The sequence below is a fragment of the Coturnix japonica genome, chromosome 4 (assembly GCF_054131305.1).
Source record: "Coturnix japonica strain WE chromosome 4, WE-NBRP24, whole genome shotgun sequence".
NCBI lineage: Eukaryota > Metazoa > Chordata > Aves > Galliformes > Phasianidae > Coturnix > Coturnix japonica.
Genome location: NC_140666.1, coordinates 18,621,597 through 18,743,492, shown reverse-complemented (window position 1 = coordinate 18,743,492; position 121,896 = coordinate 18,621,597). Strand labels below are relative to the sequence as shown.

The window sequence follows — 121,896 nt, the reverse complement described above, 5'->3', positions numbered from 1 at the left end:
TAGCAAGTGCTGAACCATTGGACACTGTGCACCATGGTAGCTATAGACCAGAAGCCATGAACTGTAGAGACTTTTGTCATAGTGCTCCCTTACGAGAAGGGGAGGGAGTGGGTTTCTGAGGGTCTCGAAGCTGCCTATCTTCTGGAGAGGAAGAAACAAACTCCTCAGCGAGCATCTTCGTGTATTGAATGTGCATCAGCCTTAATGAGACTCAGCAGAGATGGGTGACTAATTCCAGAGCAGTCACTTATTTGTGAACATGGCTTCAGGTAGATTATTCAAGAGCACACAATGGTGTCTTTGAATGCATTTGCTGCTAAGCAATTGGCTTTCCCTAGCTCCATGTTGTGGCTGAATGGTCAGATAATTCATGTGATACGGTTTCTGCTCCCGACTGGGTGAACTTGCAAGCACAAATGTCACCATTTGTGAGCATAATTTTTCCCCTCCATGTGTGCCCCTGACATTTGCCTTCTACTTACCTTTTTGCCAGTAACATGCAATCACATTTGGTGGGATGGAACACTGCTAATGGACCAGAGAAGGAAGGAGTGGAACGGCCCAGGGTGGGGCTAAATGGGGCCCTTGGTGCCCAGAGCTTTGATAGAGGCAGAGGCTTCTCGTCTCTCCTGGGAGCTACTCTCTGGTATCCAGCAGCTTAAATCAGAAGTGCTTCAGAAACACACTGCTGCTGCAGTGGATGGGGTTAATACCACACCTGTGTGACAGCTGCCAGTGGGGTGCAAAAGGAAGGGAAAACCTTGCTTCAAGGTCTGCTCCCCCCCTGCATCCCTTGCCTGGATGGTGCTGGTGAGTGAGCTCGGATGGTTCCTCCCAGGGCTACTGCCCCTGCTCTGTGCTTACAGTGCCACTGTGGCTCTCCTTCTTCCTAGGAAAAATTCCTCCATGGAAATCCATCACTCCGTGCCTGATCTAGAGAGGCAGAGCTCCTTAATTATATTACTTTTTTAAGATAAAGATCAGAAGCCGATACACGGGAGATTGTGACTGAAGATTTCAGTGACTGTTACCATTTCAGTGGGCAAAACTATAGCATCAGCAGCTGATACTCAGCAGCATTTCTGGCAGTTTTGGCTCCCTTTCCCCAAACTTTGTTATGCCCATAGGACTACAATCCCTGGGGAAAGTTGCACATCCCCACTGACCTGAGCTTCCCTGGCCTGGAAAGGCCCTGAGCCTCACCAGACATCAGAAGGTATTCCCCAGCTCCCCAGGAGACCAACAGGCCGCTTTCTGCCCTGTGGCATGGAAGGACTTCCAGCAGATCACCTTCTCCTTTATCTCTGTGGCTGGAGGAAGTTGTTCAGCCTTTGCTGATCACACCATCCCAGACAACCACGGCAACCATCAGCTCCTGCAGCTCAGCCACCCTTGTCCAGGCACATCCTCCTCAATCCCACTCCATCTTCTCCCTTGCTCCCATCTCTCCAGGAATAAGCCAAATCTTCCCCTCTGCAAGCCGGCAGGGGTTAATGCTGTCAGCCATGACGTCAGGATCGCAGTTTGCCTGGAGAGTCCCCCTCCCCATCCCCAAACTCCTTCTCTCCTCCCCTCCTCTTGTGACTTTGCAATGAGCAGCAAAACTCCACAGGAGCTGCGGCAACAGCACTAGGGAGACATCCAGCCTCCCTCAGAGAGTGGCTCCTTCCACAGACAGGGATTTATTTCTTTTTTACACATGCATATATGCATTTATTTATTTACCGGGCTGCATTTGTTTTTCCCTTTTTCCTCCTTTTTTTTCTTCTTCTTTTTATTTTTTTTTTTCTTTTAACCCTTTCAGAGAAGCCCTGAACCATCCTAGTGATGAGCCTGAGCTTGCCATAAAATAGAATAACAGCACAGTGGGGTGGCACTGCTTCCCCTTCTTCCCCCTCGGAAAATAAAGAGGGAGGGGGGAGCAGGTAGATAAAATCCAGAATAAAATTGTATTGCTCGATAACTCACACCTCCCCCCTCACACACACACACACACACACACGCACACAGACACACACACCACTCTCTTTCTCCTCCTCCTCTTCTCTGAAGGTGGGTAGCAGGAGCCATGCAACATCTGCAGAACCGGATGGCAAAAGAGCAGGAGGAAAAATAATCCAAGTGGAGTGCTCAAGGGACACTGAGTTCTTCTTTTTTTCTTTTTTTTTTTTTTTCTTTTTTTTTTTTTTTCCTCCTTCTTCTCCTTCTCCTCCACGTACCTGTGAGATTCGATATCACATTTTGCTAAGCTCATTTCGGGGCATTTTATTTTTCTTTCTCTTGGGATTTTCTCCATTGCCAGAGGATGTCTCTTGTTGAGAGGATGCTGAAAGGAAGAAGAAACGAATTCTTTGACTGGCACTGAAGGAAGGGGGGGAGGGGGGGGGATATTTTTCCCCCACGTTTTTTAGTTTTTCTCATTATTCTTTTTCTCCGGGAAATCACTGACTGGGGGGGGGGTCGGTTTCTTTTTTCCCTCCCCCCCTTTCTTTGGAGGGGGATTTCAGGAGATCCATCCTTCTTTCCCCTCCCCTCCAAAGATTTTTTTATCATCCTTCGTCTTTGTGGAAATGTGGACATTTCAGGCAGACAGATTGAGTGGAATTGTCTCTGCTTTAGCAGCTCTTTGTGTCGCCTGCTGTGCGCAAAGGTAAGGATTGCGATCCCAGGCTGCAGGGACTTGGGGGCTGATACAGGGCTTGTTTGTTTTCTTTGGGATTTTCTCCATCGATCTGCGTGTGGGAAAGGGGAGGGGGTCCTTTCCCCAAATTGCTTCCCCCGCCGCCTGTTGTTGTTATTCCCCAAGCCTGTGTCATGTCAGGGGGAGGAGGGATGCTCATACATGCGATGTGCTGCAGACTGAGCCCACCTCGCAGCCCACTTGCAGCACGTTCACCCCCCCCCCTCCTCCCTCCCCTTCCTGCTCAACCTGGGGGGAAAACAACAAAATGAAGCGTTTTGCTGGGAAACATGGTGTCCGTGGGAGCCGAGCTGTGTGCATACGCACCCAGTACAGGGCTGCTTTGGCCATGCCTGTGTTGCACACACACGGTGCACACGCAGTCACATCACATCCAGGCGTGCTGTGCTGTTAGCAGAGCCCAGCTCCGCAGTGCACAGGAGGCGATGCCTACGTCTGTGCCTACACGCAGATTTATGGCATGCCACATAATCATCTGGGGGTGCAACCGGCTCAGATACAGCCCTGCATGCACGCATCCATCTGTGCTGATTGGCTGCACACATGTGCATGGCAACACGCTGACAGCACAGCGCGGTTTACCTGCTCTGTGTGTAGCCATGTCAATGTTTGCACTGCTTCCCTGCATGCCCAGGCTGCAGCTTTTCCTGGTGCATGCCTTGAGCACTCTGAGCAATCCCAGCAGCCAGAGGCACAGGCACCCATCCAGCCTGGACAAGGTGTATATAGAGCACACCTGTTTGCTCTGACACAGGCATTGCTGCTGCCTGCATACACAGGAGCCCTCTGACTGCTCCTCCTCACCCTTCTTCTGCCAGATGCGGGCAGGTGGGTTTGTACCTGTGTGGTGGTGGGGTGGGAGCTGAGGCATTAATGCTCAGCCATGAATGCTAACAGCGTTCCCATCGCACATATGCAGCTCCCTGCACAGGCTGGCATATCTGTATATACAAAGATTTATGTTCCCATAGTTATAAGCATGCACATGCGCAGAATCGTGCGCACCTTCTGCACACTATTTGTTCATGATTCTAATGTGTATGGACACACACACAGACATGCTTAGAAGCAAATGTGTAGAGAGCGGTGCTCACATCAGCAGCCTGTGCTCAGCCATGTCCTTGCCTGTGTTTCTATTTGCATATTTCTTCTGCTTATGTCCCAGACAGACATTTACCTCCTGTCTCAATGCACATCTCTGCACATCATGGGGACAAACCCCTCTCCCATGTGCACATGCCTACAGCTACTCCCACTCATCCTTTCCAACAGCACAGTGCGCATATATGTGGATGTTTGGCTGCAAGTGTGCGTGTGTATGTAAAGCACATGCACACCCACACAGCCAGGGACATGGTATTCATAAATTCAGCTCAGGCTGGATGGATGTGCTCCCTCGGCGGATGCAGACCCACATTTGCCAGGAATAGCTCTGACATGCAGCTGCTCGCCCACAGCTGGGCAAATGCACAACTTGCCTGCTCAGCATGAGGGAAGTGGCTTTTGGGATCAAAAAGAGCATTGAGAGACAAGAAATCGTGCCCTTGATCACAGAGCCAGGTTTTGCCCTCATGGGGGCAACTGATGGGAAGGAACAAGTCCCTCTATCCCTTTCTCCCCTCTGCCCCTTACCTCATGGCCCCTGGCACACTGGCTGCTGTTTCTGCTTTGGTTTCTTTGTCCATATCAAAGAGATATCAGTTTCCTGAGCTCATGTCCTGTGTGAGGCAGAAGTGCCTGTCCCCCTGAGAAATGTGTACTGTGTCTATATGTTGAATATGGAGATCTATGAACGTAAAAATCATTGTGCCCAGCAGTGACTATCTGGAAATGAAAAATGCTGAGGAACACTAACAGAGTGAATATATATTCAAAGGTGCACAGCAAAAACTTGCATACCTGCACAGAAATCCACAGGTGTGAGCACCTTTGCAGGCACAGGCACACTGCTGTGAAAACATCCGCCTGCATGCACCTCTCTGGCCTTTTTACAGTGATGAAAACTGCTCTCCAAGGATATCTCTTTGTAAGGTGCCCAGTCAGGATTGCAGCTCAGTCACAACCCTGGTACAAGTGATGAAGGGTTTGTGCCTGCACCAAAGCTGGGCCAGAGAGGTGTGCTGGCTCACACTGCACATCACTATCTGGCTGATAGAACCCTGCACGTTCACAGCCTCACTGCACACCCAGTCCTGCTAGTCCCACATGCCTCCACCCACTCCTGTACAGAGAACCTGTCCCCATCCCATGGCACCCATCAATTCCTGCTTCTCTATACCCACATAAATTGTATTCACACCCCAGCTTGTCCTCACAACCCAACAGAGAACCTGTCGTTCCCACCATGTAGACCTGGATGTCGTCACACACATGCATGCATTTGTGCACATCTGTCACAGCTGTAGCCTTGAGCTCCAGTGCTTTGATGTGACTGCATGTCTGTGTGCCCATGGAGGAGGCCATGCATGCCCCATAGAGCCTGCCCTGTGTGTGTGTGTGTGTGTGTGTGTGCAGCCACACGGATGTGTCAGGACAGACAGTGATGTCCAGTGAGGCGCAAGCTGGCTGGCAGAGGTAGTGCTATGGTGCGGTTTTCCTTTGACTTAGATGGATGTGGGAGGCAGTGCTGACAGGGAGACATGCTGTTCTGGTGGGTGACTGCAAGGAGCAGCACTTGTTATCACCAGGGACCCTATTTCTCATTCAGAGCAGGGGGTGGAGGGTACTACAGGGGCTGAGTTCCAGGCGACAGAACCTCTATGCCCCACAGCGTAAAATAGGCTCAATATTTTTAGTATCTTCTGCATTCTGGTCTCCTGCCTTTGGTTTTGCTTTGCCTCACAGGCTGCTTTTAGAGAGAGCACCATTCTCACTGAGATGGCTGGGGGGCCTGAAACTGCTGAAGCAGGGGCAGCCCTGGATGACAGTCAGGGGGCCAGAGGGCAAGGCGCCGTGCCCTGGCACACATAGCACAATATGGACCCTGCCTCCCATCTCTGCCTCTTGATTCACGTTGCTAAGAAGCCATGGTGATGCTGAGTGGCAGAAAATGAATTTTTACATGGCAAAGATTGGCTGTGTGTTATGACACTGCTTTTTCCTGTGCTTTAATAGCATGAAGACATATCTGGGTGCACAGGGAAGCAGAGCTTGCACTGGGTTGTGGCAGTGCAGGCTGTGTGTTGGGGGACAGGTGTGCAGTGGGGACATCAGTGCATGGCAGACCATGCTGTGCAGTGTGAAACTGGGGGAAGGTGCCCAGAAAGGCGGGTTGATGGTCAGGGTGTACCAGGCTATGGGATGGCTGGGGTGCAACCATTCACAGGGATGCAGTGCAGGTTGAGTGGTACTGAGGGGTGCAAGGGATCCTGTGGGATGTAAGGGGTCCTGTGGGATGCTGTGGGATAAGAGGGATGCTGTGATGGAGCCGGCTGGTTGGGATCCCCGTGCACAACGGATGACGAGGATTTTCTCCTTTTTATTTCAGCCCATCCACTGGGAATATTTCTGTGGTGAAAGAAATTGTGGACAAACTGCTGAAGGGCTATGACGTCCGCCTCAGGCCTGACTTTGGAGGTATGGTGACAGCTAATTGTGGGGAGCAGAGCACGGGATCCTGCCTGCGCCATTCATCACCCTGCAACATGCTCCCTCCTGCCTCCTTCTTCACGTTTTCTTCTCCATGGTTTCCCTCCTCCTCTCCTCCCACTCTGCCCTCCCTGCTCTTCCTTGTCCTTCCACATCCCTGGCTCCTTTGCCTCCCCAGTGCCTGCTTTGGCCCCTGGCTCAACTGAGCACTGAGCTCTGCAGGGCACAGGCCAACTCTCTTGGTCCAGGTCCAAGGCTGATGAGTGCCACTGGAGATGAGAAATGTAGAAAAAAAGATAAACTCTATCCTGAATGTCTTTGCAATGTCTTCAGATAGGTGGGGGATTGTTCATGGTAGGATGTTTCTTGGACATTTTGCTGAGACACTCTGGATTTTCCCTACCTTGAACTTTCCTCCCTCATGGACCACAGTTCATATCTCCATAACTTATGCTGCTCCTAGTGCCAGATTTTATAGCTGCTTTCCCTGCAGAGGACTGGGATGTCCACTGGCAAGGCTGTCACTTGGTCTGTACCCCTTAATGAAAATATGGGATAAAATATTACCTGGAGAGCCTCTGACCTCACTGTTGTTCAGTAGGAGATGGAAGGATCTGCAAATTCCTCTCTTCTATTCTGTGAACGCAAAGGAGAATGGAAAGGGTTTGCTCTTTGTCACCTTGGTGGAGATGAAGTATGAAATAATCCTTGGGTATTGTCATAGTGCAGGGCACTGCTGAGGTCTATCTATTGTAAAGCTGTGGGTGCTGGAGATCCCACCACTGACTGTGTGGTCAGAGAACATCCCAGTAAGGTGGGGGGGTTGGAGCATTCCTGGCTTCACCTGCAATGCTTGGCAGTTTTCAGTCTTCTCTGGGCAATGCCAGTTCCTCCCCAGAAGGAGGAGTGTGGGACTGGGGGAGCTTCAGCCCAAAGAGGTCAGATGTTCTCCAGACAACTGCTGGGAAGCAGATTCATTTATGGGCTTTTGAGGGCTAGAGATGCCAGAATCAGTTCAGTGGAGGGTAAGGGAAGAATTTTCTCCCAAAGTGCTTGATCCAAATCTCCTTGAAACCGTGGGTAGGGGAATGTTGCTTTGGATTTCTTTAGGTTTTGAAGTTGCCTTGGGGACATGAGGGCAGCACGAGCTACTGCTGGCCCTTGCCTAGTGGGGGCTGTAGGATGGGGCAATGCTTGTTCCTCCACAGTGCAGTTGGGTGTCACTTCAGTGTGGTGGGGCACGACTTTGTGAGTGCATGCAAGACAGCAGGATTCCTCCCTCCCCCTCCTCTCCTTTAGATGTGAGATATGGCTGAATTGTTTTAAAAGTCTACCTAGGAAATGTGAAATGCCCCTATTAGCTGACCTGCCCCAATCAGAGGAATTGGTGCAGTCACATTTTATGAGGAGGAGAGAACTGCAGAGATGACATAAAAACAGTGAGGAAAACCATCTCCTAAGCTGAGATCATTATGATAAAGTAAAACAGCAGGTGACCTGGCTGCATGGGGTAACAGAGCAGAGGGGTGTGGGGAACTGTGGAAGTCCTGCTCCCCCCAGGTCCCTGGGACACCCAGCTTATCCCTGGGACACACCATCCCATCCTTCAGTCCAGGTGCTACTACTAGAATTGGAAGGTCTGTGTGGTGCATGGGCTGGGATGAGCATGCAGTGCCTCCTTTCTGACTATAAAATGGATATTTTTGCAGTTTATTTGATTTTACCTTGAATTCCCAAAGTACAAAATGCATTTTCCTCACTCAAGCTGAGCAAGAGAAAGAAAGCAGTAGACTTAATTCTGGTACTCAGCTCACTTCTGCCTTTCAACCTCTCATGCCCTTCTCTCTGCTTGGGAGAGCAAAGCCCCCTCTGGTAGTACCCACTACCGTGCTTTTGGTGCTCAGTGTGCAGAGGCACCCTAACTCTCAGCATGTCTGGCCCTCTGCTATTGAGGATAAGCTTCTGTGTAGAAAAACATCCTCCTATAAATAAGAGAAAGATGGGTTGAGAGGTAGGTCTGAAAACCAGATGTCATAAGCTTTGTACATCCAAAGAAAAATGGTGGAAGTCTCCTTGCACCATTGCTGTCCCCAGAACTCACCAGTTGTCTGAGATTTTGGGGCAAATCCATTGCTAGGATAAATCTAGAGAGATCACAACAAGACTTATCTAACCTGTAGTGGCTTCTGGTCTCAGGAGACCTGAGGACTGGTCTGTTCTCCAGGACAGTGCCCATGCCTTGGATGCTGGGCAAGATGGGTGTAAGCCATCTTTACTTGGGAAGGTGATTACTCTTTACCCACTTGGCCCCTCATTCTGAGAAGATCAATCAGAGTGAGCTATGAATGGCCAAAATGGCATCTTGGTGGAATGGTAAGTCCTGGTTGGAGATATGGCCCAGGAGAAACAGCACAAGGCTGTCTTGTGGCTGGCATAGCTGTGACCAAAGTCTCTGGCTGGACAGGGAAATGGGAGCAAAGCAGCTCCTCAGCTCCTCTCCCCTTCTAGCATAAAGGAACACACTCCCCGCTTTCACCCTCACACCCTTTGTCCATTAGTCTATACACAACCATGATCTGACCCTGGTTCATCCATAGCGCTAAGCTCAGTTTTGAGGCAGAACAGTGCAGAAATCAGCTCACTGGCCTCAAAGTGAAGAATGCTGCTTCCCTCCTTCCCCTGGAGAAGAAAAGATTTCCAGCAGCACCAAAGACCTCCTTGTCCCAGCACCCCCACTGCACATGGGATGTGGTACATCAACAGCTCCAAATGCAACTCACGGTTCCCCAGTCCTCTCTATTTTTTTTCTTTCTTTTGAAAGAGAATGAGAACTCTGGCTAATGCCAAAAGGAGGACAGGCCTGCTGGGGATTGCAGTTCACTTTTTAATTTTGAGATGCCTCGTTAGCTCTGGGCAGAGCTGAGTGGCTGAGAAGCGTCAGCCACTCACTCTCCTCCTCTCTCCCCCACCCCCTGGAAACCCATTAGGCCGATGAGCAGGTCGGCTCTCAGGGGTGATGCGGAGGCACCGAGTGTGACATGTTCACCTGGGAGCTGAGCTGAACAGCAGAAAATGTGGGAAAAAGGGGGGAAAGTTGGAGCCATGTGGGGATGACGGAAAAGTCTGGGAGTACCTCCTCCAGAAAGCCATTCTGGGTCAGCAGAGGCTGCCCAAGGGAGTCAGAAACCAGGAGAAGTGGAGTGGAGTGGGTGATATTGAAGTGGATGCTGCACGGACAGCAGGTACATCTATCCTTGGGGTTCACTGACCTGGTGAGCCCTGGCCATTCCTTCTTACTTTCCAGATACTGTCCTCCAAACCCTAGTTGAGCATGCCAGGTCAAGGAGATGTGGGACAGAGTCACAAATGCAGGGACAGCAATGCTCAGTTTTCATGGGCTCAGCATGAATGAAGGGCAGGACATCATCATAGCACAATTCTAAGGGGTGAGAATCTGGAACAGGTTTGGAGGAAATATCTGCGTGGCAAGATAAAGATTAAGCCAGTCTTCTGAAGTGGAGATCTCTGCCTTGGTACTGCAAGAAAGGCAGTGGAAGGGAGGAAAGGAGCTTTTTAGGATGGTGCTGGGGAGCCTGCTCAGCTCTGGGGAAGCTGGGCAGCTTATGGGGAGACCAAATGGCAGTGGCAGAGATCCAATTGGCCCTATTCTGGGGGATCAATGGCACAGAGTTCCATGTCTCTATTTGGGTGGGATGCAAGCCAGGCAATGGAACGGCAAACTGGATATAGCTATATGTATATATCTAGGATATACCCTATATAGAACTGGAGGATGCTGCAGATCTGTTCTGGGAAGCATCACAAAGCTACGAGTGGGGAAGAGAGAGAGTTTTCAGAGCAGTACCCTGGTTCTTGTAAGTGCTCTTAGGCACTCGCTTTCAGAAGCATTAGTACCAGAGGAGGGGAAAAAAAAGAAAGAAAGATACAAAAAAACAAAAAACAACCAAGACAAAGTAAATGAAGACTATCTTGCCCCAGGGTAGAGAAGCCAGTAAAGGAATGGCAGGAGGATCCCTCTTGAGCTCAGTGACTCAGCTGCTCTCTGTTGGTGCAAAATTTCAAACCTGAAACTTCTGAAGACTTTCTCTTCTTCCAAGGAGCCAATGGAAAGAGGACCCTGCTTGGGATCTTTTACAGATCTTAGTCAAAAAATAAGGGGTTGTTATTCCCTGCTTCTTGTCCCTTGCCTACCTAGAAATGCAGGGTTCCTAGTGTTGCTCCTGGGTGATGTGCATGGTGCCTGAAAATGTGTGGTGAAAATGGATAGCATACGCTTCCATGTTTCCTATATTTCCATGTGGGTTCAGCTGCTCTCCACACTCCAGTTTGTATTCAGATTTCTTGAAGAAGAATTAGGGCGTAGGGGGTCTTGGATCCAAATGAACCTGGGCTTAGGGCTCTTAGCTCTGCTCCTCATCTGCTGTGCAGCCCGAACCTGGCTTCCCTGCTTCCATCAACCTTGCTCCATCTCACCCCTCACCTTTAAGACATGAACCCCTCCTTAAGCTGCTCTCCCTGCTTCTCCTCCTTGCTCTTTCTGCCCTCATCCCTCTCTGCTCCATCATACCTGCACCCTCCTGTGGTCCCAGCCTCCCCCATGCCTTTCTTGTTCTGCAGCACTTCTGCCTCAGGGCCACCCCAAGTTCAGTGGGCCTGGGGACAAAATCCTCAGCCATTCCCTGTGTAACAACATGGCTTAAAATCCAGAACTGTGAAAACAAACGATTGCTGATGCATAAAGTGTTGCAGTGAAGAACTGTCAGTAGTTCATGGCTCAGAAAGCAGCAGGGCTGGCAGGAGTGGCGGTGTTGGCTGGCACCAATGCAGCAGGAGGTGGCGGGGCTGAGTCCTGGCCCCCCAACCCAGCATGGCTGAGAAACAATTGGTCCCAGTGGCACTGTACTGAAAGGAATAGGAATTTGGTGCCTTATGTAGGCAGGGCTGGCAGTGTTGCATAGTGCTAAGGCTCCCTGGACATGACCCTGTTTTCTGCTCTGTATAAGGCTTGGCCACTGTGCTCCTGTTGTGTTTTGTTGGTTTTTTTTTCCATTCAGCTAGCTTGCTTTCACTTTTCTGAGGAAAGAAGGGAAATTTGGGGCAAAATAATTCAGATATATCTGAGAACAAGCCTATCACAAACCTATCACAATATGTGATAGGTTTTCTTCCCTCTTGCAAAATGTTGGGGGTGAAGCTGGCAGCACCGTAGCAGGGCTGGCCCTGGTGCACACACAGCTGCTGCCCAGGGCCAACACCACCCCAGCATGGTGACACCGGCATCTCAGTGCCACCACCTCCATCCATCCCAGCGTGGCAGGGAGGCAGAGGGCACCCTACAAGATGGAGTTGCAATCCTGCCCTTCCAGGGCTTAGTCTTCAGCACTGCATCTCTCTTATCTTCCCTTTCTGTGGCAAAAATGTTAAATTCTCAGAGTGGCCAGGTTCCATTTCCTCAGTGCTTCTGATGTGCCTTTACCCAACACATTTGCATGTTTTGGAGCAGAGAGTTGGGTCCCAGCAGGATGGCACCCTTTTATCCACAGCCATCCTTCATTGTCCACAGGAGAGGCTGTCAGAGCTGAACACATGTTAACCTGCTACACATCACAGCTTGACCGCGGTGGCAGATATCACCCTTCCCCCCCTGTACCCATGAGGAGCAGCTCTGGGTTTGAGAACAGGGGGCTGAATAGGAGGAAAGGAGAAATTGGAAGAAAGAGAGGTATGGAAAAATTAGCAAACCCTCATGCCATCCAGGGTCAAAGCAAAGGTGGATATGCCACTAGGTCTGCCAGTCGTTCCATTCTGCTTCCTAAGGAAAGGCTGTTGAGAAAAGTGTATCCTTGGTTGGTAAACTGGCTGCAGCTGCTCAGCCCCTGCTTCCTCCCCCATGTACGTGACTTCTGGCTCCAGACCATGGGTCACATCCTCTCTAGGGCTAATCCAGAAAGAAGATGACAACCTCCTGCTGTTGTGTCTTACTTCATTAGCCAAAGTGGCAGGAAATGAAAGGATCCAGTCCTTCTTGGGACATATGTAGATGTTAACACCTTGCCACATGATGGGACTTCTATTTTTTTTCACTTTGCTCTTTTTATAGGAAATACATACTGTGAAAAGGACTTTGAGGCTGTAAAGTCAAACATTTGGGACTTCAGAAAAGCCGCAATCAAAGTTGCTCCCTGGCTTTGCATTTGTTCTTGTGAGGGTGCATCTGGAGTAGACCTCCAATAACTGCTTCCTCATGCACACCTTCACAGAACACCTGGGGGATGATGCTGTTACATGTGGAGGTGCTCCTTCATGTTCCCCTCACTCAAAAGGGGCACAAGGCTGTCAGAATGACAGTGGGCATGAACTGAAGTGGTCAAGGCAAATGATTAGGACAGATTGAGCCAGAAGGGGTTGGTGAGCTGCACATCTGGTGCAAAACCTCGGACTAAGCATGCAAACACTAGCTTATGCTTAGGCTTTCTTGACTGCTCCATATTGAGATATGCTCCTACAGAACTAATTGTTTTAGTTTCTGCTGTCAAAAATGTAAGAAGAGTGTGAATATCCTCACAGTTCCCCTCTGAGGAGTCAAAAGTAGCCTCTGCTGTTGGGTACCCAGCCAAACCACCTGATTTTACAGAATGCTTAGCAGAGCTGCATACAGCAGGTAACATGTTCAAAGCATGGTGCCTACTGGTATCAGCCACAGCTGCAAGTATTCAGCCCCATGCCATAGTAGACAGGCAAGGTTCATGAAAACCTTTAAGATCTGGGTATAGGACTGTGATACATCCAGCACTGGAGAACAGGACACAGCCATGCAAACAGCTTTCCTTTCCAGGAGCCCTCCCCCTCACTCACTGCATGGCTATCAGATTTTCAGCAAAGCAGCCAGGGACCCCACTGACAACGCTGTCCTCCTGTATATAATCCTGCGTCATCCTTAGAGCAAATCCATCCTCTACCGAACAAGGAAGAGGAATGAACAAGAATCCTGTGGACTCTCTAATTAAGAACTGCCTGTCTAACTTCCATTCAGCAGTGGGCATGATTCCACTCATGTTTCATCCATATTTTTTTTGGGGGGTGCAGTAATATTTGAGAATTTTTAGTCCCATCCTCCAATGTGGCGTATCTTGCAAACTCCTTTTTGCATGTTGAACATATTTGTGCATCTGTCTGTGGCCCTGGAAGACCCTTCACTGATAGGAAGCTCTCGGTGGTGTGACAAAGACAGCAATGGAGATGGGTTCCCCTGACTCTCAGTGCAAAGTAATGTTGGATTTGGGTGCCTGAGCAATCTGAATGACTGCCCTAGAGAAGTGCACGGTATCACCGAGTGTTATTTGCTGGATTCAGTATTCACTGAAAGACATAAGGGCTTACTGTCATCCATGAAACCACTATACTTTCAAAGCAACAGACGTTGATTCTTCTGTCTGTGACAAATTCCATGTAGGATTATTGCGTTCAGTTGCCCTCCTCCTTCCTTGTCCCCATTGGCTGGTGCAGTCTTTCTGTGCCACTCCATCCCACCCCTGACACAGCCGCCAGAGCTGGTGAAGGGTTCTGAGATCTCTCTGTCTCTAAAAGAAAGATGTCATCATCCTTTTTACATTAATTCCAGGAATTTTGCCTCTTCTCTCAGTCACTTTTTTTTCCCCCTCTTTTATTACAGATTACAATGTATTCAAGTTACTGATTGGCATAAAAATTTCAATGGTTCTTAATTAATTAACTAATCAAAAGCAGGTTGTTGTTTGTAGCAAGTCTGGAGGATGTTTGCCATCTGACCTGGACTCATCTTCAACCTTGATTAATATCAATGTAACACCCAACCATTTCTGAGACAGTTCGTGCCTTCTAGGGAGTGTCACCACAAGCAAAATGCAAAAAGAGTGCAAAACTCATTAGTACAAGTCCTTTTGATTACTCAAAATACACAGCCCTAGAGCTGTTTATCAGGGCAGTTTACATATACGTGTTGTTCATTTCTTAAGAATTCCAGCATCCCAATGAAGCAGAAGAATGTTCTTAACCCATAGAGCACAAAACATAAAACACAGGTTGTGTGTGCACATCAGTTTTCTCACCTGTGTCTGCTTCAAAAATAAATAAGCAGAAGGCTACTGAAGTGTCAGGCTGAACTGATGTAACAGTTCTTCAGCCATAGTGACAGCATTTGGTGTGGAAGACTAAGATCCATTCTTGCAGATAGCCCTTGGTGAGGTTTGTTAAGTGTCTATTTATATCTTGATATTTCCTGTGAAATATCATGCACTTGTTAAAAACATCGCTAGAAACATGGACAGGGAAAATGATGTGCTTAATGATGGCATAAAACCCATTAAAGGAATTCACATCATGTATGTGAGAAAGGGAGGAATGCTGGATGGTGGAGCCCCACAGCATGAACAGATCTGTCCAATAAACAGGTGTTCTGTTGATCCAGTGACAGATCCTGTTCCCATTAAATGGAAAGCAGCTGAGCTTGGCTCAGTCAGCCCTTCTTCCCAGGCTGTAGGAGCACCGCTATTTGCTTTGAGCTGGGTATGAATTTCAGGCAGCTTTGGAGAACACTGATCGTACAATTCCTATAGGCTATTCTTCTGATTCTGGCATTTATTCTTGGTTCTGTGTCAGAGCTAAAAACTCTTTTTCTTCTCTGATCTTCCCTCCCTCCCTTTTCTGTTCCTTTCTATTTCTTCTGCTCTTTGTAGTCCTGAAGGAATAGTGCCGTTAAGTAATTGTGCACTTAAAGATGTCTGTGCTTGTGACAGGGGTGAGCCTCAGCCAAACCTACCATGGCTTGAATTTCCTTCCCCAGACCTCAGGACCTCTTAGTTCAAGTCTGGGATGGCTCGGAGTACAGTTATGGTTGGAAAAGAGCCTCTGTAAAAATTACATCTTGTTGTTCCATATTTATTCTCCCTCAGTGGTTTCCATGTCAAATTTGCTCAGTTTACCAGTCAAAACAAGATATTTCTACCTGCCAGCTCTGCCAGCTCAGCCTGGGCTCTGGAAATCAAGCTGTGCTCTCTCTGCTCTGGACATCACAACCAGCCAAAAAGGATTCTTGAATCGGGGCTGAGCTGAATGTGATTTTGATTATGCATGAATATAATTTGTTCTCAGGTAGTATTATGGTCTCTGTGTGACAGATAGCAGCAAGGTTTCCGTGCTGTACAAACATTGACTAAAAGGTTTTCCCCACTACCTGTGGGCTGATAGGTTTCTGCTAGCCCCACTGTACATCTACAGACACCAAGAGGTGGCAGCCTCTTGGGGGTGGCACAGCAAAACCTGTGGCAGAGCAAGGCATGGAACTGGGAAGATCTGCTTCCTTCTGTTGCTCTTTGTTCACAAGAGCAGACCCAAACACTTGTAAGTGCTCTGGTCCACTACCTGGTCATCAAATAGCCTGCAAAACCTGCAGAGGGAGCAGAGGGAGTGGGTACGTGTGCCCTTCTCTTGCTGCAGAGAAATGGAAGGGCCACAGGAAAGGATCTGACATGCAGTGGGTATTAATTTTGTTCACAAATAGTTCCCCTCCTGGTAGACAGAACAGGAGAGTATTCCCCACGGCCTTTGCAGAAAATACAAGGTTTTGAACAGTCATTGGCTGAATATTTGGAAAATGTAGTATGATCATGCCATATGCTAGAGAAATTGGGAAGGGTGTCCCAGATTTTGCACTAGTTCCAGCCTCTGCTGTTCGTGTGCTTCTGTAATAACCATCAGTGCCAGCAGGAGCAGACACCCTGCCATTCCCTGCCCATAGCAAGTATCAGTGCTCTGAGCCAGCAGGGTTATCTAGGCCTTTAAAAGCAGCAGTAGGCTTTTGTCTGTTACACAGACCAAATTCTACCAAGAATGATGACCCAGAAGTACTTCATCTTATCCAGTTCTTATGACACTTTATCATTCAGTGCCAATGTTTAGAATCAAGGCTCATCAGGCAGCTGGGAGGAAAGAACCCTAGATTGCCTTTTCCCCTTCTATGGGTCATAACTGCAGCAGTGCTGTGCAGCTATGAAAGGTTTCTTCATCCAGAGATCTTTCTAAACACATCTCCTTAGAGCTACCAGACATTTTCCTGATGATCTTCTTGCTCTCTTGCTCTTTTCTTACATGTTGGCTGCATTACAGATTGCCATGACAATGATGAGCTGATGGTTTGTCTAGATGGTCTTAGTGGTCTTTTCCAAACTTAATGATTCTGTGATTCAACCAGGCAACCCACCTGCAGACTTCTTTCTTTAAGCAGTTTTGCATTAGTGAAACCACAGCAGAAGTCTTTTCCAGGTTTGGAGTAGTTTGTGTTTTGGGTGAAGGCAGGTCCAGCAGACACTGTGGTTCTGGATAGGAGGCCTCCTAGTTTCTATGCTGGACCTTGTTGGTGGAACATTGTCACATGAAGAAAGAAACCCTCTCCAGATGGGGAGAGGAAGCTCCGCATGGCAAACAGGCTGTGTGTTAGGTCTGTAGGAATGCCCAGCCTGCTGGCTTCTGGGAAGGGTCCTGGGTTGGCAGGACATTTTTAGAAGAGAAGGAGAGGGTATGTGATGATCTGAGTTTTTCTTCTTATTCTCCTTTCATTTCAAAATTAGAACATTCATCAGAAGCTCTTCTACATGTTTTTTTTTCTCTGTTGCACACTTGCTCCTTGCTAGGATTTGGAACTGGAGGAAAAAAAACCTGATGAGTACTCAAGTTAATAATGCATGATTATTATGTTGATGAATTGATGGAGATGAATATATATGTAAAAGCTCTGCAAGATTTGCTCATCCATGAATCCTGAGTGAAAGCAATTATTTTGGTGAACAAATGGCAGTCGTATTTCTCAACAAGACGTGCTGGGGTAAGGGGTGGCCTATGAACTTTGCTCCTGATGAATCTCCAAGGCAGTTTTGCAAAATGATAATTAGCAGAATGCTGGAAACACCAGGGCGTCAGTCTTTTAAAACTGACCGACTTACAAACTTGGATCTTTTTCCTATAGCAGTATTTCAGTTCTCACTCATCAGCTATGTTATTAAGAATTTCTCTGTCTTCATGCTGGAGAAAAAGCAGAACCTGAACAAAGCACATCCAACTAATGGAGAAACCAGGAGATAAAAGCAATACAATTCCATATCTAACATTTGGAAAGAGGGAGGCTTGTTTGTGTGTGCTCTACTTCTCATGATTTCTAACTCAGGCTCAGGATTTCAATGTGAATTCTGTTGTATTTCGGGCCTGACTCACTGCTTTTTTCTCTGGCTGAAAATCATCCTGACCTCCACTGAGCATAGGCCTTGAGCACTGTGTGACCCCAGAGCTCTACCTCTGAGATTATCTACATACCCAGGAAGGTAGGGGAGAGAAGGGAGCAGGTGTGTTATACAGAGGTGGACAGTGCCTGAAGTCATCATTAGTGAAAGCCCTAATAACAGTGTATTGGGAAGGATGAGCACTGGGGCACTGAGAAAAGCTGTATCTCCAGACTTGACAAAGGTAACAAGGAAGGAATGGCCATCTCTCTCATGGGCACCCCAGCCACTGAATTTGCATCATGTTGCAGAATGAAGCACCACCGAGAAGTCACCTACCAATAGGTATGGCATTGGGCACAGCAGGGCCTTCACTGCTGCCACTGGAGGTCTCGGCCCTGAGTTTGCTCTTTGCATAAGCCTGATGTGTCCTGACCTGGCCATTGTATTTCTTTTCTTTTTCTCCCCATGCTGTGTACATCCTATTGTATTCACCCAGAAATTAGAGACTGTGGTATCATTTAAAGACACAAATCTATAATAGTGATGAGGAAGTGTGACTAACTCATTAATGACTGAAAATAAGGAGAAAAGGAAAACACCTTCTTCTTGTTATTTTGATAAAAATGTCAAGTCCAGATATTTTGTTGTTGTTACAAATACTTCCAAGACAGAGTAATGGATTTGATATGAATGGAGAAGCTTGTGTTAACCCATTTAAATTAATTTGGTTCGGCTCATTTTCAGCTAAGGGGATTAGATGGCTCAGGATTTGGTAATGTATGAGAGCATTTTCCTGGAGAGGTCACATACTCCCATACAGCCCAGGTCGGTAGTTGTTTAGAGGATGATGTTTCCATGGGCATCACAAAAGCAACCCTCTTCCATGTAGGAGACATTCATTAACAAAAGCCCAGCGCTGAAAAGGTGGATCAGGACCTTTGTGCTCTGAGAGGTCAGATGGATATGAGACAGACTAATGGGCAATGTATGAGAGGTTTCTACAGCTGCTGGTTGGTATGATTGCTAAATGGCTAAATGGCCTCAACTTTGTGCCACTATGGCAGCCTTACCCAATGGGAGGAGGTGGGGTGGGATACCCCACTTATAGCACCCCTTCCGGCTGTGGGTGGGAGGACAGTTGTTTGGTGCTGTGGTCTTCCCAGTGGTTTGCTCTATTCCTGCCTGTTAGGCTTCTGCAGGAGAGTCATGGTGTGGGGCATCCAATACTAGACTTGAAACCAGTGGATAAGCACTCTGCTCCCTCTTGTGTGGGTCAAAATACTAAATGTCTGTGGATGATGCTTTCTAAACTCTAGTCTGCAAGCCCTGGAAAGCCAAGTAACTAGCAGTGGGCTAGGAAATGGGAACCAAAGGTTTCCCAGCCTAAGTTGGGGATTGGGTAGCTCTGGAAGCAGGAGAGCACAAGGGGTGCTCTGAGAGATAGAGCAACGAGGGCCTGAGCAAAAGCAGAAAGGATGGATTCCTCCTGAGTCCTTCCCAGCTTTCCCAGGTGAATAGAGCCGTGCCCAGCTGCTGTGCAGGCCTGCAGGGAGATGCACTTGCCTGCCAGCATCTTAGCAGAGGTGGGAGGGAGTTTTATCAGGTGGAGAAATGTGGAGGTGGCTAATCAGTGTGGGTCTGATGGTACTTGCTGCTGGAAGAAAAATACCCGGCTTCAGTTGATCTGCTGTCAGTCTACGACAAATACTTGTTTGGGAAGCTCGGTTGCCTTCCCACTACCACTTTTGGAGGGGTTTAAGAGCTGGAGGACTCTGGGAAATTCAGTACCTCTGCTTTTTCTAGAGCCAGCTTAGTATAAGTGCAGGGAAATGTAATGTTTTACAGGAGCACCCTGCTCTGCAAGAAGGATGTAAAAGAAAAATCCTTCAAACAAAGCATTTACTCTGTAGAATTGCATTCTACAGGGATCTGTCTGAGCCAGGAATCTGTCTGAATGTATGTGGCCTGGACAGGGAGGATGGGTGACTGAGTTCTGCACCCTCATCTCCTGATGGCTGGATCTGTTTTCTGCACTCAGCCTAACAAAGAAACCAATGTCTGTGGCATCCCTGCAACGTAAACTTGCTGTGGTTTGGGCTGGGTGTGGGAACTGGTGTTCTTAGTCAGGTTGCTCTTTAAGAGTTTATTGCTTGAGTCCCATTAATGATCACAGAATCACAGAATCATAGGGGTTGGAAGGGACCTCCAGAGATCATCAAGTCCAACCCCCCTGACAAAGTGGGTTCCCTACACCAGGCTGCACAGGTAGGCATCCAGGTAGGTCTTGAATATCTCCAGAGAAGGAGACTCCACAACCCCCCTCCAGCCTGTCCAATGATGTTAGGTTGTTAACTATCAGATCTAGTAAGGTGATTCAGCTGTGTAGGGCTGTAAATGAGGACAGATATATAGTTTATGATAAACCTGAAAACTTATTTTCCCTTCAGTTTTCTGTGATCTTACCAAGCACGTATCACTCAGGCAAGAGATAAGCCTGGCTTTGGAAGGCTGCCCTCCTCAGTGAGGGAGAAGTAGCTTTAAAAATGTCTCCTGAATGTTGGGCCAAGTCTCTCCCAAAACCAGATAATATTCTGAGAAGTAGGTGATTCTTCTTAATGCTGAAAGCCCTGTGTGCATGTGCAGGTGCTTTGCTGAGTCCATCAGTTGTACAAGTGTTGTAAGGTTGATGTCTACTCTCTTGTTCCATTTTTAAGCCTGTACATTGAGATCTTGTTTTTATTCAGCTTGGGAAGCTGTCTAGCAACATCCTTTAAAGTCAGCCTTGATTTAGCTTGCTCTGTAATCCTTCGATACCTCTGGGACAACCTTTACACTGTTTTTGCAGCCGGTTGATTGTTGTCTCTCACTTCCAAATTTCCATGGGATATTTGCAATATCCCACTCTAATACCTACTAATCCATTAAAAATACCCATGAGATAGATTAGGTAATCCACTGTGCCTCACAGATTGTGCTCGATTGTGCTCCTTAGCTCTCTGCTTTCCCTAGAACAGTCACAGACTGAGGGTTACATCAGCACTGGGAAAGTATTGTTCCTCCAGAAGGATCCCTCAGCTCTGGCTCACAAGCAGGCACAGCTTGTTTGAGAAAATATTCTCTCCACTCACATCTGCAGGGACAGTTTCATTTGACAACATACTGGAAATGTGGTAGCTATTATCGAGATTAACTGGTATGTCTGCAGAGAGCATCACGGGATAGTACCTGAGTGGTCAGATATGCGTACTTTGCAAGTGCTGCATCTTTTGGCTCTTTGCTAAAAGATCAGCTTCAGTGCTTACTTGGAGGCAAACCTGTCTCCTACAAAGACAAAATCCATAGGGAAGCAGCAGGCATGGATAGATCTATATGTTTTGGACACCAGGGCTCTGACTTCCAGCTCCAAACTACCACTCTTTATTCATGTGAAGCAAGGAGATTCCATAGCACAAGTCCCACTGCCTCTCCATTTCCCAGCAGTGCAGTGAATGTAGCAGCTGTTAACCTGCCATGAGACCATCTCTCTGGGAAACTACCAAGCTGGCTAAAAGGCTGTTGTCATGGTACAGTTTTCTCCTGTACAGCCAATGGATATCAAGGAGTGACCTGCTAGGAGCAGCAGGAGAGTTTTGATATCAGCCTTTGGATGCGTGATAGCTCTGGCCGTTATGCTGGTCCTGGCAAGCTCACTGCGCAGCTATCGGATGTGGTTGGGGGAGAGGTCAACAGTGAGTCATAGAAGTAAGAATTAAAAAAAGAGAAATGTTCGGAGGATGTTAGTTGGTATTTAAACCTCGATTTTTTTTTTTTTGAAAAGTTGAAGTAGGTGCTTAAGAGACCCTGCTGATCTTGGCACTTCCAGATGTCACCACAAATCAGAGATGCTGGATGAAAGCTGCTCCCAAAACGTTTGTGCTTTCATGATATGTGATCAACTTTCCTTGCTCATCCAGCAGGATTAATGTGTAATGAATCATAGAATAGTTTGGGTTGGAAAGGACCTTTAAGATCATCTAGTTACAATCCCCAGCTATAGGCAGGGATGCCTCCCTCTAGACCAGGTTGCTCAAAGCTCCATCCAGCTTGGCCTTGGATGCTTCCAGGGAGGGGGGCATCCACAGCTCTCTGGGCAACCTGTTCCAAGTGTCTCGCCACCCTCACAGTAAAAAATGTCTTCTTAATATCTCATTTAAATCCACCTTCCGCCAGTTTAAAGTGATTTTCCCTTGTCCTGCCGCTACCTGACCTTATAAAAAGTCCCTCCCCAGCTTTTCTGTAGGCTCCTTCAGGTACTGGAAGGCTGCTATAAAGTCTACATGGAGCCTCCTCTTCTCCAGGCTGAAGAGTCCCTGCTCTCTTAGCCTGTTCTCGTAAGGATCCTTCCTTATATATTTATATATACTTATATAAGGAAGTATGTAAGGAAGAAGTTTTTTACAGTAAGGGTGGTGAGGCACTGGCGCAGGCTGCCCAGAGAGGTAGTGGGTGCCCCATCCCTGAAGACACTCAAGGTCAGGCTGGATGAGACTCCAAGCACCTGATGGAGCCATAGATGTCCCTGCTCATTGCAGGGGAGTTGGACTGGATGGTCTTTAAGGGTCCTTTCCAATGATTCAGTGGTCTTCTGGATATTCTCCCATTAACTGCTATAGCAGAGCCTTGAGATTCAACAGCACAGCTATTATGAAAATAACTGTAAACTCCTCCAGTCCTCCAATGTTGTGGAGGGATAAAACAGGAATACTTTTATTCCCCTGGTGCTAATGGTAACTATGGGTGACTTCCCTGCGGTGAAAGAGAGTGTTCAGGCACTACACGTGACTCTAAATTATCTTCTGGGAAGATACTGTGGAATAGTCTTTGGGCTGAAAGCTTTTCTGGATAGGACAGAATGGGATTTCTTGGGAGCCTGCATGGCTGGATCCAGGCAGCAAGCCCTGGTCCATTCTGTGCCACTGATTACCTGCTATCTCTTCTAACTAACAGTGTCTGTCAGCCTTGTATAACCAGCTCCTCACTGCACGTAGCAGTGACGTGGGCTACGGTTTTAAGTTGTAAACATAAAGCCTGGCTGCCCTGAGGTCCAGTGCAGAGAACAAAGCAGGGGCAGTAGCTTGGCCAAGCCTTTTCCTGCAGAAAGAGCAAGTAGATACCAAACTGTTCTCCTGCATTCAGCAAAGTGGGAGTCATATTGAAGGAAAAAGTCCTGGGAGTGAAATTAATCTGTGTGCTGGTCTTGCCTTTGGCAAGCCTGAGAATATTCTAATTGGAGGTGGGAGACGGGAGGGAGGTGGGAGCAGAGGAATTATTGAAAAATGCAAGTAAGGCACTGCAGTCCCATAGCAGCATCTAACAAGAAACCCTGCTCTCTCCATGTCTGCCTCTATTGCCCTGCTTTTGCAGAAACATTTCTGCCAGCCAGCACAGGGCAACCTTGTCTGGGACTATCTGCTTCTGGGCTCTAGTGCCACTACTGTCCTCTGGTTTCTGGAAAGCATGCATGGACAGAGCAAGTTCTTTTCCACAGGGCTGCTCTCAAAGAGATCTTCCCCCCAGTTTGTATAAGTAGCAGGGATTGCCCCAATCCAAGTGTAGCACCCTGCACTTGGCCTTGCTGAACCTCATTAGGTTTTCATGGCCCCACTTCTCCAGCTTGTCCAGGTCCCTCTGGAGGCTTCCCTTCCTTCCAAGGTATCAACAGCACCACTCAGCAAGGCAATCCTGGAATCTGATAATGACACAGGCACTGTGCAAGCAGGGAACACTGGGAGTCGTGCATAGAGCTGTTTTGGATGAGCCTCACTCTTGGCCAAAAGACGGTGCTAAATTATCTCTCTTCCACATATGATGCACTTGAATGTTAAGCACAGGGCTTTAGTATCTCTGAATTCCTACTAAAGTGAGCAGGTCTCAGGATGGGAGCAGTGGGTTTGGAGTGGTTTCTGGGCAGCAATACACCCGAAGTGGTTTAGGAGAATGCTATACATTGGAGGTTGTTGTTTTTTCTCCCCTCCATGCTGATGACATGTCGTGTTTACTTCAGAGTCTGGCTACCATCCTTTAAAATAGAGATGTAGACAAATTGGCAAAAGGCCAGAGGAGAACAGCACTAATTGTTAGAGCTTTAGAAAACATGACCTCCAAGGAGAGGTTGGAGAACTCAGGTGCATTTAATCTAGGAAAGACAGTATTAGTGGGGGAGGGAGAAGGATGTCATGGTTTCTCAGTACATAAAAGCTGTTGTCAAAGAAGGATGATTGATTTATTCTTTCACTATCATTGGTGGGGGGGGGAGGGTGGGAGATGATAAGACACAATCAACTACAGTTGCACTGCAGAGAAGGTTTTATTTGGATATTCAAGTAAAGCTTTCTCAGTGCAGTCAAATGGAGGAGATTGTCCAGGGGAGCGAGGGAATTTCTGATAGTGGTGATTTTAAAGAAAGCCTCCTCTAAAGAGGTTTTAAGTCTATTTGAGTCTGCTTCTGTGAAGGATATGGGCTGTGCAACCTCCCAAGATCCTTGTCAACCCTTTGTTCCTGTAGTTTGGGCTGGAGGGTAGACTTGAGGCTGAAGCCTGTCCCTTAGCAACTGCAAGCCTTTGCTGTGCCAGCATTGCCAGGTTCACATGCTCAGAGATGCATGAACCAGGCTTCTCAAAGCACTGGCTGTAGTTTATAAAAGTGATGTGGCTTTAGTGGACAAAAATATAAGTTCTATTTGTCTGCCCACTGTTCTTGAGTCTTTGACAGTTTCTATATTGTAATTGGAAATTTAATGGCAGAGAAATCCAAACTTGCTCTAGTTTAGCTTTCTGGGCAAGGAGTGAAGAAAGGGCAGTGTGAACCATCTTGGGTTTGGAGGCACATTACATACACTGTATTTTGTGCTATAGATTTTGTTTCCTCCTGCAGCTGAGCTACAAGGCTGAAAGCTGGAAGAAATGCCTTGATCCAGGCTGCCATCACCCCTGGCTGCAGTGAAAGCAGACAGGCTTGGAAACATGATCTTTTCCTCTGCAGTTGTGCCATAGGGATGGCTTCTGTAGCAACACAATGCTGGGTTCTGGGGCTTTGAAACATTATAAAATAAAATGTGAAAGTAATAACTGGTTGCTGGGAAAATATTGCAGATTAGCACAACTTGTTCTCTACCTTGGCTGTTTTTGTATTTGACAAGTATCACTTGCAGAAAAAGGACCGATTTTATTATAACTCTTTTGTCTGCTTTCCTTCCAACTTCCCTTGAGAACACTTTTCAGAGACATCAAACTGCTTTGAGGACAGAATGTTGGTGACTTCTCCAGTGGTGGTGAGAAATGGAGATGCGTGACAGTGCTGCTCACTGGTGGAAGTGGCAGAGTTTCTCACACTCCCTCACTTGTGAACTTGCCTACGATCCTTTCCAAGGCATAAGCATTTTCTCTATGGGGTAAAGGTCTAGTTTGCAGATAAAAGCATAAATCTTTAATATCAGGTTTTCTTTTGCATCTTTTCATATCTGCAGATGCAGAGCTCTGCCTTTTGAACAAATTCAGATGACGTTATCCTGTATTTTAAATACCCTACTTTTTGTTTCCCTCTTGCCTGAAGCTATTAACATTGGCAGAATTGATGTCCTTTGTTTATTCTGTGTACTACTTACAGCCTGAATGTTGGACAGCAGCCGGTCTAGTTTCTCTCCAGGCTGTGGTAAGAGGTAGGGCGAATATTTTCTGCTGGTTGTGTATGCATGTGTGCTGTCCTGAAGAAGTGGAAGGGCAGTCTTCAAATTCGAATGGAGGTGAAATGGCTTCCCGGCAATCAAGCCAAGAGTAGATCCGGTATAGGACTTTGCATACCTTCATCTCTGGAGTGGTTTGAGAGATCCACAGCCCAGGGGATGGAAGTAGCTTGTGGAGCCTCCCACTTGCTGTGATGGATGTTGTGTAGAGGTCTTGGCAGTGCCCAGGGTGGCCATTGGGAACATTGCTGACTGGGCACAAGCACTGGGTGCGGGTGAGCACAGACTGATGGGGAGCAGCGCGACCAATCTCTGCTCCAGCAGTTGTCTTGGAGCTGGGAGTTGGAAGGTCTGGATCTTATCCACAGCTCTGACACTGAGTCACTGCATGACCCCAGGCACTCAGATACCATGGTGATGAACACAGCACAAATGTCTAGACAGATAGATTAGATTGGATAGTCTCTGCATTTGACAAATATTTGCATATCACCGCTGTCAGTGCCACCCAGGCCAGTTGTTTCAGTGGGTCTCTTGCACAGCAGGGGTGAAGAAAAGCTTTTTTTTTTTCCCTTTGCACCAAGGAAGGAAAGGACACCCCAATCACAGTACCACATTCACCAGTGCTGACTAACTAGAAGCAAAGAAGACAGAAGGGCATCTCTTGGAGGAAAAAAACACTGGCATGTAGTGGGGCTCAGGAGTCAGGAGTTGGCTTCTCCCCAGCTCTGCTGCAGCCCTGACATGGCCCCATCTTTCCTCTTGCAGCCAATTAGTCAGTAAGGTCTTCGGGGCAGTGACACTTCCTGCTATGGCTGCTATCACTACAAGGTTCTGATTGCAGAAAAAAAGACTTGAAGTGAGACTTCCTGAAGAGTTTTACTGGTGCAGGACGTGAGGAGGTTGGCTGTCACATAGTGACTTGTGGTTATTTTCCCACCTGGTTCCCTTGTGATAGATGAGCAGAGCAATACAAGGATACAGGGAGACTGCCCGGCATGGGGATTTCTGGATGCTGAGCAAGGTCTCCTGAGCACCCTGTCCCCAGCACAACTGACAGTGAGCCAGGAGTGCTGCAGGAAAGCACTGCCTCTTTCAGGGGATTTGCTTAGCAGAGTCTAATTACAGTTGTTGATTCTGATGTTTTCAGTGTTGTTCATATTCCATTAAAAGATAATACTGCTTAATTTGCAGCAGAGGGTCTTGGTTAACAGTACACCCAATCACAAGGCAGCCCTAATGACACTACTTCCCTACTTCTGGAAACATATAATTAAAAAATCACTTCATTTCCAGTTGTGTGGTTCTCCCCTCTACCCCAATCTCCTAATTACTTTCTAAGCCATTTCATGATTATCTGTAAATATTTCAGCTCTTAGATCTACTAATGAGTCCATGGAAGAGTTAATACCTTGAGTGGCAGAGCTGCTTGCCTTTCCCTTTCTTGTACTATGCTGCAAGGAAGCTTTTTCTACCTGGCACATATGAGAAGAAGGGTGTTAACTGCAGTGGGATTGAGTTTGACTGTGGAGCAGTGGGAATGATGGGGGAGTGGTGGCTCTCAGAAATCCCATCCCTAGCTGCCATAGGTAGACCTTGTGCTAGTTTTAGCAGCAGATGTGTATCTCTCTGCAAATCATTTTACACAGCTTAAGTGAGGGATAGTGTACCCTCATGCCAATGGTAAAATGGGGAATTTGTTCTCTAATCCCAGCACTACTCTTTGCTTCTCTGAAAAGCCACAGTAGAAATGCTGGTTTCTTACTTAATGGATCTGTTTCCGTTGTCTGGTGTCTTGAGTATTAAAACTCATCTGGGCTTTGTTTGGTACAGCAGAGCTGGCAGGAGAATGGAGAAGTGAGCTGGAGTATTTTTCCTGCCTATATGTTGTATGGGTTTGATTGCTATGTTCTGTGTATGGTCAATCAGCAATACCTTCTGCAAGTCCACTGAGAGCCTGCTGATGTTTCTGAAGGTGTTATTTGGAATGACGACCATAGATAATTGCATAACTAGGGGGAGTGATTAACTTCCAAGAATTAAAGAATCAAGCTGGGAGTTAGACAAATCTATTCTTCTCCAATAATCTGAGCACATGTGACTTTGAAATTCTGGATATTGCGGAATGTGAGGCTGCTTCAAGTCATATCCATGCATTTCTAGTCAATGCTGTAATAGCAGGCAGAAGGAGAGAGCCTGGATATGGTCCTAACCCAGTCTGTTTGTGTTTCAGGTAACCCTGTCACAGTGGGAATGAGCATCCATATCTCCAGCATTGACCAGATCTCTGAAGTCAACATGGTGAGTTTGGGATGAAAAACAAACAAAAGGCTAATAAAATGTTTTCTCTTTTCCTGGTTGAGATGTGTATCCTAGACAGTGTCTCCTTGGAGTCACCTGAGCTTTCAGGGTGCCCTGATGAAAAGGCCAGGCTTCCTTAAGTTCCTCCTGCAGATCTTCCCTGAAACTGTTGGGAAGTAGTTGGAGGAAAAGTGGTAATTTTTTGATACAAAATGTGTGGGGGTTTTTTCTCACTGGGCATAGGACTGTGGGAGATATTGTACTCTGACTTGAGACAGTTCTTCATCACTAAAGCATAAGGAGTTCAAGCATGATTTCTTCATGTGCGCTGTGATAAAAATGAAAGTTCAGCACATCACTGGGCTGTACAAAATGAGGTCTCCCAATTTCTTTCTCAGCATACTGGTTTCTGTTTGAGCCTTGCTCTTTCCACCCATTAATTGGCCTGTGTCACAACTGGCCCCACAGCCCAGCTCCAGACCAAAACAATTCTGAAATTAAGCCCTTGAAAAACAAGGCTGGCATGATGGCCCTCTGGTACATGCCTGTCTCTATATTTGTGATGTGATTGAAGGACTGTAGTTTGCTTCCTGATAAGTCCAAGTAAGGTTAGCATCCACTAGCTCAGAGGAGCATCCTGAGTGTCATCTGTCAGTGTGTGGATGGAGAGACTCAGCTGGCATCTCTGGAGCTAGAGATGATAAGAGACTTATCCAGAGCAGATAATCATCTCTTACTATTTTGTGCTGGTTGTCTCCTCCAGCCATTAATGCTTATTCCTTCAAAGCAGATGCTTGTATTTTTCCAGTGGCACAAAACAGGAGTAGCTTTACAGTCAGCCTGTGACTGCAAAGTTGAAAAACAGGCAGTGGCTTTGTATGCTTGCTGGTGGTAATTTGGCATTTCTTTGGAGATCTGTACTGGGAAAGGAGGCATCTCAGGGCAATCTGCTTGCTTGGAGTGGCATTTATAGGCTGGAGTTTTTCCTATCACTGAAGAAAAATGTTCTCTGCTCAGATAACAGATTTCACCCCATTGCATTGCACTGATCTGTCACCTAGACCTACTTTCCTCCCTCCTGCCCAGAGGCTTTTCCTCCAAGTCCCTCTGCTTGCCATGAGGATGGATGGGGACCATTTGGCAGAAGCTGTCCTATTCCTCAGTCCCAACCCATGCAGGAGAATCCTAGGCCAGCTTAGGGCTCTTGCTGTTCAAGTCTGTTAAAATCTTGGTCTCCCAATGCTCCTGTCCTATTTATCTGATTCTGGACTCCCCTGACCTGTTTTCTTTAGCCCAACCTTTACTATCATTCTCTATACGGCATGTTACACCTCGGTGTTAATAGTGACACTGAGCAGAATGTACATACAAAAATTCAGATTAAGCCCTCAGTCCCCATTGCACTGGGTAACTGTGCTTGAGGTTAAGCTCAACTTAGAAAAGGCAGATGGCTTAACCCAGTTCCATCTATCTTGCCTGCCAGGACAGAGCTTAACTTTAAGTCACCTCCTCCCCCAGTCTCAAGTTGGACCTGAATTTTCCTATGTGGCAGCTGTCACCTTCCTTGCTAAAGTCAGGATGAAAAATCTGGGGTCTGGAGATGTTGTATAAGACCCCAGATTACACAAACATAATTGCAGGAAGTAAAGGATTTATGTGCTACAATTACCCTGATCTTCCTGTATAGATATCAGAAGAGAGCTAAATGCTGCAGGTTCAAGATGAAGCTCCTGCTGGAGGTGTGTCCATGGGCTGTAAAGCCCTCTCAGGTCTTTTGCCATACACCTGCTGTAGTCAGGCATGCTGTATCCTGCATTAGCAGCCATTCTCTTAGCAACACTTAGTGCTTTCCTTGTGAGAGCAATGCTTTTCCCTTTCCAGTGAACAGAAGGGCTGCTGGGGCAAAATTGTTTGATTGAGATTGTAGAGAAACCTCTGTGGAGTGTGGTGGAGAGCATACTGAACCTGCACCTACCTTCATCTACACATTGCTCTGTGTCATAGAGAAAGTGGGCAGCACTACTAATGGATACTGAGTGTTTTTGTAATCATGGCATGGCTGCAACCAGAGTGAGCACTAGGCACTGCCTATGCCACACTCCTGTTGTTGCTGCTGATCTGATCATCTCTCCTGGCTCTCCATAGAGGCTGACAAGCACAAACACCTGGTCATCCTTCCTGCATATGTTTGCAGGAGAACCCACTCAAGATCAAGATCTATAAGAAATGTAGTGAGGCAGCTTCAAAAAGGGTTAAAAGATGAGAATCAAAATCAAACCTACAGGGAGCAGAATCTCATGGGATGCAATTTTCCAAGCAGAAGAGATTTATGTGCATCATTCTGGGTGGCAGATGCCCCCAGGAAAAGGCTGTGTCTTACCCCTACTCTGGATATGGTGACTGGCAAGAAAAACAAGGCATTTTTTGGCGTTGTGTATGATTGGGGAAGGGACTGTGCAATGAATAAATTAAAGGCACACAAGTGGAGCTGAGTTGTCATGGTAACCAAATAGCTTCTATTGTTCCACAAGGAGTGTTATTACTTACTGCCCCTTGTAGGATAATTAATTAATCCTCAGACATCCTTTCTGGAACAATGGGTTGGGCTGAGGAGAACCCCCAGCTCTCCCATGCCTATCCTTGGGACTCTTGGCATTTACTGACACCACGATGGTGGGGAGCAAGTGCTGCCAGTGCCTGGCCATGGCGTGATTCAAGAAGTTGTTTTCCACAGGAGTTTGGCTGGATGTGGTGCTTTGGAGGAATGCAGCTCCACCCACGATTTAAGTGGCACACTTTGCCTCCTCTCCCATGAGAATGGTATTGCTGAAATGATTTTGTGATGACATTTCAATCCTGGAGCCTGCAGGGCTACGCAAAGACAACACAACCATGTCTTTACACTGGAAGTTCCCAGACAACCGATGCACAGATTGCATTGTGGTAGCCTGTACAAGCTCAGTGTCTCCTGGTTCCTTGTCATACAAAGGCAAAGCATCTTATCTTCTTGAGGGCCATGCCCTGATGCCATGACATGGTACAGTGCAGATAGAGTCATGCTGGGTTGAAAGAGGCTCCTAGGTGCACTGCTAGCTTTGTAATGATCTCCTAATCATGAGGGACCAAAACTATTGTCCTTACTTTAAAAAATGACATCTCATTCACCACAGCTGCTGCCTGTGTGTGGTCAGCCGTATTTTCAAGCTCACTTGCTCAAGTAATGCTTTATTACTGTGTACTCCTCTTAGCTCTGCTAAGCAATGCTGAGCTGCAGCCTCTGTTCTTGTCATTGATTAAAAGGATTATTTGCTGAGCCAAGATCAGTGACATCAATTGAAATGCTTGGGAAAAGGTGGCAGGGGCCAGGCCAAGCAGGTACTGAGGAGGGCACATTTGAGTGGCAGACCCTCTGGGAAGTGCTGATCCATGAAGATGAAAGGCCTGGCTGGAGAACTCTCAGATCCTGTATGAATTTGCAAGTTGGGGTTTTAAAGGCATTCTGAAAAGAGAAACATCTTCGTAATGACGTTTTGTAGCTCAGTGGATCTGCTGAGAACAGAAGGATGGAACCTGGAGAGTAAAGGGTGCTGTCAGCCTGGAACTCAAGTCACTGTACAGCCAGAAAAATGCACAGTCCTTGTAGCATGTGCCGGCAATGTTGCCCAAAGACATCATCATTTTAGTGGTCTCTCTCAGCCAACCTACTTGGCTGGATCCAGCTCTGATGGTATCCAGCACCAACTACTAAAGGAGCTGGAAGTCTTCCCTACATGCCCTTCCAGCAGACAGCTGAGAACTGGCCCAATCTGGACACTTTTTGCAGGGTGGGAGTGGAGGCTTCTATTTCCACCTACAGCCTTGCCTCACTAATCTTCAGGGATGTATTCTTCCAATACCAAACAGTTCAGACTCCCTTCAGGCATTCACGAACTATTTCAATAAGTAAAACAACCAGAAGCATTGTATGCATTTAGAAGAGATGGTTACCCTTCATAAGGCTTCAATTTCCCTGCCCTATGATCTGTGCATTCCCGAGCCTGCTCTCCCTGTATCTCTGCTCACCATAAGCAACTGGGAGCATGCAGCCGCTGTCGTCGTGATTTCTTTGTGGCTCCTATAATTTATTCATCCCGAGATGCTCTCCTACATCTGCAATAACATTGTTTCAGTTTGTTATAGCACTAGCTTTAAAGTTTTATAAACCTGGTGACAAGTTGAAAAGTTACAAGAGGATTATTGTAGAGGGCTACTGTAAGAAGCAAGCCTTCCATAAAGAACTGTTTGCAGGGATATACAAGGTGTTAAAGCAGTGATATTTGTGGGACTGGTGATACATCTTGCTGGGCAGCAGTCCGCAGTGCAGACAGGTTAGTGGTTGGTGCAGGATGCTTGGCAAAGCTAACCTCGATATTTCACTTCATTGCCTCCTGTTCCCTAGTCCTCTATCATCACCTCTCACCACGCTGCTGCCTGATGGGAGCGCCAGCACTTGGCTGATCACTTGGGGATTACAGGAAAATAGCAGACACGATGCCTCTTAATTTCTTGAAGTTTGATTGAAATCTAAGAAACCAGATTGTCTCGTTAGGAAAATAAGTTATCCCTGTTCAAGAGGGATGTAATATTTGTCCCTAGAAACCAATGAGCTTGCCACTACAGGTGTGTAAGGGTGTTCTTATCCAGACAAGACCATCCTACATCCTGTTATGATACCATCTGGGGTGCATCATTCTTTCCACTATGTCAAAGATTTCATCTATCAGGAATGTCTGAAATAGCCTTTGTGGAAGAATTCTGTAGAGGAATCTGTCCTGATCAGACTTTGTAGTCCTGTTTTCACTGCAGTATGTACATGCATTGCCCAGCTGAATCTTGTATCAATATAACCCACACACATTAATACATGGGTGATTCTGCTGCGTGCTGAACATAGTTGGTGATTGAAGGTGGCATAGATGAATAGACTTGGTAGGATTGGAAGGATTGACACCAAATTGGCTGTGAGTGTGTAATAGTACTGCAGGGGCTGTAGTCCTGTTGGATTTGCTGTAGGCTCCTACAGTAGTAGTGTTGCAGGTAGTAGAGATTGCCTTGGTGCTGAAGAAGGGCCACATTCTTAAAGTGTAGCATAATAAGAATGGTACAGCTCTGATGTACCTAGATTTTATGGTGGCATGGACAAATAGGAGTTGTGCTTTATTTCATGTGCTAGGGGGATTCTGTACGCTGTGATTTAAACTGTGATATTGCAAGCATGTGGCTGAGATGGTAGGTTTCTTCAGAGCTGGCAATGGTCTGTGCCTTCCTCTGCCAAAGATTGCCTCAGTACCACTTAGGTCATGCGGCAATTGTCACTTGCATGCGGGGCTGTAATGCATTGGGTGGCTGCTTGCTTGGAAAATCAAACAGTGGCAGTTCTGTACATATCATATGGTATTTTCCTGAAGGAGAGAGTTAACAGGGAATGAGATGGAAGGTCCTGCTCTATAGCTGTGAGCAGTATCCTCTGCAGGCTGCCATCAGTGCTTTCAATGCAGCCCAGGGTAAGGCTGGTTTTCTAGTCCATGAGGGCACATTGCACATCCAGCTTGCTATCCACTAGTACCCCCAAGTACTTTTGGGTAGCCCTTAGACTAAGGTACTGCATGGAGACAAATAAAGCATCAGGTCTCAGGGAACTTCTGTGTGATGAGATTTGGGAGTGGCTGCTGAAATTCAATCAAGCAGTGCTCCCATCCCTTCCCCAAAACATGATCCTTCCACAACAGGGTGGTGATCTTGCACAAAGTAGCTAAGAAAAAAGCAAACCATTGTGAAGGATCCTGATGTACTCCACATTCTTGGTTATGGAATTAGTTACATAGAGACTGGCCTGAGTGAAAAACTGGAAAATAGGTCAGTGTGACTCATATGTCAATATTTACTGTATTTATGGCAACTCGTAGAAGGGAAAAATCTATCTTCTATAATATTTTGAGAATTATCCCATTCCAAGGACAGAATTCTCCCTACGTCTTTGGCCTTGATATTGGCTACCTGTAGAGACAGCCCAGTGAATTCACTACATCTTAGATTCAAGTTGCTAAGTAACAACACAAAGATCACCATATCGTTGCTTCAAATACAATAGCCGGAAGATAGCTAGGACCTGCACGAGGAGCCAGAAACTCCTTCTGAGATGGAGGTCCCATAGACTTGAGGTGTGTAGCAGAGGGCAGACTGGTAAAGCAGCAGTCCTGCCTGGATCTGTCCTCATATGAGTGGGGGAAAGCTTGATAGCATCCCCTATAAAGGAGTCCCCTGTGTTTGTGCTGATAGGCTCTAATGTCTTTGTCATTAATGATGTTCTGGAATGAAATATTTTTTGTTGGCTGAATTGCATGATTTTACCATGGACATAGATCAATTGATAACGAGCTGTGGAGGCCTTGCTGAAAAAAGCTCTTAGCTGAAGAAAAACTGGGAGCTGCTGAGCTAGAGTATGACTCTTCCCCCCTGAGGCTTTCTATTCTACCATGCTGATTTCCTCCTCGAAATCCTGTAGCATTCGCAGGATAAATTAACGGGAGGGTATGCAGGAAGCCTGTTATCTGTGCAACTGGAATAGCTTGGATATGGACAAGCAGTTAGATGGACTGGCTGATTCCTAGACCAAATCTAGGATTTTGCAGCACAAATAAGACATGGTGGTGCTGCTTATTGAGTAAAAGCATTTACACATCCCCATTAAGTATCTTTCCACTGTGTCTTTTTCCTAAGGAGCAGCTCTGCAAGTCCTCCAGGATCACAAGTCCGAACCCTAGCAGGGCTTAGTCAACCCCACTTCCAGGACTGAGAACGAGTTCAGATGCCTGGCTCAATGGGTGACTTCCCCCATGAGAATATTCTGTACTCTCACTGAAGAGACTTATGTTCACTCTGCATTTCATAGATGACTCCACCCCACAGCAGGAAAGAAGTCATATTGGAGAGGACAAGAGTCCACGGCTATATGGTTTGCAGCACGCTTTCAGCTCAACAGTGCTGTGTATTGCAGTGCTCCATCTGTTCCTGAAAAAGCCAAGTTATCTTTAGATCTGAACATGTCAGCGTTGTATGGCAGTGGTATGAACCACTTCAATGTGCACCGTGTCTTTCCTGTAGTAGTTAGAATTGTTACTGCAGAAAACTGTCCCGGCTGATTTTTTTCCTGCTTTGTTTTTTATATTACAGGCAGAACTCCCACAGACTTTATATATGTATATATATATATATATATATATATATATATATATATATATATATATATATATATATATATTTACGTATATACAAGTCTTTAAAAAGCTGTATTTGAGAACAATGTTCTAAATAGCCACCTGCTTCAATAGAAATGCTGTAGCACTGGAGAAGATTATGGCAGAAGTATCTTCCTACAAGTGAAAGCTTCATCTGGTTGATTGAAAACCATATTAGATCTTGAGGATCTGACCTGCTGACATCTTGTCACATATATATTTATAGCACACAGCAGTGGAATGTACGTGCGTAAGAGTGCCAGCACCTCAATATAGAACCTAGCTCTGAATACAAGGGCGTGCATGTCAGGTTGCTATTTGAATATGTAAATAAATAGGGCTATATATAGCTCTATATGTTATGTACATGTTGAGTGAAGGTGGCAGATACGACAGCTGAATAGCTTTGCTGTTTCTGAATGCTGATATAGGTTCCCTGCACGCTCTCTACATCTCTCGTGCTCACTCCTACCACTCTCAGCCTTTCTGCTATCACATTTTTCAGGCCTCTGGAGAAGATTGTGTGTGGGGACAGGAGCTGTTAATATTCTGAGTCTGTGCGGAGTTGCTAGGCTACAGAGAAAAATGAACATTCAAAGAAAAATGATGGTGAAAGGGAAAGGATCTGCTGAGCTGTTTGTAGATCTAGAAAGGCCTTCAAGTCAGATGAAAAGGGTCGTTATGGGGAAGGAGGTAGTGCATGCATGTGGGATGAAATACAGGCAGTCTCTGCTGCCCTGGCACAAGCACACTCTTGGGGCATCTCCAGCCAGAAAACTGACAAGGAAAGAAGTGAGGCAGGATCCTACAGCCCCTTCTGCCTTCCACAGCACTGCCTGCAGGGCACATGAAAGTGGCTGCCTTCCACCTGCCAGGGAGCAGTGGGCCACCAGGCTGGGATGTGCACTCTTAGACATCCCTCACCCCCTTCTTTACAGGGCTCTTGTGAGCTCCCACCTGAGCCTCTAGTAAAGAAGAATGCAAAGCCAAACATGTTTACATCTTGCAAGCTGGACTTCATCTCCCTCTTCCACTGCTGCAACCTGCTGCCACAGGATCTCCTTTTACATCATCGTGACTGCAGAAGAAAACAGTTTGTGCCTTTCATCTTCCTTCCCACGCACTCTGCATTCCTAGGTCATGGATACACAAAGTACTGACCCTTTTGTTCATCAGGTTTTCAACTGAGGTTCAAGCACACTTGAAGGTCTACAACACACCAGCTCCAGTATGATCCCGGTTCTCCTGAATATCAGTCGAGTTCCTGAATGCTAATCTTCTTCCTTGTAAATGAGTGTGGGAATCTAGGCTGAGCACCATCATATCTATTAGGTGTCTTTTGTTCCATTCTTCTGGAAGGTCAGCTTTGCCCTGTGCCCATGTTCCTGTCTGCAAGATTTCTGCTCCCTCGCAATATTGCTGGCTGTATCAGAACCCTCAGAAAAATTAAACAGTGCCTTTGGGTATTTTTATTATCTGGATACTTTATTTACCGAGCTCACATGGGCTCCCTGCCAACAACTTTCAGCCAGCTCTGCAAATAGAGCTCCTTGGCTCCAGGACTGTTGGTCCTGGTACTGCAGAGAGCACTCATTCAGCATGGACAAGGACTGCAGCTTGTTCTTTGCCATCCAGTTGGCCGTGAAGTCCAAGTCTGCTTGCTTGTGGACCTCTACAGCCTGCTGAAATCTGTTTTTTGCCTCATGCATCCTGTAATAAACTTGACTCGTTCAGCAGGATCAGGAGTGTTTCATAAGCTTCATTTTGAAGGCTATCGTCAGTTAACTACACTGCACCCATCCATCAGATTTATGCTCCTACAGCTAGGACTTGGATTGCTAAAGTGGGAGAATGATAGCATAGGCCATACCTTGTGTGCTGCTGCTCAGTCTAGCTTCTTTGGCTTCGCCCAGGCACAATCAAGGGCATGACTGGAATCAGAGGAAGCATGGAAGCATGATGCCCCATCTGGTCAGCCCTGTAGATGGTAGATGTTACCAATAGTGGATTATCAGCTGGTATAATTCTACTTTACTTTGTCCCAGAATGACTGTACAGTTCTCTGCTCTCCCCCCCCCCCCCCCAACATAATCTGCAAGCATAGAAGTTACAGATAGAGCTATTCAAAGTACTTGTGTAGAATCTGTCACATCAGATATAGAAATGGGCCCATGTGTACAAAAGTCCTGTGGTTTCTGAGTGCAGTAATTCACAAAAGTTTTCATGGGCCTGCATATAGTTGGAATAATACAAGTATAGTAATGTATAGTTAGAAATAGACAGCCAGAGGGCATCAAAGAAAAAAACCTCACCAACTCCAAGGTCTTCAGTCAAGATGGGTGCTCACCAATGTCAAAACTCACCACAAGAAAACCACAAAGGAATGATCTCCAGAAAGAGATGCTACCTTAGTAGTGGTCAGCCCTTAAATGGGATCTAGGAGAGGTGGAGTCAAGCTCTACCCCTTCCAGGAGCACAGCTGAACTACCTTCACCTGTGCTCTCACAGCTGACTCATCATTTGCCTCAATTGGTTAATCAGAGGTTCAGGCTGTGACCAACAGTTTCCCTTACAGCTTGTTGAAAAGCAAGCCTTGATTTTCAGATCACAGGCTGCCATCCTCTCCCTTTAGGATATCCCCCTGCTTGGCTTAACTGTGCCATGTTGCCAGAAAAATGTTCTGCATCTTCTGTGCCTGATTCCACATCATCTCTGTCTAGTCCCAGTTATCTTTTCTACATGATCAAACTCTTGTGGTTTCTAAAGGAAATTAGCTCTACCTTGTAAACTTTTGGTCAAGCCACTCTACACCAACTGAGTTGCCAGCCAAGTGGTGGCAATTATTCCACCCAGGACATGTTAGTTGCCTTACATCATTTAAAGGATTTGTTTGCCTCCAGCTTCCTCCATGGAAGTAAATCTTTGCAGCATTTTTATTTATTTATTTATTTTGACCATGGAATAACAACTCTTCTTTCTCTAAGCTAAAACTGACTTTCAAGCATAGCATGCCTTGATAATGCAGAAGGAGCCATGGTTTGGTGCTCAGAACTGTGTGTACACAGTACAATATAAAAAATATTTTATTTTGCCATGTAAAGTAGTAGTATTGCTTCATTCATGCCACGGTTCCCTACCCATGCAGCTCTAAGATACACTGATGGTCTTGAATGCCAAAGAGAATTATAAACTGTTTAAAGTTTTATTTTCCCAGGGATAAAATAATAAAGTCATTTCTGTGTATTGCACACTTAGCATTTGCCTAGAGATGTAGAATCCCAAACTGCCAACGCAGAGGCAAGTTAGCATCACTGTCTCCATTTTATGGGTAAGAGAGAATGGGATATAGATTAAAGTGCCCAAAGTCTCCTACAGAATAGCATTGACTGAGCTGAAAGAGAGACACAGAAGTATTTTCTAGAGTACCTAACCCCAGTGGGCTTCTAAGTCCCTTGAAGGATTTAGAAGTATCCTTTTCTCCTTGCCATTCCTCCCTTCTCTTCTGATAGTGTCTGGCAGTCAGTGTCTATTTGGAGGGCTTCAGAGACTCTCCTGTCTGGAGTATGGTTCAGCTAGATTGCTGTCCAGTAAACCTCTTGACAAGACGATGAAGAGAACATTTCATTAAAAAATAATACTAATTCTTAAAAAATAATAGCCCAGAGGAATGAAGAGTTCTGGGAATGTTTTAGTGAAATTGCATTTTTCTGCTACCGTGTTGTTCCTGCTAGAAAGCATAATGAGTGTTGACCACTTGAATTGAGCAACTCTCAGCAACCAAGAGGTAAGAAAGTCACTGTAAAATGAAAATTGTCTGAAGATGCACGCAGAAGCTGTGAAGCACCTTTGAAATTGTCTAGGGAATGTCATTGGTCTTCCAGCTTCACTTTTCCTTTGGCATGGCCCAGTGTTCTCCCCTCAGCTTTCTGAGGGCTTTAGAAACTGGTATCTTCACTAGTCGCTGTTTTAACGTCTCACTCAAATTCAATTTAGCTTAATAGGCTAGTTGTTCCATGTTTAATTGGATACAAATGATTATTAAACGCATATTTTTGAGTTTTAATGGCTGTATGTTAGATATGACCATGTGTGTATGCAGCAGGGCACTGGTAATATGCTGTGAGGCAGTAAAGACAAATAGATGGGCTGGGGGAAGCTGGGTGATGGGCGAAGAAAAGGGATGCAGCCACTAGTGCTGTTCTATGGTTTGTTGTGGGTGTGCAAAGTACAAGTACTTAGCATGGTAACATAATGCAGGGCTAGCACCAGTACAGATGCTTTAGAGATGGAGTATGGCAGGAGAGAAATAGGGCAACAAGATGACACTTCACTTGCACACCCCTAGTTGTTGAGGATACAGCTGATATGTCCCAGTTTCTGGACGTGCATTCAGCAATTAAACACATGCAAGTTACTACAAAAGTAGATCAGATTGGTGAGGGGAAACATCTCCATGCAAAGTTCTTCCAAGGTCCTAAGAAAAATGAGTTCAAGATCACAAAGACCTGCTGCACAGAGGTGCACAAAGCCTGTCCTAGAAGCAGTCACATTTGTTCCCTTGCATTATTGACAAAGATATTGCAGGTACAACGTGGTTCTCCTGTCACCCAAATCTGGGGATATCTGGTTATTCAAAATTAAGGTAGATGGAAAGAGATTCTGGATTTCACTTCTGCTACGCTGAAGAACAAGAAGGAGGACAATATCTACCATAGTTGTCACTTTATGTATAGCAGTTGTCATGCAGAACTTCAGACTTGTAAATTGGGCACTGGCTTGCACGAGAAGATAAATTAAAAGCAGAATGTTGGCAGAATTCTCTCCCCATGAAAAGCACAGTAAGTACGAGAGCTGCTGCCTCCTGCCCTAGGCAAAGGTGAGAGTCTAAGACAGACTTTGGGCTGTCTTGGAGAAAGAAAGATTGCTATCATGTCTTTACTAATGCCAGATTAACTGGTGCTTTTTAAGATCTGGAACACACTGATTTGTCTTATCTGCATGGAAATGGACAATCCATTGTGAGGGCAAAGGAGCTTTCTTAAACAAGCTTGCTAAGAACTGTGGCCATCTTGACCTGTCCTTCATATATTTTCTTGTGCATTTTACACTGCTCTGTTTCTTTGCAAAAGATTGTAGGCACATTGTCTCCTTCCCTCAAAAATAATTCTTATTTTCCCTGCCCTCTCCTTAAAATAAAACATACTGGAGGACTACTTTGTCCTTTAATTTCTCTCCCAGGAATGACGGGAACAGGAGCTGGTGTTTAATCATCAAAGAAGCTGAAGCCAACAAACTGTTCATTAGTCTCTGGCAGTGGCAGCTCGGTTTTTACTAAGTCAGATGTTCCATTTTTCTCTCTCTTTCTGAAGCATCTTGGCTTTCCTAATGTTCTTTTATGATCTTGGACAAGGAGACCATATGTCATTTGCTTACATGGGGTAGGACTTTTATTTGGTCACTTCTCCAAAGGGAGGTGTTTTGTCAAAGTTAGGGGTGGGGGAAGAACTGGGGGACAAAATTAAGTGGCACATCTAGTGGTGGAGTAAGTTGTAAAATGGCCTTTATTCCCCTCATTTCTTCCAGCACCTCTCAAGGTCTTGGTGAAATGAGCTTCACGAGCTGTCTGGAATTGTTGCCTTCACTTTAAAAGCTCTCTCCATTTATAAGAAAGGTACTGGAGACATGGGTTAGGCACAGGAGACATCCACGCTGCCAGAAATACTGTATTCTAAGCAAAGATTTGACTCTTTTGCATGTAGTATTCCTTGAGTTTCTAACTCCGGCTTTTGAATCTACTGTAGCCTGCAACAAGAATGCACACTTCTGCCTCTGGTCAGGTTTTGTACTGGGGACTGTATAGGTCACAGCACAGAGGAAACCAATCAGATTCAACCTTCCAATGATCCACATCTGCTAGGAGCTGTGCTGAGTGTTTATGAGCAGCCTGCCCAGGAGGGATGCTTCTGGTGTCTGTCTGTTGGGAGCTGGAGCTTCTGCCTTCCAGCAGGATGCTCTGCATCCTTGGGCTGTTCTCCTTTCCTGGTATGTTAGTCCCTCCCTTTTATAACCTGGAGGACTGTCTTCTCCACATCATGCCTGAGCCTTCCAAAACGCTGTTAAGCACCTGACCTCGTGCTTTTGTAACAAGTTCCATCACTTCTGTGGAAAGTTGTTTTCATTACTTTGCCTTCAGCATGTTCTTGTACACTGCAGAAAATCAGACACTGTCATCTTAAGTCTCTGCTTAGTATTTAGTATTTAATCTGTGCAATATTTTTCCTCCCTTGCTGCTTCCTTCTTCTATCAGAGCCTTTCTACTGCTTCTTTTTCTTTTTTTTTGGTGCATTTAGTTATTTTTATACTGCTCAATAACCATTATGTTTACAGATGAAGGTGAAACTGTAAGCTGAAGTAGCAGAGGATTACAATTACTTGTTAACTGGGGAAACTGGGAGACCCTCACATGTGTCACTCTGCATTTGTCCTCTCTGGTGTTCTGCAGGAGATACCTTTCTCCATCCATGCCCCTCATGTCCACATTCCAGCCTTTCATTGTTCAAGTCCACTTACACTGTCTTTGGTTTGAGGTCTCTGCTGTATCAGAAAGGATGAGCTATCAGTCCCATTCTGTTGTTTGGAGATGTACACTAACAGTCCTGTCCTCATTAGCTGGTAGGATGCACTGTCATTTTAACATGTGAGGCCTCCAGATAAGCTCCTCTTCATTCTCTGGGACTTTTGCTGGCCTCAACGTGTGATGCCCTCTTTTCAGGGATGCAGCTCTGGAGTGTTTGCCATCTCCATGAGCTGCTCTCACCTCTGCTTTGTGCATGCATCACATGGGAAGCAGGAGAAGAGAGCAAAGCCTCTGCAAAGGGGCTCAGGGCTGACAGCTCACTGGGAGCCGCTGGGCAGAGCAGAGTGGGTGGAGTGAAGTGAAGGGGGTCCCAAGGGGATGGTCATGCTGAGCAGCTTTCAGAAAGCTCAGGTGCCACCTTGGTTTTGCGAGGTGCTGGATGGAGCTGCAGTGCCAAGTACATCTGGGCTGTGAGGTCCACTTTGTGAGGCACGGTGGGCAGCACAGGGGTCCTGCAGTAAGTGATGAGGTCTGGCAGGTGTACACTCCCTCCAACACAGGTAGTGCCTTTCCCCACTCTCTGGAAGAGGTAAGCAGGGAGAACATTTTCTTTTAGCAGGGTCCTTAACCAAAATCAGAATGAAGGATGGACTGGGAAGCAAGAGTTCAGTCCTTTAAAAATCATAGCAAAACAATTTTTTTGACAGAAAGCTGGCACTATTTTTTTAGTTTCTTTCTTTGTTTGTTTGTTCTTTTCAGTACAATACAAAGGTGACAGAAACAGCTTTTGTAACCAGCAAGTGCCACAGATTTGCTCCATGACCTTTCGGATGTGCATGTGCCTAGATTTTGAAATCAGAGTTAGGCACTTAAACCTTGGCATGCCTATGCAGGGGGATTATTGGAGCTTGTTTCAGAGGTGCTAATCAAACCTTGCTTTGAGTAAACTAAGTGGGAGCAGGTAGGATGCCTCTGCTCTAAGGCCAGATGTTAGTGCAGAAGCAAGGTCCTCACCACCCTTCCCCTGCACAGGAGAAATGCCCCTCAAGTGAACCTGCATGGTCCAGGGGGCTCCTGTGGTGCCATACTATCTGCATAGGAAGAAACATCTCTCTGACCCCAACAGTTCATTTGCATGCATTTGCAGAATGCTTTTTATTTAAGGACTTGTGAAAAGTTACTGGTTTCTGTAAGATTGTGCACGTGGTTTCCCCTGCCCACTTCCTAATCTACATCTTGTTAGCTGGTTACCCATAAAAATCTGGCTCCTGGCTTATTTAAGAGCTGTTTAGAGAATATTTTGTCATCTTGTACAAGACCCCTTCCCATACCGCTCATTTATCTGAAAGGAAATAATTATTCTTCCAGCACAGTGCTGCAGTGCTGTGTATGTCTTGGTGAATAAACTGATTTGGGGCCTCTGGGTCTCTCCAGAACATACAGTTACTGTAGAGCATCTAAAGTTGTTTCTGCAAGGCTACAGCTATGGGCCACAAAACATCTCTCCCTGCCCTTTAGAAAGATCTTGACTTAGCTGCTGTTTTAAGCTTCAGTGGAAAGTGGAGTGGAAAGGAGCAGGAGATATGTAGAGCTCTGCAGTGACTGGGGATGGTTAGGGCACTGCCCCTTACCCAGTCGATCATGCTTCACTGGTGACAGATTTCCTCCACATATGTCCCTCGCTGAGAATCACGATGAGCTCCCAACTCTGCTCATACAACAAGGCAGGCGCTAATAGCTTGTCACGGCTGGCCTGGGCTGACTTTGGATCCTTGGCCTGGAGGTGAGATTTTCCATGTGCCCTTGGGAACATCCTGATTTTCTGCTCAGACTAGAAGTGGCTTTTAGCAGCTGCCTTGTTTCCATTTTTCCAGAAGAAAACATAGCCCTCCCCAGCTGGTGGTGGTTCAGAAAGAAGCATCTTGGTGCCAACAAAGGTGGAGACCCACCAGATGTCTCTGCAGTGGCTGCAGAGAGGGTCTGAGTTATGTCCCTGCATGTTTCTCTCCTAGGACTACACCATCACCATGTACTTCCAGCAGAGCTGGCGAGACAAACGCCTGGCATATAATGACCTTCCTCTCAACCTGACCCTGGACAACCGGGTGGCCGACCAGCTGTGGCTGCCAGACACCTATTTCCTGAATGACAAGAAGTCCTTTCTGCATGGGGTGACGGTGAAGAATCGCATGATTCGGCTCCATCCTGATGGGACGGTCCTGTATGGCCTGAGGTAGGTGTGAGAGGGATTCTTGTTGGTGATCTTTGTGAATGACTTCTCATATAAATTTTCCTCCATTTGAATGATGTTCTGATATTTTCTTAAGGCACAGACAGGGTCCCAAGCCATACTCAGGTGCTGCACGTGTTTAAGCATCTTTCTCCAGGCTGGAAATGGTTGTTAAATTCAGACTGCCAAAGTTCCCTCTACTGCTATAGACAGGTGTTGGAGATGGGAAGAGTTGCTTCTCTGCTTTTCAGGTTACTGCCATACAGTGTATTCACTTCCATTTGAAACAGTCATTTTCAGTTGCCTATAATTTTCTTTAAGTTTGGCTTAGGGAGATAAGAACTCATTACTCCGGTATCTAACTTCTATAGCGTTTGAATCCAATCATTTCAGTCATTTTTGACCATGAAATATAAGAAATGATTTTGGACCATTAAAAAAAAAAAGTCTTGTGTCTTTATCAGAGCAATTTTGATGACTGAGCTTTGAAAGTTGATGTTTAGTAGGGGAATGGTCCCCAGCAAGGAGACTTCTTGTGGTGTCTGGAACAGATTTGTGTTGGCAGTCCACAGAATCTGAAGGTACTCTGAGTGCTGTGAAGGTGGCAAAGTCTGGCTTGCTGTGTTACCTGGATCTGTGGAGATGGCAGGGCAGATAGGGGCTAAAAGAGAAGTCTGCAGCTGTAAGTAGAAGTACAGCACAGTTTTGGATGCTGTAGCTGAGATCTAGGCAATGATTTCCCCAACCCTATGTTTGTCTGCTTTGAGCTGTTCGCCTCGGGTTTTTTTGTGGGTGTTTTTTTTTGCTTGTGTTGTGTGTGGTTGTTGGTGGTTTTTTTTTTCCCTTTTTGACTACCAAAATTCACAGCTGGCTTTTAGACCTGCCTCCACATTCACAAATGATTGTGATAGCAGCTCTGGGCTTACATCCCAGTGCAGCAGAGGGGGAGGAAAGACCTTTCTCTTTCAAAAAGGGTACACCCACCCTTCCCATTTACAGTATCAGCTCTTCTGCTGCCTTGTGCTTTGTGGCAAAGTCTGACTTTTTATGATGATTTCCTCCTTTTTAAGTAGCAGGACTGCTTCTGGGAGAGAGGGGCTGAGTGTGGGCACAGCAAAGCAGAGCATTGTTCTGCTAGGGAAAATGGGGTGATTGTATCCAGTGTTTCCCTATGCCAAAAGCCAAAAGAGAAGCAGTGGCTACTGGTGGTAAGGAGAAGGATGGAATAGGTCTTGTGATGTTTGTACTTAATTGTCCTTCTGAATAGAGGATGCTTCTTGCTCTTCTGATACAACAAAAGATGGAATAAGGTCGACTGTGAGCCTCCACCAATTCCACCTCTCCTTTCCCAGGAGCATCCATCTCTTGACCTTGTGCTAGTGATGTTGCTTGGCTGCTACTGCTCTGAACTTTACTCACTCACCAAAAAGATTGTAATCTTCACCCAGCTGGCTACCCCAGATTTCTCCATTGTGTTAAACAAAGTATGAAGGCTGGGCTGGGCAAGAAGATGCTTTAATTTAGGGTATGTAGGAGCAGAAAACCTGTCCTGTTGTGAAGGAGGGGGCATAAAGTGCCGTGAAGCTGGAGCTGTTGAACCAGCCCACCTGAGTGCAGAGCTGCCTCCCCCAGGCTGGTAGGAGACCTTAGCATGCACCTGCACAGCAAAAGAAGCAGAGATGCTGGTATCTAGTATATTTTTATCAGCTGCCATTTAATCAGCTCCAAGAGCGAACACTGTGAACCCTGCTGCACAGGTGAAGAGCAGTGGAAGCCCATGGAGGATTTTCAGGGCAAGAATGCTACGTGAGCACCTCTAGCACTGTTCCTGCCCTTGTTCTCCTGCAGGACCCTGCAGCATGGCTAGAGGAGCTCCGCTCCCTCCCAGTGCCTGCGTAAATGGGCGAGCTGAGGAAAACTGCATCCAGGCCAAAAGAAAGAAAATGACAGCTGTTTGCCCCTGTTATTTCCAGGGCCATAGTAAGAGCTGCCTGTGTTGTTTTAACTTTTGGCTGGTTTTCCTGGAAGCTGCTTTCTTGCCCCTGGAGAAAACTGCAACTGCAAAAATGAAGCAGCAAGCAATTGCAACTGCTATTCCTGGGCTGTGTTTCTGGGCAGGGTGGCTCTCTTTTAATGCCCTGCAGGCACTGGGGTGCAGGGGGACAAGCCAGGTGCCCTGAATGCCTGAAGTCCCTCAAAATTCATAGTGGTACAGAAAGTGTTTCCTTTAGGGCTTAGAGTCTGGACTGCCTCCTGCACCTGTGGTTTTGCTGACCACAGAAGCGCTAGGTGCAGTTTTGCAGGTGCAAAGAATTGTGGACGCATTCAAAAATACAAAGCCATGTGCACAGCAGGTGTAAGCAGGTAAGAAAACAAGCTGAGCATTCACCTGTGCTCCCTTCATCTTTGTACACGTGCACCTACACTTGCTCTGCAAACAGTAAGGGAAGTGCAGGTCCTTCTTGTAGGGTGAAGCCCAGTCTTGTCTTGTCTTGCATTTTTGGATGGATTTTAAAATGGAGTTGCTCAGATAGAAGAAAGCTGAAGAAGGCAATTTCTGTTGGTTCTTTTTTTTGTTTTTTAATCTTTGTCCGCCCTCTTGTTTGTTTTTGCCCAAGCCAAATAGCAAAGCTCTGCTCCTTCTACCTTCTCACCAGCCGCTTTCCCCTCCTTTGAGCTGATCCTGTAGCAAAGTGACTCAATCGTGCTATTTGTGGCACAACAGTCATTTTTCTTTCCAGCAGTCTCTGATGTCAGAGAGCGGAGAGGATGACACCCTGGCAGCCCCAGCTCCAGCGAGCATTCAGGCAGGATCAGGCTCAAACCCCAGAGCAGACCACAAGGTCCAAGTTAGCTCACGTGGAAGTCAATGGGTATTTTGTTTCTGACCTCAGTGAGGACAAGATCAAGCCTCAGATAAGTCGTTTCCATGAGTAAATGAAGCCCTTTATTCCACTGCTCTGTTTCATTGTGGAAGCTGTGTGTCAGAAAAGCATATGCTTGTTTTTGATAGAATTAGCGAATTAGTGGATGAAGGGAGAGCAGCAGATGTAATACAGCTACATCTTAGGAAAACGCTCGATACAAAAGCTTACTCCAAAATTAATTCACACTGGGCTAGGATTAAAAGCTGGTTGCCAGGTCTCTGACAAAGGGAATGCATAAACAGCCATGGGCTGTGCTGGGAGGCTATGCGGGGCTGCCACGGGTATTTCCCAGCTCCATCCTCCCAAGCTAGCAGGTGGCCCAGATCCCGGGTTCTGGAACCCAGATCCAACCCTAGGGATGCTCCTAGCGGCTAAGGTCTGCTGTGGGAGGGTACAAAGCCAGTAGGGTTTTAGGAAGCGTGAAGCAGTGGGATTGTGCCTGGGCTCCTTTGGCACCTCCATATCTTGCAGGGGTTACAAAAGCCCATGAAGTGCAGGCAGTCACCTGGGGCACACAGCGGGAAAGTGCTAAAACAACATGTTAGGTCTGCAGTACGAAGCGAGGCTTGAGGGAACTGCCCGCCAAGACAAAGCAGTTTGTTGGTGTCACGGAGAGAGGTGAATAAAACAGTGAGGAGGAGCTGGATAGAACTGGCTGGATTTAATGCATTTTTTCCTCCTAATGGCTTTCTGTCAGAAACTGCGCTGGCTTCATCCAATTCTAAACAAACAAACAAAAAATTGGGGACCATCAAACCATTTCTCTGGACCTCTGTTCAGCCTCTGCTGTTGTATTCAATAAGCTTTGCATTATCACATCTTGAAGCTACATGTAACGGTGTGAGATTTCTATCTCCAGCCCATGCAGCTTCCATTTGGTAACGAAACATTCAGTAGTCGACGCTCTTTAGATGCTGATGTCATCAGTATTTTCCTATCTGTTTTCAGATGCCTAAAAATAGAAACAACTGTAACGACGCTGAAATTCTCACACGGCAATGCGAAATCGTGTTTGAAACCAGCTTAAAAACGTCTTTCAGGGAAATATAGAAGCTCTTGGATTGCATTCCAATTAAGGGGAAATACCAAATTCCAGCAGAGCAGGTGCTTTGGAGGGGCTGGGGCTGAAGGCCTGTGCTTGCTGGGACAGTGGGCAGTGGCATGGAGCAGAGCAGACAGCAGGCAGGACAGCACCGGGCTGGCAAAGAGCCTGGGAGATGTGAACTGAGCAACTGGGAGCTGCAGAGGAATTTGATGACACAGACTAAATCCTGTACAGGGAGGATGAGGGATCTCCTCCTGCGAAGGTGGTAGTGGTGGGGTGTACGTGTGTTTTGCTTTGCTTTTTTTTTTATTAATATTGCTGGCCATGAAAGTCGCTGCAGTGAGGAGTGTTGGAGATGAGGCAGTTTGGATACAGGGGAGCTGAGGCATTGCAAAGTGCTGAGCCCAATGGACTGCAGACCTCCACTGTCCCCCTTGGTGTAAACATCCGTTCAGGGCTTGAAGCAAAGATGAGAGTCATTATACTTCAAACAGCTCCACATTCGCAGTTTACACCTGAGTGAATCCAGGTGTACCTATTTTGGCAGCGCTTGCTTTATGCTTTCACAAGACTGCGTTCCCATCTCTCCCAGGGAAGGGCAGGCCTTGTGCCGCAGTGAGCCGACCCACTCCTGGCACTGTGCTTGCTGCTGGGCCAGGCAGCGCTCACACACTTCTTCCAGCTCATCTTATGCAGCAGAGTAGCTGAGGTTGGCCCAGCATCCCCATCTCCTGCACAGCCACCACCAGGGATGCTGCTGCATGGTGCCACTTGAGGCTGCTCTTTCTGCTGCCCATGGTTTGGGTTCCATTGCATCTTTCCTTGGGGTCTTCTTCAGAGCTCCCATCACCAGCCCAGCTCTTGACCAGCGCCCAGCTCTGTCTGTGCTGCATTCTCCGTATTCCTGGTCTTTTTGGTTCTTCAGTTGACAGAAAGGATTCTTCTGCTCACGTCACACTTGAGGCTTGCTGTTTGCAGCCATGTCCTTTCTCTCTCCATAGGTGTTATCTGGTTCCCTATGAAGCAGAGGCCTGACAGGTTATAACTGAGGAGCTCTTTTGCAGCGCTGAGACTACTGAGCAGTTTTCTCCCAGACCGTGTCCTGGTTTCTGCTGGGACATATTTGGTTTTGGAGCCAGGAATTGGACTTATTGATCCCTGTGGGTTCCTTACAAGTCAGGATATTCTGTGACTCTGTAGTATCTGGTACGGTGCTTTGTTTGGGAGTGGGAGAAGGGCTCATTCCATGGGTGAAGTACAAGTTTAGGAGAGCTTTTTTTCTCTCCATCTAATCGGAATGCAGCACATGGTGTTATTTATCAAAGGAAGCCTATGCAAGCACAGATGCTTTTGGAAACAGAGTGACCTTAGCAGGATTGTGCCAAGGCTTATGGAGTTGGTTTTAGGCACACAGACACAAGAGGGAAATATTCCATATCCTTGCCTTGCTCTTGGTTCTAACATGACCTCTGGGAGTCTGCAAAGATCAGACTGTGTTGAAAGAATGGCAGAATTCACCACGGGTTTATAAATCCCTCCAGGCCCTTCGAAGTTTGTGCTTACTGCCAGGCAGAAGGTGACATTTGCCAGCATGATTTTATGACTGACTTTGAGAATGTGCAGAGTGAAAATTCAATTTCATTATTTTTTTCCCCTCATTCAGCAAAACAGCAATTTTGCCTTTCTCTTCTCTTAGTCACCGGAATTCCTGTACAAGTCTAACTTGCCCCTTGGGGGCTCTGCACGTGCCCTGCAGAACTCAAGTGGTTTCCACACCTTCTCATTGCCACTAATTCAGCTTCAGGGGCTGTATTGCTGATGGACAGCAACATCTTAAATGTCTCCAGTAATCTGAAATCCAGAAAGTTGCAACCAGCAACTGGATAGGGGCACCAGACGGGGGTAATCCACTCTGCCAGATTGTTTTCTGTGTCCACAAGCAGTCTCCTGGATATTTCCCAGTTAGAGCCCAGAAGAGGCTGGTGCCTATTCTCTCATTCTGCATGCAGCCAGATCCTTTCTCTGGAGGGCAAGAATCGAAGTGTAGGCACAGGCGGTTCCATACCGGTCGACAGTAGCCCTAGAAAAAACCAGTCCCAGGCACATTTAGTTTCATGGTGTACACATATATATGATGCATAGAGTTTACTTTTTAAGGATGAGCTTAAGGGGAACGGGACCCTGCTTGCTTCAGGAGCTCCTCAAAGAAGAGAGTCTTCCCCTTTCTCGCTCCCAGTCCTTCTTCCAGAGCCTGGACCTACTCATTTTGAAACCAGGTGATATTTTGGGGAAGTCATTTTTTGCCCTTTACACTTGTAGCTGATGAATTCAGTCCTCTAGAAACCTGGAAATTACCTGGAGGATGGGCTGGTGGCTGAAGGCTCTCAGAGTTTGGTACAGGGAGATGAGGCTCAGGCAGGAGCTGAAGGGGAGCTAATGTGGAGGCAGGCAGTGGAGTAAGAGGGAGATGGAGGAGACAGTGTCAACCATGGTAGGTTTTAATAGCAGGTCAGAGCTCTATGCTGTCTTGAACTTATATAATCATTCTAAATAAGACAGAAGAAGCCATTAATAAGTAAACAGCGATGAGGAGGATCAGAGAGGGAATGAAATGTCTGATGGTTTTCAAACTGGAGAACTTGTGGAGGACTTATGATAAGCCGAAGACTGAGCACTCCCTCTGACTGAGCCTCAGCAATGGGGGGACACCCCCGTGTTCATGTCATAGGGCAGGCAGTGGTGGAGGGGCAGCACAATGAGGCTGCACTGCCCTTTCTGTGCCAGAATCTGCTTGGTCAGTACAAACTCCAGGTGGGCATCACTTCCTCATCATAACAAATGGAGACCTAGCACTTGCCTGGTATGACTTTGAGCTTTTGGCTGCTCTTCTTGAAATGATCCATTCCTCCCCTGGGGCAAAAGGATGCTCTCCAGAGTTAGGTATCTGTGCTACCTCAGCTTCTGCTTGGATCTGCTGGTGCTAGCAGAGAAGGGGGATGTCCGTCAGCCCACAGCCTGCCAGGACTGCTTGACATCTCATGAATGCATGTCCTTTTTTTTCCTTTCCCTTTTCCTTTTCTGTGGTATACAGTAGTTTCTCTATAGCTCTGCCTCCCCCCGGATGAACTGTGTTTTCCTGCCAGCTGTGCAGCGCACTAGCAGGGCAGCAAGGACTTGGCTGCTAGATAGCACAGCTGCCCACAGACCTGAGGAGCAGTGATTAGAGCAAGGGCAAGGACATATCTTCTTTGTGGGGAGGGAGGTGAGAAGGTGGTGGTGTGAGGGGGCTGACTTGGAGGCAGACAGAGGGGGCAGAGATGGAATGAGGAGGTGGATGGTGCTGGCCAGGCTTGGCTGCATCATTGAGCACATCATGTGAAGAGAAGGCGAGCGCTCCCCTCCGATGGGCAGTGTCTCTGTGAATCGCCATCAAAGCAGATGAGATTTCACACCACACCAATTTCTGAATTTAAAAGGGGAGGGAGGGTAGTGAAGCAAGAGAGGAGGAGTGGGAGGGAGGGAGGGAGAAGACACAGCCTGGCCTGGTGCCATCACTTTGTGCCAGTGCCATGGGGAAGGTGGCATCATTCTCCAGCATCCCCTGTGGCCCCGCATTCAATGCTCCCTTCTCCTTTGTTCATGTCTCTATGGGCAATGCACTCTATCTAGAGCTGTGTGCAGGGAGATGGTTTGTTCTCCGTCTCCTCACCTCCTTTTGCATGGAGCAAGTAACCACTCCCCTGCTTTCTCTTTTAAGTTCTCATTCTTGTCCAGCTCCCCCATCCCCAGGCTACCTCATCTTCTTGCTTCTCCTGAGCCCTCTCTGCTGCTCCCTTACCCTAGCAGCATTCTGTCCTGCACTATTTACTCTCCCATCTCTCTTCTCCACTCCTGTCTCCCTCATCATCACACCTTCATCACCCTTTTGTCCTCTCCTCACTTTCGCAGCTCTTAATCTCCCCCCTCCTTTATTGCCTGTTGACTCTATGGAGACACCCAGAACACGGAACACCCCCTAGCTGCCTCCGGCCAGTTCTCTCTATGCCACCTCCTGTGGCACATCTCTTTACACAGCAGCCAATGTATCAAGGTAATATGTTTAAAATCATGAAAGTATGAGGCAGAAACTGATACTGTGGCCTTCAAGAACAGACAGGAGATGCACAGTGACCCCACAAGGTCACTGGGATGCCTGAGTTTTACTCCTGTCCCCCTTTAGCTATGAAGGGTGGAAAGCTTCTCACCCCTTTGCCAGGTCCAACCTTTTGCACCTAAGGAGGTGCAAAAACCCCTTGGTGGCTCCCTCTAGAAGAGAGTGAATGGTGGGGGCAGGGAGAAAGGCCACAGGTGGGTATTCTGCCAACAGTGGTAGGTGCTGAGTCCAGCAATAGTAAGTAAGGTTGGAAAAGACCATAAAAGGTAACCTAGTCCAACCATCAACCCATCACCACTGTACCCACTAACCATGTACCTTTGTGCCACACTGACCCTTTTCTTGAGCACCTACCTCCAGGGATGGTGATTCTACCACTTCCCTGGGCAGCCTGTTCCAATGCCTTACCAACACCTTGATGTTGTTACTTTCTATATCCCAAAAAGGTTTATCAAGTTATAGGAAGCCTCAGGATAGGACCTAGTGCCCAATGTCAGCTGCCCAGTGCCCCCACGTCTAATCATGCTGCAGGAGCCCATATCCATGAGTCCCTGAGGTTGCCCAGCCTTTAATTTGAGGGAAAGAAAAACTGTTATCTCATTTTTGAGGACTAATGTCCTCTTTTTCTCATTTCTCTCCTTTTTGTCCTGTCTGTCCTGAAGTTCTCTTCTTTCGAATCTACAGGGCTAAATCCTGCCCTGATGTAAATCTCTGCTGATGTAAATTGGTGTGATCTTGCAAAAATCATTGGAGTGGCTCTGGATTTATGCTGGCTGTTAGTGCGAGCAGGGTTTGGCGCATGGCATGCAGTGGCCATAGCTCACTGTGTCGTGCTCTGCATTTCCAACCAGCACTGCAGGTGACAAGCAAATCCTGCTGAGAGGCGAGCCGGTCCCTCTCAAAGCATAAGAGGCTTCCCTTGGATGCCTTTCGTGTGACCAAGTGAGCCAGCTGGGCCGCAGTTTTGGGATGGACACTGTGGAAAGGTTTTAGCCTGTGGGGTGGCACAAATGGGGTGGAAAATTTTCATTTAATACTTTTTTTTTTTTTTTTCTTTTTTTCCTTTTGCATCTCACACATTAGGGAAAATAGGAGAGCGCATTTGTAGCTGCTATTTCCCACGGGTGCAGTATAATATATACAGTATATGCCGTGTGTTGCACAGGGGGATGAGTCATACCCATTCGTGACTCTTTGGTCTCGGTGCTGGCCAGGATGGACTGCACCTGCTGCAGGGGGCTCTCCCCACAAGGTGCACTCCCCAGGTATACTCTGGGTCTGCTCCCACGCCATAGCACCCTGTGCTGCCCACCCTGCTCTGGGGCTGGGTTGGGAGAGGCTCTGTGTTTCCATTCATCCACCCAGAGGGGCCAAATGCGTTGGCTGCAAAAGCCGTAAGTGCAGTCCCAAAGCCGCAGTGATCACCTCTGTAAGTGGCTCCTGTCCTGTCACCCTTCCTCCCCTCTGTGCTTTCTCCTCCACCTCAAATGCATTACAGATAAAAGGGTTAAGAGCTCACTTGGGCCCCCTGCTCTGAGAGAGGGCAGTTGCAGTGTTGTATCTAGACCCAGCGAGGATATATATAAATTCCCTTCGTCTCTTCAGATCTATTTATAGCACGGCAGGCAGTGGCAAAGGCTCTCCTCAAGGCTTCATCTCCTACAAACAGTCTTCACAGACAGCAGAGAGATAAATTTAGCACACGAGATTTCTTAAAGAGCCAGCAGCTCTGCGGGGCCACACGCCCGCCCTGCTCAGCCCCCACCCCTGTACCCCTAGAACTGTGCTCTCCCCATGGGTGCCCACACCCACCTTCTCCCCACCGCCCCCTCTGATTTTCTGTCCTCACACCCCCTTTCTGCTCCCTTTCTTCTTTCATTGATGCTTTTTCCTTTTTTGCTTCTTTTTTTGGTGTTTTTTTTTTTTCTTTTTTTGCTGGTTCGCCATCTCACCCTTTCTTTTTTCTTCCCCCCCCCTTCCTTTCTCTCTCTCCCCATCCACAGGGCTCAGAAGATAAAGCTTTCTCGTTAACAGTTCACTGGTTATGCCTACATAGTAAAAACTGTGTAGCTTGATTAATGCCTTCCAGATGGTTAATTGAAAAAAAAGAAGGGGGGGGAGTGAGGGGGGGGGAAGGGAATGCACCAATCTCTCCCCCCTTTTCAGCACTCTGCACACATACACTGCACAGGAAGACAACTGCATTAATGGGTGAGGGGAGCAATAGATTTAAGAAATGGGGGCAGCCTGCTAAATTCAGGGCTGGCTGTTAGTGGCTGAATTGCTCTCTCCCTGCTTTGTGCCTGCACCCCACCTGCCCCACTGCAAAATGCCCCAACCCAGAGAGCAATGCTCCTTTGTGTGCACCACGTAACACACACACAAACATGTGAACCCTCCACATGTACCATGTGGCACTGACACTTCTAAAACAACCCCAGCCCTCTTTCTCTCCCTATATTTGTTTTCCTAGGGAATGCATACATGTACATATGTGTCAGGTGAATCTCAACCATGGAATCTCTTGCATAGGAGTGAATCTGTTAGTGGAGCCACCAGCACACAATGCAGGACAAGGAGGGCAGTGAGTGCGATGGAGGGGCACAGATAAGTGAGGGCTGCAGTGGGGTTCTTGGGGCAATTTGGGAGGAAAGAGGTCACTGCAGGACAATGCAATCAATGCTTTTCTGTTCTAATGGACATGTGCCCTCACCCTCAGCCTCTCTTTCACAAGCTGACATCTCTCTCCTCTCCCTACTCTGTTCATAGCTCTGCCTACTCCCAGTTTCTTTGTCTTTCTCCTGAAGAGACAGAGGAGGAACACCAATCCCTTCTCACCCTGCTAATAGAGATACTGCCTTGCTGACGTGAGTCACAGAGGGTGTAAGCCATGCAGTTGAGGGTGAGCTGCATCCAGCCCCCCGCACACCTCCCTCCATCCTCCCACCGTGGCTCTCCCTGGTTTCCAGGGAAACAGCGGCCCCAAATGCTGCCTGACTTTCACATCTGCCTTTCATTTCTCCTTTTTTTTTGAAAAAATAATCATTATTGTTATTTTTTTTTTCCCTTCCATCTTCTTTCAGGATCACCACCACAGCCGCCTGCATGATGGACCTGCGGAGGTACCCACTGGACCAGCAGAACTGCACGCTGGAGATTGAGAGCTGTGCGTATGCCATGCAATGCTGACCCACCCAAGCCAAGTCCTCCTACCCTGGGGCTGCCTTCCAGGGCTTTTAAGGCCACCTCTACCCAAGGATGCCCCCTGGGGCAGGACTGGGCTCCCTAATCCAACCTCCATCCCCAGGGTGAAATGCTCAGAAAAATGGAGCTCTGGCAGCAGGCTAGACACTTAAAATCAGTCTCACTTTTGGGAGGGTGGAGAAGGCTATCTTGGCCCTAAGAAGCACGGTGCATTCAGTGGTAGCTGAGCCTACTTTCCTTAAACTCCCATGAAAAGCCTCCCTGACCATTCTGGCCAAGGGAGGTCCAGCACTCCCTCATAAAAATGCACTGCAGTATCCCCACAGGAGCGGTCCAGAGCAGCAGATCTCACAGTAATGATGATGCAGCTTCAGTGGTGATTATCAGAGAATTGCTTTTTTCATAAGAGAGGTCCCATGGCATCAGCAGTCGGCAGGCACGGCGCTGCCTCCCCAGCCTCTTCTCTGCCAGGCAGCCCTGGCCCCACTCAGGATATGCAGTGATAGCAGCTCTTGGCATAGAGGGTAATAGGATGTAAATGAGGTCCTCCTGGAGGCACTAATGGCATGCCATTTCTGGCACTCCTTCATATTTTGAGAATAGTTTATGGTACAACCAAGAAAACAGAAGGCAGAGAATTACCCACAGTTCCCTGTCTTGCAATTTTGTTCTTAATGGGACATGTCAAGCCAATTTGTTAGCTGAAGTTACATTTCCTTACAGTATTTCTAAGATACACGCTGAGATGAAGAGACTCACCGTTTCCTTGCTAAGAGCCTTTGTCTCTCACACTCACGCACACTGGAAATCCACAGGGCTCCATTTTGTTTGTTTCCTCATCCACAGAACTTTGGAACAACGCTCCTCTCATGCCTGGCTTAAGAAAAAAAAAACAACAGAATGAACACAAACAGAAAACCCCACCAAAATGTGGTGCAGGAGTGTTGGGTTTGCAGAGTCATAAACTCTGAGGCCTTCAGTCCAGATGGAAAACACTGAGAGTAGTTACCAGAACTCCACAAAGGAGCAATCTCCAGAAAGAGATGCTGCCTTAGTGGTAGTCAGCCCTTAAATGAAATCTAGGAGAGGTGGAGTCAAGTTCCACCTCTTTGGGGAACACAGCTGAATTACCTTCACCTGTGCTCCCACAGCTGACCCGACACTTGCCTCAGATGGTTAATCAGAGGTTCAGGCTGTGATTAACAGTTTCCCATACAATTGCCCACTAACTGCATTCCTCAGTACATCTCCACAGTTCCTGAGCTCCTCCAGAGATGGTGACTGCACCGCCTCCCTGGGCAACCTGTGCCACTGCCTCACTGTTCTTTCTGAGAAGAAAGCAGCAGTGTGCAGCTGGGGTTTCCTTCCCATAGCAGTATGTCGAACTTACCTGCAGGGGATAAGCCCATGCTAACACTGCTTGGTGATCTAAGCCCCTACCCCCAAACCAGCCCTCATTCCATGACCCCCATTCCTGATTGGGTGCCAGCACTCAATAAAAAAGTGATGAGGCCGGCAACAACCAGGCCATTCATCCGGCATCTTAAGATGTTATATCAATACTTCATGATATTTCAGGTTGAAATGACTTTCTGAAAGTTGTTTTGCTTTTTAAAATTAAAGTGGAAACTTGGTTTTCTTTTCTAAAGCTGCAAATCAAAGTGGAACATTTATTTTTAGACTGAGCAACCTTTCCCTTTAGAACCGCTTTGAAAAAAATGGTTTCTTGAAAAACGTTTGATTTCTTATTGCATAATAACATCAGAAAAAAAGATTGGTCCCCAGTATCAGCAGGTCATAGGATGAATGGGATAGAGCTAGTTAACTGCGAGGTATCCTAAAATTAGTTACTGTAACTTGACATTTTCATTGCTGATCAGGAAGTAAATTTGAAGTCACTGCTGTTAAATTTGTGGATGATGAAGATAGCAGTCTGCGTGGCCTGCTCGCTGCACATTTGAATGCATCCCAATTTGAATACATCCATCCTGAGTACATCTGAATACAGCTAAATGCGGAGGGCTGTGGCTGGGTGCAGCAGCCAGGCTGCCAGACTGAGGGATGGGACCTGCACAAGCCCAGACCGCAGAAGATGATGGAGGGATCACAGCCCTGAGATCACTGCTGGAGGCTTTGTAGCAACGCTCTGGCACAGAGGGCTGGAGCAAGCCTTGGTTATATAAACCAGGGGAGCAGTGACTCAGAGCAGGGAATCGATTGGCCTCTGCATGTGCCGCTGGTGAGACTGAGAAAGGGGCTCTTTCTAATTTTGGTTTCCATAATTTAGAAAGGAAGTTGAGAAATCAGAAGAGGTTGAGAAAAAGATGCTAAAAAGCATTCAAGGGCTGGAGCAGATGTTTTGCAGTTAGGAACTGAAATAGCTCAGCCTGCTTTGTTTACTGCAAGGGAGACAGAGAGGTGACTTGTTTACAGGCTGGGTGCACCTCTGCAGAGGGTGGGAAGGGCTCCATAACCTCAGAGTGGCCACTGGTGTCTGAGGTTCTGAGCCTGATGGATTCAGATGTAAGCTCATACACACTGTTAGCTGCGAGGCCCTGAGCCATGGGAGCAATGCTTTCCATGCTTGGTGTCAGCACCTTGCTCTGGGACAGGTGTACAAAGGTGGGGTAATGAGGCACCACAGCAACCTGTGCCACCTCAGGGTCCTTCTGATTCCCTGACCTCATGGGTCCAAGTGCTTTACCACAGTCATCCATGGAGCAGAAGCTGCCACCAGGGAGGAGATGGAGGCCTGGCTTGATTGATTTATAGCAAAGCAGATCTGGTATAGCACTTGGTAACAGTCTTCCACTTTTTTAGCATTGGTGAATAAGCACAGTAATTACTGAGAGCACAGGACGTGGGCTTGGAGGCTACAGAGTCATCAAATAATGCAGTTTAGAAAGGACCTCAGGGTGTCATAGTCCAGCCCCCAGCTCAAAGCAGCACTGGCTGTGAGACCAGAACAGGTTACTCAGGACTTTGTCCACCCAGGAGCTGCAGCATCACACTGTCCTCAAAAGTTCAGCCATAAGCAATGGGAATCCTTGACCCTTGAGGCCAATTTGAATGATTCCTTCTCCTCTATGGTACATTCAACAGCTCTTCGTTCCCATGCCATCACTAATAAACTGGTGCTGGCCTCAGTGGTGGCTCTTTGAAGCAGATGTCGACCTTGCTGGGTGTTGCTAGCCAACCACCTCTACTGCCAGAGCTCATAGCTGAGGCTGACTGCCGTGCTGCAGTGCAGGTTGTAAACACAGGCTTTTTGGGGCCATAGGTGAAGATCATTCTCTGAATAAAGCTTTGCAGTGCTGTACCAAAGCTTGTGCATATCACAGTTCTTGTCTGAGCACAGATGTGTTCCCATGCAGCTCCATGCTTTTCTTAGAATAAGAGGCTGTCCCATGTCCAGGAACAGTTGTGGTGCTGCAAAACACACTTTGCACTGAATTGCAAGTGGAGATCAATCCTTGTACACAAGTGCAGCGGGCAGGATTGTGATCAGCACACCAGTGTCAGAGGTGCTGCATGTTTTCATCATCCAGGCCTTGTTCCACATGAAGCTGAAACACCTGGGATATGGCTGCTGGCTTCTCAGTACCCGCAGCCTGTGCAGCTCTGCCTACCTTGTATTGTATGGGATTAAAAAGCTTAAGGCTGTGCCCTCGGCTGAGTTGACCTCTGAACAAATCCATTACCGTGAAAAATAAGGAATGAGCATTTGTCACCAGCTGGATTTCGCCTACTTTCTTCTTCCCTCTGTGCTCTTTCCAGACAGAGCTTGGCAAAAGCAGCCCCCAGCCTCAGAGGCTCTGTGTGTTTCCAAATTGTGTGTTTAAAAGAGGGAGATGTACTGATGCTCAGATTTCTTCTCCACATCATTGTAAATCTTTTTCTCTCTGGGAATCCTTAATACTCGGGGGTTCTGTTTACCTGGTCCACATCAGAATGTATTGTGATCTCCCCCTTCTGGTAAAAGGAGGCAGATTTTAAAAAGCAAAATGCAATGTTTTGTGCATTTGATAGCAGCTTCTGATGCACAACTCCCTGTCATGTTAGCCATGGAGATTATGCAGCACGAGTCAAGACTTGATGGACCATATCCCACCTTTTTGTCCTGAATCCTTGCCAGAAGGGGGAGTTCTGACCAATTTTTTCCTCTCCTCCTGGGGAATGTACAGCCCATCTCAGCTGAAAAAGATGACGTCAGCAAGGAGGGGCTGTGCTTGTTGTTTGGTGGTGTGGGCTTTCCTTCAGATCCTCTTCCAAATCACCTTAGAGAAAATGAGGGAGTCATTTGCTTCAGCTTGTCAGCTTAGTTTTCTCTCTGTGCTTTTCCACCTCTGCAGATGGTTACACGGTTGATGACATTGTCTTCTTCTGGCAAGGAAATGATTCTGCTGTGACAGGGATGGAAGTGCTAGAATTGCCCCAGTTCACCATAATCGAGCAGAGACTGGTCAGCAGGGAAGTGGTCTTCACCACCGGTGAGTCTCTGCCCTAGAGATGTGATGGGATTCAAAAACCTTCTGTTGATCTGGGTCAATGTGGATGCTCATCTGATTTAGATTTACATTCAAACTGCATAAATAGTACGCAGTGATGAGAAAATATAACCTCCATTCCCCAGTCTTCCTCTATGATCATTACAGACTGTTATTCTCTTGTTAGCCTAGCTGCCAACCCACAATTACACTCATATTTCAGTCTGCTGTGTTGCTTAGGGAAGGAGGTGAAAAGGAGGAATGCCTTGGACTTTGTTTTACAGTAATGAGAGGGTTGCTGCTTTGTCCCTGTCAAAATGACCATGCTCCAGTGGAAGAATTGTAAAAGTACTTCTTCTTGTCACTATCCTCATTGGATTTCCTAAAAGATTAGAAGGAACTTTAAAAAAAATCTACAGATTAACTAATGGTACTCCATTTGTGTATGAATTTGCCCAGTCTGACCATAACCCAGTTTTAGAACAGCATGGGAAAAATACTGTTCATATCTTCATTGCTGTTTGGAGGAAAAACTAGCACATGAAACAATAGAAAATGATCTTACTGCATCCAGATATAGGGTTGGAGTCTCCCGTGCAAGCCCACATCTTATTGACACAAACCATAATGGCAGTTTCAACTGGGTACTGAACAGATGTTCTCCCATGATGTCTGATATAATACTGTAACTTGTGTAGAGCTTCCTTTCTTCCTAATATTCTGAGCCAATTGAGCAGACTCTGAAGAGACCCTCTTCTCTGATGAGTCTGTAAAATCTAAGGAAAAAAAAAAAAAAGAGAAGAGATTCCTCATTATCACTGCCTCTTGAGAACATTTTCCAAATAAAATCTCCTACTATAAATACAACTTTGCCTTCCTCTCAGACGTCTCCCTTTAATATCTCATTGACAGGTTCATACCTGCGTTTATCTTTGAGTTTCCGAATTAAGAGGAACATTGGTTACTTCATCCTGCAGACTTATATGCCATCTATCCTCATCACCATTCTGTCCTGGGTGTCCTTCTGGATCAATTATGATGCTTCTGCTGCACGAGTGGCACTGGGTAGGTACCTTTTCATTATACACTGAAGAATACGAGATCTGAGGGAGACCAAACAGGACAGTTTTAAGAAAGAAAAGATATTTTTCTTGATGAAGCAGCATCTAAACAAGACAGATAGTTCTGTCAAATTTGTCATCCCAGAATAATGACATTTCCTCACAGAACAAACTGCAAGTTTTTAGCCTGAAGCGTTACTTTCTCTGGAAATATCATAAACTTCCAAGCTTGAGTCTGTATTATTTGAATCAGTAAAATTACAGTATAGATTTCTGTGGGAAATTTGTTTCTCTATACCAAAGGTATAAATGGTCACAGCTTCTCAGATGCATGAGACTATGACATGCTATGAACCCACCAGCTCCCTAACTCCAGTTAGTACTTGTTTTCTTAAGAAGATAAGTCTGAGCATCTCTTGGTTAATAGGTGTGCCAAAAGCAGGTTAGTTGGATGATGGGACTGAAGACCTTCATAACCAAATCAAATGTGGGACAGTAAAGTAAAAGATTTTCTTAAACACATGCTCCCCTAAATAGGGATGTTTTCCTACAAGAGGAAAAAAAGAGATCTTTTAAGCAACAGAAGGGAAGTGGGGGTGGATTGCAGATGAGGATTTTGAAGAAGGAACAGGAGAAAAGTGGGGTGGCTGGCATATCAGAATGGGGCTATGCAACATGATAGGAAGTTCAAAGGAAATAGGAGAGGCAAGGAAGGAAGATTTCAGCATTGGTAGGAAAAGGCTCTGGTAAGGAACAGAGCTCAGGTAAAGACTGGGTCATACAGAGAAGGCTGGGGACTTAAATTAGCTTTAGGAGAAAGCAGAACAGTGGTGGTTTGTACAGAGACATATAAAATAAATGATTTGTCTGTGCTTGTTTGGAGAGGCTGTAGCAAAGAAGGGAAAAGAGGAACATGGTAAATTAAAACGGTAAGTTGCAATGACAAGAGTATCCTTAGTGAGAGTAAAAAGATCACAGTAGACATTGCTGAACATAGTAGACATAGCAGACTCTCACAGGGAGAGTATAAGCAGAAGGGTGGATGTGAGATGCACAGCTGTTGATTTTCAGCTGACATCTGGATTCAAAGGAGAAAACAGAAGAAAAACACTGTAGATCAGAACTGGAACAGCTCTCAACGAGCCATTCCTGACAGCTCTCCATCTAACTTGTTCCTAAAAACCTTCAAAGAAGGAGAATATGCATCCTCCTCTAACCACTCTACCTCTGGATTTGCCTGCTCATAAAATCAGAAGTCCCCCCTTTTCCTCTATTCTAAATCTCTATTGCAATTTGTCTGTCTTTGGTGGAAATGGAGAACATTTTATTTCCCCTTAATTTGCACCAGACTTCTGGGTATTCAAAAATTATTGTTGTACCTTCCCTCTGTCTGCTCTTCTGTGAACTGAAGACTATTAGCTTTCTAAGCCTTTTGTTGGGAATGACACTAGAAACAATAAAGTTGATGGGAAAACAGGACAAGCACAACTCCAGGATGCACAGACAAATTTGGGAGCAATCACTGTGGAGGTAGGGCTAAAAAATGAAGAGCAAATTAAAGTCATGTAGAGTAAGAGAGCTAAAAACAAAGAACTTCATCTGGAATGTGGCCAACAGAGAAGAGGAGGAAAGACATTTCAGGAAATGCAATGGGCAGCTGATCTTAGAATAATGACAGTTTTCTTCCCAGTTTTGCTTCTTCCAACCCTTCTGAGGTTCGGTGCAGATGGGAGAAGGGATGGGGAAGCTGAGACTGGAGTGTCAGGAAACCATGCCACCTTGATAACAGAACACTCTTCTTACAGGGGTCACCACGGTACTCACAATGACTACCATCAACACTCACCTGCGAGAAACTCTCCCTAAGATCCCTTACGTCAAGGCTATTGATGTTTACCTCATGGGCTGCTTTGTCTTTGTGTTCCTGGCACTCCTGGAATATGCTTTTGTCAACTACATATTCTTTGGACGAGGCCCTCGGCAGCAGAAGAAACAGAGTGAACGGATCAGCAAGGCCAACAATGAGCGCCATCGTTATGAAGAAAAGAGGGTGAGAGAGCAGGTTTGTCCCCTTCCTTCATTGTGGCAGGAGAATTCAAACTCTCCACTGTTCATTCAGTCCTGGATGAGCTGTGGAGCAGCCTATCTCTTCACCACAAGAACCTTCAGTTCCCTTGTCTTATAAACATAGATCTACTGAAGTTTGCAGACAGATGCCAAGAAGGATCCCTTCCCATTGTTTACTGGGAATTTTTCTCCTTGAACATTTGGTCATTATCCTCAAGCCAGTTTCATCAGGACCATCCTCTTGCAAGGGCAGGTGTACCCCTAAGGTACCTTTGTGCCTTTTGGTCCTACCCTGTTGGCACAAACACACTGATTCACTCACAAGTTTGCTGAAAGCACACGTTCCTGCCTGTGGGCAACCAACATCAATGGGTGACCTTTGCAAATGCAGAAGTCCAAGTTCAGAGCCCACTTACAACCCAAAGACCAGTATCAATATACAGAAAGCAATTCAAAACCATCCCTGGTAGTGTAGCTGTGCACACAGTGCACAAGACATCCATGCTAGCTTTCTCTCTGTCTCCCCCGTTCTAGGTTGACCCTTATGGTAACATTCTCCTCAGCACTCTGGATATGAACAACGAGCTGTTGGCCACGGACATGATGAGCAGCGTCGGCGACTCTCGAAACTCTGTCATGTCCTTTGAAGGCTCAGGAATTCAGTTCCGCAAGCAGCTGGCCTCCCGGGATGGATTTGGTCATCACCCAACCCTGGACCGCCATGTCCCACTGACCCACCATGCCGCAGCCCGCAACCGTGCCAACTGCCGTCTCCGTCGGCGGTCATCCAAGCTGAAGCTCAAAATCCCAGACCTAACAGATGTCAGCACCATTGACAAGTGGTCAAGAATCATTTTTCCAATCACCTTTGGATTCTTCAACCTTGTTTACTGGTTGTACTATGTAAATTGATGCCTGCAGCCTCCAAGAGAGATAGGGACAGACACTCAGACAATGACAACACAGGAGTGTTGTGGTCTTTTGGGTTTGGGTTTTACTCTTTACTATCATTATCATTTATTCCTTTGGTTCATTAGAATTATTCTAAGCTTACTCTTCTCTTTTCAGCACATATAGAACCACGGAGTGTTGGGGGGGGGGGGTGGGAAGGGAAAGAAAGGTATATGGGAGGGGAGTGATTTCAGGGAGGGGTGTGTTTGTCTTGATTTTGGTTTCCTGCTGAAGGACTTAAACCATTGTTTTAAAAAAAATCAAAAAAAAAAAAAAAAAAAAAAAGGAGAAAAAAAAAAGAAAAAGGATAGAAAAAAAGTGAAAAATAACAAAAAAAAAGGAAAAAAGTATTAAAAAGGGGCAGGGGGGGGGGGAGGGAGATATAAAGAAATTGAGTTAAAAACTGGTGGGGGTGGATAGGTTATCTTTGGCTGTGCTCACTAATGCACTATCCTCGCTTCCATTTCACTACTGAACTTCATAATTTCATCTTTCTCTTCTCAGTATTATTATATTTTTTTAAATCTTTCTTCTGTCACTGTTCCCAACTCCTTCATGTCTATTCCTTCATGGATTCATGAGATAGTGGGGTTTCATTCTCATGCTATGAGATTTCTCTTTTCTTTTTCTCTCTCCCTCTCTCTTGCTTACAAGCCTAAAAGAATCTTTTAAACCAACAAATAAAAAGAATATTTATTTTGGAAGAGCTGGGAAGGGGGGAGGACAGGGAAATTATTTGGGAGGGAAGGGGCAATGTGGGGCATGGGGGGTGGGAGGAGGGAGCTTATCAAAAGCAAAGGCACATTTGCAAGTTGCCTTTTTCCACCTTCAGGAGTTTGCAAGCTGTTTTTCCTGTGTGAATGAGTGTGTGCATGTGAGACACATCTGGGAGTGTGAAAGTGTGGACGTGGATGTGTGTGTGCAAGCATGTTTTCTGGGGAGGGGAGCAGGGGAGGGGGGTTTTGTAATGTCTTTTGTAGAAAGAGAACACAGATGACATTTAACTGGCAATGTTCTGGGGGGGATAGCAGGGTTTTGTTTGCTCATTGCAACTTTGCGAACTTGGAGTCCTAGCTTGTACTAGAGACACAGGGCTGGGGACAATAGATTGTGCAAATACACTTGCTGAGGAGAGAGAGGGTTTTGGGGATCAGCAATGGGATGATGCCATTGTCCACTGCTGGCATCGGATCTAAGCTGGTTTAGTCCTGAAATGAGGGCTTGTTCCTAATCATTTCAACCCTGCATCTTTCTTACTGAGTTTTGGGAGAAAGGCAGTTACAGGACTCTGAAAACTCAGCCATTTCCCCTCTCTACCTACTCTTTGTGCCAAACGAGGGACTTCACACTCCAGCCCACCAAATGACCATAGCCTACAGCAAGGTGCAGGAAGGGGTGGATGTTTTTTAAACTGTTGTATTTCAGGATGAAAATATCCAGAATAATATTCCATTTCCTAAGAGCTTCAGAAGCAAATGGCGATCTACCACCCTATAATATGTTCTGCTTTTATATGGCCTTGCTTTATGTCTGTTAAACCACGCAGAGAAGAGCACCTTGTGTCCCTTCCTGCAGAAGATGCAACTAAGGATGCAGTAGAGTTCTATGGAGCATCGTCCCTCTGGAAGACAGTGGTCTTCAAAGACTGGGCAGAATGAAGGTTGCAGTGAAAGTGCTGAGCTTGTCAGTGCTTGTGGAAGCCCTTAAGTGTGTAGTAGCTTCCAACTGCAGGCACATTATTAAGGTACAAAAGGGTACTCCTTTTCCAAAGGAGCCAGTGACTTTCAGATAAATCACTGAATTATTGGCCACTTGGGCAATCACTGATGATTGATAATCTCCCTTACAATGTTAATAAAAGCCATGAAAATAATAAATTCACAAGTGCAAAACTTTAACCCTTGGGTCATTCTGCCATTCATGGAATAACTATGAGAACTTTTTCTTACCTGATGGAGGTATTCTCATGCCAGCCACACACACACTGCCTTGAATGCAAACATCCCTTTATTTTACTGCTAGCATCCTCTTCCTTTTTCTTAAGTTCCCATTGTTTGGAAGAGCAAAGTGATTCTCTGAGACCAGGGAAACTCCTGTTTGTCACAGAACAGGTGCATCTAATGCACATCTTTTCATTTACTAATTTGCATCTGTACAGTGCTAAGAAAATGTGAATTACTACAGGCCTGAACTAGTAATACTGAAGTCATAGAAAGTTTTGCCTTGACTTGGAGGAAGAAGGATCAGGGCTCATCAGAGTGATAAGTATTGTTGTTTTTATATCAGTTATGTGCTTTATGCATTTTCTACTGCTAGACTCCTAAGCATAAAAGTAGAACATCCATCCTTCTCACTCATCCCCAGTCTCTGTCTCCCTCTCCCATGTTCATGCATGCACACATTCAGTCCAGTCTTCACTGGGCTCACCAAGGTGTTAGCACAATTGTTAAATCAGGCTTAGCTTCCCAGCTGCCCTACAGAACAGTTTCTTGCTGGTTTCCACATTCAGGAGTGATACTGTTGAAAGCAGGTTTTCTTGATGCTGCAGTTCATTGCTGACATGGATCTGTACAGCAGTAAGTTTGAAGAGTGAATAGAACTGGGTGGTAGGACTAGTGCTAAATCAGGTAGTTTCTTCTGCCTGATGTGCAGGAAGTTAAAGGTTGTCATGAAGAGACTGTTACACTTTCTAGTGGGATTCAATTTGGAAAAGGCTTTTAGAAGTTGTAATGGAAGTCATAAGGTTGTATTTCATGACATCAGCAGTATAGTGTGGTAATATGCGTGCCAGAGGGAGGCTGCCTATCAGCAGGTTTGGCCTTTCAGGGAAGTCTAACCTGCTGATGGGTCAGTAAATACAGTGTCAAAACACTTACCCTTTATATATGGGATTGCAATGTAAAGGGTGGCCTGAATGACAGAAGGAAAAAAAAAAAAAAAAGGCAGTTGTAAGAAGCCTGTTAAGATTGGAGGGGGAACAAATAGCCATGTGGTAAGAAAAATGATGAAGCTGAGGGAGATGACTCAGGAACCCCAGTGATTTGCTAGCGGTAGTAGAAGCCTGACCAATATGTGGTAGGAGTTAGGCACCCGAGAGTGCCCTCAGCTGCTCCCAAGGGCCAGCAGAGGCAGTAGCACACAGATATGATGAAAAGCCCACCTCTGCTCTTTGCTGCTTGGGCAGTGAGCCCTGCATGGGGTTGTAGAGGGGTTCCTGTCAGCTGCTGACCAACCCTGTCCAGCATAGCAGGTACAGCCTGGGGCCTCGAGCAGCTGGAGATCAGGCACGGGGGAGGGTCTGTTTTTACTTTTCAAGTCTTCAATCAGAGACTGAGTCCAGAATTTCATAGCGACAATCCAAAAGCTTTCCAGGGAAAAAAGCACTGCTCAGATGATTTCTTCACCTGCTGGGATTTGGAGCCAGACTCTTTTGCTATTGCCTCGGTTCTCTGTTGGCTGGGTTCTCTTTCTTATCAGGAGTCATCCTAATTTCTCTCTGAATGTTTCTGACCTGTCCTTGCCAGGCCAGTTTTATTTCATAGAGTCTGTCTTTGTATATCCAGACATCTGGACTTTTCAGTCCTACACAATAATCTTTGCCAAAGAGTGTGCGGTCAGGACTTCTCACAGTTCAGGAACTGCCTTATAATTTCTGGTGACATGGCAGGATGGAGAACAATCGAGTCCTGTAAGTCAGATGAGTAATAGAATATGTAGTCCTGGACAGGGGGGAGGGAAGAATGCTGGAGGCCTTTAGAAATGCCCTTCTCCAGGACCGAGGTGACACCTCCATTTTCCCCCTCCATAGCAATCCGTGTCCACCCTAAGAAAGGCAACAAATCCGAGGGTTGTTTTGGGGTCCAGTGATTCTGAAAGGAGACAGTGGAGAAAAAAAGAGTTTTACTCAAACTCCAGGCTGAGAGGTTTCAAGCCATCACAAACATAAGGAAAGACATGAGCCTTTGATGGGGTGGGTACAAAGATAATGTTGTTGGAAAGCCGGAGGAGATTTCCACTCTGTAGCTTGTGTGCATGCTGCTGTCCATCTCCTCTTCATGAAGGGAGAGCAGTGGAGAGGAAAAAGTGTGAGTGCTACTCCAAAATGGAGCTGCATCTGGCTTTTGCTACAGTGGTGCAGGAGGCAATTCTGAAAGGAGCTCGTTTTGTTTGCTGCTTGAGACAGGGTTGCCTTTTGTTGGGTCTTGTGTTTTTTGTCAGAGAATGTAAGCTGAGCATGAGGGAAACTCCAGGCAGCCTGAGGGGGCTGGGCTGGAGGAGAATGTTTTGCACCTTTCCCATGCGTAACAGCCTAACACAGGCATGTGGAGGAGGAGGAGGAAAAGGAGAAATAGAAGTGAAATCTCTCTCAGGATATAAATGGCCAACACAACCCTATCACTTCATATTCTGATACTGTATAGTGCTGTCACTCAGGGACCTTTAGGAACTAGGACCTTGGGACTGTAATCCTACCTGTCCCCTCTTATCCCCCCTTCACCTTCAGTATTGAGAACTGAAGAGAGAAAGAGCAGAACAGGAAAATAAAAGCCCTGGTAGCAAACCCCTGCTATTCCATGGGTGAAAGTAAAGCTTTGGTTACTAAGATAAAAGGAAAATGTATACCTTTATATTCATGTCTTCAAGCATAAACCAGCCCGTAGTGTATATAGGATAAGTTCACAGTGCATGAAACAAACAGGACTATAGGTCTTAATTGGCATCCAGCTTTCTTGCATGCACATCTGACACCATTCCAGCAGCTTATGTCTTGCAAATAAGCAGGGAACCTGCCAAGGCTTGGCGCTTCCTCTGTCCAATGGACAGCACATCCACTTCCCAGAAACAGAGCCGTGTGAGGACCTGATTGGGCCAGTTTGTTTGACCAGATCTGCTCCAGAGGCTCTGGCGTGAGGAGATAAGGAGTAGGGGAGGGAGTTGGTTTTGTTTTCCTTTTTATGGAGAGAGTGAAAGGGTTTTAAATCTCTGAACTGTTATCAAGCCGAAGTGAAACCTCTGGAGCTGCGCAGACCAAAGGACAGTAGTTAGTGAAATCCTAGTGGAGAGGATGGGATGAGGTAGAATGAGCTAGAACTTCAGAGATGATTAGGAGAGATACTAGTAGAAGTATACGTGCAATACAATAGGTTTGAAAAGTCTAGAGCACTGGAAACTGGGGACCCGCAGTGAGCCAGATGGGCTGGGTGCAGCTGCAGGCAGCACTCAAAGAAACCCAGCCATGGCAGCAGTCCCTGGTGGCCAGAGACCACAGACTCTGGGAGGTGGTGAGGTCAGGAACTGGGAAATAGAGGGAGACTCGTGGTGCTCTGCCTTCAGAATGAGCTAAGTCCCTCTAGGCAGGGACAATCATTTGCATCTGGACAATGTTGCAGGAGCTGGGCTGGGATATGCAGAGGAGCTACCACTGTCCCAAACTGGGGCAATGGGTGGGCTTCACCCTGATGTCAGAGATAAGAAATAACCAGGCAAGAAATGCTGTGCAGGTTACCAAACGCTTTCTTGGAGATGAGACTGGACTTACCAAGCAGGGTGGGATATCTCTGCAGAAGTCATGGAGACTGGGTTGGGGGCATGGGTTGGGTGAGAGATGTGAAACCTATGTGTTGGACGCAGTACCTAATGCAGATGCTGGGGGGGAGGGAGGAAGGGCGGGAGAGAGGGGGGGAAGGGAATGGAGACTGGGAATGAGAAGATGTATATAGCGTTGGGGCTTGGTTTTTATTCTTTTTCATCTGGTTTTAGTTTGTTTGATTGGTTGATTTTGTTGAGGTTTTTTTGTTGGTTCGGGGGTTTTTTTTTGTTTTTTTGTTTTTTTTGTTGCTGTTGTTCTGTTTTGTTTTTTTGTTTTTAAAATAAATGTTTGATTTCTAATGTCTTGATGTAAACCAAATAAAAATGGTTCTGTACATTCAGAAGTAAAGAACAGCTGAAAGGTGACAAACGTAATAAAGAAGCACTGTCCTCCAGGTTGATACATCAATACCATTTCCCAGATTTTCCCACAGGGATTGGAGGGTGAACCTGTGCCTGCACTGAAGTGCAGCCCACCAAGTTGGTGACCTTAGGGCTGGTTCCCTCATCCACCTCCAAGAGCAGTAAAGAAGGGGTGGGTGGTAGAGGTGGAAGTTACGCTGTATAAGTAACTGTTCAGTGTTTGATCCCACTATCCCTGAGGTCAATTAGAGGAGGTTGTGTATTAGACCCTAATCTCTTGCACATTTGGCCTCTTCCTGGAGAGCCAAACTGTACTATGCCTTACTGTATCCTGGGATGTAGTAGTGAAGGGATGAAAATGATATCAGGTATCAGTTGTATAAATGAAGTAATGCACGTGGAGTAAAGGCAGTATGAGCCTGAACAGTCTTGCAAAACTGCTGTTGCTGATGCTGCTTTCTGCCTTGTGATTTGGTCTAGGGTGACAAGTGCTAGGAAATGCCCAGCTGCTGACAAGAGTTATCAAGGAAGCCGTCAATGTTGACAGACTTCTCTTAAGAATCTTTGCAATTCAATAGACCTTTGTTTGCAAGTTTCTGGCTGTTTGGGAAGAGATGATGAAAGATGGATTTGGAAGAGAGAGTGCAAAGCAGAGACCGTGAGTTAAGCTTAGCTATCTATTTTAGTGGCCACTGGACTTGCAGAGAAAAAATCTGCAGCAGAAGAAGCACAGAAGGTCAGAAGTGCAAATGAACAGGCTTAAGTTTATGGCATTGACTGATTTTGGACCAAGGGATGTTTGGTTTCCATGCAAATTCAGTTAGCAGAAATGAGTGATAGTGGAATGCCATAGACAATAATGGTAGTGGGTCTGAGACCTATAGGTAACCCTCTGTATTATAACCAATCTTTGTTTGGGCTGGGAAGAATGCCAAGGGTGAAAAACAAGATGAGAAACTGCTTGTCTGTTTTATCTTAGTGTTTTGGAAAAATAGAGGACAGTCCTTTCTCTGTGGGGAAGAGTGTGGTTTCTGCAGCCAATAAATGTTGTATTGTTCATTGCGGCGAGGATAAAAGAAAAATATTTATATGGAAGGTGGACCATATGGAAGTCTCAGTTCTCTTAGGAATGGCCATTATTCAACAGTAAGGCTTCTCTCCACTGCGACTGCCATTCCAGCTAGAGTGTGTCAGCATGACGCAGGCCACACAGCCTTGACTCAGCCATTCCTGCTGGTGAACAGCAAAGGCAGGATTTGTGGGTACATAGAACAGGAGTTTTTTGCAGAGACAAAGCAAGAAGTTGTGTGAGTATGAGTTCCTGCACCACAGTGTGCTCTGCAGCAGAAAATCATGGGGGAAAAAATGGCTTCATCCAAGAAGATCCACCATCATCATCTCACTCTAGAGGCACTGAATCTGCCATCCTACACCTCTTGATCCCAGCTCCATGCTAAGGACTGTCCTGCTCCCATCTGAGATAGCCAGAGCTTGCCAATGCCAGAGACTTTGACTGCAGTGTGCTTCTCTGGGTATCTTGTCACATGGCTCCCAACTCCCAGCTGCATAGAACACCCTTTGCAGAACAGCCTCGAGTCTTGTTGAGCCAAATGAGGAGGATCTGGGGACAATCAGGCTAGGAGAAGCCAGGTCAGCAAGGGAGGAAAACGGGATTGCCTTTGGTGTCATGCAGATGGTGTTTGGGGAGTGAGACAGGCAATGTCCTGTTTTTCAGCATGAGGAATGTACTCTCTCAGTCTGGCAGAGGCATTTCTCTCCTTGTTATGTGTTCCACTAGGAAATTATGTGCTAGGTTGGTCCTTCTTTTCTCATCACTAACCTCTGGCTGTGCCCAAGGCTGTGGGGCCTGCACTGCTGCAGCACCAAGCCTTGCCAAGGTAATGACCATTCCCAATGAGACCCAGTGTGGTCCAGTGGTGATTCCTTGCTGCAGCAGTGACTACCACACAATATCATGACATGTCAGGTGTCAGTCCAAATTGGAGGTGCACCTTGTGAGAGAACTTGTGCTGTTGTTGGCTGGCAAAGCTTAATTTATTTCTTCAAGGATGGCGGACAACAGGCCCAAAGTTCTGGGCATTGTGTCACCCGCCACAGGGCCACCTGGGTGCCTACTAGGGATGTTTTGAACAGGAATTTGTCTTTTGCTGTACAGCTTCCAGGCTGTTAGAGATCTCACCTAACTCAAGCCCCAGAAATATGGAGGTAGAAATGGGGGAGATATGGCCCAGAGTGTTTCGCAGGGAGATACTGGGCATAAATCTGAGGTTCAGCTAAAAGGTAGGTGATTTTGAAGAAAGTTCTTGGCAAAGGGGAGATGAGGTTGCTCCAGCCTCCAGCTTCCCACATTTCAGGAGCATTGAAGCAAAAAGGAAAAGGGCAAAATTGAGGAACAGGGTAGGTCTAAACCCATGCAGTACCTCAATCCAGCAAAGCCCAATCCTGTGCTCATCTCTAAGCAGGGGAGCAGTCCTGATGACCACTCATTTGTTTAAAACCATAACTGGCTCTGACAGCTTCACCAGGTTGGGGCCAATGTGCTTGACAGACCAAAAGAGATGATCTCCATGAGCAAAGCCCTAGAAAGGGTCAGCAGATGTCACAGAGGAGAGTTTCTAACACTTGGAAAGACAAATAGCCAGGTACTAGAGAAGAAAATGGGAAATCTGAGAATAGAGAGACTGAAGAGTTACCAGAAAAATACCACCTGTAGGCAAGTACTTTACATTCTACCTTCCAAAATGACCTTTGACCAATCTACAGTATTTTTTCTCTCCATTGCCTGGCATGTCATAATATTGTGTCTTTGTGTGAAATCACATCCCCTTCCAGAGGTGAAACTGTTTTCTGAAGAACAAATGCCCACTCATGATGTGCTTCCCACGGGGATGTTAAGCTAAGAGGGATGAACGCAAACAAGATTAGACCTCTAAGTCTGGGCCAGGAAAGGCTAGACCATTTATGCCAATCTATCATCCTCTCAAACTGCACTCATCTATCTTCCCTTCAGTGATGAAGAAGTGGCAACATCTTCTCTAACTGGGGACGTCTTATGTGGCCAGAATTTCAAACAAAATCCTAACTGAACAACAGTGACAACAGAACAGGGAGATCAATGGCAATGTCAATATACATTATCAAAGGGACAGCTGTGAACCATCTTGACATACTCTTGAGTGGCTGCGTTGCATCCTGTACAGCATTACAAAAACAAACAGAAGGAAAAAAAAAAAAGAACAAAAAAAAAAAAAAAAGAACAGACCACCCATTTTTTATGTTCTTTAATTTGCATTTTCTGCATGAAATAAGACCTTGATCCTTGTCTTTTTTCACGAAAGCAGGTTCTGCTTTAACTAATGTAAAAAAAAAAAAAAAAGAAAAAAAAGAAAAAAAAGAAAATAATGTTTCTATAGCAAAGTGATTTAGATGTAGAAATTTTTGTAAAAAAAAAAAACAAAAACAAAAAACGGGGGGAGGAGGAAAAATAAAAGGGGGGGGGTGGGGGGGGGAACAACAAAGAAATAAAATAAAATGACCTAAAGAGCCATCTTTGTCTACTCTAGAGGTGGGAAGGTGTGATTGGTGGGTGGCAGTCTCTGCTCTCTCATAGCCATCCTGTGCCAGATGGAAAGGAGCTGAAGCCCATTCTGTGCCACGGGATGGCTTCCAGGACAAGCGTGCTCACCAATTACAGCTGGGTGCTTTCAAAAACTGTCTCCTTCCGCCTTCTTCTAGGTAGAGTGAGCAGGAAGGCAGGGGGAAGGATGGGCAGGGCCAAGGGGAGTTGCCTTGCTTTCATTCTGGGGTTTAGTTTGGGGTATTTCTGTTCCTGCAGTGACAGTTTTTGAAAGGTGATGATGAACAAAAGTAAAAACAAACTTGAAAATAGTTTACAATTTTGTACAAACCATCATAAATATTAACAACAAATGTTTTTTAACATGATCCATGCCAGTGCCAAAATAATGTAACGTGTACATTACTTTCTTCTCTTTCTTTTTTCTTTTCTCTCTATCTTTCTTCTTTTTTTCTTGAAAGAAAAAGTGTCAAAACACTAAAAATATTTCTTTTTTTTTTTTAAACAAACAAACAGACAAACAAATGTATGTGCACGTAAATGTACTTGAAAGTTGTTCATTATCAATTGGTTAGGAATCTTTCTTGGGCTTTTGGGTTTGCTTTCTTTTTTCCTACCCAGGACAAGAGTAACAGATAACAAATACAACCTTTAAAGGAGAACCTTTTTCTCTGCTGGTTTGAATACAAGAGGTTTCCATTTTTAAGGCACTGTCTTAAGTCCAATGAATTTACCACCCAGAGCACTCAGACCTGTCCTGAACTTTACAACCGAACTCTTATTATGCCATTTAAAATGTGTGTCTGAAGGACTTTGCTACAACTTAAGCAAAGTTTTCTATGTATCCAAGAATCCTGCTCCGTTGTACCAAGAATTGGATGCACACAAGCTCTATGCTATTGCCCAGTGCAAAGGGGGAAAACAGAATAAATCCTGAGTCTTATTTTTTTGCTATGAGGTATCTTACTTTGATTTTAAGGAGTAAAAAATCTACGCTTTCAAGTCTTATTTCCACAAGCAAATTAGTACTCAAGTATTGCTGGATCTTTTCATGCTAACCAAAAGTAGTTAAGGCGGTATCGTTTTCAGAACTGACTGATGCAAGGCATTGAGATACTTCACTGAAATCTGTTAATAGGCTGAGTCTTAAGCTTCAGACATCTTAAGCTAAAAGATTTGGCCTCTTGAAGTCACCAGAAGAATTGGATGTGCAGATAAGGATGTGCAGAGAGACCAACATGCTACAATTTGTCTCTCAGGGCTGTGGAAACCCTGAGGGGTTCGATGGGGAAGAGGGAATGTGTGGTCAGCCATGGTCATGGGTGAAACGAGAAAGGAGGCTTTCTCTTTTGCCTTTGGATCTTTTTTTTTTTTTCCCCACTGAATCCAAAGCCCATATCTAATATAAAATCATTACCTTACTTTCTTCACGTGTGACAACTCAACTCATAACTCTCTCACAAGCCATGAGGGCAGTCCTCACAGTCAAAAGCCCTGAAGCCCTGCTGAGCTGAAAGGCTGCACCTCACGTGTCCTTATGCCCCTGACACTCTCTCCTCTTGGACTTCCTTCCCATCATCCTGCTTAACACTGAAGCTCTTTGAAGCTGAACAACCAGCCCTCAGTCTCAAGGGTCCAAACACTTTGAGGGGCTCAGCCTCCCACAGTTTGCTCACCAAAATCATAGATGGACAGCTCAACCTAGAGGAGTTTCCCACCCAATCAGAAACATAAAAGCCAACTTCTTGATCAATTTAAAAGAGAAATAGCAAGTGGGTGGTGTCTGCAGTGTTAATGGTTAAACAATTGGAGAATGAAGAAGAGGGAAGCAGCACAACATAAATCTTTTAGAGCTGTGGTGGTTACAGTTCCTGCTAATCTACCACTTTGGAGAGGACTGTGATGCTTTTTTCCTCCTGCCTTCATTTTATTAAAGAGATAACAGCGCATACATTTAGCTGCTGGAAAAACTACTTCATCTTCTTGTCTCATTTAATTTGAAGTGAGATTTTAGTTCTGTTAATCTCACCTTGCTTCCCTGTTCTCTTCTGTTTAATCTATTGTACCCTGGGTTTCCATGGCAAGATCTCACACTGCAACAGGGAAAAGCATTTAATGATTTCTTCCTGACGTGGTTCAGCAGAAGATGCTAATAATCCCTTCATAACCACAGACACAGGTCACAACCACCCTACACACCCATTCTCTACTCTGTTATGAATAATATTTTGTCTAGATCAGAATTCTAGCAATTGTACTATATTAATCCACGTCCACAGTCACACCTATCATTCCTGGAAGCTCAGATAAGGCAGCTGTACAGCAACAGTCAAACACCCCATTAAATTCAATACATGTCTACATATGTTACAGGGTACTGAAAGAATTTCTGCTGATAACAGGAGCCATATGGCAGCATTAATTGTGCTGAGCTATTAAACATTGAAACAATGACAGAGATCCACGCGTTCAGAAGTTTTAAACACCCAGGCTCCTCTGACTTTTCAATGCTTTGGGGACTTAAGTAACATCATAATATATAATATTATCCAAAGATTTAAAAGGCATGAGCACATTTATAGGAAATACAACTGTGAGTTGACCTCTGAAAGTTTGGGTGGTGGCGAGAGGGCAGAGCTCAGCACACAGCGCTGCCAGCTACCATGCGTTAAAGTCAACATATGCCCTCTTAAGCTGGAGAAAGAAGAGAGTCTAAAAAGAGAGTTGTTTTAGAAATCTCAGACTGTTTTCCTTAGAGCATGTGAAATCATCGGTGTCAAGAAGGTTTTAGTTTTTGTTGATATATCTTTGGAGCATTCGTGTCCAAGAATAAATTATGTTTTGAGTCCTATCAACAAAATTTGCAATGCAAAATTTCAGGCAGGGAAATGAAGGAGGGAAATTCAGAAAAACCGAGAGCAAAACAGCGATTAAACTTCAGTATTTACTTTTAAAGCAGCCGAAAAGCATTTCATTGGAGTTACTGCAATTTCACTTTCTTTGGAATTTTTGAATGGAAAAAAAAGAAAAACCAAAAACAACCAAACAAGAGAAATTCACAAATGTTGTCCAGCCAGTTGCATTGTGAAGTCTCATCTAATAGTCTTTGTGCTGGGAAACCAATGGAAATCACACTCTTCCTGGACATACAGAGCAGAGGTTACCCAGCCACAGCCTGGCTGCACAGGGTGAAGGAGTCTCAACATTCTGCACAGGCTGTTCGGGTCACACAACATTCCCCCAGACAATACACTTCTCCAAGCGAGGGTGAGGCTGAAGCTGCTGTCTAAATCGGGCACTGTGTCAACAGTTTAAATATTTACTGTTCCATGTGCTCTCACAAGCCCATGGGAAATGCAGGATCAGACCGAGAATTCAACCTTGAACACCTCACGTGGACTTCTTCCCCCAAGCAGGGCCACTCTGTTACAAACAGCCATGACATAGCTCACAAACCCTTCCACAGCCAGTTCTGTCACTCTATTCCTTGCACCAAAGACGCTGTGTAGGAAGAGAAGCAGGGTCTGCCTGGGCAGGCTGCTGCAAACATAAGGCAACAGAAATTTGGCATCCTGCAGCTTGTCTGCTGGAAGGCTGAAGGCATCTCTGTGAAGATGGGAACCTGTTCCCTCACAAACAGGTAAGTTTGGGACGTTTGGCATCTTGGCCAGAAACAAACAAAACCTAAACAAGGCAGCTAGTGTAAGTATGGCTGGCAGGACTGAACTTCCCAGCAACACACAGCTGCCAAGTGCAACGTCAGGGTCTGTACCAGCTTTGGCTGATGGGTTGTCTGAAGCTTTGACATCATGCTAAGCACAGTGCAGGAGTCTGGCACTGCAATAACAAAGACACAAATATTGATAGCAAGGTCTGTAGCTGGAAAAATTCTCCAGAGGAGCTCCTGGTTTAAAAAATGATTTACGTAAGCTGTTCTTGACACTGGTTTTGAATGATCATCTCCGTTTGAGGAATGAAAATTCTGCTCTGATAAACTAGATGTTAAATACCACTCCCATTCATGTTCTGTGCTTACAGATCCTAAATCAGGATAATAAAGCTACTTGCATTGTATCAGGGAAGGTCCTAACTTCAACCTGTACCCAAGATGTAGTAGAAAGGTTTTCCTGCCCCTTTCCCCTGTACTTGCAGTGTGTGACAATGAAATAATTCAGCTTTATCCTTCATACTTCTCTCCTAGGAGACATTATCATGTAAACATGCAAGACCAATTAGAAAAATAATTCACTGAAATAAGAAGCAATATCAGTAGATATAACAGATACAAGACTGCATTTTTCATGCCCCTAGTCTAAAAATCACTGCTGTACAAACCACCAGGAAGGAACTTGCAGTACCTAAATGGGGACTATGAGAAAGAATAGGACAGATTCTTTAGCAGGGCCTGTTGTGACAAGATAAGGGGAGATGGTTTCAAACTAGAAGAGCGGAGATTTAGACTGGATATAAGGAAGAAGGATTTTACAGTCAGGGTGGTGAGGCACTGGCACAGGTTGCCCAGAGAGCTGGCGGGTGCCCCATCCCTGGAAACACTCAAGTTCAGGCTGGATGGGGCTCTGAGCACCTGATGGAGCCATAGGTGTCCCTGCTCATTGCAGGGGGGTTGCAGTGACTGCCTTCAGGAGTCCCTTCCAACTCAAACAATTCTAGGATTCTATGACCCTAACTTGCTGCATGCAGAAAAAAATCAGCATGTTGTCTGGAACAAAACACCTCACAGCATGATGCAGAGCTCACAGAGATACTGCTTTGAGATGGCCCATCTACCATGTACCCAATCTCACAGGGTAGATCCGTCCTCACCCACCCACATCCTCACACTGTATATTCTCTCACTCTGTGGGTTTATTGGTGAATGATAAGCACATTTTCAACTGGATTCATCTTTCAGTTGCTATGCAGTCAAGCACCCTCCGTGGGGAGCTGTGAAGATCACAACAGGAGCTGCTGCCCGGTTTGTTAACATTATGGGTTTATAGATGAGAGCTGCGTGTACAGCTGAAGCCTCATTTTAGGAGAGGGTCAGAAAGTTAGCACTGCTGAGCTGCACCAGTTGCACTCCTGTTGGAGCTGGAATTGCTCCAGTGTCTCATTTCTGCACCTGAATCTCATCCTCTGGCAGTGGCATTCCACCACTGCTATGGAGCTTCAGGCAGTGTCATCAGCCACCAGTTCTTGTATGTAACACTGAATGGCCAAGGAGGATACACAAATACTATTGCTGTTTCCTATTTCTATTTCTGGTCCCTGTTCCTTTTCCCAAAGGCAAACTCTTTCCTTTTTCTTCTGAAGTTTGATAAAAATCCATTCTGCCATTTTGAAGTCAGATGGGTGAAAATGAGCCAACTTTAAATCAGAGTTGCCAACTGGTTTAATTTAATTTGGTGAATTAATCATGAGCCTAGTTCTAAGTCCTTCAAAAAAACAACAACATGTTCTTCGATTCATGGGAATACATCCAAGGCTGTGTTTGCAATTAAAAACAAAAAGTAAGTTTCTGTCGCAGAGAAGAGCTCTCACAGATATCACTGTTGGAACCTGTTATTAGAAGATAAATTAATGAAATATGACATTGTATGTTTATTAACCATGTAGTAGGTCTTAGCTCAAAATCTAAATTTACAGGAAGTGAAAAGGCAAATAACTAATAATTATTGATTGTGTGTCTAAAAGCATTTCTGTACCTGTTCCTGGAGGTACAAGCCCATGACTGTCAGAGTTTGTGAGGCATTTAGACAGTGCCCTCAGTATTGTGCTTCAACTTTTGGTTAGCTCTAACACAGTCAGACACTTGGACTAAATGATGTCTCAAAGTTCCATCCAACTGAACTATTCTATTTTCTATTCCATTCTATTTTATAGCCAGGGGAGGCTCAGGTTAGCTATTAGGAAAAATTTTTCCTCTGAAAGAGTGGTGATACACTGGAACAGACTACTCAGGGAAGAGTGGTGTTCAAGAAAAGGGTTGATGTGGCATTGAGGGACATGGTATAGTGGGCATGTGGGTTGGGCTGGCAGTTGAACTTGGAGATCTTAGAGGTCTTTCTTCTTTAACGATTCTATTCTATTCTATCCCCAAATCTCCCAAGCTTCTTTCCCCTGCAAGGTAACACCCATGTGTACACAAGAATACACATTCCACAGAACATAAGTTTCTCATCTGAGATATCTGAACAATGCTTCTGCTCAGCTTTACTGAACAAGGAAATGACTGCAATTTATCCAGGGGAAGTAAGGGTGGCAGAGAAGTGCGTGCTTGTGCATTTTTATGTTTCTGTTGGATAAAGTTTCCACCTGGCTTCAAGTTATGAAACAGCAGTGATGACTCACACTGCAGGATCACGTGAATGCCTTGGGAGGTATGTAAGCAGAGCAAGAGGGAGCACCCAGGAATGGTATAAACAAGAAAATTAGAAACATGGAGTTCAGGTCTCTGATTCCTTGGTGCAGTGCTGAATCCACTGATGCATAACAATCAAAGAGGATTTCTAGTCTCACTGGGGAGTTTCTAAGGACTGTGCTGCAGAAAGGAGTCTGTTCCCCTTTCAGTGATGGTGTGGGAAGAAGAGATAGGCCCACCATCATAGAATCATAGAATGGCCTGGGTTGAAAAGATCTTCTAGTCTCAACCCCCTGCCACAGGCAGGTTCGCCAACCATTACACTAGGCTGTCCAGAGCCACACCCAACCTTGTTACATCATCCAGCTTGTGGATCACATCAGCCCATTTTACTTACTGGTAGAACTGTCCAGCTGGAGTAGGTGGAAGCACTGCACTTCTAAAGAGATGGGATAAGGTGTCTGCTACGTGAGTTAGGGAAATACTGTAACAACCTATTGTAACAGTGTGAGTCCTGCATCTACGGGAGCTGTCCACAGAATGGTGTCGGAAAGGACAAAATAGAAGAGCATGTTTCACCCATCTTCTCACTTTCCTATATATTTGCACAGATACTGACCCACTTTCCAGAGATTATGTGGAAATAAGGATAGTGAAAAGCATCTTCACGGATGTTTGTGTTGAGTGAACAGTGTTTTACAGAAGAGGATTCTACTTCTAATTATGTCTTCCAATCACCATTGTCTCAAAATTGCTTACAATGTATGGGGGGTTAATATATAGTTAGGCAAAAGAAAGAAGAAACTTCTTACTGCTGTTGGACTCTTTTGCAATTTCCCATGTAGTGCCACGTAGTTTTTCCTCAAAGAAAGTCATTCACAAGAAAATCCCCTACCATGTACAGCTCTCTGGAGCTTTCTAGACATTCCTATACCTCTTGTAAATCACAGAGGCAGATGTTACCATCAGCATTTTACTTCTCTCTCTTGAAGTACTAGCAGCAGCAACTGCTGCTGAGCCTGAAGTTAATTTCACAAATTAACCTGAGATTCGCCCCACAGTCCCACGACAGCAACCCCTCCTGTTCTGTGCATCTTCCTGGGGGATGCAGTTTGCAGTCACAGAACTTGTGCAAGCTTTCAAGGAGGAGGGGAAACCTTAGGAGGGAGAAACCTCAGCAAGCTTTTCAGCCAGAAGGGAAATGGGAAAGACAGGATACGTTATACAGCAACAAAACACAGAAGAGATATAAACACGAGAGAAGAGAAAGGCTCTTATGAGTATGAATGAAACAAACAGAAGATGCATAGTCATCAGAGAATAAAAAGTACTGCAGGGTGCAGAGAAGGGAAGGAAGAAGGGAAGGATGGAAGAAAGGAAGAAAGGAAGAGTGAGAGTAGATCTGCAAGAGCTTGGTGCTGATGACAGTTAATCAGGTTCTGTGAGGTGAAGAATTCCCCTGTAACACACAGCCAAAAAGGCCTTGAAGATAATGCAATTGAATAGTAATGGCAATATTGAGCCTGCAACAAATGCAGAAGAGGACCTGGCAAAGACCTGCGGTGCAGTCTACCACTTGTAAGTTTCTCCATTTTTCTTCCTAAAAGGCTAAAAAAAGAATGAAGCCTTCTGTATGGAATAACTGATTCAGTGTAAAGCCGTATACTTTTTTCCCCACCTCTGGGAATTATTTCCTTAATTTGATTAATAACAAAATAGTGTGCTTGTGCATGCATAGCTCTGCTTACAAAAAGAAATGAGACTTCAGCATCAGCCACAGTTTTGGGCTTTCATATTCTTAAACACAATGTACAAACAGAAGAGTCTGAGCCACCCCTTCTACAGAAATAGATGCATATTTACATATGTATATTTAAATATGTGAGACATAATCCTGGGTGAGGATGAGCACCTACAGAAGTGAACTGGCAGAGCCAAGGCAACACGGTGCATCCCTTGTTCTATGGGGCAGTGATACCCAGAGACAAGACCCTGCTTTTCTCTCACTTGCTGACTTGCCCTCTCCACCTGGCTGCAAGACCTGAGAGGATTGGGATGTGCTTGATGAGAACCAAGCCCTCACATCTACTTGTATTTCTGCTTCCAAGAATTGCTCTTAGGTAAAGAACACTCCTGCTTTCGATTAAAAGAGATTATTTACAAAGCAACAGTAAGGAAACTCTTTGAGTTTTGTACAACAATCACAGCACCTCATTGCCACTAATCTCAAAAGACCAACTTGACATTTCATGCTGGCTTCTGTGCGGAAGGAACAGGAATAACAGAGGCCAGCTAAATTCATGTGGACTTTCAGTGCTATGGGTTCATCAACAACCTGTGCTCATGAGTGGGGTCATGGGTAACCCAGAACAGCATCCTGCCATGAAGCGCTGGGGTAACTCATCCACTTCAGAAGGAATTTCCCATATAATGTCTCATTAGATCTACACCTCCTATCTGCTTCTCTATTATCTTCTTTAATAAATATAACCTTTCACATTTTTCACAGTTCTTTTCCTTCTCAGTCACAGAATCATAGAATCATTAAGGTTGGGAAAAGACATTTAAGAACATCCAGTCCAACCATTAGCCCACCACCATCATGACCAACTATCTCTCAAGGACCAACTCTGTGCCTATGCAGAATACTGGGGACAGGAGCCCATTCTGTAGAGAGGTATGTTGCAGAGAAGCAGAGAATCATGTCTATTAGCACACACGACTTGATCTTGAACTAAACATCCAGGAAGCGTGACTCTAAGGCTTGGTTTGAATCAGCTTGAAGCTGAGTTTGTGCTGTGTACTCTGCTTTTCACAGAGGATTGAGAGCTCTTCTTAGGTCAGCATACTCCCTCTCTGATTTAATTTGGTCCTAATTAATTTTCACAGTAATAGGATGAGAGGCAGAATGGCAACAGAGGAAAATCCATTAGATAAAAGGAAAACATTCCCATTGAGAAAGCATTCACTCAACAGAACATAGTCGCAAGTAGGCTGTAGGGTCTCTGCACCTGGAAATATTTATTATTTGGCAGGACAGCCCATAATATCTAAGTTAACTTCCCAGGTAGTCATGCTTTGGGGGTGTACTGGACTTGCAGAACTCCGTTCCCACCTGCATGTCTCATGATGTTGTGAACTCTGTGTTGGCTCTAGCCTTGCTTTCCTCTGCTGTTTGCCCCACACTGCCAGCATTTGGGGCTGTCCCTGCACCTCAAGGTCCATGGGCATGTGTCAGGCCAGGGCAAAGAACCAGGGTATGCAAACATGGCACAGGGACAGGATTCAGTGAAGCAAAATGAGTTGAGTGAAAGAGAGTAAAAATAATGCACTGCCTTTTTCAGCTGCTTGTGTCCAGAGGCCAAGGATTTAAAGCAGAAACCACAAAAATGTTGGAATCGGGACTAAGGGGCGACTTAATCAGTAGGAATTAGCTGTGGGGTTTGTCACTTCAGCTTTTTGTGTTTGGAGTGATTACAATTAAAATGCAAAGATCTGACTGCTTAAGTACTCCATGCTAATTGGGAGATCAGTATGATTTCTTTTCCATTTCTGCTCTAATGTATTCTAAGGCTTTGTTTCCAGTGTGGAAGGTGTGGCAGGCCCATGGATTTGAAATGGGGGAGAGAGGTGAGAAACGCCAAATCAAAACTGTGTGGGCAATTCCTCCAATGCTTTTCTGACTTTCCCTGCAGGGGAAACATGTCTTTCCAAAGGGCTGCAATCATCCTGATTTCCTCTCCTCTGGTTACTTTTCAGTCTCTTTCTGGTCCAAAAACGCTGGGTTTGAATTGAACAAGATGAATTCATCTAGGATGTTCCTAGTTCTTGGAGAAGGGAAGCCAAAGAGCTATCACAATGATCTCTTTCTAGGTATACTTTCATACAAGCAACTAGCATCACATGGCTGATATTCATGGAGTAAATGTGGTAGTCATTAACACACCAACATTGCCTGGAGTCACAATGGTGTTTCTTGTGTGTGGAAGGGGAAAATCCTGCATGGGTTACCTGAATGAACGCATAAAAGAACATAAGTTGGAGACTTGCTTATGCGCTAGGTGGTGTATGAGAAGAATTCTGAACATGGACTCACTGCAGTTAACAGTGGGGCCATTTCACCCTGTGCACTTCAGCACTACTTTGGATCATGCATAAACACCCAGTAGGAGCCAGCTCTGTGGCGGGGTCAGGATTCAAGGACACTGAAGCACTGGTACACACTAAGAGAGGAGTTAAGTGTCACCATGGGCAAATGCAGCTATTCTGACACAAAATTTGCACTGTTAGCTCTGCTCTGCAGAAAGCTGTGACCAGGATTGATGAGGAGCTGCATAAATACATCACCATCTGCTGAATTCATCTTTAAGGCAGCTGAATGCTCCTCCTCAGTCACCTTCTGCTTATGCCCATCACAGCACTTGGAAAAGAGGTTATACTTTTCAGTAGAGAACCGAGATCCAGAGCGCACCTGCAATCCAACAAGGTGACTCTGGCATGGCAGAGAGTGGGGCCAGTGAAAGCCTGATATCCATCAGGTCAGAGTCAAGGGGTTTGCAGAAACCACGAGCAAAGTTAGAGCCAGGGATGCTGCAACTTGGGATGGAGAAGTCAGGAAAAAAACTTTTTCCAAAATGAAGGAGAAAGTGGAATTGCAATTCCTGGCTCAGTGAATATCTTCTAACCACAGCAGGCCCATAGGACTTCTCCTTGTGTGGGCTGTTTCCTTAACTCAGCAGTAACTGGGGCAGTAGGATGGGTTGGCTCTTGTGTCTCACTGCTGCCCAATGGTTCATTCAGCTTGAGCACCAGCACTTGGTTCTGTTTAGAAAGAAGTTGGGAGCACGCCCAGGAGCCAAATGATGCCTCTATTGTGAGGCCTTGGACTTGGCTGTTGCTGGCTCTGAGGTTCCTCTGAAGCCAACAGGGAGAACAACCGCTCAAAGTAAACGTCAGTTTCCTTGTTCTCCTGACAAATGAATTTAAATTGAAGCAGAATTTTGCGCAAAGCTGATAAAAGCTGTGCTATTTTAATCCATCTGTGTCTCCCTTGCCTCAGTATCAGTGCCGACGTCAAAGGCTGCTCAGCCAGGAAAGACCCTGCTCAGCTCTCTTGGAAGCTGGCATGGGAGGACTGCGGTGTGCAGACGGCTGCAGCCCTCTCTCTGTTAATTGGCTCTGTTCCTCTGGATGCTGCTGCTTTTATGCCCAGTGCTGAATCCTCTGCAGCTGAACAGAAAAAAAAATGTTGAGGAAGTTTCCTCCTGCAATAGCGAGTCTCAAAAGCATAAAGCCTTGATAAATAAATAAGGATCCACATCTTGCTCCCAGATGCCACTGTGGAAAGGCAGGATAAATTCAGTGGATGTATTCCAAAGATACCGGTGTCAGGGAGAGCCGAATTTAGCCTGAATGGCAGAAAAGGGAAATGGGATGCTTTTGCTCACCGCATTGAAGCATAAAACATGATTTCCCATGTGAAGTTTTATTGCGAACCTCTGAAACATAACAAAAGGAAGCTGTTGCTCCTTAACATCATTTCTTTCCTTAGCTGCCCATTACTGATTGTACCAGAAACAAGATGTTATGTATGGTGCAGTGCACAGAGGAGCACAACTGTGGAAATCCAGCATGTCATGGACGGGCTCTCTGACATCAACCATATAAGTCATGGACAGGGATGACAAACTGAAAGGCCCACCATGACCCTGTTCACAATCCCTTCTGTCTAAATTTGAGCTCCATCTCTTGAAGAAAAAATATCTTTCTCACCATGAATTAGGGCAAAGTCGTCCTTGATCTTTGCATGAGGCAGATCAGCTGAGTACATGAAAATTGCAAGAAAGACAGTAACAATGAAGTTTTATCTCATCAGTCTCTTTCTTTCTTTCCTTGTAACTTGGCACCTTCCAGTTCCAAGCTGATTCGGCTGAACTCTGTTATCTTTTCACAGAATCACTGAATGGCTTATGTTGGAGAGGACCTTAAGGATCATCCATCTCCAACCCCCTGCCACAGTCTGGCTGCCAGCCACTGAATCGGGCTGTCCATGGTCTCATCCAAATTTTTCCCTCATCCAAATTAATATTTAGCAGAAAGTTGTGCAAAATGAAATAAATAAATAACATCAAAGCCTGCAAACCAAACAAACCAAGCAAACAAGCAAAAAACAACAAAGGAAAACAATTCAAGAGAGTTTCTTTGTAACCAACTTGATGCCAGCATCTGTGGCAATGAAATATTTAGCCCCAGATTTAGTGCTCATCCTTTTCGTGTGAGCTCTAATCTGAGGCACCCCCCTTAAAAAAATGAAATAAAAACAGCCTATCCTTCTGCCTTATGATGATGGCTTCAAGGATGTAAACAGAAGACTTGGAATTATCATCACGAGTTTCACTGCATGTAACAGATTATTCAGGAGAACCTGGGATGTCCCATCACAGCTTCCATGGATCCTCTCCCCCACTGTGTCTCTCCTTACTACTAGCTTTTCTCCAGGTGCTCATCTCATTCTCAAATGTCGCTTTGTTATTTGTCATCCCTGCTGCTCTTGCTTCCCTACTACAAGTAGCTCTCAGCTCTGGTGGGCACAAGGGAAAGGCAGTGTGCTGGTGGGGAGAGGGGGCCTTGTGCCCTCCCAGCCCCCTGCAGAGCTCCAGGCCAGGTTCCTCATAATGCTGCATCTTGCAGGGACATTAAATTGACCTTTAAACCTCCCTTAATGGGATTCATTTGGGGATTTAGTTTATTTTTGACAGCAGTAACAACCAAGAATCTATATTTTATTTTTAGTGTTGGACACCCTAGGAGCAGTAAAAATCCAAAAATATTCCTGAAAATCAAGACAGTGGTGGTCTGCTTCTCTCATAAAAGCCACAAAAACACAAACCCCGGGAGAAACATCTTTTTAGTGCTAAAGGAGGATATATTTTCAGCCAAAATAGAAGTTGTCATAATAGATTTGACCTTTCTTACTTGACCCTGCATGGTGCTGGTGCTTTGTCGCTAACACACTGCTAATTTGGGACCCTGCAACACCACAGTGCAACCTTGCTCTATCTCTGACATAACAGATCTTCTGCTACAGGGCTGTTAGCTGGAGCTAGGGGTGTAGGAGAGCCTACCAGCTGCTGGGCTTGCTTTTCTTTGGGGAAACTCTGACTCTCTGCTGTTGGCAAGGCTGAGGACATCTGGCCTGCTTCGCTGGAGTCAGGGGGGGCTCCTTATCCAGTGCCTGGTCTGTGAGTGCCTTTGGTTAATCAAACAGTAGTCCCACTGTCCCCACCTGGGATAAGTCTCAGCATCTCTGAGAGAGCTGCTGGCTCTCACCTTCTCACTCTGCAGCAGGGTTGATGCTGGGAGTCAGCATGCTCTGTTTGCTTTTAATGACTACAGCAATGTTCTCTTTGCTGATGAGCCTGCATACATTTCAAGTAGCACAATGAAATTCCCCCTGTCCCGTCTCTCCAGACAAAAATGAAATAGCACCAGGATTGGAAGGGAAGGGGCACAGCTGCATGCTCACCCTCAGTGAAGGTTCCTATGGGGTTTCTCAGGAAGGTGGCAATCCCCATCCAGTCCTCTGGGGCCAGAGAAGGAAGACACAGAGCAGGAAGAACAATAACACAATGGCTGAGGTTGGAAGGGACCTCAAAGTCCATCCAGTCCCAAGCCCTGCCATGGGCTGGCTGCCCCACAGGGCTGCCCAGGGCCCCATCCCACCTGGCCTTGGGTGCCTTCAGGGATGAGGCACCCACAGCTCCCTGGCAGCAGTGTCAGGGCCTCACTGCCCTCTGAGTTAAGAATTTCTCCCTAGTGTATAACCTAAATCTCTTCTTTAGTTTAAAGCAATTCCCCCTTGTTCTATCACTGTGTAAAAAGTCGCTCTCCCTCCTACTTATAAGCTCCGAGTATATGAATGCAGTCATGGCCTTGCTTTACAAGGATCCCAGAGAGGGGTTATGAATGGCTTCATAAAACCTTTTCTTTCTTTTTTTAGTAATCAAAAGAAGAAAAGCCTTTTGTAAAGCTGAAAGTAGATGTGGGAGAGGGAAGGTCTCGATAAATTATGTATTTTCAAAAAATATGCATAAAAAACCTACTTAGCCATGCCCTAAATAAAAACACCAAACGTGTTTCCATAAATGAATCTCAACTCATAGCTCATAATACACGGCATTTAAAATATCAATGGAGAAACAGAAGAATTACAGGGACAATATATTCCACCGCTCAAATATATATATTTGGTTTATTTTAGGATATAATTTTTTTCCTACTTAAAATTTCCATCCCCATTTTGGATGAACAAAAATCCATATGAAACATCCAAATCACACCTGAACTGGAAAAAATTATTTCCCTCTGCTTCTGAGTGGCTCTTTTCCCAGGCTGTCAGCCACCCACCCAGCTCTTTGCAAAATCCCTTTGGGCATGAGCAAGCTGCCAGCAGCTCAGTTCTGCAGTCCTGGGTCTGCAAAGCACTGCTGCTGTCTGTACAAAGGCCTGATGTCTCAGTGGGGTGCCCCAAGAAGCATCTTGCTGATAAGCTTTGGTGGGCTGCTGGATGCACTCTGCTCCCCATGTCCCCAGTCTGCCTGCACCTGCTCACAGTGCTGGGCTGCTGCCAGCTGGGGGCTTGTGGAGCTGGTGGCTGGCATTGTGCCTTGTCTCTGCATCCATCTCTCAGCTTATTAATGTAGTTTCACACTCCTGGAGCTTACAAAGCCCCTTGCAAGGTCCATGGCTTTGCTTTAGCCACCTAGCAGGGGACATTCATGGATTCTCCTGACACCATAGTTGAGTTGGTGTGAGCCTTGCCTCCAAGAGAGGTAGGACAGCAAGGGGACATTTGAGGCTGCTGTTCCCCTTCTTGGGGCTTCCTATGAGAGTAGTGATGCCACTGCTGGGAAGCAGGACAAGGTGCTTCAGGCTCTCCACGTGGGGTTTGTGCAGGTGTCTGTGCTGGCTGCAACCTCCTGTTATGTAAAACCGATGAAACTTGCTGTGCAGATGGAGTCACTCCTTTGTAGAAAGGGTACAGGGAAGACACAGCTTTAGGAGAGCACAAGGGGAAGGTGGGACCTCTGCCTCATTGCTCTGGGAATGCCAGCAGCAGAAAAAACATCTCCTGCATCCTAGGGAAATGTGATTTTGGCCTCCCCATGGGATATGACTATGACAAAACACAGCTGCAGCTACAGCAGATGAAGGTGTCATTCTGGGCCATGGACTTCTCTCCCTGAGACTCATTGCTCTTATTGCAAATCTCAGCTTTATCGGAGGGAATGGAAAGGACCTTAGGATAGATCAAGTCCAACATACTGCCAAAGCAGCTGCCATGTAGGACAATCTTCCTGTAGGGAAGTATGAAACAGTAGGTTGCATATTTCTGTACTGTGCTTCATGTCAGCAGCTGAGGGGCTGCTACAAGAGCCTGGGCCAGGTTACGTAGCTGGGTGAGTCATAGCTTTTCATGTGGTCGGCAATCAGTTCACCTGGCTCAGGGTTTGCCTGCATCCCTTACCCAGATGAGTGGTCAAGTGGACAATGCCATCTATAGTCTCTCAGTTTGGGTTAAGAAGTGCTTATTTTGGAGGCAAGATATAGCTAATTTTAATGTTTTCTACGTGGATTTACACTAAATTGCAATAGGAAATTAGGGCATCCTCACAATATTGGCATAGGTCTAAGGAAATGCACTTAAAAGCTTAGGTTCAGAGTTCATTTAGATGTTTGCAGATTTCCTTTTTGAAGATGGTTCAATTACACGGGCTTAGAACACAAAGTCTTCAGTGTGTCAGATGCTTCCATGTTACTCTTGTTAATTTTCACTAGAATGATGCTACACAAACACTCCACTAAGCATTTAGAAAAGAGAACTGGACAGGACCAGAAGTACCCAAGATCCAACCAAGCAATCCTCTAGCAGAGCCCTCCAGCAGGTGTACATAAAGGCACTGCATAGTGCTGTGCTCAGCCTACTGAAATCAGGAAGCTTCCATGATGCACTGGGTGGGTGTCTGCACTATATAATTGATTCTGCACTTGCCATGGGGCAGGTCCCACTTCTCTTTGCCTCTTCTGAGATCTCTGGACTCTGCATTCAGCACTGACTGAAGCTCAAAAGCAGACACCTTAGACCACATTAAATAGTGGGCATGAGAGGAGAGTGAGTTAATTCAATTTTATTACAGCTGAAGGTAGACTGAGATCTCTGGCACCGGCTCCTATTTTTCACCCAGAGTGTTCCCTTCAATCTTATAAATGGCTTTGATATGTGCAGAGCACCGGAGAGGCTGTGATCAATTTGTTAAAATGAGTTTATTAAAGAAGAGAATTCCCGGAAGAAGAAATTGGGAATGTGGCACTTGTAATTATCTCCATCAATTGAGATGGATTCTGAAAACATGAGCTCCCTCCCTCAGGTTCAGCTGCAGCAATGGTGCTCTATGTGCAGAGTGTATCCCTTGGCAGTGCCTTATCCTCTGAGCACTGAGTCCTTCCTCTCCCCTCCTCACCATGGCATGAATAATCAGAACAAATATGCCAAATTTATGAGAAAAAACAATGCATTTGGTGTAACCTGTGTGTGAATTTGGGTCAAACCCACTAACAGATTCAGCTGAAAGCAAGCAGGACACATTGAAACGTTGTTGTTTTGACATCGGACTGGAATGTTTGGAAGTGGCCTTTTTTGAGAATTCAAAACCGATACAGATTTTGTTTAGACCAAGATTACAAACAGGACCAGATAACAGAACTTTTCTATTCCTGTTCAGTTTCTGTTTCTATTCCACTTAAGTGGTTCTTGGCTTTTGTGATCTTCAGGGTCTTGTTTTGTTTTGCCAAAAATGTTGACCCAAATTTCCTCTGAACTGCTTTATGTTCAGCCACTCAGACGAGAAATAGTCTGTGCACCCAGATGTAATTCATCCATCTCTTCCAGCTCCTTGCCTTCTGCCCTGGCTTTCGGCCAACACAGTCTGCTTGCCTCCTTCCCCAGTTGATGCTGGCCCTCAGCAAACCCCCTCCGTTGTGATACACTCCCTCCTACCCACGCTGCTTCTCGGTGGAGGGCCACTTCATTGTTTGGCATAATTCCCTTATTATTCAGCGCCACACATGTATGTACACATAATAGAAATGAATAATGGATGCTAATAATGCATAATTAATTCATGATAAGCGTCTGTTACAAAGTCAGCATCAGAAAAGGGATCACCACAGGGAAATTCCCCATCCCCCTCTCAAGTTCCTGATGAGGGGCTGGAAAGGACCTGAGCTCAGAGTGCACCACAGTGGGCTGGGATCAGCTCCTTCCCTGTGTTCTCCTCATCCTTCCCAACCCAGGACATGACATCGGTCAATGGCAGGTGCTCTCTGAATTCCCACTGATGTCAGGGGAGTGGGTCAGATCCTCTGCAGAGCCTTGTACCTTCTGTTTAATTTCTGTTTAATTGTGCTTGTTCCCCCATGTCACCATCAGTCAGGTTGGCACTTGCATGTGACAGCTTTGATCTTCCTAGCTGTGCTGCAAGGGCCTGGATGGGCCAAGGTTGCCTGCTGGGGATCATTAAAACCCACTTGTCAGTGTACCTGGTGTCTGAGGCTGCTTGCACCAAGTCCAGCAACCAGGGCTAAGCTTCAAACAAGCATGTGTGAGTTCCTGAAGGCCCAGCTCCTGCACTGGTAGCCAGGGAGCACCCACGCCTCCTCCACCTCTTCTGCTTTCCACCCAGTATTAACAAGGCCACAGATGGTCCCTGGCTGGGAGCAGCCAAAAGGCTCTGTGTGATGGGAAGGAGTCTCCAACACTAAGCTATTCCTGGGCATCACTGGCTGTCCCCATCTAACAGTCCCTGTTGATGTGAGCACAGACAGTATCTATTTCCAGTTCAGCTGATGTAAAATCTAACAACTATTGTGATGCTGCTGCTGGCCACTGCTATTCCTTCTACTCCCCCTGCACGTTCAGCCCCACACTCTTCTCCACTTCTCAGCACAGCTGCTGTCAGACAAAGTCCTACTTAAGGAGGAAAAGTTACAAATGCTCCAGCTGGGGCTATTCTGAAGGTTGGCAGGTGGAAAGTAGGTTTCTTCAACTAAGTCATCAAATACATCAGTGGCCAAGAAGCCCTTGCACACTGCAAAGGGAGAGGCCAAATAGGAAAAAATCCCTCCCAAGAGGGATTGAACCCTGAGTTATGCTCTGTGCGGGGCTGCTCTCTCTGGAAGAGACAGGAAGGCTTGGGACAGAGCCAGGCTGTGAAGAGCCCTAACTAATGGACCCAAGGGATTAGCATCTCACCCACAGAGCTGCAAATACATTTCCTCCAACCCAGCATGCATCTGATTTCCCAGGCAGAGCAAGACACGTTTATCCCACACTGTGTCCAGGCAGCCACCTCCTTGCCATGGTCTGTTTGTTCCCACTGTGGCAAACTGCTCTCTTACTAACCTTGGCACATGCTGCCTCCAACTCCCTGCCTCAGTGTGCTGCGATACGGCACCAGCACGCTAAAGGTCAGGTTTCCATTATAAGCAATTGAAGACATTAAAGCTGTATCAAACACAGAAAAAGCTCATGATTCTGCACTACATAAAAACACAGTAAAATTGCAAAAATGTGTTTGACAAATCCATCAAGCTACATCAACACAGTGCCTGGTGTTTCTGGATTTCTCCATGCATGTTACTGAAAGTTGTAGGAGTTTACCAGAGGCTCTCACCAGAGCTGAGCTGCAGCCTGGAAGCTCAGTTTTCCATCGCTGCTTGTAGGCTCATGGTCAAGCACATAGACTGTGAGGTCTTACCCCCTCCATCTTTATGAAATCAGTTAAATTGCTGTGCATGGGACATTAGAAACCTGACTGGACATACAGCGGCTGCTCTGAAAGTAATGCCTCCTATTTTACTACATTGGCCCGCAGTGTCAGATGTCAGCGTTGGTAATATGGCAATAGAGATTGAACCTTACCACCAATATTCCATTACATTTTGTTGCTGTGTGACAGATGGCAGCAGAGGGGCAGCCTGACAAATACTATTTGACACGGGAGTGGAATTGAATTCCTCCATGTGGAAAAAATGGCACTCATTGACATTCATTGAAGCTTTGTGAATGTTTATGGAGACCGAAGAGTGGATGTGAGCACAGCGAGGCAGTGGGTAGTGTGTTTCAGAAATGATGCTATCATAGCAGCTGTGAAATATTGGGTCACTTCCACTGGTGCAGACCTTTGCAAATGCAGCATGCAGGCTCTTGTTCCACAAACAAAAATGCATAGCTAATGACGGTGACTGTGTTGAAAGGTATTGTTTTGCTCCATCAAACAGTGTAATTGTGCTCTTTATATCTGTTATAGTTTCCATGGCAATAAGCAGGAGGCATTAATTTTGGAGCAACCAACATAAACATAAACCTTCATGTCTGCTGCTTCTCTTTCCTGCCTGGCTTACAAATCTCTCCTTGATCAGTTGTGCAGTCAGTCCTCCACTGACCTCACTAAAGATGCTCCACTTTAGTCTCTCCCAGAATCACTGCAATCCAGGGTAGATAGAAATAAAATTTGCCACATGAAGTTCACTTAGAGAAACACTGAAGGATTTGTGACCATCTGGCCATGGATGACAGCAGGGCATATTTCTATGGGAAGCGTATGCAGGGGGGAGGGTTGGCATCAGAATGTTGTGATGTTCTTGACAAGAAAATATATTATTTTTCTTGAAGCAGCGCATTGCATGTGGTTCCTCTGCTTGAATCACTTGAGTATCACATTGGATCACATTGTACCCAAACTAATCTACTGCATCTATCAATCCATCTGTTTGTGTTGAAGAATTCCCAGAATGGGAACATGTCTTCAAATGGTTATTTAAAGTATTTGGCCTGGTTAAAGATTTCATACGGTCTTCAGGGAAATGAAGAACACTGCCCTTGGTTCAGCTGTGCTGCAGACTGCAACCGCAAGTAAAGGGCTGCGTGCTGTTCTGAGATAGGAAACGGGTAGACTGGCTGAAACAAAATGGAGGGTGGATTGCTTCTTAAGGACAGGAGATGGCAGGTAGCTTTGACAATGCACAAATTAGTTACTATATGGAGAGAGATATTTGTTGCTAGGAGAGTTATGTCTCAGTCCTCCAACTATGTTAATTCTGGGAACAAGCAGCAGGAGGTTTATTGTATCATACCTGCCGATGCTTTGTGGAGGAACATCAAGACCTGCCATGCTTCTTTATGAATGATACTTTCTAAATAGGAAAGTATTCCTTCCCCCTGAGTTCCTAGAGTCTCAGATTTGGAGGAAAAAAAGAGATGGGGTGTGATTGCCCCCCCACCATGCTTGAGGAGCTCCTCATGCTCACCTACAACATGGCTGTCCACCACCCTAATGCTACTCACCCTGCTCTATCAGCACCTTGCTACAGCTACAGAGTTAAAGGAGCAAAGCCCACCAGGAAGGGCATGCTTTAGGAGGGGGTTAAGCTAGTGGTGGGCTTTGGAGAGCAGATATGTGCATGCTGTGTTGCGTTATTAGCTATAGGCTGAGTTGGAGCATGAGAGTTTGGTGATGAATTTCAGATAAGGATCTGAAGATGCAGAATTGCTGCTGAAGTTTTGCTTGGATTTCAGGTAGGTGGAGAGATGGAAAAAGAAAAATCAGAGAAGAAAATGTAAGAAGTGATTTGGGGAACAGGAAAGATGGATTTGAGTGTCTTGACTATGAAGATCACAACTGGGGGTGGCTTTGATTTTCCTGCAGTTCCCAGATGCATGTTTCTCAGGGGAAGAAAGTGGGTACCAATAACCAAACAGGGCAGTGGACGGGAAGCTTGCTGCGTGCCTGGGTACAGGATATGGCCAGGCAGGTCTTGGGCTCTTGGAAGAAGATGAATGGGTCATGTTCAGAGCTATGTCCTGTGCGTGCCTGGAATCTGAACAGAGATGCAAGGATGTGCTGCAGACACACCACCCATAATGCCTCTTTTCACAGAGGAAAACCAGATTTACATGGTTGGGTGGGGCCAGAAGTGGGAGGACTGTCTGGTTTTACTGTGTTCACCGCTTGCCGACTGCCTAAGCCTGGCCTGAAAGTGCTGTGGAGTTTGTGGTCTTTTTCCTCCTATGGAGTGATCTCTGCTGGCGGCAGTTTGATTGTCCAATGGTCTGATGACAGTTAATGATTGCCACAATATAAAAAATAAAAATAAATAAAAAAATAAAAAAAAGTTATTTACCAATTTTCCTTCCCGTGGAGCTGAAAATAATAGCAAAATCAATTTAAACCACATAATGCTAAGAAAACAAATAGATTATTCAAGATGACCAAATTAAGCTGCTCACAGTGCTCATGGTGGTTCTGGGCAGCTGCTGCCATGGGGCTCTGAAATATTACTGCTAGCTGCCAACCACGTGGTGCATTGAGGCTTTTTGGGAGGAGGACTGGTCCTTTAGTGGAGGCAGGGAGTGAAGTACAGGCACTCCATTCTGTGGAAGATGTGAAGATAACTGCTGGAACAGGCTTAACAGCACTTGGTGTGTTTTTTATGGTGCAAAAGAAGCACACAGATAATAGCAGTGATATGAGTGGTAATTTCCAAGGTGAAACGTGGAAAACAAATTCAGACTGTGAACAAGGTTGCCTGGTAATGATGTGGAGAGTCGATTTTCTCATAGTGAAAGGCTACATGGGGCAGTGGGGAACCTACAGAAATACTAAAACAAAAGCACCATCCTTTACAAACAAAGGGGAGAGGAACAGGAATTGCTGATATTTATTTTATCATTGTGTTACTTTTTACTTCTGTGTTACTTGCAAGCTGTTATAGGGTCAGGGTGCTAGGTGGAATGCTCTTGTGTTTTTCCTCTTTTAATGACCTATTCCTGGAACACTGTTTTATGGTGTTAAAGATGAAGCTGAGATGTAAAAAGGAGGGAAGGATGAGGCCTGAAGCATGGTGGGCAATGGATTAGTCAGAGAAAGGCTTCTAATAATGGAAAAATGTTCTCCTCTCTTTGGAGAGTGGCTTATCTGTAATAGTGACAGGATTGGGCTGTCACCTCTGTGGGCTCCCAGGAAGGAAGAAGGGCAGGTGAAGAGAAGGGAAGAGAGTAACAATGCAGGCTCTCCAGAGGAGACAGCTGCAGGAGGGAGCAAGAAATGAGGCTGCACTCCCAAGTCCATTGCCTGTGCCAGCACCAAGGCAGAGAACCCCATTAGCCTTATACCAGTTATTGGAGTTCTCCAAATTGACACAGCAGCTGGAAGAGAAGCTGGGGGTGGCTGCTGGTCATCCAGGAAGGGTGAATTAATGTAGTTGGTAAGGGCACTAATAGCACAGCTATTCAAGATTAGGAAGTAGTAGCTGATCTTTAAGGAAAAGCTGCAAGGAAAGCTGTACAGGCTGAAACACAAAGCCTGTATTTGCTCACCAATAATTATTCCAAAGCTTTTAGGACTTTACTCCTCCAGTAAATACCAAGACACATTTCTCATCGCACTATGGCTTTGTCCAAATCTAATGCAGTCCCACTTGTGCTTACTTTAGCTTACTACTACCCGTGTCCTGTAAAAGAATACAGGTTTCTCTACATTTAATAAGAAGGGTGCATTTATTTTTTATTTCCATTGTTTTCTAAAGACAAAGTTGAAGAAATTGATGCAAACTTGCTGATTTTCATAATAGAATCATTTGAGTTGGAAAAGACCCCTGAAGATCATCACTGCAACTCTCCTGCAATGAGCAGGGATACTCACAGCTCCATCAGGTGCCAAGAGCCCATCCAGCCTGACCTTGAGTGTCTCCAGGGATGGGTCAGCACCACCTCTGTGGGCAACTTCACCACCCTTATTGTGAAAAACTTCTTTATATCCAGTCTAAATCTCCCCTCTTTTAGTTTGAAACAATTTCCCCTTATTGTACCAAGATATTTAGCTGTTCCCTTTCTGATGAAAGCATGTGGCTCCCGGTCTTTAATACTTACAGCCTTCACAATAGAGAGAAAACTGCTTTTCGAAAACCTCTGACGCTTTCCCCTCAATACCTGGGCTCCTGGAGTTTGAGGTCGCTGTTAACATTACTCTGGGTAATTAATTGGTGCAAGAGAGGGGCTTCTTCAGCCATGATGATGTTCCCTTAAACATGTACACTTAAAACAGGATTAGCCAGCAAGCTGATTTAGGGGGTGGAGTTAGACAACGCAATCCTTCCAAATCTGGCTTTACATATAGAAAGAAAGCCTGAGGAAGAAGGGGCTGAGGGCAAGCCTGCTGCCTGGCTGGTTATAGGAAGGCAGCCAAGAGGAAAAACACATTGATTTAATAGGGAAGCACAAGCCTGGCAGTTTGGGAGACTGCTTTTTCAAGGAGCAAAGAGATCAACCTGCTGAGGGCCATGGGATGTTCAGTGGGGCTGTGCAGTGGGATGTGAGTGGAGGAGGGTGTTGAGCAGACTTTGTAATGCAAAACACCATCGCCCAGTTAGTCTCCTCACCACTTCAGCTAAGAGTCACTTGCTGTCTTGCCAAGGAAAACTTATATGTGCAGCATTTTAAAGAGGTGTAGCTTTTCTCTGGATATGCTGTTGCATTCTCTGGTTGGGGACATCATGCATCCTGGTTCTTAAAACAACAGAACCCAGAGCTCCTGGTAGCTCTTTACCCGCTTGGCACAACATGGAGATGAAATGAGGCCTTTCTTTGAAAGATGATCTTTCTGACAGGTGTGGCAAAAAGAAGCAGTGTCCAAGAGGCAAGAGGGAGATGGAAGGCAGTGCTTGGAGTTTGAAATGAGATTTAAAGGAATAATTAAAGCTTCTGCCACTGAACGACGCCAATGAACTGACTGGGAATAAATCAGATGGCACTTGAAGGAAGTGACCTGGAAATATATTACTGCCTGTTCCCTAGCCAAACCTCATCACCATAGGGCGTCATTGAATGGCGGTGAGGTAACCCTTATTGGCACTGTGAGGGCTCAGCTGGGGGCCAGGACCTGCCATGCAGGCTCTGGAGTCTGCTTGGTGGCCTTTGTTCATCCAAACCACAGAAACCTCTGCACTGAGTAGACCAGCTCTTGTTGGCACAGTTTTGTCTCTTGAAAATGCGCACACAATCATTTATTAAAAACCATAAAGATGAGTTAGCAGCTGGGAGAAGATGAATTATGATTAATGTCTTGTGAATTAGCCCCGGAGATGCTTTATGGAAATAAGATTTACAATGCAATAGCATGCGGTCCTGAATGTGTTTTATATTTTTAAATGAGGAGAATGACTGTTTCTCTCTGCTCTGCTCCTTTCCCCCTGGGCCCTTGCAGAAACATGTGAGGACAGTGCTGGCTGATGTGGGATGGGAGGCTTTGGCGCTAGAGGAGGCACTGGACCATGCGGTTAATTGAATGATCTTACTGGCCTCAGTGCTTTATCAAGCAAGGAATCAAAATGTGCCCTGACATGTAGGTTGTGATTACAAGTCATTAACAGAGAAATTATAGATGCTAAGATGGGAAGAAGGGATCTATCGGGCTGTTTTGTCCATCCTCTTGTTGCCAACATAGGATTATTCTTGACAGCATATGGTTCGATGCTTCCAGAATAATTTAGCTCCTAACGCCTTCCAAGCAGCATGGCGCTTCAAGCAGTCCCATTTATTTCAGTGTTTTAAATCTTCTGCTTAAGAGTTTCTTTCCAGAGTGCTCAAGTCTTGCTAAAGGGAGATGGTGATCGCTGTGGAAGTGGCAGTAGAAGGAGGTCCTCCATGGCTACATACGCTGTCCTGAGTGGGAAGCTCCTGGAGACCTTCCCTGGGAGGAAAGGCAAATATCCCCCATGCCAAAAGGTACGTGAAGGGAAGAATAATCCCATGAATAGGCTACAGGGGATAGCTGGTAGAAATTAGATATGGTGGCTTTGGGGTAAGGAAGACAAACCAGATGCATCCACCTGGGTGTCAGTGCTAAAGAAATTGTTCTATCAGTGACAGTGTAATGAAAGAAGAGTTGTGAAGTGGCTTTGAGCTTCTCCTGGTTTTTAGGCTTTTCATGTCCAAATCTAGTACTTTCCTGTGAGAATCTAGAGTTTTAAAAAACAGCGTTTAGGTGGACCTTGTCAGAACACCTTGAGGTTCCCAACGGGTGGCAAACTTGGCAGTGAGCCTTGCAGCCAAGGCTCTGGCTCTGTCTAAGGTAACTTGAGTTGATCTTGGCCCCGAATGATGCTGCCCTATTACAGGTGCTGCGGTGCAGGGACACTCCCGCGGCTAAGGTTGGCAGAGGTGTCAATGCCACGTGAATTCCAGTATTTTAGTTTTTATTACCCTCTAGTGGCAGAACTTGAGAACTGAAGTCTGAAATCACTATCTCAGAAGGCTGCATGATAGAATCTCACAACTCATTATTCCATCTCCTTCCACCCCCCCTCCCCCCCCCACTGATTCATTTGGCATTATTTTTTCCATTAACAATTGGCTTCCCATAAGCTCAACACCAAATCTCCATGTGAAAGGGATTACACACACTTGTTTTCCAACCCATGGTTCCCTTGGTGTTACAGCCTCTTACAAAACGTAGCTTGAAGGCAGCAAACAAATTATGAACATCCCATAAATTATCTGGAAAATAATTTGGGATGGATTGAAGAGAGGGAACTTCCCAGGGGTTCTGGATGTGCTAGCATGCCATCTTTGACTTTATCTCTGTACTGGTTTAATCTGCAATTGGCAAAGCTCATATTGAAGGGCAGTAGATAAGTAAATGTACTGATGTTTGGTTTTCAATCTGACTGCCAATCTAGCTATATATCTAAGCATTTCTAAGATGTATATCCTTTGCTTATTAAAAATAATAATAATAAACCACTGGATTAAGATAGCTCTGCTATCCATTGAAATCTTCCAAGAAGCCCTATCACACACGCATGCACTGTTGATTGATTAAGTGTAGATTAATTTACATCAAACCATTTTGTTGATGGTTAATTGCATCATAGCAACTAGAAGAAAGTAATTGTGCAGCAGGTTGCTGATTCATGACTCTGTGTTCTTACAAAGGGATCCCAGGGAAATATGGCTGGAGAAGGAGCCAGAAGTAGCTCAGCAACATCAACTGTTTGGAGAAAGGGGGAAAAAAAGGAAAGAGATGGAAAGAAAGGAGTATGATGATCAGACAGAAAGAGTTTTGCTGTTAAAGGTGCTAAAGTGGTAGAAGAATAAATGTGTCTTTGACTATAAATACGAGGGAGTGAAGACTGCAGCTGAAAAGGAAAAAAGGAGCTGGAAATGATCAATACCAGCCATTGACAAATCAATTTAACAAATGAAATAAAACAGTCCTATCTGAAATGCTAGCCCCCATGTGACTCTGACCTTCACTGTTTCCTTTGATGCAGCACAGTGCTTACTGTGTAAAGGAGTTTTCCATAACATGTGTCAGAATTTGCTACTTAACTTTTTTTTCCTCCTATACTTCTGCCACGCATACGTATACCACATGCTCTTCTTGCCTTGCAGTTTTTACACAGAAAGAAAGAACAGCAAACAGTTCTGCTTTAGATACACAACATCTGTAGCAGCCTTTTAGCCACATTCACATTGCTGTTTGGACTTTATGATGTCTTTGATTCATTGGCAGTGGCAGAAGAGATGTTCAATGCTTTGGTTGAATAGGTGTTTGGAAGCGAGGCAGGCTCTGTCTGGTAAGATGAATGGTCAGTGCCATCCCAATTGGCACAGCCTCTGAAGGTCCCAGAGGGCAGAATCCAATCTCTTGTTCCACTTTGGATGTGTATTGTTGGTTCAGGTGTCTCCACATGAAGCTTTCACCCAAAGCTGTGTTTATCAATCTTAGAGAGAAATAAGCACTTTGAGAAGTGCTTATTTCTGTAGGGAGAGATGTGCTGAGCTCTGGGGGTAATGTAGAAATCCTTTTGTCTGTTCTGCCCTTTGACTTTTATAGGCCAAGCAAAACATTTGTCTACTCTACGCCTTAGCTCTTTGCTGATGATGGATAGCAAGCACGTCAGAATGGCACCCCTGCATTGCCATTTCCTATGTTGTATTTTCATCACACTTTCCTGTTTCCATCGTGCTGTGAGGTTACGACCATTAAAGCCACCTTGGAGATTCTGACTCCCCCTCGCTGATCTTCTTCAAAATGGTTTTGTAAATCTGAGCCTCCGTTAGCTGCTAGCCTACATTCATGGCTCAGCACCCATAAGCGAGTTATAGCTGATAGATGAGGCAAGAGCTAAAAAGGGAAAGCTTTCTGACATCACAACAGATTTTTAAAAAATTATGTGCATCTATTCTGGGAACTCAGCTGCCACGTTGGCACTATGCGGGATGTCGCTGCGGCCTGAAGAGCTGCCGTAACAGCATGTGGAGAATTCAGGCAGGCGGGTTCAGCTCTGTCTCTACTGTCCCACTTCCTACAATAAAGCACAGCCTGTGTCTGACTGAGGGCAGTGACTGCAGCAGGCATGGTGGTTTTGCACTGACATATCCACAGCTTAAGGCTATTTCTGTATCATAACATCTGCCTCTGTCATATGTTCTCACCCCACAGGGCAGCCCAGCTCTGCCAAACAGCAATGCTGGTTGGTGCTGCTGATGCCCAAAGCAGACCAAGAGAAGCATGGCCACCTTCTTTCCTGTTTCTCTGGCAGAGGATGGACAGCTGGGTAGTACAGAGCATCTCTGGGCAGTTCTGGAGTTGTGGGCTCAGCACATGCCACAATCCCACCTCATGCATGAGGTCAATATTGACAAATTGTAGCCTATCAAGCAAAGAAAAATGCAGAATTTGCTTTTAAAACTGGGATGTCAGAAATCAGTCAAGTGCACTTCATGCTTTTCCTTCAATACATTTCTTGTTACAAACACTATCATAAAAAAAACATCTTGCTGCCAACCAGTGCTGTGCAAAAATGCAGCATGCGGGCATCTCAGAGCCTGCAGAAGCCTTCAGATGCTTACACTTTGCTGGTTATACTAATGTTTTGCCTTGTCTGACCTATCTCCTCAGGGCAGCAATAAAAATAACCAGCTTCAGTCCACTACTTGGCTGCTAATAGTCCACTTGTAGATCCCAGTCCCAGCTGGGCCCTCTCCTGCCCAACGGCGGTTGTGCTCAGTGAGTGGCTGTTTGCATTTGCAGCCTCACAATAGAAGCAGGTGGCTGCCATCTTTCATGCAAGAAAGCCCTTTGGAGCAAAGGAAAGGGGCAAATGGAATGAAGGAAGAAAAAAAAAAATGCAAAGAGTAAATTCTCTGTGCTGCACTGGTTAAAATGGAGAAAGATGGGAGATGTGCATAAATTAAAAGAACAGCATTTTGCCAGGTCACAGGAGGGAGAGGAAGAAATGCTGCTTCTCTGCCAACCACAGCATCCAGGTCTTCTCCCTCTGCTTTCAATTCCTATCAGTATGCAGCACCTAAGTGTTTTCCAGTGAAGCCACAGCCCTCCGTACAGCTAATTTAAGCCTCCTGATTATGACTTCCTTCAGTGAGTTACCTTGTCTTGACAGCTTACAAGGAGTATGTATTTTCCCTGGGGTGCTGCAGACCAGAGGTGGAAACCTGCAGCTAAGCACAAAGAGAGAAATGGCAAGAAATCACTTCACCGCTGCAAGCTTCCGAGCTCTTCTTTCTTGAGTAGGCAAAAAAGGAAACTTCTAAACTGCCTGTCACATCCTCTCACTGGTAACAACCATCACCTGGAAAGGGGACAGCGCTGAGCTCATCTCTGGGACGAAACAATAGAGGAAAAGCACTGCAGAATGCGTTTGTTCAACACTGCCGCTGAGCAGGAGATGGATTTTATGTATCAAAGGAAATTCTGCTATTTTTAAATTGTTTTTTTCCATGAGTAGGTGTCAAAAATGAAGCCTTTGAAATGTCTTGTGATAACTTGGGGGGAGGGGGGGGGAGTGTCTATCAGTCTATCAAAGGACTTCATTTTGTTGTATTATTATTCTGAATTCCATTATCCTTTCTGCTCCCCAGTACCTGCTCCAATAGCACATCTGTGCATCTACAGCAAGCATATGTATGAACACACTCAAGGGGGTGATTAGGTGCTGGCTGACCTGGCTGGGGTGTATGGAGCTCTGAGCAGTGCCCAGAGCACAAGCACAGCCCCTCTGACCCTGCCTGCTCAGTGCATGGTGGGTGGGAATGGCGGCAGGCAGCCCTGAGCACATCCCACTGCTGGGGAGCCAGCAGAGCAGTATTTCTGGAACAGCCTGATGAGAGCCATGTCAAACGTCATCTCTGCTATTCTGGTCATGCCCAGTTGCTGCCTGCTTACAGGGCAAGAAAAGAAATGGTTTCTAGGTTTCTTGATTCACCTATTTCTTCTCATTTTTCCTTCCAGCTGAAGCCGATGATAAGCTTCCATACTTTAAAAAATGAAGCATAACTTAAAAACTATGAGACTTGGGGATTAAGACTAATTGTATTAATATTTGCTGAGCAGATTAGCTCTGAAGAGCTGATAATTCATCAGTTCTTTGTTCGCTGTGGTTTCGTGCCCATGAATTCCCTCTCTGGAAGTGGCTTGCTGCAGCATTTCTGCCTTTTGAGGTCAATGGGATGAGCTGCGTGGGTGTTTTTAGACACGAATCACATGCAAAAGGCTCATTCTCTTCTTTTTTTCTCTTCCCCCCCCCCCCCCCCGACATACTATACAGCTTTTAACAAAAACAGCCCTCCAACACCCCAGACTTCCTTTACAATTGAAAAACAGAGCAATGTTTCATCCTTGCTGACTGTTCTCTCTCATCCACACTGGGTTTATCCACCACAGTGACACTGTGGTTCATGCAGACACATCCTATGTGTCAGAGTTGAGGGAACGTGACAGCAGCAACGTAGGTAATACATCGAATGCAGTTTGAAATCCACGCTGCAATTCCTTGAAATCATCTGAGGTTAGGAACAGCCAGAGTCAGAAAAGAGATGTCCATTTGTTTCAGGACACGGATGCTGGGTGTTGGATTATGCCCACCTTCCGGCAGCAGTCATTTGGTTAATAAGTAAATGGGCCTTTTAGAACCACAGGGTCTTTCTCTGTGTGCTGCATCAGAGCAGATTGTTACAATTGGGCTGTAATGACTTCATCACTTGGCAATTCGGTCTTTTTTTTTTTCCTTTCCTGTGTTTTCATTATGTAAATTGGAGTCCTCTTACTGTAATTTAAGTCTGTATGCTAAATCATGGTGACCTCGGGACCATGGAATCCAGCCCTGAATGTTACCTCAGTATGTGAGCAAAGGAAAGGCACTGATGGCTAAAATAAAGACAGAGCCCCAGAGGTAGGAGGGCGGGTATGCTTTTTCTTTTTCCTTTAGTTTTGCTGTAAGCAGATGAATGGCAGCCTGCTCTGTGGTGTGTTGTGGATTTGCTGTTAGGAAATCCAGACTCACCCCTTATCTGTGCCCTCTATCCCTCATCAAGCCACAGAAATAGATTACACAGCCTTGTTTAGAGTAGGTGAATTACTAAGAAGTGCTGCCTCGTGCTTTAAGAAAGAAAGGGATAAACTTTTCAGCAGGGTCTGTTATGATACGATAAAGGGAAATGGATACAAACTAAAAGAGGGGAGATTTAGACTGGATATAAAGAAGTTTTTCACAATAAGGGTGGTGAGGCACTGGCACAGGTTGCCCAGAGAGGTGATGGTGCTCCATCCCTGCAGACACTCAATGTCAGGCTGGATGGGTTCTGTGCACCTGATGGAGCTGTAAATGTGTCCCTGCTCATTGCAGGGGAGGTGGAGTGATGGCCTCCAGGGGTTCCTTCCAGCTCAAACAATTCTATGACTCCATAAGGCTAATGGGGGCAGTAGCTCTGGCTTTTTGTACCACAACTACCCAAATTTAAGCATGAAAATGCAAGATGTCCCAGTTTCCGGCCATGAGGAAAATGGGTGTATTCAGTCTACTGAGAAAGTAATGCCCTAGCTGTGAGAAGAAGGGAGAGGGTGAAGGAAAGCAGCACACAGTGGCAGGCATCACACCTTGTACCTCACTGTTGTGACTCTCCAACAGGAGAACAAGGTTTTACAAATGTAGCTCTGCAGTGCTTGTTTTGTGCCTATAACAGGTGTGCATTTATATAGACAGTGCACTGATTAGCAGCAGAGGGCTGGAGATGTGGCAAAAGCTTGGCATGAGGGTACCATCAGCTGGTTGCAAGCTACAGAATCACTGTGTCATTAAGAATGACTTAAATTAGAAGGGACCTCAAAGAGCATCTATTTACAACTCCATGCTGAAACAGGGCTGCCAACCAATAAATCAGGCACCAGATCAGGCTACCCATGGCCACATCTAACCTGGGGTTGAACACCTCCAGGGATGGATCATCCACAAATTCTCTGGGCAAATAATGTTATAAACTCCCTGTATTTTACCCCGTGGATCTAGGTTATGTCCCAGGGCTCACAGCAGTGAGAGGCGCCCCACCACACTACACATTATTAATTAGAAGAAGCACCTGGCTTAGGTGAGAGGTGTTCCAGCTGGAGCAGGGCTGTTTTAGTTTAGTTTGTTGTTTTTTTCCTTTTCTGACAGGAAAGTTTCAAGGTAGAGAAGTGTGAAGAGAAAACTTTTGAACACATTAGGACATAGGAGGAATTTCTTAAGCTGCCATTCAGCTAGTAGGCATAAATGCTTCCCCAGTATTTGTATTTCTTAAGATACGTCTCACAGATCTCTGCTGAGAGCATGGAAAAGGAAGCACGAGCTGTCCTTGTGTTCTGCCATGAGCATCCATGCTTGTGTCCCCCTCTGCAGCTGCAGCCTGTTCTGCCAGAATGAGACAGCAAAGCTTGCTGTAAGACTGTCCTGTACCTATGGTGTAACATGCTACACAGAACAGAAAGGACCAAAATTTGGCCTCAAGTCACTCTCTGTTATCAGGTAATCACAGATCTCTTCTATTTAAAGACTTATAATATTATTATTACCAGGAGTTTGACTCAATTATCCCTATGGATCCCTTCCAACTTGAAGTATTTTATGATTTTATGGCATTATGCTGTTCTGGATGAAACTGAGCCTTTTGTTTTAAGAAAAAGATTAAAAAAAAAAGAAGTGAATGTTTATGGGTAGGGGAATCCCAGCCTTCAGCACACTCACTGCTCATGCCCTGCTTTTCACCCAGGTCCTTGGTGGAAGATCACACTGATGTGCTGCCAGATTCAAGAGGTGGCATCTGCCAACCACATTCCCCTCCCAGCTGCATCACTCCTCTGCTCTCCTCTCAGTGCATCACATCTGGGGAAGGAATATCTTCCCTCTGTTTCCTTCCCTCCCTCCCACCTCTTTTACAAATCACATTCTTGAATGACCTTACTCTGTTCTTCTTTTCAGCTGGAGTTCCTATTTTCATCACTTCTGTATTAAAGAGGTTCTATTTGCAAATTCACACATCATTGTCATAAATTAATATTAATATCAGCATTTCAATATGAATAAATATTGGAAACTGAAGACTCTCTGCTTCACTTCCTTATAGGAGTGGCAGGAGGAAGGAGCTATCACTCAACCATACAAATCCATCTTTTGGAGCTTAGAAACAGATCCTCAACTCTGATGAGGTCCGAGAGCACAGCCTGCAGTTCCCACCTCCAAAAAACTGCTGTGTTAGTCTCCCATTGTGGCCTCAACAGTGGCTACATGGAGTGAAATGGGCTGAATGGCATGAGCAGTGGCTACAGAGGGTGGTGCATCCCTTCTCTCTCGCAATCAGTGCTGCTGAGCACTAATTGTGGCTGGCACATTTGCCTAACAAGTCACTTGTTTTTACACGCAGGACCCTGTGAGCCAGTGTGTGCCCTGCACCCCAGACTTTTGTTGGGACAGGACCCTGACATTATTCTCCCTGGGATGAGCAGCCCTTCCCACTGCTCCTCTCCTCTAGTAGGGATTGGAGAGCTGCTCATGTGTTGAAAATCTCCTTTTCCCTGCTAAAGGATTGAGGAAAGGAAGAATGTTCGTAATGTTCCTTATTAGAAGATCTTTTATTCATTCAGCTGTTACTAATAAGCGAATCAAGCCCTTATCACACAGCGTAACAAGACCTGCTGTCAGCCACACGATGGCAGAAGAATCAAAGACCTGCTCTTAGTATATCTGCTGCAGACAGACAGGGAAGGGACTTGTTTTCATCTGCAGATCAAGAGCCACTCTCATCTCTCACAAACCTAGACCCCATCAGAAAATTGGAATGGTAAAGAGAAAGGCAGACACTACATGGCAGCACCTATGTAGCATCCACACAGGGACATGGATTTATTTCTTCTTGCAGAAAGACTCACTTTGCACCATCACATAGCCCAGACATCACGCAGAACCCATTAACCTTCACACAGCCCAGTGGCTGCAACAGCATAAAGAAAGGACTCCAATGTTTCATAGCATGAGACAGCTGGAAGCTCAGTGGCATGAGGCCCTGAGTCACCTGATAGAGCTAAACCTGCTGTGTGTGCAATGGGAGAGTTGACTTTCAGAAGTCCCTTCCAACACCATAGACCCATCTGTTCCAAATCAGTGTCTGTGTCCCTATAAAACAACTGATTCAAAAGCCCAGGCACTATGCTCACAGCATGGAACCATAATGCTTTTCCTCACTCAGTTTACATCTTACGTAAGGTTTCTTACTACATAGGTAAGGAATTCCAAAAGAACCAGACAGCTTCAAACAACAGCTTTTTTAAAAGAAAGGAGATCCATGTCAGAGCCCAAAGCACTCAGCAATAAACGCTACTTCCAGGAATCACAACATGATAAACATATGTGTACTGCCCTGCATCAGATGGAAGAAATCCAAAAGGGTACAAACAAATGCAACTCCATATCATAAAACCCACAGAAAATAGTGCCTTACCTTGTGCTGGTTCAGTCAGTGCTGTTCCAAAGACAAAGTGCACTTTGATAAGCCTCACACGAAGACAGGCAGCAGTGAGCATCTCTAGGGCAGAACTGCTGATGGCCACAGGTGGGGCTGCTTAAGGCCATTAGTGCCCACAGAGCTCTGGCAGTCATTGGTCTAATTGGTCTGCAAGGCCACATGCTGGTGAAGAGTTCCCAACTCCCAAACAGATCATTTTAGTAGATCAGCTTTTGCCATTTATCTTTTTAAACAGAAAATATCTTCAGGTGGTATCAGTTAAGATGCTCTTCTGACTGACAGTGGCGATCAGCTACTTTTTACCTTCTGTAATGACTGATGGAAGGCTTAGGATACAAAATACCACAACTTTGGTAACGTATTTCCCATCAATGCAGTTATGATGCCGATGTAACAGTTGTTGAAGGGTCGCTCGGTGCATTGCCCGCAGCAGGTGGCGCTCCCCACCTACAAATGATAAAACCAAAGTCTTTTTAGGGTTGGAAAGAAAGACCAATAAGATCATCTAGTCCAACCACCACCCCATGCCAATACAACAGAGGCGGTCCCTGGGTGCATGCTAAACACCAGAACCTGGGCAAAAGTGTTTCCCTCCGTTCCCAGCTGCAGCAAGGAGCCCCTTGCTGTTCTGTTATTCCTACGGAAGCCACAGACTGGATCCAAGTCTCAGCTGAGAAAAATAAAAGCAGGATTAGCGGTGGGTATTGGACACCCAGAGCCTTTTGGGCAGCGATATGAGAAGGGTAAACTTCAGGCATTCTGTGTCCTGAAAAGTCTGGGGCTTGGCAGCTACAGCCAACATATTGGCTGTGCTGCCTGCTGTAAACTGAAATGCCCTCTTCATTCCTCTGAAAAGAGAAAGAAATGAATGCACCAGAGGATAAATACAAAATGCAGCTGAATGTGGGATCGTTGTGTTGTCATTAGCAGTTACCACCTTAAGCATCACTGCAAGCATCCAGCATGGGGGACTGGTGACCTGTGATAACTAAAACCTTTATGTGGCTCCTCAGGTGGAGGCTGGAGTCATTTTTTTCAGGTGAAAAAAATAATAATAATAGCAATTGGAGATTATTTGGTGACAGACATGGAATATATAGTTGGAACTCATCAAGAAAAACCATACTCAGTTTTGTGCAGGCATGGCCAGATGATTACCTTGTATTTGTCCACCTTTCATTCATAGAAGCTTATGCTCTGAGGGACAGCATTAAGTTGATCTGTTCAAACCTCCCGCAAAGGCTGATTACAATTTTATTTTTTTCCCAGACATTAAATCTATCTATCTATCATGGAGATGCACTCCAAACACTGATGGTCTATCGAGCTCATCCAAGCAAGATATCCACCTTCACTGAATGTAACTAGTTTCTGCTTCCAGCTGTTAAACCATACTGGGCTCTCAGGGTGTTCCAGATCCTCCTATAAATTTGTACACTAGAACTGGGCTCCAATTGAAATATATGAGGCACTACTCCATTTGGGTTTTATTTTATACTTTTTAAACAATAATATTGCATCTTTCCCATAGCATTCCACTGACAAATCACATGTGGGCATGTGTTCATGGCACAGCCATACACTTGAGTCCTCACACAGCCTCCTGCCCTTCAGACGTCCTGCCGCAGGGCTGCCATCTGCAGCAGCACATAGCAGAAAGCATCCATAATCCCCAGCACACTTACTGCACAACAGGAAAGAAGCAAATAGAAAGCAAAATCAAACCCGAAAGTGGAAACATCTTTAAGCGCATCTCCTCTGTTCAAACAGCTAGTTTAGGATCTTCTGGACTTCCAAAGGATTTCTATGACTATCAGAGCACACCCTGTGTAATATCTAAGGGGCATCAACCAAACACATAACAGCACTTGGCAGCTCTTTTTTTGGCTGTTACCTGCAGTGAGTAGCTAAGATTGGTAGGACAAAACAGTTAAGAAGGAAGGCAAAGTGAAACCAGGTTTCAATTCATACACCCTCACTTACTGTAGGAAAATGATTGCTGAGCTCAAAGAAGTAACATATTTGGAGAAACAATCACACCTATTCAGTATTATTTGTTACCCTAGATGTCTTTTTATTTGTTGTTCAGTGATGACAGCTACCTTCAGTAAGAGGTGCCTTATTTAGACTGCCATTTCCTGCATATGGCATAAGTTTAAGGCCCTCTGGAATGGACTCAGCCCTGAGAAGGCAGCAAAAGCTGCTACTGCAGAGCAACACTCCCAAAAAGATGAGAATTGCCATAAGCCTCTAATTTAATGACTTGAACCTACAGCAGAAATTGGACAGTTTTTGTTACTGATAACTGCAAGAATCAGTTGTAGAAGAAACCAGGCCTGAAACAGCTGAGCCTTCCTGTGTGCTGATGCTCTGGATAACCCACTCATTTTATCTGGTTTGAAGGTGACAGAAGAAAACCACAGGTAACATAAGACACAATCATTTGATCACATACTGTGAGAAACTGCTATGAGAAGCCAACGCCAGTTTGAATTTGCTTTTCTCATATATTTTAGGAGGAGGCTCAAATTCTGCCTGAAGGTGCTCTGTCATTTGAATAGGGAGAAAGCCAACAGCAATGAAACTGCTTCCTTTCATACACTCAGCTTTGTGCCTCACTGCCACAGCACTGGCATTCTGCAGCTGTGATTTCTCCTTAAATGAGCTCAAAGAAGTGTTTTTTCTTGCCTTTTTTTTTTTTTTTTTTTTTTTTTTTAACTGGGTGATCTAAGAGGACTTTCCCAACCTTTCTATGATGCCCTCAGCCCTGGCTCTGGTTGCTGCTTTAAAACATCCATATGAAATGAAACACAGAAAAGTAGAGCGTACAGTTTCTACTTGCTTTCTCCTACAGGCGTTATCAGCACGTCTACAAGCATGCTCTGTGCTTTGACATTTTCCATCTCTGACTGACGCTTAGTACCAAATTAGCCTGCAGTTCCTTTATTATTATTATTATTATTATTAATATTATTATTATTATTATTATTATTATTATTATTATTATTATTATTATTATTATTATTATTATGGAGCAATCTATCTAAGGGCCAAGATCAAAGCACTGAGTGCATCATTTCATTGGGCTGACTTCAATTGCAGTGTCACTTTAATTTGCAGCCGCTGAAGCAAAACTTCCCCAGAAGCAAAGGGAATCCTCCTGCAATTAGCCTGCAGTCAGCTCTGTGCTGCAGGAATTACACTGCTGCAGCATCCTGCCCACAGAGCCCAGGTTGGGGTGCAGCTCTGAAGTGACATAGCTGTGTCACTGCAGCGATGAAGGGAGACTTGCTGAGACCTTTAAGAACAAAAATGATGGGTGAAAGAGCTTGTTTGCTTGTTTTATTTTTATATATGATACATAAAATGAAATTGAAAGAAGCTCATTTCATGAAATCCTAACTCAGTTATCGAGCAACTTGTGCACGCTCAAGGCTTCTTGGTTTGCCCTGCACCAAACAATGCACTTCTGCTGAAAGAGATCAAAATAGAAGAGTAGGGCTGTAAGAAAAGAATTAACAGCAATAGCCAGTTACACAGCACTTCTATTGGCAGGTGGAAGGATGAGCCCCCTCTTCTCCATATCCAGTTTCTTTGTGCAATCTCCTGATACCATAAATTCTGGTCAGGGAAAAGTCATTCACAATTCAGATATGGGAAATGGCATGAGATAAAGCAGTTCCACTTATAGAACTACAGGATATGACGCAACCATAGAGACATAGAGTGGTTGGGCTGGAAAGGACCTTAAGCCCAGCCAGTGCCAAGTCCTGCCATGGGCTGGCTGCCCCTACCAGCTCAGGCTGCCCAGGGCCACATCCCATCTGGCCTTGGGCACTTCCAGGGATGGGGCACCCACAGCTCTCTGGGCAGCCATGCCAGGGCCTCACCTCCATCTGAGTAATTTCCTCCAAATAACTAATCTATATCTTCCCTCTTCATTACCACTACCATTAATTCATTATACAACAGAAGTGTCACCCTGTTCTGGGCATGGTCCATCACACAAACACATCCCCATCTCCTCGGATGTGCAGTTTCAATGAAAAAGGTGTGGATAGAAGAGAGAAACCATCACTCAATTTTACACAGAGGCAACCGAGGCACCAAGCAACAAGGCAGATTACCCAAGCTCTGCAGAGAACCTGGGACACTTTAATCTGCCAGGAACTCAGCGCCAACCCCCCCAGCTGGCCCTAATCACCAAGGAGGCTCTGAAGCAGAAACACCCCACACAAAAAAAAAAGAAGGCTGAAAACAGCAAGAATCAGTGTGGCGAGCGGGCTGGCACCCTCACTGCCTTGCCTTTGTGCCGGGCCAGCGCTGGGGGCTGTGGGTGCTGTGTGAGGCACCTGCGGCCGCACAATGGGCTGTGGGTGCTCGGGGGAGAGCCAGATTGATGCTTTGTGTGCGGGGGAGGAGGGCTGTCACTTGAAGCCATGTGAACCCAGGCTTTCGGGGCAAGGAAGATTGACAGCTTTTGTAGGTTGCAGCTCTCTTTCAAAGCTCTGCTTTATAGACAGTAGGTTAGGGGGCCCGGGCTTTCACTCCCATAATTCGAACAGGGCAATCGTGAGCATTGAGAATTTCTCCTCTCTCTCTCTCTCTCTCCCCCCCTCCCTTCTCTCTCCCTTTTTAGCTCCCCTCCCCCTTGTTATGCATTAAATGATTTCAGTGGAGGAATGTGCAGCATTAATTAGAATTGGTGAGCAGATACCGAGGGGAAAAGTTTCTTCACAACAACTATAGGAGGTGTCAGTGCCACAAAGAGGGTTTTGTTTTCGCTCTCCCCCACATTATCAGTGCAATATGTAAGGTAGCAATTCTTTTCATTTAAATTAAGTGGAAAGCTACTAAATCTTGTTTTATTCTCCCCCACCCTCCCCCCCACCAAAAAAAGAAAAAAGGAAAAAGGTCCTTAACACTTATCTTTTAACTTCTTTTATTTTGCAAGGTTTGTGTTTACTTTTGCTTTCAGTCCTCCCCATTAATCGCCCTGCAATGATGTGTATCCAGTTTTGTGTATCATTTAGCTCCTACAATTATAGGCGAGTACAACTAATATATAGGATTGTCTCCCGATTAAAGCAACAACGTTTCCATTTAAAATCAAAGGCGCTCCTGCAGAAGGACGCATTGAGATGCAGAAGTGTGGCTGGCCGCTCTCTGTGGGGATTTCCGAGCTTCTTTCAACTTTCTAAAAAGAAGTTAAGCTAAAAGATGGGCTCGAGCATATCAAGTGAGAGCTTAGCAGAAACACTCATTAATATATTTATGTGCACTTTTCTTTTCTCTCTAATTTCACGCCTTTAAAACTTTTCCCATCAACATCAGCCCTGAGAGTTTCTAAGTATTTTCTCCCACCCGATGTGCACACTTTAGAAAGAGTAATTAGTAAAAAAAAATAGATTAAAAAGAAAAAATCCAAATCATGTTTCAACACTTAACAACAGGTGTAAGCCCATGCACTGCACTACAGGGCAATATTTCATTCTTTTTTTCCTTTCTTGAAAATAACCAAAGTGTGACCATCACAAATCTCCATGCCACCAGACATAAAAGGAAACTGCTCCCTCTGGAAGCCAATCCCTATGGCTCCATGAGGATCCTCCTGCAACACACGCGCCCCAAATGTGAAATACTTTACCTATAGCATCAGTCGGAAAATGCTGCTGGTACTCAGAACCAGAGCTTAAAAATAAGATTTGTTATTGAGTATTTAGCTCGTCATGAACATGAGTATGTCCTCATGTGACTGATAAATCACTGCTGGGAGACACAAAGTAGGGCAGTATTTCACAGAGCACAGCAAGGACCCAACAGCTTCAGGAGCTGTGTGAGGATGAGCAGCACAGATCTGATGTAAAGGCAGTGAGTTCTGCCTTGCATGGGATACAGCTTTCTAAGCTCAGAAAATTTAACACAGCACAAAGTCAACTCCAATATTTCACTTCCTGGCAGGATGCTTCCTCCCACCACAAACAGGAGGGACTACGCTATTAAATCTGACAGCATTGCGAGGAAAAAATAGCAAATACCGAGAGCTACTTTTCACAGCTCAGAGAAAGAAGGAGGGTCTCAGGTCCAAAGGCCAGCATTCAAATCCTGAAGCCAAGGTGAGCACAGACCTGCCTTGCAAGCTGCACACCATGCCCGGCTCACCCACTCCAGACACTCAGCACTGCTACACAACTCTCACCCAGTTTGTCTCTTGCATCCCAGCCCAGGGGCCATCTCCCAACCTCCTGTCCCCCCCTCTTTGGACCAAGGCACCTTCAGAATTATGCATCCCTCATGCATGTAAATGAGAGGGGTCCAATTACACGCGAGGGAGAAAAGGTTTAATGAATCGTGAAAAAGCAAGGGTTGCATAGAAAGAGCTCAATCCCAGTACCCCCTCACACCCCCTCCACTTGGAAACGTGCATTTCTCATTTATGAGAGTGAGGGGAGAATGCAGAGGAGCGGATGGGAGAGAACCACAACAGAATGAATACAGCATTTGTTGGCATTTATCACAGCCTGCACTTGAAATCTGTGATATGTACTTCTGAAGGAAAATAGTTAAGCACAGAAGTTACACTCCTCTAAGCAGCATAAACAAATACAATATGGGATTGTAGTTAATTCTCTCTACATTCAAACCCTTCTATCTGAAGTTCATCCCTTGTCTTATTCTCCTTTCCTCTGTGTTTACTTAAGGACTTACATAAATTTAAAGAGCAAAGAACGTGCAGAAAGAGGTTGTTATTAATGAGGTCCTGCGAAATTACGGCACATGGAATGCTCCTAGTAGCCTAAATGGCAATTGCACAGCGTTCTGATCCAGAGGTGTGAAAAAAAGCATAAATAAACAACTGAATGTGAAGATGATCTCTATCCACCATCAATGAAGAATTCACATAATATAACACTAATTATCTTTTCAGTGTCTTTAACAATTGGCCTTAAAGTTTCCTTCGTTATTTGGGTATGGGAATAGCCATGAATTTGCAGGTGGTACCGATCTCGTTAAGGTACCACATAGCTGTGAAGAACAGCTTCCACAATAGGGAACAGCAATGGTAAAAACCCTTGTGTGCATTCATTTACACAGGTGTGTGAAATTACTCAAGCACGCTCCAATCTTTTACTAGATTGATCTAGAACAGTGTAGCTGGGGCAGCCCAGCTCCCTTAGAGAGAGGAATAAAAGCAGCAGTATGGATGTGCTATAGGATAGCGAGAGTTTGCCTGTTCCCATACCCACAGCATCTGCAAACCTATACTCTGGACTTTCCTACAGAGCTGTCATTGCTGAACCTTGTAAGGCCCATCTCCCATCAAAGTACTGAATTATTGGTCAGCTTCAAACCAATGGGGGCTGTTCCATGATGTGACTGAAAATGGGTGATAACTTACAAGTCAGAAGAACCAAACTGCTCCTTCTGAGCTGAAAAAATGCTAAACTTCTCAGGTAACTTACAAAACGTACACAAAATATCCTAAAGAATACACACTGATGACCAAATTTTGATCTAAATCACTTTGACTCACAGAAAGACTGTCAGCCAGATAAAGAAAGCCTTGCTCACCCACTAACATTTATAGAAGCATGGAGCAAAGACATCCCACTTAAGGCACAACTTCAAACAGCTGAGGGCTTGTGTACATCCTTTGCAGCCCGGAGCTGATATCTGCTTCAAACTCCTTAGCTGTGAGCTAAGTGTCATCACTGTCATGCTCCAGTACACCAAGTTGTGCTGAGATTTCAGAACTCCTTCTAATGGACAATTCTTGCAGGCACATCAGACTCCTTTCTCTTGGAACTCTTAGCATTTATATCCATTGCAGGAAAATAACATCATATATAAGAGTGATATGGAAAAGAGGCTCTCTAGAGCTCACAACTGCAATGTGTTTCATCATGGAAGGTGGGAAAAGCAGTATTCACCATTACCAGTTTCAATGACTGGGAGCTGAACTGGTTTTCATGAAGAACTAGGCACCATTTGGGACTGAAAGACATTTCTTTGCATTTGCTTTCCAGTAGGTATTTAAGATATCTCAGGCCAACACCTTCTCAATGCATTTAAAGGATATCTTAATATTATTATTATTTTTTAATATAGCAGTGCAGAAGGACAATACTTTAATAATATACCAATAACAAACAAATATCACTGCAAGACATCAAGTCATTCACAAGGGCTTTTTTGTATCTTAACTTACCAAACCAATGAGAGGAAGAAGCATAAATCCACATATTTGCTCTATTCATCATTGCCACAAGCACACTGTAAGTACAATTTTCTACACCACACCAAATCATACCCCTACAAACTTCCTTCTCCATCAGCTTTCTCCATATGACCATGTCTTGTGCTTTTGCCATATTACTGTCTCTGCCCTGGTCATGCATGGCAAATGCTTGGTGTCATGGCTTGTTGGGATCAACCTCCACCTCCTGGAAAGGTGGCAGTATCTTCCTAAGGTCTCTCAGCAATGGGGTGGGAAGAGACCCAAGGCTAAGTCCTTGCCACTGAAGTGCACATAAGCTACTGCACATTCCCAGGCTCTGTAACACAGACCATTTTGCTCCCACTAATTGCTAACTTGATGGTGAGAACATACGCACCTTGCCAGGTTCACCAAATCTCCTGTTGATTCTGTGTATGACTCTTACTAAGAGGAGCACTGACAGCGAGCTGGAGGGGAATGGCACAACATACAGACAGCAATAGAAAGAACAGAGATCTTTCTGCTTTGGTCCACCAGCTTTGGTACATCTGCCTGTGAGATTTAGCTCCATGTGAGTTACATTTCCACTAATCAGTGCTGATTTTACAACCCAGGCTTTGACTATCTGCATGAAAGCACGTGCTTTTCTTTTAATAGAAAACATATTAAAACCCACTTAAAAGTTGATGTAGATTTTTTTTTTTATTTTTTATTTTTTTTAATGGGGAAAAAAGAGGCAATTAAGGAAATCACGCACCATGCCATGTGGAGGCCTTCTGACAAATACAACTTTGGTGGCCATGACCCTGGCCAGAGGAAGAAGGCTGTGATGTCACCTCATCCCCAAGTCCCAGTTTCACGGATAGTATCTCTGAAAGGAATTGTCTAAAGGAGATTGTTCCTTATGAAAAGTTCACATGATGGAGTCTGAAGGGCTTGTTTCACTTGAAGCCCAGCAGGACAGAGCTGTTTGGAAAGAAGCATTCAGTGTGTTCTGTTTGGCTGAAAGCTGTCACAGTGAACAAGTACTTAGCAAACAGCATGAACAAGGATTTGAACTAGAAAACTAGCAGGGCCCTGACAACATTGTAATAGTGGGCTTGTCTACTCAGTACAATGATACATGGGGGCATGAGACAGAAAACAGGAGAAGAGGATTTTTGTATTTTTAATATATATATTTTTAATGTGACAGGTTATCACTGCTCTGCTCATGTTCACATTCCTGTGGTCATCTTTGGCGTCAGTGGGAAGGGAAAGCATCCCAGGAGAAGGGACATGGAGCAAAGGCACAGCCCAGGGGGTGAACTGACTGATAGACTAAAAAGTAATTGTCTCTTTTCCATTGTCCTGGTTTGCAAGGTTTTCACATCTGTTATGAAAGTCTGACACTGTAAGCTGATTCTCTCTACATTCTAATGCATGTTTAGCAGTGAACTAAAGTTAGGTCCCAGGTGAGCACTGTAGGGAACCTGCCATCCCACACCACATACCAAGCACCTCACTGCTGCTGACCCCATGCAGATACAGGAGCCCAGCACCCAGTAAATGCTCCTCTCCTTCTCCCCCACACAAGAAATCACTGACTGCAGTACAATATTCAGATATCTCAGGAGTAGAAAACCAGAACACAATGAACAAAACCTCAGTTCCACAATCTGCAACTGCCACCTTATTTCTAATGCAAACCTCAGGAACAACAGCCCCCCCTTTCCACTATGATAACAATGACAGTTGTCAAGATGACAAGAGGAATTCCAAAAGCTGTAATAAATAACTTATGTATCACTTCTAACACACTGTATATTTTCCTGAAATTTATCAGTCCACTAATAAAAAGATAAGCTGGGTATTAGATGTTTCCTCAGGCTCAAAAATACTGCATGAGATTGAACTTCTTTCAATGACACCAGAAGAGAGAATCATCCTCTGATAACCCCAACACTGGCAATTGGATTACAAGTTTCTCATCACCATTAGCACAGCAGAGTTTTTCAGCAAGGCAAGTCTCTTTTGCAAGGAGACCAGTTATGGCAATATTTAGACTACATTGAAGCTACCCCCCCACATCCTCTTTGCAGCCCCTGCAGACAGCTGTTGCCTTATCCACAAGCCACCACTGCTCAAATCCAACAGAAGGATTTGAGGTTTCTAGCTCCATTTGCTTGATTTGTGGGATGGTTTATTGGAGTTTCCTCAAACTGTTCTGGGCACACTTAATTTAATCCATAAAAAGATAATTTGGGAGATTTTGAAGTGAGAGAACACTCACATTATGCCCCCAGCATAACAGCTATTAGCCTGACAGCTAACTCCCAAACACAGGTGACCTTCAAGTAGAAGTGGTGATATTTCCAGCTGGCTATGGGAGATGTACGCTGATATTGGCACAACTGCAGAGCAGCAGGACCCAGCCACATCTCCCACTTCTGCCCTCCACTTCTACAAAACAGCTGGTGTCACTTCTATGGCTAACGTCTCTGCTACTTGTTTCTGCGTTTGCAAAATGACTGCATCCCACCCGCACTCTTTCTTGCAGCCTTTGCAGCACCACAAACAGGACAACAGCTGCAGAGCCGCTGCTAAAGCTGCTCCTGTGCTTGCTCAGAAAGTAGCAGCAATGCTTTCTGTCCTGACTTATCATGGAGAAATGAATAGCCTCTCCCTTCCCTAAAACATATTATTGTCTTTACACTGCTCTATTCCCAGGCTAGCCTATTTTTAACCTGTGCACTGTTTGAAACCGTAAAACACAGAGCCCCTTTCATGCAGGGAGGGATGTGTTCCTGCCAGCTCCCAGTGTTCTAGGGCAGGTGCCAGCTCCCTCAGCATGCTGATCCCTGCCTTTTGGCTTCAGTGTTCAGAGTGGGCTTTTTGCTCTGAGTTTTCCCAAAACAGCCCTCTGTCCCCTCCAGCATTGTGCTTTCCCCACTGCCCAGTAACAGCGTGTCAGATCCATCCATCCCCTTCAGCACTGCCTTCCCAAGCAAGGCAGCCTAAGGGAGAAGTCAGACCTTCAGCCACAGACAACTCAGGCTTTTGCAAGAAGGAAAGATTTCCACTCACAGAGTCCCATTTCAGTCTGTGTCAGTGAGGCTGCAATAGTGCAGCCAGAGAGAGAAAGGAGGTGTCACCCTGTTCTGCTGTCCCAGCACTACACATACAGGGCCTGAAATCATTGCCACTGCAGACAGTTATCAGCCCCCTGACAGACTTGGCTTGCAAGCTCTTGTTCCCAGTTCCAACCAAAATGAACAGATTTTGCAGCAAAGGGAATATAATTTTAAAAGTCCCAAGTTAATCAAATGCTTTAAAAAACACAGTGCCCACAATACAATGGCTCAACTTTGTCCTGGGTGTCAGCCCATTCACTTCAGCAAGCTTATGCCAGAGATGAATTTGCTCGGGTGCCTTTGTCAATAAAATTCTAGATTAAAAGAGACCCTATATAGAACTGGTCCCAGAGGTAATTGCTAGTTAATCAGCCAATTAACTGACCCAACGAGTAGGAAAAAGGGAAGGGGGAGTAAGGGGGGAAAACAAATCAGTCAAGGTATGGTAGAACATAATTCTTTAGGAGTTAATGTTAGAAACCTTTTCAAAGGGCTTACAGCCTACCTTGACTCATACTCATTTCTTCTCCCCCCGCCCCTCCCCCCTTCTTCTTTCCTTTCTCTCTTCTTCCCAATTTGTAATTGTTGGTTCCCCTAATTGGCTGATTAACTACTTATTACAGGCAGACCTGGAGGTATGTGGGATCCCGTTAGCTATGGAACTTGATTTCATCTTGTGAAGCAGTGCTGAATGCAGGAGGGCAGCTGCAAGGGCTGTTTTTCTCCTAGGCAGTCTGACTGCTTAGACTTCAGCTGAACTTCTTTTGAGAAGATCCTTTTTTAAACAAGCTTCTATTTTATTTATTTAATAAACAACCACCAGGAAATGGAAGAGTTGTTTAACAGGTTGTTATGCAAACAGAATGATTTCTAGCAATGGAGTTTGTACCCCTCAAACTAACCTATTTACAGCACACTAATATAACCACCATCAAGGTATTATGAGCTGTTACAGCTGCTTGATGTTATGATACCAAGTAACACCAGCAGAATTAATCTCTACTTATCTTCAGCAGCCTCATCAAACTGCTTTTTACCAGCAGTTAGCCTGGGGAATAAGTCCCAGTGGGGAACTGGGACAACTGAGAAAGTTACAACCATCATTTCTTCTTGGAATCGTGTGAGGAAACGAGCAGAGCTCACCCCTGCAGTTGCTGGTATTGTGTTGGGTTGATGGTATGTCACCATGTCATGGAGGTACCAGGATAGCCTGATACATCCTGGAACCACACAGCCAAGCAGAAATTCAAAGTTGTTCTCTGATGCTTCAAAGAGTTTTGTTGATTGTTCAACAGAAGGCAAATCTTGCAGCATCTCATTAACGTGCCCATCCCAGAGTCATGCAGATGAGGATTGAGCTGCTTGAAGCGATGACATCATAGCCAGGCAGGTCACTACATTTCACCTCTGTAAAGCAATGCCAATCACTGCCCATGGCTGCACATACACAGGTCATTTTCTAATGTTGATGGACTGTTTTGAGCTCTCACCCTCAAATGATTATTCATAAAGAATTGTTTTTCATAAATAATAATTCACTCTGCTCACTGCTTCATGCTCAGTGTCCCTCCTAGAGCAATTGTTCAGGGAGATGGGGATGAAACGGGGTTCTCCTAACACTGCCTCTATTACACAAACCTCATATCCTAATTCCATTTCTCTCCTCCAGCTTTGGAAGAAAGTTTAGGATTTTAGTTCTTTTTAAGGTTTGTGATGATTTCTTCCCCCTACCTCTATTTCTCCTTTAGCAAGAGAGTAGGCTGAGCCCAGGCAGCCCATTCTCAACTACATGTAAATCACAATCTGATTAGGAAGTGATATATTCATCTCTAACTCCTGCATAAAAGTTATTCAAGTATTTTGACAAAATAAGTGCTGTTTACTTTATACATTTTCTGCTAATTCTAAAGATTTCTGCAAACCTAAAGGATCTCATGGAATTTACAGGCTTGTGGCTTTGCTATTGAAAGTATAAAGGCATGCTAAATTAAGTTGATTTGCCTGTGAAAGAAATACGTCCATTATTCATGTCAGGGCCCTGTCACATCAAATTGAGGGAGTGAAGAAAACCCTTTTTTATCGATGCAAGGGGAAGGAAAAAAAAAAGAAACCAACTATTGAGGGACTGAATTTCAATTGGGAGAAAGTCAGTCTGAAAGCAAGGTTAAAAAATAAAAAAGAGAAGTTGGGACATGTCTAATGTTGGAAATCAGCAAAGGGTGGATTGATTTAACTCTGGCCAGTATCTCACCAATAGAAGCCAGGAGGAAACTGGAAGCAGCAAGTTGTACACACAGTCTCGATGTCTCTCATGTGTAAACTTGTCAAAAGCAGTTAAGCTAATTCAGATTTAAGGCTTTTCAGACCCATTTTTCTTGGATGCTTCAAAACAGCAGTAAAATTACATCACAACCAGTGCACCGTGTTTGTGTGCTGCTCATATTTTTATTCACTAATTCACTAGTTATGATGTGATTTAATCCTCATTAGCAGACAATGTGTAGGGTGCTATTTTTTTCCCTCTTTTAAGCTTTCTAAGTCTGATTTGCTTTCAGTATAGTTGGACTAGATGATTTTTAGGTGGTGTTTTCAGATCTTAATGATTCCATAGGAGTGTCTTGTGTGCAGCTGCAGCAGAGGGGAACTAACACGATCAAAAATGTTTCTTACCACTGTAGGACACACAGGACTTCATGTAGCCAGAAAATAATTCACAGCCTACCAAGCTATTCCAACAGAGAGAAAGTTAAATGAGAAACTGCAGTGAGAATTGGTTTACACACTGAAATTCTTCCTGTTGTGTGCTTATAATTTCTCGTGTGGCCCGTTCATTTAACAAAAGGAAAAGTGTACAGTTCTTCTCACTACAGCAGTGGGCTTTTTAAATCTTAAAAGCAGCATGTTAAGCTGCATTTCACAGTCTCCTGCTCAAAGCTTAATTGGTTTAGACTGGACATCTCAGAGATATTCTTTAAAAGAAGTCCAGTTTTTATGTCTCACGGTATTACACTGTACAAAGGGTAATTCAGCAAGTCGTTTGTCTTAAATCATGTTTCTGGATACCAGACCTACACATCATTTCTTTCAGAGATTTGTTTTCCTACCTTTTGTTTTTCCCTAACCCCGGAGCCCTTAGGTTAACATGTTTTCTGCTTTAAGCTCTTATTTGAAAGACACT

General features: G+C 45.4%; 1 protein-coding gene and 1 long non-coding RNA gene across 5 annotated transcripts; one reads left to right on the top strand and one right to left on the bottom strand.

The window, feature by feature from the left end:
• Window positions 1-1,520: 1,520 nt before the first annotated feature.
• LOC107312849 (gamma-aminobutyric acid receptor subunit beta-4) lies at window positions 1,521-74,056 on the top strand. 3 transcript variants are annotated; one of them, XM_015860641.3, is made up of 9 exons: window positions 1,521-2,650; window positions 6,189-6,277; window positions 27,517-27,584; window positions 43,451-43,671; window positions 54,877-54,959; window positions 59,350-59,487; window positions 60,397-60,549; window positions 62,351-62,607; window positions 63,147-74,056. In XM_015860641.3, exons 1-9 carry the CDS (start codon window positions 2,571-2,573, stop codon window positions 63,522-63,524), a joined length of 1,467 nt encoding a protein of 488 aa, XP_015716127.2. In that variant the 5' UTR covers window positions 1,521-2,570; the 3' UTR covers window positions 63,525-74,056. The 3 variants fall into 3 exon arrangements, with proteins under 3 accessions (XP_015716127.2, XP_015716128.2, XP_085400788.1); XM_015860642.3 differs by having other exon boundaries at window positions 1,584-2,650; window positions 62,351-62,595; XM_085544662.1 differs by lacking the exons at window positions 1,521-2,650; window positions 6,189-6,277; window positions 27,517-27,584; window positions 43,451-43,671 and adding an exon at window positions 51,626-51,730.
• LOC107312852 (uncharacterized) lies at window positions 16,895-60,256 on the bottom strand. Of its 2 annotated transcripts, XR_001554655.3 has the most exons (4): window positions 60,050-60,256; window positions 55,757-55,874; window positions 36,732-36,839; window positions 16,895-16,986 (listed from the first exon to the last, which is right to left on the bottom strand). It is a non-coding gene; the product is annotated as an uncharacterized LOC107312852 (long non-coding RNA). The 2 variants fall into 2 exon arrangements; XR_004306916.2 differs by lacking the exons at window positions 16,895-16,986; window positions 36,732-36,839 and adding an exon at window positions 47,744-49,720.
• Window positions 74,057-121,896: the final 47,840 nt, after the last annotated feature.

Bases quoted from the DNA above. Each gene is read 5' to 3' on its own strand.
- LOC107312849 (XM_015860641.3), top strand. From the start codon at position 2,571: ATGTGGACATTTCAGGCAGACAGATTGAGTGGAATTGTCTCTGCTTTA. The intron at 43,672-54,876 runs GTAGGTGTGAGA...ATCTTCTTTCAG, and splicing joins ACGGTCCTGTATGGCCTGAG to GATCACCACCACAGCCGCCT. The intron at 60,550-62,350 runs GTAGGTACCTTT...CTCTTCTTACAG, and splicing joins TGCTGCACGAGTGGCACTGG to GGGTCACCACGGTACTCACA.